The 136668-nt window shown below is 42.6% G+C and overlaps 1 long non-coding RNA gene across 1 annotated transcript; it reads right to left on the bottom strand.

Moving 5' to 3' along the window:
* Positions 1 to 15442: 15442 nt before the first annotated feature.
* Positions 15443 to 118730, bottom strand: LOC122803433. The gene is made up of 2 exons (XR_006365118.1): positions 118549 to 118730; positions 15443 to 15478 (listed from the first exon to the last, which is right to left on the bottom strand). It is a non-coding gene; the product is annotated as an uncharacterized LOC122803433 (long non-coding RNA).
* Between the last annotated feature and the right edge of the window lie 17938 nt (positions 118731 to 136668).

The following is a 136668-nucleotide window of genomic DNA, read 5'->3' as shown; positions in this document are numbered from 1 at the left end:
ATTTTTATACAATTATTTGGTTAGATCAGGTAATTAGCCAGGCTACAAGGTTCAGGGTTTGAAGCTGGGGGTGCAGAAACTGGCCCTCCAGCTGGGACAGCAGGGAAGGGGATCTGTTGAATATCTTTGGTTCCAGGCAAAAGATAGGAATAGAGGAGGAATTAAGTGATCTAGAGGGAGGAGAAAAAAAAAAAAGAGAGCAGTAGGATAAAGTAAATTATATAAAGAGGGAGGGTATAGAAAGAAGAGCATATTGGATAAAGTAAGATAAGAAAGAGGAAAAAGGTCTTAAGTCTAGTGAAGAAATGGCAATATGGAAAGGGAGGAGTTAAGTACTATGGTTACAGGTACATATAGGGTCGTTATGGAGGTACAAAATGAGGTCATATTTGAAGTTAGGAAGAGAGGTGGGACTTCTAATATGGAGTGGAAGATTATAAACACTCAATCTCCCTCATTTGAAATAAAGTATTTTACCTATGTTAATAATGGGTTTATTAGACTTGTAGAAAGACTATCAAAGCTGTGCAGGGATAGGGGAGGGGTGTACCAGGAGATCAGGTTGGACAGAGATGGACAGTCAGAAATAAGAATTCAGAAAGCTTGGATCAACTGACATTTGGTCAGAAGGTGTGGGAATTCGAGCTAATGTAGTCTGAGAGCAGAACAGTGATGGGATTTATAAGGGCTGCTGGAGACAAATCTAGCAAATTTTGTTACAAGTTTGGTCAAGTTTTGCCAGCAGGTTATATTGTAAATTGGAAAATAGAGGGGAGCCATAGAGGAGGGTGGGGAGGAGATAGGATTGGACTAGCAGTACTTTAGAGTTGGAGGTCAGGAATTTGCTGTTTCTATACATGTCCATTTTTTTTTTGCTGTTTCTATACATGCCCAGTTTTTGGTGTGTTTTCTTTATAGAATGAAAGAAGCGGAGGTCTAGTTTGAGCTGGTCGTGAATGGTGACACCTAGGAGTTTAATGTGTAAATCTGGTAATATGATGGTGCCATTTAGTGAGGATACAAGAAAGGCCGATTTGTGATGGGCTAGAGCTTTAGGTAGGAATAGTAAGATCTTAGCTTTAGAGGGGTTCAGGATAAGTTGGTTGTTGGAGAGCCACTTCTCAGAGTGAAATGAAGACTGAGTCAGAAATGGAAATCAGAGTTGAATCATCTGCATACTGTATGCTAGGGGAGAGATTGTTGGCAGTGTGTAGGGCATTGGTGAAGAGGTTGAAAAGGAAGGGGCCAAGAATTGAACCATGAGGAACACCGGTCTGAACTGGCAGAAAGGGTGAGAAGGAATTTTGCCATTTAACTGCTTGTAAGCGACTGGACAGGTAACTAGAGAACCAATTTAGAGTGGGGATAAAAATGTTCAGCTGAGAAAGTTTTTGAAGTAGAAGCTTGTGAGAAACAGTGTCAAAAGCCTTTGACAGATCTAAGTTATGGTCTCTGGCCTCAGCTACTGTATGAGAGAAGGATAAACGTGCTGTGTTAGTACTGTGTTTGGGCCTAAAACCATGCTGGGTGTTGGTTAAAAGATTGTTTTGTGTAAGGTGGGAAAGCAGTTGAGAATGAATACACTTTTCTAGAATTTTGGAGAGGGGAGAAAGAATAGCAACGGGATGGAAGTTAGATGGTTCTGTGGAGTTTCCACCCTTATGTAGTGGGATAGTATAGTATTCCTTCCAAATAGAGGGAAAATAGATTCTTGGATTGAGCGTCTTATTAGAATGGAAACAGGAAGGGCCACAGAGTTAGCAGCAATTCTTATGAATTGGGAAGGTAGGTTATCAGGGGTGGGGAACAAGGTTTGAGTTTACTAAAGGAGAGTTTTAATATAACCAACAGATACAGGTTTGAGCAAGAAGGGGTCAGAGAGGTTAGAGGAGTCAGATTGGGGGTATGGAGAAAAAGTGGGTATGGTAATAGAAGTGATGGTACTGGAAGTGGAATTAGAGGTGGAAGTGGGAATATTAGAGGTGTTGGGTACAAGTTTAGAAATGGTATCAAAAGTACTGATTAAAATGAATGGTGATATCGGAGGCAGATTGACTGGGAAAAAATATTGGGGATTGTGGGTGGGTGAGCCAGGGTTGAGAAGAGCTTTTTTAGTTGACCAGACCTTCTGGGGGTTAGTAGGTTTCAAAGATTGATCAGAGGTAAAATTTTCTTCGGTCCTGGTTGACACTTTTTTGTAAGGGTTCTAAGTTCCACGCAAGATTGAAGGAAGACAGAAAATGTTTTTTTATATTGTTTCCAAGTGGCATCTCTTATGCATAAGAGGGAAGGATTCTTTGGATAGCCAGGGGGCATGTTTAGCTTTGACTTATTTTCCTGATGGGGGCCAGAGAGTAGAGTATGTTTAGGAATGTCTGGCTGAAGTAGCTAACTGCATCATTTAAAGGTAAAGAATATAGGCAGTACCAGTTAATATTTGAGAGAATTTTGTTAAAGGAAGTGATATTGACATTTCTTTGGTTATGGATGTATTTAGAGATAAGAACGAGTTTGGGTGACTACCTAGTAATGTGGATAGGTAGGTGGTCACTAATGGAGTCAGACAGTGTACATGGCTGGTGGTACAAATTAGGAGAATTTACGAAAATCCAGTCTAGGATAGAATTGGAGTGGATTTTGCCAAGGCGGGTGGGGGAGGAAAAAGGTTGAGTAAAACCATGTAGGTTGACTATGAGACTGTGTATTAGGAGTTAACCAAGTTCCAGTCAATATTTACACCCCCAAGTATAATAGTTTCAAAGGGGATGTGATGAAAACGCCAAGATAAGACGTTTAAGGATGGTGATATTCCCTGGTGGAACATAGATTGAAGCTATGGCCATTTTTTGATAGTTGTTGAGATGACAATATGAGTCTCTCTGCAGGGTGGAAGGAGGGAGGGGTAATTGAAAGTGGTAAAATATTGAGAGAGTCAGAATAAAGAATGGAGGCACCACCTCCCTTTTTGCTAGGTCTGTCCTGTCTGTATATATTGAAACCCAGGGGGGGGGGGCAGATCTCAGAGTTGTGGATGTGGGGTTTTAGCCAAGTTTCAGAGAGAGTTAAAAAATGTGGTGGAGTATAGTGTTGAATGAGAGCATGGAGAAAAGGCACTTTTGTTGCAGATACTCTGGATATTAAGGGAGAAGAATTCAAGTCTTTTGGTTTTGTATACAGAAGTGAGAGTGGATGGGGAGGTACTAGAGAGTACGATTGCTAGAGGTGTGGGAAAGTAACAGTAACAGTAGATGGAGTAGAGGAAATCGAAGATAAGAGTTGGATATTAGGACCAGGGTTTGGATTTATATCACCCAAAAGGAGTGTTGTCCTGGCTTTTATCAGAAAGGCTCATCCAGACTCTGCTACATTTTGCTGTGAAGGAAAGGTTAGTTTGCTTTTATTTTTTGTATTACTTCATTGCCTTTCTATATTTTGAATACTGTGGTTTGTTTTCTTTACCTTGTGTTTTACTTGCATTCTGCTTTAACAGCACATTAAAACTTCAGAAGAGACCACAGCTCTCTCTCTTCTGAGTCAGGCAGAATTTTTTTCTCCACCCTCCCACCCAGTTCCAGTTGTCTTGTTAAATACCAGTCTTTCTAGTTGCCTGCCTCTTATGTTAATCTGACCATACATCTCATTTCCTCTACTTTCACTGCCTTGTGTGAGTAATCACAAAATCATCATCATTTTTGAAATCCCTCCCCTTCAACTGTTTAAATTCATTGGCCATCCTACTGTATTCCATAGTACCAGAATACAAAAGTGACCACCCCTTTCAATCCATCTTGCTGTTTTAAAAATAGTAACTCTCCACTAAACCTCAACTTTTTAAGCAGGTAAAACTTAAGTTACCTACTTTCACATCTAACTTCTCTAGTGCACACTTACCTTTAAGCATCCCTGTGACTAGCACTTTCTCTAATACCTGTTGGAAAGCAATAGGAAGCCTTAAACTGATACAAGCACTCAACTCTCCTTGTTAATAAGGAGAAATTAATAGTAGGCACTAAACAGCCTATAATTGCAAAGTACCTTGCTAAGGTAAGGGAAAACAGCTCCTGTACTTTATACAAAAAAAAAAAAAAAGGCACCAAACCAGGCATGTCCAAGGTTCGGCTTCCAGGGATTTCTCCTGTCCACCTGGTGAATCTGGGCATACTGGGGCAATGCAGCAATTGCCTCATGTACACAGACAGCCCTCTCCTCCTACCACCCAACACTACAACCTGTGAGAGATGCACTTACATAGCCAAAATGGAAGCAAAGCTCTCCACCCAAGATTGTGCTAGACAGTCAAGAGGAGAAGGTTAACACCCGCACTACACCTCAAGCAACACATAGCCCTTCTAAACACACACCACCAACACCCACATATAGCAACACTAAATCCACATATGCAGAGGCCCTCAACTGTAACCTGCCCAAGCAACAAAGACCTCTAAAGATGAAACGCAAACACCAATCACAACCAAAGTGTCACAGTTCACACCACCAGTGTGCCACCCAGCAACACCCCCTAAGGCAAGACAATGTACCTAACACTTTATAGGTGACTCTATAGTCAGGCACACTGATGTCCCATTCACCAGGTTGAACAAGGAGAAAATTACAGTCGGCTGCCTGTCGGATGCCAGGATACCCCACATAATGCATGCACTCAAATCACTCAACAAGTACAAATATGACTCTGTCATTGTCCATGTTGGAGTGAATGACTTGAGACGTACCTCCCTGGACTACATGAAAGAGACATGAAGTGCTCTTGGATCATGTGGCCCAGGCAGGTATGAGCCTAGCCCCGAGTAGCATCCTGCCTTCGCCCAGAATGATACCACAATACAAGGACAAAATTGTCGACTTCAACAATTGGCTAAGCTTCTGGTGTCATTCAAAGGGGATCCAGTATCTGTCTGCCTGGGATGACATGATCGACAGACCACGATACTTTGCCAGAGATGGTCTGCACCTGGCACCCCTGGGATTCAGGTTACTGGCTAAGGCTATTGCCACCCCTATAGTGCCTTTTTCAGGCAAAGTTCAAAGGACAAAACCACCACCATAACAGGTACAAGCATGCAAAATCTGAAGGTAATGCTACTCAATGCTAGAAATCTAAACCTCAAAATGCACTCTCAAGGCACTCCTAAAAATGGAGAACATAGATATCTGTGCAGTAACTGAGACCTGGTTCAAGGCTCCAGAGAGCACCCCTGCAGTACCAGGCTACAACTCTTACCACACTTTTCGGCCACCAAACCAGGAACAAAACACTAAAGGTGGAGGAGTGTCAATATTCACCAAGGATATTCACACCACCAGGCTAGATGCCCAACACAATGCGTCTGAAATTCTCCAGGTGCAACTAACACTAGGTAAGACTGCAATCCAAATTGTAGCTTGCTACAGATCCCCCACCATACCCCAAGATTCTCACTACACCTTTCTAAACATACTGGAAAATATTAAGATAGAACCAAACACCCTAATACTGGGTGATTTTAACTACCCTGCCATTAACTGGAAAAACTACTCATGTACCAACACCTTTGCCCAACGGTTCTTGGAATTCATAAATTCCAACACCCTGGATCAACTAATCCAGTCCCACCAGGGGCTCCAATATCCTAGACCTGGTCATTACCAACATGGGAAATCGATGCTCCACACCTATGGTCACGCCCTCGTCAGGTATGACCATAAGCTAATCACCCTTATCCACATCCCACCCCCACCCCTCAGTAAGGAAGCCTCCATAAAAAAACTTCTCCAAAGCCAACTTCATGCTACTCAAGTCAGAAGTGACCAACTTCATGACACCCATGCAGACGGGAACTGAAAGTTCAACTGCTGAATCCTACACTAAGGCACTGTACGAGCACATCCACTCATGCATGAATCGTGCCATCCCAAATAGAACCAAGATGCCCTCATCCAAAAAAAGGAAGCCAATCTGGTGGTCCCCTGCCATAAACAAACTTTACATCAAAAGGAAGAAACTGTTGCAAAAAAGAGGAAAATCCCAGGATGCAAAAAACTCCCTTACCAGCCTCAGTAAGTAACTGAGATCCCTCAAAATCCTCCAAAGCTAGTTACGAAAATAAAACTGCCAAAGATTCCAAAGACAACCACAAGGCATTCTATAACTATGTCAAGAATCTAATCTGCTCTGAGCTAAAACAGAATGGCATTAATTATACTGATCCCAAGGATATTGCCAATATCCTGGCAGATGGATTCAGTGCCAACTTCACCCCCCTCTCACCCCCTAAATGGCCCATCTCAATACCGGAAGATTGCCAAATTCCGGTAATAATGGCCACACAGGTAAGCACTCTCCAAAGCTAAGAATACAGCATCCATGGGACCAGATGACATCCCGGGCTGTGTACTACATGAACTACAATATGAACTGGCACCTCAGACATTAGCAACCTTCAAACACTGGACCCCTAAGTCACCCAACCCAATGAGTTGCTAACTGGCTACAGAGACCACAAATCAAAGTAGCAGACTCAACTCCCAATCCAGGACAAGGACAAGTGGAGTGGACCAGTGGTTAGGTCATCTACGCCTTCTCTTTGTCTGTCATCTACTTAGGAGGGAGAGCCACCCCAACACTCTTAGCAGATGATTCGCAGATGACTGCAAACTGGAGCCATTATTGAATCTCAAATGATGTGGATACTACAAAAGGGCCTTACAGAAGATGTGGGGCATATCCAGAAAGGAGGTCATTGTCCCAGGCCCAACCTCACTAAAAAAGAATCCACAGGCCTAAGCATGCCCCCCCCTCTTTGACGCCTTAAAACTCCGGCTATACTCGTCACATCTACTCAGGATCTCTGCTTAACATACAAGGCCATCGGACATGCTGCACAAAAAAAATCCCAATCCCTCAGATCTAAACCTCATCATCACAATAAACAAAACATGCTGGAGGGACAGGTTCCTGACCCAGAGACTCCCCAGACTCTGGAATAGATTGCCCATACATACCAAGCAGAGTGCCTCTTTGGCCCTCTTCAAAAGGAACCTTGACAATTGGATGGGAGAAAGGAAATTCACTCCGGGGATCACAGTCGCCCTGCTAGACAGGGGTCCAGGGAAGTAAATAGTGTGGGAAGAAATAGCCAGGGAATTGTTAAGGCTAGGCTTGTATAGGCCCTAGGGCTGATAGGATGAGGGAAAGGATAGAGAAATTTTGGTTTTAAAGTTTGAGATTATTCTTTAAAATAAAATTATTCCCCTTATTGAAACTAAATAGTGTGGTACAGTACAATGAGAGTGAGCATATAAAAAAAAAAAAAAAAAAAAAGTATGATAGGACTTGGATAGATTTTGGGAGGGATGCAAGTTCCAAGTGGAGGGTAAGGGGAGAATTGCAGGAGAGTATGATAAAATGCGACATATGTCAGTGTAAATTATCAGAGGGAAGAGGAAAAGAAATGGCAACATCATTAGTAATGGGCGTTGGGCAACAGTTACAACAATACGATATATAAAACAGTTTTAAATGTGACAGGCAGTCTCTAGAAAAACTAAAGCGCTATTAAAATATACCACAAAATATGTTCTTTACAAACCAAAAAATACGTGGCAATATAGAAACCTCAAAAGGTCCCAACAATAAGACTGCAAACAAAGTTGGTCTTACTCGAAATAAAAACACGGTCTCCTAAATTAGAAGACCGCAGTCACCTGACCACCGTTCCAGTAAACTTCCAAAATAAAATGTGACATACATAAATGCAGACATATTAAAAGCAGATAATCTACAAAAAATGGAGACAATAGTAAATAGGATACTTTCTTAAAATATTGTGAAACATTCGAAATACCCCTCAAATAAAGCAGTTAATACACTTGTATGCAAAAATAAACACAAAGCAATATAGACAGCAACAAGTTAGTGAAGCTACAAATGTTACTCAGGCAGGATAGAAGGGAAGTATCATAAAACTAAGAAATAAAACAGCTAAAAGCTGTGCAAGCAGTGAGCAAAGTCGCTAAAAAGCAACTCCGCTCATATTCAAAAGTCATTTACAACAAATCCAAAATGTAGAGGTCCCAACAAGTCCCGATAAGCAAACCCTGCAGATGACAACTCGCAGGCAAAGTTTCATCCAAAAGAATTATCAAGCACCCTTTACAGAAGGTTGCTATTCACAACTGTTAGGGAGCAAAAACAAAGACCCAAACGTCGCACAGACAAACCAGTCCCAAAAACGACCATTGCAGCTATTCAGCCCAGCAATGAAAGGAACACAATTAGGCCCACTCACCGACCATTACAGCTACTCTGAGATTTCAACCATTACCGCAAATATAGTATCGGCATTCCTGAACGGGAATGGCGTTTGACACAAATGACAATGTTTAAGTCAAAAACATTGCCGTTAAGGTATTAACTTTGACAGCACCCCTTTAAAAGCAGGAGCTGCTGCTTTAAAAATAGTGCTTCACTGTCAGTTTTTTTTTAAAGGTATATCACACACACTGATCTACAAAAGGGAGCCAGGGTAAAAAAAAGGTGACCCGAGGTATAACATGGTCAAACCAGAGTCACTCACCTACAGCCAAAGGCAAACTGTTAGCCTGCGGTGGTGGCAAAGGCCATTTGCTTTATTTATTTGTAGCTGAAGGACTAACCATGGGACTGTAAATCTGTTACATTAAGTTGAAAATGGTGCCTCTTTACTGGCAATTACTATTGGTCTTCCCTGGCAAACACTACCAGTCAAAGTTACTTTGTCAGAAAACCGAAGTAAAAACACTTAACACTATGCCATACCACCCCCAAAAGGAAAAAAAATTCACAGAAAAAAAAAAAAAGATTGTTTTCAGTTGCATCACTTAAACGGACAGAAAAAAGTGCTTCAACAGTACATTAGCCTCTAGACAACCTGTTAATATACAACACTCCAGGAAAGTTTTTTTTTTTTACACTACAAAAAGAAAGCAATAAATTAACAAAATGGAAGCTCCGCCCAAAAGGAGCTTCTCTTAAAGGTAAGCACAAACAGAACATCGAGAGGAGTGTACTCTTCGGCAGCAGTAAAGCTCTGGAGGGCCTCATGCCCAAACTTGTGTTTTTTCAGCTCAGCTCGACCTGCCTGACAGTTTGGGCACATGGAAAGTGCCCTGAAGCTTTGGAAGCTGGCTGTTGTATCCTTGGCAGGATATAATCCCATTTAGCCAAGGCTACTGCAGTACTGATCAATATAGGGAACAAAGAGAACAACATCAGTAATTCAAGCACCAGCTAGTCTATCCAAGGACAAGCAGAGTGTGCACAGCGACACATTAAGATGTTGAAAATGCACGCCGCCCACTTATTCCAGAGGATTACACTACCAGATGCAATTAACAAGGCAAATTGCAAAACTGTACCTGCCGCCAAATGCTTAGATGTTTAGGATCCGCATTGCTGCAGTCCCACAGCTATTGGGTAGTCCAGCTGTCCAGTGGCCGAATACCAAAGTATGGTCAAAGGCGACTGACGACTGGCGTGCGTCCAGGGGTACTATCTTCGCATGACCGGCGTCATATCATACAATATATACACAATCAGCAGATGCTGCAGTTCTCTTCAGGGTAGAATCCCAAAGAGAGGGGTAGGAGGCTGGCAAATCATAAGGAAGGCTGTGGCAAAAACCAGACCTACTTAGAGTAGAGGAAGGTGATAATGGACACAGGCTGCCCTTTGAACTCAAAAAGCAAAAAGAAACACTACTGAGACTGCCTAAAACCCCAGAAGTAATGGCCAACAAAAAGCAGTCTTCCATTCATGACAGTACAATTCAGCAGTAGCATGGGCTCAAAGGTTAATAGAGAGTAAGTTTCTCAACACAAAATTGAGATCCCAAGCAGGAGTAGAAGCTCTCACGTGGGGTCTTCTATCTTTTCCTCTAAGAGAAGTGGCAGACAAAGGATGCAAAAACAATGGTGGGTCACAATCATAGTGAGCTGAAATTAAGATGTGAAAGTGAAGCGACATTGAGCAGATGTGGTAATCTCTGAGAACAGGAGGTGAGGTGAGGGTAAAGGAAAGGCCATGGGCTTCACCGCAGGCCTCTCAGTAATGGGTACCAATTTGCTGCCAATCTGGAATCTGGAGCTATTAATCAATACTTGGCTTGTCGTCTGACCTTTAAGAGCCACCTGAAGAAGAAGAGGTGCCCAGGGGTGGAATACATACAATTTTGGTTTCTTGAAAAAGAAAAAGACTTTCAAAACGTGAGTGAAATCCCTTCGTGCAAAACTTTGGCAGCTGGTGGTTTAGTGGAGAAGCCGAACAGATCTATGTCTGGAGTTCCCCATGACACTGTCAATTTTAAAATACATGAAGATCAGTTTCCGCTAAGTGGGGGATCCATGATTTGTCTGCTTAATAAGGAGTTCTGTGAGTTCTGTGCTCCCGGCGAAACCTTGCCCCAAAGAGTTAGTTGCAGACTGGTATGATCTCCCATAAAATCATTTGCTTCTACTGTGGGTAAATTCCCCTTGTTTGTTTTGGTTGTACCATGACCACAAGCGTGTTGTCTGTTAGAATCAACACCTGCCCTGGTAACAAGAAGAAAGCAATTAATGCAAACTGAATGCAAACTGACTCTCTTTCATGTTGATATGTAGATGGTACCTGCTGTAGTCTGGCAGGCCACTTGTCTTGTATCATGAGGGCTCCCCAAGCAGTAGGCATCTGTCTCTCGGAATCTGGACTTGCCTCTGGCCTGGTCGTGGGAGTCCCTTGTTTAGGTTGACCACAAAAATTCCTTTGGTATTATTTGAATGACAGTCAAATCCTGGCAGTGCTGTGTCCACAGATTTTGAGATACCATTGTAGCTTCCTCATATGCAGTTTGGCATTAAAGCACCAGAATACAAGATGCCATGAACCCTAAGGCTTGAAGGACTGTCCTTGCAGTCAGCCCGGACTGAAAGATAGATGATGGAAGTAACTGGAAAGATTCTTTTGTTTGTCGGGGTTAAAAAGGCCATCTGGGCTGCTGTATTCAGTCTCACCCAGAAAGCACATGTCTTGAGAGGGTACTAGACTGGACTTTATTTCGTTTCACAGAATACCTAGGCATCTTAGCACTGCTATGACATATTCAGATGCTGTAGAAGATCTTCTTTTTCTTGAGCCAGAATCAGGCAGTCGTCCAAGTAAGGATAGATTTGGATTCCTTTTAGCCTGAAGTAAGCTATCACTGGAGCCAGAACCTTTGTGAATACTCTGGGCGCAGTAGATAAGCCAAGGCAATGCAGAGAACTGATAATGAGAATTTCCAGCTCAGCATGAATGCTTCCTGCAACTTAGTCTTATAGGCACATGAAGGTAAGCTTCCTTGAGATCTAAAGCTACCATCCAGTGATCTTTGCCCAGCAGAGGTAAAAGCTGTTGTAACGTCAACATTTTGAACTTGGGAATGTCCAGATAAGTGTTGAGGATGGATAAATCCAGAATTGGTCTCCACGTGTTCCCCTTCTTTGGTACTAGGACAGGCGAGAATAAATCTAAGCCCCTTTCTGGCACGGAACTGACTGAATGGCCCCTATTTGGAGCAACAGAGAATTTGCTTGAGCCTCTGTTCTTTGAAGAGGAGGAATGTCTGGCATGCCTTTGAAAGGAGGCAAGGTATGGAAATAAAACCTGTAACCGTGGTGAATAATATCAGAACCCATCTGTCTTGGGTAATTAAATCCCAATTTTTCTTTGAAAAGAGACAGCCTTCCTCCCAAAGGTGCTGCCAGGCGAACGTACTGGCAGCTGAAAACAGGTCATTGGGTCTGCTTTACGAAAGGACTGACCCCTGCCCTCACCAGAAGTCTGAGCAGGGAACTCCTGTCCTAGGCCTAGAAGAACCCTGAGCTCTGCCCCTACCGTCTAGACCTACCCCTAGACTGGGAATCATAAGCAGGATAAGTCCATCCCTTAGTAGGCCAATTTCTACTAAACTCTGCACTGCAAAAAATCTTTAACAGTTTGCATAGACTTAGCCTTGTCCTCCATTCTCTAAAACTTCTTCTGGCTTGAACCAAACACATCAGACTGTAAAGGAGCATCCAAAATCCTTGTCTTAACATGCTCAGCTAAATTCTGATCTCTCAGCCAGGCGCCTCTACGAAGAACAGAACCAGTGGCAGCCACCCTGGAGGCCTGCACAGCATCAAAACCACACTGCAAGGAATGTTTACCCACCTGTTCAGACACATGAACCAAATCCTGCAACTCTTTACACTCAATACCTTCAGCCAGAGCATCCACCTTAGATTTCAACTGTGAAGAAGATAATTCTGATATTTTAACATATGAAACTGACAATTCAACGCCCTCATGGCTAAAGTGCACTTTCTTTCCCCATCTATCCAAGCCCTTGCCTCTTTATCAGGAGGACAGGATTTTTAACAACTGAGGCCTTCACCTTTAGGCCTGAAGACAGTTTCTGGGTCTGCCCTAGGACTCTTAAAAGATACTTATGAGCTTCAGGCACCCTATAATACCTATCCGGTTTAACTGGGGCAGGAGGCAAAGAATCAGGATTCAGGAGCCTCTGCAAACACATCTTCCACCACATTCAAAACAGGAGGTATAGCTAAAGGCCTATGCTGGGGTAAAAACAAGAATTCCCTAAGACTTTTCCTGGAATCAGAGAAATCTTGACCTTCCCATTTAAAATGCTCCCTCATGGAATGCAGAGTCTCTGAAAATGAAAAATCCTCAGGAGGAGAAGCAGAAGGAGTAGAATCATCCACATCAGAATAAGGAGGGTACTCCTGCAAGTCTTCAACCGAAGACTCGAAGCCTCGAGCATTGCTCAAAACTCTCAAACTCAGGTTCCACCCTAGGCCTCTTATCAGGAGGGGCATAGAACCCTAATCATAGTAATCAAATCCTCTGCCATTTTAAGCATATGTTTCTTAGGCAAAGATCCTGAAGCACTAGGAGAAACCCACAGAAGCTAAACTTGGCCTGCCCTCAAAGAAGCCTTGGAAAAGGGAGGCTCTAACCACCTATAGGAGAGAGGGAAGAACAGCCACCTGAGAAGCCCCTCAGCCTAGGCCTACTTCCTGAGAGGATACATCCTGTAACAGTAAGTCTCTCCCTGAGACTCCAAAGAGACACCTGGCAAAACCTCCGGCTCCACTGAGCCTTCCAAAAACCGGCGTCTGGGACTGTCGGTTCCTCCCTAGGCTTTGCTGTTTTTAGCGAAGCGCCGGCCACGCATCCGGCGGCATTTATAATTACAACGCTTCCCAAACACTAACCTGGCACAGTCTAACCTTCTCTTAATAGTGCGTTTTAAATCTAGCACAAGCGGCATCCAACAACGTCGTGCTCAGGCCCTAAACAAGGTATACACAAAGTATGGTAATCCCTATGAGGTATCTGTTTCCCACAAAATACAGTTATTCACTTTCTGACATCCGGTTAAATACTGAGGCAAGAAAAACCAACGGGGTACTTAGCCAACTTTGATTCGGTCTGAAACTCTGGCTTCAGAAACTTTCAGAACGCCAACCTGCACTTGCTTCTGCATCGGACCATGCGGCAAAAGACTGAGGATATGGCGTCGGTCATGCATTAGTACCATTCGGGCCGACTGGACAGCGGACTACCCAATAGTTAGGACTGCAGCAATGTGGAATGAACATCTGTACCCATCAAAACTGAAACTGGTCATAACTACTTTTGCATCAGAGAAAATACAGCCATGTATTAAACTAACCACTACTGTACAGGTGACTGTCACTGTTAAGTCAATCTTTGGCACTGTGCCACATGAAGTCTGACATACAGATGGACTTTGACTGCTTAGCACATTTCCTCCTTGACCAGGCTAACTACCTTTTCCACAGAGGTTTCCACATTCCTAGCATAAAACATGACATATGTCCAGACATCTTTAGTTATTCCTTGCCCCCCCCCCCCAACTGTAAGATATGGAAACGAATAACCAACAGTGTACCTGCAGTAAGAGGCCAGAAAAACCATGCTCACGCACAAGAGTTCCAAAACAGAAAAGGAAGGCACTATAAAGAACTACAGATATTAGCTAAATACTATTCATAGTACTAAACTAATCGAATTTTAAACTGTATTAAACAGACATGGCATAATGTATTCTACCACCACATTTTCAATGGGCATAGAACTGTAGCCCTCTGATGCAAAGTCAAGCATCAATCTACGCTGCCTATGACCAAAGTTCAGGAACAGATGCAAAGCACAAATGTTACTAAGATGAAGTGGCAGCCAGCTCTATCCCTGGAGAATACAGGGTTTAGGAGTGCCCGAGTTACTTGTGGAAGAAACTATAAACCTTCTGCAAGGAGGGAAAACAGTGGGGAGACAGCCAGTGTGCGTAACTTTCACTAAAGTTTTGCCTCCAATTTCACTACAAAGCGCGGCAGTTAAAAGTCTACCCCCCAAGAAGTTAAGCAGCCCACTCAGAGAATGGACCGATTACTTCTCAAAATCTAGCAATTAAGGTGGGAGGGGTCACAGGACAACCCAGAGATCCAGCAGTGGTCAGGTAGGGAGACAGAAAATGCAGGATGCCATCTTAAATCTTAATTCCATGCTTCTTTGTCAGAACACAGACAGCTCAATGACAAACATTCCTGTTACTCTGTGCAAATGAAACTAAAGCCCCCATAATTTTAGTACAAGCTGCACTTTCACTAATGACAATAAGCTCAAATGAAAAGGGGTCACGTTCCAATACCAAATGCCAATATAGCAAAGTAAAATTTGAGACATTGCTTGGACATTTTAAACCAGTTTCCCACTGCCTATTTTAAAGTGATGACAAGGATTCCACTGCAAATCTTTCTATTTAACCACAACCAAACCGAAATACCATTCCCCCCAAAATTATACATACTAATACACAATCACCAAAATTCCATCTCAACCTGTGACTATTACTGTAATTTACTTGCTCCAGTCCAGTAACCCAGGTAGCAGGGGCACTTAGTCCAAAGCAGAGTGGAAGATAACCATATCTTAATGAAGAAAGGACTGAAAGCTACAGAAAGAAAACCACTGGCATCAGCTTCAAAAATTATGAGTAGTTAATCTCTGCTGGCAGAGCTTCCAATACTTAAATGTACAAAATAAAAAAAAAGGTGTGCATCTTGGAGGGATTCTTGCCAGGACAATTAACATATTTGTTATCTGCAACCACAGTGGTGTACAACCACCTTCGAACTGTAAACTCTTTCAGGGACGAACCTCACACAAAAAGTAAGCCCCACAGAAAAACCATAAATGAACACTTGCGCCTTTCACTAACCTTAGACATACAAACACTATCAGTGGTTTAGGGAACCCCAAAGCAAGACACTTGGAACTATTAAAGAGAACTTACTTTGTCCAAATGTGGAAGTGGTCCCAAAGCCACCAGGTCCTCCAAATGGGGCACCAAATGTTTTGTTAAACATCTTTAAAAGTTTTCAGGTTGGCATAAATCTGAAAGCAAAAAAAAAAAATTAGCAATTTGGCTTACAGCTTATTTTAAAGATGATACACAAGGATACACTCAGATCTGGAAACAGCCTCACAAATTAGCAATTTGGGAAATAAAAGTCACATGCAAAAACTTGTATAAAATACTCAAGCCTTCTTAGCTTATATGGACAACTTAATCCAGAAAAGAAATCCCCACTCAGAAGCAGCCCCAAAGAGACTGTCATACACAGAAGAGTTTGGTAATCATACCACAATGCATTTTTCTCACCCATTTACACATTACAGAACAGTCACATCACCCCAAAACTATATTAGGAAGGGCGAGTGCTAGTATGCCTTTTGGGGCAAATTCTCGGAATGCAGTCTTAAGCTGCTAAAAACTTCATAAATACTAAAGTTATGTAATTGCCATAATTATGCATCTGCGTTGTCCATTTTTATTCTCTAACATAGGGGTACCAAATCAGACTGCCGCATACACTAGACTTCAGAACCAACTCTCAAGCTCCTCCCTCTGCCCACAATGCCCCAGTCAGCCAACAACAACCTCAGAGTCTGCTGCACCATAGACCCAAATATAGAATAGGCAGGAACAGCAAAGTTGGAGCTCAAAGCTGGAGCAAAGGGTTTTATAACACCCAGAAAATGAAAGGAAAGGGACGGAAGATGTGGAAGAATGAAAATGAACAAGGATGCACTGTTATGGTAAGTATATAAAACTTGAAATAATCTGATGTCCTTTTCATTCTTCAATGTGTGAGACAGAGGCCCAACTATGTCACTAGTGGGTGGCCCTCATGGAAGGATATTATGGAGAAAGTACAGTTGTGTACACTTGCCATAAATGTAGATGTTAGAGTGTATTCACTGCTGCAGTGATTACATTTGGGTTATCTGCTTGCAGGTAGCCCTCAGGTCGGCCCGATTATCAAAGTCTTGGGTCCTGCGTCAGTTGCTGTCTCATCTTCCATGATGTCAGGTAATCAGGGGTATAAAGCATGCAGCAGACACCATTACATCAGTTTCTTGCCCTAGATGTCAGGTGCCCCCATAATGGGAAGCAATTTTATACAAGGTTACACCTCCAACAAAAAGCTTTAAGCATAGTAAACAAGAACAGAGATACAGTCAATAGAAGTTGGGGGGCTAGAGGGAGGGTAACCAGGACTGCAACAGTGAATACACCAACATCTACATTTATGGTAAGTGTACACAACTGTACTATGTTCTTAAAGTTTCACTGCTGCAGTCATTACATTTGGGTAGATTCCCAAAGCTAAGAAAGGGAGGAGGTAATTAGATAGCATTAGGACCAGCTATAAGGCCCTGCAACACTGTAGTGGCAAAACCAGCGCTGGATTTTGAAAAATTTGGCAAGTGGTAATGCTTGGTGAAGGTATGAACAGAACTCCAGGTAGCAGCTTCTAAGATGTCCCTGGTAGGGAGGCCTCTCAGAAAGGCTGTAGAGGTAGATGCAGCCCTGGTGGAATGTTGTCTTATCCCCTGTGGGGTAGGTTTTCCATGGTGCTTATAGTAGAAATGAATACAGTGGCCTACACACTTAGAAATGGTTTGCTTTGAAAGGGCCTTCCCCTCTGCCCCTGTAGCAAATGCAACCAGCAGCTGTTCAGATTTCCTCGGAGGCTTTGTCCTGTCCAAGTAAAATCTAAGTTGTCTGTGCACATCCACAGAGTGCAGTATTAGTTCCCCTTTGTTCTGTGGATTAGAAAAAAAGGTTGGCAGATGGACTTAAGGGCCACACTGCATACCACCTTGGGCATAAAGGAGGGATTGGTCCTGAGGAACACCCTGTCCACATGAAAGATTAAAGGCTCCAATGCCATGAGGGCCTGTAATTCAGACACCCTTCTTGTTGAAGTGATGGGTGGAAGGAAGGCTGTTTTCCAAGAAAGGATTTTCAACTCTGCATTTGCAGCTGGCTCAAAGGGAGGTAGAGTGAGCTATTCCAATACAAAGTTAAGGTCCCAGGCTGGAGCAGGGGATCTCCTGGGTGGTCTTAAATTTTTGGCCCCTCTGAGGAATTGCTTCAGCAGTGGATGAGAGAAGAGGAGTGGCTATTAAAATGAGCTGAAATGGCCAAGCCATGAAATGTTGATGGAAGAAAAGGAAAGGCCCTTGTGAAGCATCTCAGTTAAGTATTGAAGAATGTGCGGTAAATTGGGCACTGTTGTGCCCACCCCCTGAGTGTGGCTCCAGGAACAGAATCTTTTCCATTTTTCAGCATAGGATTTTCTAGTACTAGGCCTCCTTGTCTCCAGAAGGATATCCATCACTTGCTTACTGAGGGATGGTAACAGAGATCATGTAATTAAGCCAAGCTGCAAGGTTCTGGGTTTGAAGCTTTGGGTGCAGAATATGGCCCTCCTGCTGGTACATCAAGGCAGGGGTCTGAGGCAGGTGCCATGGTTCCAGAATTGACACTGCTCAGGATGGGGTACCAGTGTTGGTGTGGCCAGTCTGGTGCAATAAGTATTACCCTTGGCTTGTCCCGTTTGATTTCTAGTAGCACTTGAGAGGAGAGGCAGAGGGGAAGGCATAAACAGATAGGTTTTTCCAGGTGAAGGACAGGGCATCCACTATCCAAGCTAGTCTGTGGGGAGTCCTTGTGCAGAATTTGTCCAACTGGTAGTGCTAAGGGGAGGCAAACAGGTCTCTGGACTCCCCCATTTGTCTCCCAAAATGTTGAATATCTTTGGTTTCCACTCGTGTGGGTCCATGAGATTTCTGCTTGGGTCATCTGCCACTGTAATTTAGCTTGCATGGCAGGAATTGAGCTTGTAAGTGCACTTGGTAGCTCAAGGCTGTGTTTCACAGAGCCATGACTAGTCTGCAGAGAGGGTATGAGTGGGTTCCCCCTGCTTATGTACCACACAATAGTGGTGGTGTCAGTCCTTACCAGTAATTGTCCTGGAAGAATGAGGTCCTTGACGGCTGTCAGGGCATTCTGTACAGCCAACATTTCTTTTTGATTGATATGCAGGTGCATTTGACTCTGGTCCAATTTGCCTTACATGCACTGCCAAGCCAGCCCCCCATGCATAGTCTGATGAGTCTGTTAGGGTTTGGCCGGCAAGGGGGGAGGGAGTGAATGACAGTCCCTTGTTGTGGTGGCAGGCCTCTGCCCACCAAAGGAACTCTGTCTTTAAGACAAGGGATGATAGGAATAGTTGATTCTAGGTCCTGAGAATGTTGACACCACAGGCTTTTTAGATACCATTGTAGTTTCCTCATATGCAGTCTTGCATATTGAATTAGTAGAATGCAAGAGGCCATGAACCCCAAGGCTTGCAGTATTTTCCTTGCAGATAGAAAAGGAGAAAGATGATAGCTCAAATCTATCACACTGGTACCACACTAGCAGGTTTTACTAGTTCCAGTCTGTCTCATGTATTCTGAAAAATGTCTATCCTGAATTCCTTTTTGCCCATTTCACATGATTATTTCTATCCCAATTTGACTCCTGCATCACTGGTATTTGCACCATACATGCAAGACATTTCAGTACTCCGCTTTTTCGATGCTTGTAAGACCATTTACATTCCATGATACTTTGGTAGAGAGAATGCACCATTAAGCACCGAAAGCCAACCTTATCAAAAGGAGCAGAAATTAAACCAGAAAAAATATAAAGTATTACTACCACTGTGAAGGTAATTGCATCTCAAATTTAATAAAATTAAAATCACAAACACTGAAAAACAAAACAAAAACTATAAAATGGCAGGACAAGTGCCTTCGCAAATTAGCCTTCTTCAGAACTGGAGATACAATTACCTTCACTATAGTACCAACACTTTTTTCTGGTTCCATGTACTATGGTCAGAATACCCATTATGATAGAAAGCACAAGACAGTTCTTTTGAATGCATTTCCAACTTCTGCCTTACACACATTCATGCTTGACAGACTGGATCTCTTATGCTGTTCCTTCTCATCTCCATACTGAAACTGAAACGAAACATCTTGGAAAACAATGGAGCAATACAAAAGCTCAGTTTGCAAAACAAACCATCCCCTCAAACTTGGAACACAAAATAATTGTATTTGTTGGAATGTACATAAACTGTTCAATAGAAGCAGTTGCTCCAAACCAACAGCTGCACCCTCAGGGACTGCCTAATCTAAAATGAACGTCACCCAAGTTAAACTACATGTTATGTTACAGCCTGTGTTCCCACCTGCAATATATTTCTTCATTACCTTCCATTCCCCTCCCAAATGTAAAAATGTGGTCTGCACACTTACAGCAAAATTTAGCCCTTTAAGTGCACAGCTACTTGTGCATTGTTACACAAGTAAAAGGTTTGCGGATGATCAACTATTTAAACTTTGCTTCTGGCATTTCAAACCTCATTTATTTTCCCCTTAACTGCTTGCCACTGTACCTTTTAAATGTGAATTGCAATACAAGTCTTAAATTTATCTTTATGAGCAGGGATTTGTGGATAGAAACTAGAACTTTATTTGCAATAGTGAGGATGTACTGGGAGACCTAGAAGGATAGACTTTTGAAGAAACGTGAAAATATCTGGTAAGGAATATTAGTTTTGTAGGCTCTGAATATGTATATATTCTCCAAGGTGCAATGAATGTGAAAGATTGGATAGAAATGATATTTTCCAGAACAATGTAGTTTTGAGTGCTTGGACACCTCAATCAGCTACATGGTCAAGCACCAATAAAAAACAAAGATAAATACATAGTAGGGTAATGGAGGTACAAATGAGACACTGACTTTCCTGTTGCTCTGCCAAAGGAAAAAAGGGGGGGGGGGTTTGAACAACTGGTAGTGAAATGAAAATTTAGGAAGACAAAACTTTAGACGGGATAACAAGTGGGTGGAATGGCATGAAAATGGAGTTTAGACAGTAAAAATGACAAAAATGAGGTAGTAGTAATAGGAATTTAGAAGGACTGATACAGGTAAAGTACTGCAAAACAAGGAAAATATCAAAAGAGGAATAACTGCACAGTGCTAGAGACAGAGTAATTTGATAATATGCACGAGTTTAGAAAGGTTACTGTAAAGCAACTATGATAGCTCAAGAGCACAAAAAAATAAACTAAAGACAACAGAAAGTTGAAGGTGTTGCTGCCAAATATCAGGAACTGCTGCTAAGAAAAACACAAAGTACAGTTGTCTAAAATCTTACAACAGTACAGGTCCCTCCCTTCACTGTTTTAGTATTCATAACATTGGGGGCTACCTGCCAACAGCAGTCTGATGTCCAGCCAGTACACCAAAGCCTTAGGTTGCTTTAAGGTACGTCGTATGTCACATGACTGCTCCTTGCATAGCGTAGGGCATAAAGGTGACATCCGGGCATACCATCCTCAGAACTGTGCACCCCAGTAGGAACACCAGTCCATTGGGGGGTGTAACCAGTACACCCAGAAGACAAATGGAGCAGGGGGAGGAGGGAGTGAATAAAGCAACAGTGAAGAGAAAGACGTACAGTTATTGTAAGATTTTACATAACTATACTACGTCCTTCCATTTCACTGTTGCAGTATTCATAACATTAAAGAGAATGCCAAAGCTCAAAAAGAAACTTGGAAAAACCAGCAGAGCCCTGCAGGAAGCCATGAAGAACAGCCCTAGCAAACCCAGCTCTAGCTCTGGAGATTCCATCCAACTTCTAGTGCTTAATAAATGTAAGCAAAGTCCAGGTAGCTACCTCAAGAATAGTCAGTATGCAAACCCTTTGAACAAAAACAGAAGCCACAGCTCTAGTAAAAATTAGCATTAACAGAACAAGGAAGCCTATTACCATGAAAAGAGAAGGAAACAGCTTTAGAAATCAAAGAACAGTTTGCTTGGACACAGCTAATCCTAAGGACAAAGGATAAAAGGAAAGAGCTGATCAGATTTCCGAACAGTCTTAGTCTTATCAAACAAGATCCGAGTTGTCTATGCACATGCAATGTATGCAGCACCTTCTCACTAGCAGACTGAAAAGGGAAAAAAAAGTGGGCAAATGAATAGACTAATTAAGGGACAACTCATGCACCACCTTGGGGATAAAAGAATTCGTATGCAAGGACACTCCATCCTTCTGAAACATCAAAGGAAGAAGACAAGCCATAAGGGCTTGAAGCTCAGACACCCATTTGGCAGAAGTAAGGGCTAACAAAAGTACAGTCTTCCAAGAGCAAAGCTGCAAAGAAGCTGAAGTAGCAGGCTCAAAAGGAGCCTTAGTCAATTTCTCCAAAACTAAATTAAGATCCCAGGGAGGAGGAACAGGCTTCCTGGGAGGCCTAATATGAAGGATGCCTTTAAGGAATTGTTTAGCTTCAAATCTAAAACCTAGAGGAGGAGAAAGGCAGACAAGCAGAGATAAACGGGCAAGTGGGCCTTAAAAGAATAAGCCAATCCAGCATAGAGCAATTCACATAAATAAGAACCAAAGGATCATCCAAAGAAAGTGAATCCAGGTTAAGATAAAGGCACCAAAATAGAAAACCTCTTACATTTGGACAAGTAGGATTTCCTAGTATTGGGCTTCCTGGCCTCCTGCAGGACCCTAAAAAATGTCCTCAGAAAAACGGCGTCTATGTGGAATCAAACTCTTATAACTCACAGTATCAGCTGAAAAGTGGACAGGTGGAGATGGATAACAGATCCCTTGTCCTGTGCGACTAGGTCCACCCTGTGAGGTAACTTGTGGTGACTGCCCTTGGCTAAACGCAGAAGACAGAAAGTACAGTTTTGTACCTACCGTAAATGTAGATGGAGTGTTCACACTGCTGCCGTCAGGCTGTCCCGCAGTTGGCCAGAGTTCCAAAGTCTTGGTCCGGCGTGGGTTGCTGTCGCTTCTTCCCTGACATCAGTGCGCCAGGGGTATGTAAAAGGCATCAGACGCCATTTTCTTCAGTTTTTCTTGCCCCAAATGTCAGGTGCCCCCAAGTAGGTGGGCAATACATATTGCCAATAAAACATGTAAAGAAAATACAAAGAATACCTTCAGTTACAAGCAAATACACCACAAAGGTTGCATCAGATAGAAAGGTATAGAAAAGTTCAGCTAGGTCAGAGGGGATGGAAGGAGGGTAACCTGGACTGCAGCAGTGTGAACACTAACATAGTACAGTTTTGTACCTACCATAAGTGTAGATGTTAATCGTGTTACACTGCTGCAGTCAAAACACTTGGGTTGAATCCCAAAGCTAAGGATGGGTGGTGGAGTTAAACAGGGTTTGGAGTAGCTAGTAGGTCCTGCAGAACTGCAGTGGCAAAGCCAGCTCTAGTTTTAGAGTATAAAGGTAAGTGATCGTGTTTGGTGAAGGTGTGCACTGAACTCCAAGTTGCAGCCTCCAAAATATCCTTGGTTGGTACTCCCCTGAGAAAGGCTGTTGATGTAGCTGTAGCCCTAGTGGTGTGGGACCTAATGCTAGCAGGTACTGGTTTCCCACGATTTGTGTAGCAGAAACGGATACAATGTCCTATCCATTTTGAAATGGTCTGTTTTGAGATAGCTTTTCCTTGTGATCCTGCAGCATAGGATACAAAGAGCTGGTCAGATTTTCTGAAAGCCTTAGTTGTATCCAAGTAGTAACGTAATTGCTTGTGAATGTCCAAAGAGTGCAGGAGCCTTTCTCCTTTGTTCTGGGGGTTTGGTAAAATGGTGGGCAAATGAATGGTTTGGTTTAGGGCCACACTGGATACCACCTTTGGCATAAAGGAAGGGTTAGTTCGTAGAGCGACTCTGTCTTGATGAAAAATGAGGAAAGGCTCCACTGTCATTAGGGCCTGTAGCAGAGACTCTTAGAGCTGAAATTATTGCTAGCAGCAGGGCAGTTTTCCATGACAAACTGTAAATCAGCTGTAAAAGCTGGTTCAAAGGGCGGCAGTGTAATCTTTTCCAGAACAAAAGTTGAGATCCCAAGTTGATGTTGGAGCTCTCCTGGGCGGTCTTATGTTCTTAGCCCCTCTGAGGTACCGTCTTGGCAGTGGATGTGAAAATAGAGGAGGATCCGTGTTGTAGTGAGCTGAAATCGCTGAGGCGTGGATCTTAATAGATGAAAAAGAAAGTTTTGTGCAACATCTCAGTTAAATATTGTAGAATTTGAGGAATGTTTGGAACAAGGGGATTTTGGCCTTTAGCCTGATTCCAGGCACAAAATCTTTTCCATTTGTCTGAATAGGCTTTCCTGGTGCTGGGCCTCCAGAATGACATAACAGCTTTAGAGAGAAGTATTGGCTGGTTGTTTAGGTAATTTGCCATGCAGCCAGATTTAAAGTCTTGAGCTGGCTGTGTAGAATCAGATTGTTTTGCTGAGTGAGCAGGTGAGGAATTTGAGGTAAAATCCATGGTGGGCCGTGGGCAATGTTCCTTAGGGTTGGATACCAATGCTGGCATGGCCAGTCTGGAGCAATGAGTATCCTTTGTGGCCTCTCTAATCTGACTTTCAGCAGCACCTTTGCTAGAAGAGGCAGTGGAGGAAAGGCATACAGTTTTGCAACTGAATGAGAGGGCGCCCACTTTCCAAGATAGTGGGTGGAATGTCCTTGTGCAAAATTTTCGAAGTTGGTAGTTTTGGGGGTTGACAAACAGATCTAATGTCTGGGTGCCCCCATTTTTGAGTCATCATTGCAAATGCTTGTGGATCTAGTTTCCACTCGTGGGGATCCATGATGTATCTGCTTAGGTCGTCTGCCCATGCGTTTCTTTCCTGGCAGGAATTGTGCTTGTAGTTGAACTTGGTAGGTCAGTGCAGTGTTCCACAAGGTCATTGCTTGCCGGCATAGGGGGTAGGCGTGTGCCCCCTTGCTTGTTTATGTACCACATTACTGTGGTATTGTCCGTCTGTATTAGAAGTTGTCCTGGATGCAAGAGGTCCTTGAAAGCTGTTAGGGCATTCTGTACAGCTAGCATTGCTTTTTGATTGATATGCAGATGCCTTTGATCTGTAGACCATTTGCCCTGAATGCACTGCCATGTGTGCTCCCCAGGCATAGTCCGATGCATCTGTTAGTTTGCCTGGCTGTGGGCAAGGTAAAAGGCTGACCCTTGTTGAGGTGACATGCCTGTGCCCACCATAGAAACTCCTGTTGAAAGCTGGGAATGAGTGGTATTATTGTTTCCAAGCTGTGGCTGTGCTGAGTCCATACGCTTTTCAGGTACCATTGTAATTTCCTCATATGCAGTTTTGCAAATGGTATTAGTAGTATGCAAGATGCCATGAATCCCAAGGTCTGCAGAATTTTTCTTGCAGGGAGTTGGGTCTTTGTTGCCATCATTTTGAAGTATTGAGTCAGCCGTTCTTGGTTGTCTGGCGCGAGATAAGCCATCCGGGCCGTTGCATTTAAGCTGGCACCCAGGAATACTATGTTTTGTGAGGGCACTAGTTTTGATTTCTTTTCATTTACTGTGTACCCTAGGCAACTTAAAAGGTGTTTGACAAACACCAGAAGCTTTAAAAGAATGTCCTTGCTTTCTGCTTTAATAAGGCAGTCGTCCAGGTATGGATAACATTTGAATTCCTCTGTCTGCAGTATGCAATTACTGGTGCCAGGCATTTTGTGAAGACCCTGGGCACAGTAGATAAGCCAAAGGGCAGTGCAGAGAATTGATAATGGGTTGAACCTGCAATAAATCGAAGGAATCTTCTGCAATTTTGTCTGATAGGGACATGCAGGTATGCCTCCTTGAGGCCCAACGTTACTAGCCAAGCCTTCTTGCCCAGCATGGGAAGAAGCTGTTAGTGTTAGCATCTTGAATTTGGGTACTTGCAGATAAGTGTTTAGAAATGAAAGGTCCAGAATGGGTCACCAGGCTGTCCTTTCTGGGGACTAGAAAGTCTTGAGTAAAATCCTTGTCCTTGCTCCTGTGTAGGTACCTGTTGAATGGCTCATGTCCATGAGAGCTGTAATTTGTTTTTGAGCCTCTGCCCATTGATTTGGTGGCAGGTTTGGCATTCCTTTTATCCTTGGCAAGGTGTGAAAGTGGAATCTGTATCCTTGTGAGACAGTATTTAGGACCCAACAGTATTTAGGACCAATTTGTCTTCTGTGATGATGTGCCAGTTGTCTGCAAAAAGTGCTAATTTTCCTCCCAAGGGAGCTGCCAAGAGAGATTTGCTTGGCAGTCTGAGGGTTAAGTCATTGTGTTTGTCTTCTGATAGCTTGGGGCCTGCCTTCTCCTCCTTTCTGGGTTGCAGCACCCCATTGGCTTGGCTTGTAAGAGCCTTGTGACTGACCTCTGCCCCTTGGGCATCTGTATTTGTCCCTCTGTGGTCTGTCAGAAGCTGGAAAGGACCATTTTTTTTGTTGGCCAATTTCTGCTGAAACGAGGGGGTTGAACCTGTAAAAAATCCTTGACGGTCTGCATAGATTTTGCCTTATCCTCCATTTTCTTTAAAACCTCTTCTGCTTTTACACCAAATAAAACATCCTGCTGTACAGGTGCATCCAATAACTTTGCTTTAACATGATCAGGTAGGGTTTGTTCTTTTAACAAAGCATGTCTACGTATGACAGACCCAGTCACCGCTGCTCTACAGGAAGCTTCCAATGAATCAAATCCACATTGTAAAGTATGTTTTCCCACTTCAACAAATCTTCATTTTCTTGAAATCAGGCTGCTCTGAATGTGTGATCATGTTTTAATTGAGACATCAGGAATTGCTGATATTTATGCATGTGAAACTGGCAATTTAAGGCCCTCATAGCTAGAGTAGCTGAGGTATATACTTTCTTTTCCCCATCTGTCTAGTGCTCTGGAATCCCTTTCAGAGGGTAAAGATTTTTAACAATAGAGGCCTTAACCCCTTTGGGACCCTGGAAAATGGTTTCTGGATCAGCAACAGGGCTTTTATATAGGAGTTTGAGAGAGTCAGGGACTCTGTAGTATCTGTCTGGTTTGGCTGGAGCAGGAGAGAGAGTCTGGGTTAAGGCTAGATTCTAAGTAATCATCATCCACAATGTCTAACATGGGAGGGATACCAAGTGGTCTGTGCTGGGGTAGTAAAAGGAACTCTGAGCCTTTTTTAAGAATCTGAGTAATCCTGGCCTTCCCAGTAGAAATGTTCCCTCATGGTATGTGAAGTTTCCCCAAAGGAGTAGTCTTCTGGGGGAGATGCTGAGGGAATAGACTCTTCAGCATCAGAGTCTTCATAGGGGGGGGGGTATTCCTTTTCCTCAGTAGAATCTGAGGAAATTGAAACCTGGTCAGAGGAAGCATAAATCCTCCTCTTGTCTTGGCCTTTTTATCAGGAGGGGGATGAGAACCCCTGATTAGGGTAAGTAAATCTTCAGCCATCTTAAGCATCTGTTTCTTAGGCATGAGGTCTTAGTACTGGAGACTGCCGTACAGTCGTTTTTGTTTTTAAAGGAGTTTTCAGCTTAGCATAAGATTTGGCGAGTGTAGTCTGTCTGAAGACACCTTCTGCAACTGAAGGCATTTCCGACTCCAGAGCAGAAGGAGATTCCGCTGCAGCTGAAAGGCCTAAAGAAGAAGGCTGCGGCGGCCTAGTAATCTCCGCTTGGGAATCAGAAGCCGCCCGAGGTTCTAAATAAGCAGTAGTCAAGGGCTGCATGGGCGCCTCACTGAACCTGCAACTGGCCCAGCAGAGGCCTCTAAGTCTGGTTTGGGTCTAGGCTGCCTGTCCTTATCCTTGCATCTTTTATGCATGCCGGTCGGTTGCTCCGAAGGCATGGTATAATTAAATTTCCTACACCTGTGACATCGTGGTCTGGGCCTAGGCAAGGAATACAATAAGAATAAAAGTCCTTATGAGGCATTTGCTTCCCACAAGAAATGCAATTGTTAACTTTTTCTGACATCGGACTGAGGCAAGAAAAGGTTCCCCAATGGGGTACTTAGCTTTATTGAAGACTTCAGTCTGAAATTAGATTTGAAAATCTCAGGAGTCGGCCGACCAGCACTTGCGAACTGCTTCTGCTTCGGGCACCACCCGGCAAGAAAGACTGAAGAAAATGGCATCTGATGTCTCCTATATACCCCTGGCGCACTGACATCAGGGAAGAAGCGACAGCAACCAACACCGGACCAAGACTTTGGAAATCTGGCCGACTGCAGGACCACCTGACGGCAGGATAACCCAAGTGTGATGACTGCAGTAGCGCAACACGAACATCCAATGCTGTCTCGGCCAAAAGGGAGTCAAACTTTGGGAGCATCCTGTTGATATTTGGAATGAATGAGTAGAGTGTAGAGAAAGATCACCTTCCAAGAAAAATATAGGGTGTCCACCTTCTAAACCAGAGGACCTGGGACTCTGGCACAAAACAGAGAAAGTTGTCTGTTGAGAGGGGAGGCCAAAAGATCTATTTGATAAGTACCCACTGTTAGACTATGTCCAGAAACATATCCCTGTGTAGCACCTGTAGATCAGTATGCATGTATACCTTTAAGAAGCTTTCCATGGGCTTGCACATGTATAAATACTGCACACATGCAAGCCTGACTGCTACTTTGTAGAGAGCTGTTGAGATGCAAGCATGCATGTATGATGGTCAGTTAATCAGTTTACATTTTATGTTGCTGCTATCCATCCTGATCGTTTATATGCTATATATAGGAGCACAACTACCCAGTCTGTTAGACTTCAATTGTAAACCAAGAGTAGCAACAGTGTCAGAATGGGATCCAGAATCAATACGAAGAGGCACTCTGTTAATGTTGGAGAAATAGAGCAGTGGATCAACCCCACTGCACATGCAACTCGCAAAAAAAACAGGTCAGAAACTTTTCAGGTATCTAAGTTTACTTAACTCTTTACATCCAAGTGACACCTGCAGGTGCATCTGCAGTTAATTCCTACTGATGCCTCCAGGCATCAAATATTTGTTCATATTTGTAATACTTCCAAAACCATGCTATGTACAAGGTTTTTAAATATTTCATCTTAAAAGCTTACACAATAGCAAACTGCATTAATATTTGACCTCTTGTCTAGTGCAGGTAAATATATAATTTTATATTACTCGCTGCGGTGGTGGCGCTGTGGTAGCGTTGTCGCCCATTCGATTCTCAGAGTCTGCGCGGCGACATGCGTGAATGGGCGTTCCTTCACTGAAGGTTGTGCGTTAGGCCCAGCAAGCCAACACATCAAAATCTACTGCCAATCATTAGCCGGCTGGAATTCCGCTGTGACGACCCCCAAATGGGAAAAGCCGAAAGAAACAAACTCGACAGATACAATTTGCACATTTTTCTAAATACCTCAACAACCAAGTAACAGACCGAACTCCTTGGCTTCAAATGAAAGGTTTCAGCTAGACGAATAAAATGCTGCTGACAGCATGTGTGCAGTATCTTGAGTGGTTGGCGAAATATTGTAAGTCAACTATTACATTTGTAATATTTTGTAACCATTTACTATGGCTTACAAAATTTGGTTTACTACTTAAACTACTACCACTATCAAAATAGTTAGTGCTGAAAAGTTTACCATTTCTTTCATAACCGCTATGGTTCCAGAAATAAAACATTTGTTTGAAATGTGAGGGCATAAGTGGATTCTGTCAAAAGGCTTAGGCTCCACCCATTGGAAGTTAGAGTCCTGAGCTCCACTAAACTGATTTCTTACTCACAAAACACTCAGTGCTCTGCGACTTATATTGATAAAAACTATGGAAAATGTTTGAAATAAAGTCTGAATTGCATAAAGTGAAGAAAAACCACATTTTTTTCGAAATAGCTCTAGCATGTACTTTTTTCATATTAAAGCCATTACAGATATAAGGATTTGCATGTTTGTGCAGTATCACCATAGTTATTACGCAAAATACTACCATTTCAAAGCTTATTTCGCAAAGTACAGTATTTCAAAGTTTGTGTATCTGAATGTTATTACAAGTACTGGCTGTGTGTGCATGTTCGTATATAATTACAAGGGCATTTTTTCAGTGCAATTGGGCATACTTTGTTGGCATGGCTGAAGGATTTCAAAAACCACATCCACTTGTATTTGATAATACTGCAGATAAAAGTATCTGAGCAAGAGTACAATGTTTACATACAAGCTGCATTTTCTGATTAAGATGACCATACAAAGGCATTTATTCTGCTCAATTTAGCTGTTCAGAAGCCAAAGAAAGATGGCATTCATATGTGTATGAACCTGCTGTGCTTGCAGGGGAGGGTGAAAACAGCCATCTAGTTGTACTGGCCGAGTCAAGGGAAGACAGAGTGCTTAAAACGTAAATTTAAAGAAATGTGCAACCCCAAACAATTACAAAGGAAAGGCACTTATTTTACACAAGAGATCAAAAGCCTGGGGAAACTTTTGCAGCATATACAACTGACATGAGAAAAAGCTAAAACGTGCAGATCTGGGGATTTAAGGGAAGAGTGGATACAGGACAGACTTGTGTGCGGTATTACATATGATGCTGTGAGAAAGATTTTCATTCAAGACCGATTTAACTTTGAATAAGGCCATTGAGATTGGTCAGATCTACGAGTTCACAGAAAAGCATACAAATGAGAAATGCAAGCACCCAGTTATCTTCTAAAGCTTATGTTGACAGTATGTAGCATGTGGTTAAGAGAAATGGGACCAAGCACATGGCAACTGTAAGCCCTGCAACAGTCACTAGACAACCCCATACTTTCTAGCAAATCCAGAGTGCACAGTCTCAGTGACGTACAAGGGTGAATCAGCAAACTCAAAGAATGGGCCTCTACCTACAGTCATAAATGTGGTGAAAATCATGAGCCCAAGAGAGACAGAAGTGCTTGGCTTTTGGTCAACAATGCCACAAATGCAATACATGGAATCATTTCAAAAGATTTTGTAAATCAAATAGACACTTAAGAGAAAACATTCCAAGAGACAAGTTTTAGAAATCTGTGACCCTACTTTTTATGTTGATAGCGCATCCGTGCTTAAAACAGTCAATGCAGTACATTTATGGGCAAAGAATGAAGTATTTTGTACCGGTTGGATAAATGGGAGACCCATAGAGCTGAAAGTTGACATAGGTCCAAAGTGCAATTTTGTGTCAGCAGAAACATTTGCTAGAGTATGCGCTGGTGAGAAGCTTGATTTGTCAAAGTGTGCGAAGCTGGTTGCTTATGATGGTGAAAGCACTACTGAACCTTCAGTTTGAACTTAATGTTCCTCTGCTGGGAACAGTTATGACTTGCAATTTTATGTAGTCAAAAGACACGTACAGTCACTGGGTCTGAGTTTTGAAAATAGGACTTTCATTTAGTAAGGAAGCCCACCATGTAAGCTTAAAAAAACACTTCTAATTTTGCCAGGTCTAATTTTTCTACCTATGCTGATCTTTTTGAAGATAAATTAGGCAAACTACCAGCTTTTTACTCCATGCAGTTAGTCCCTGAAGTCAGCAGAGTTGTCAGACCAGCCCAGAAAGTTCCAGTAGCTATGCAGAACAGAGTCAAAGCAGAGCTAGATAAAATGGTGGAGCAAAGTGCGATTTGTCCAGCTGATTAACCTACGGAATGGGCATCTTCCATGGTCAAAGCTCATAAGAAAAGCCCAGATACAGAATATGTATTAATCCACAAGATTTGAACAAAGCACCAAAGACATCATTCAATACGTACAGTCAAAGTCACTGCTGTTATGCCAAACGCCACTGTTTTTTCTGTCTTAAATGCAAAGAGTTAATTCGGGTAAATTTTGCTGGACAAGAAATCCTCATTGCTAACCACTTTCAGTACTCCTTTTCGCAGGTACAGATTTTTTGAGAATGCCATTTGGGATAAATTCTGCCAGTGAAGTCTTCTAGCATGCAATGGAGCAAATTTTTTTCTGGTTATACATGTGCCATTATAGTAGATATTCTAGTAGGAGGTAATGGTGAAGCTAAGCATGACAGAAACCTCAAGAAAGTTCTGCAAAGAGCCCACGAAGTGGATCTTAAAAGCTGAATCTCAGAAGTGCAAATTCAGGCTATGAGAAGTTACTTATGTTGGTCACGTATTTACCAGTTCAGGTTTACTAACGGATCCTTACAAGCAAACCGCAATTCTTGAGATGCCAGCTCCAGACAATGTTCAAGCCCTACAATGTTTTCGTGGCATGGTTAACTACCAAGGCAAGTTCATTCTAGACTTCAGCCAACTTTCAGCATTGCTTAGAGAGCTGACAAAATACTTATCTTGATCATGGTCAGAGCAACACCAAAGAGCATCTGATGTCCTGAAACAGACAACTGTCAGTCCACCCACTCTGATACTATGATGTTCACAAACCAGTTGGTCTACCCTCCAAGAATGACTTCACCAAGACCAAACTTGAGGCATGACAAGGAAGACCAAGTAGCCTATGCATCCAGAACTATAGCCCAAACCAAGATGAAGTATGCACAGATAAAAGAGCTCTTGGCAATGTTTGAAGTTCCACAATTACATTTATGTTAGACCTATCCAGACTGAAACAAACTACCAACCTCTAAGTCAGTATTTTGAGACCTGTGCATATAGCTCCTGCCAAAATTGCAATGCATGATGCTCAAACTGCATAAGTACAATTTCAATCTAGTCTACACAAAAGGCAAACTTATCTTGCTGATACTTATCCAGAAATACCACCGAACAGCACAAAAATGAGAAACTTGACTGAAGTCAGGGAAGTGAGAAATTTTTCTTCCACACGTCTTGAGCTTAGAAGTCACAGTCTCTGATCCAGTTCTTCAGAAGCTCAACCACCATCAGTCAAGGATGGCAGTCAAAGCAATCTTGCTTACCACATGACCTCCAACCTTATTTTCCTTACCAAGATGAGATTTTGTCAGACAATGGTGTCATCATGAAAGGTTCAAAAGTGATTGTTCCAAAACCCTTGCAATAAGGAGTATATTACCATCCTGCATCACAGTCACCAGGAACTGATTTTATTCAAAAGAAGGGTGAGAGGATTAGTATTCTGGCCTATGTCACATGATATCAAGAGAATATTTTCATCTTGTTTTGTATGTAACAGCACTAAACCACATAAGAACGAACCACGTCAGCTACACCAGATTCCTGAACTACCTTAGACGGTAGCTATTTTGAATGGAATGTCAACATACTTGGTGTTAGTAGACTCCTATTCAAAATTGGTTTGAAGCTGATCTACTTCCCAAAACTAGCTTCTAGTATCATTTTGCAGTCCATGGCAGTCCGCACAGTTATTTCTGACAATGGTACACAGCTTACAAGCCAGCAGGTCCAAAGATTTGCTGATTAATGGGACTTCACTCATGTCACGAGTAGCCCTGACTACCTGCAGTCAAATGGTTTGGCAGAACCTGCAAAATTACTAGAAAAGTCAAAAAGACCATAACGATGTTTTCTTGAATCTCAGAAATATTCCTAGTGACAAACATCTTGGTTCACCTGCAGAGAGACTTCTGTCGAAACAAATCAGATCCATACCACCAATTTATTCATTATTGGTTCCATGCATCAACAGATCAGAGAAAGTACATCTGTTAAAGAAATGCTTATCCCAGAAGTCCCATTATGATAAGACCAGTAAACCGCTCAAGCCATTATGAGAAGGGGAGAGAGTGAGGATGCAGACAACCAAAGGTTCTGATCGGATTTGAGTCATGAAAAGCATGCCCAGACCAGAGTCCATACATTGTAGAATCACATGGAGTAGAATTTAGGCAGAATTGGAAACATTTGATCGCAGTGTGAGCCGGTATTGCAGCATCATATCTTAGAATAAGACTAAATCTCAGCAAGTTATCCAGCGTTCCAGTTAGAGGACATTCCAGTAAATGTCCCTACTCCTGAGAAGAATCCCTAACTCCAGAAGCAGTTTGTTCACAAATGACTGTCCCTATTGCTAAACCAGATTCTGATTCAGGCCGCATTTCCAGACCATGTTCCAGATACACGGCAACTTTGACATGACCGTTGCTTTTGTCTGTATAAAGTACAGTTGTGTGCACTTGCCATAAAACGTACATGTTGGAGTGTATTCACTGTTGCAGTCATCACATTTGGGTCACCTGTCTGCAGAAAGCCCTCAGCCGGCCTGAATACCAGAGTCTTGAAGATATGTCAGATGCTGTCGCTTCTTCCATGATGTCAGGTCAACAAAACATGTAGCCGACGCCTTTACATCAGTTTCTTGCCCTAGACATCAGGTGCCCCCAAAAATAGGAAGCAATTACATGGTATTCAACACCCCCAGCAAAAAGCAAATACACATGACACAAGATATGCCAAACAAAAAGATAGGTAGAAGTAGAGAGATCAGGGGGCTGGAGGGAGGGTAACCAGGGCTGTAACAGTGAATACACTAACAGCTACATTTATATTAAGTGTACACAACTGTACTATGTTCTTAGTGTTTCACTGTTGCAGTCATCACATTTGGGTCGATTCCCAAAGCCAAGGAAGGGTGGAGGTAATTAGGGCTGGCAATCAGGCCCTGTAGGGCTGCTGTGGCAAATCCAGCTCTGGATTTAGAAGAGAGGCAAGTGGTAATGCTTGGTGAATGTGTAGAGCTCCAGAATGTCCCTGGTAGGGACTCCCCTAAGGAATGCTGTAGAGGTAGATGTAGCCCTCGTGGAATGGGTTCTGATCCCCAGTGGTGAAAGATTCCCATGGTGTTTGTAGCACGGATGCAGTGTGCTATCCATTTAGAAATGGTTTGCTTTGAAATGGCCTTGCCCTCTGCCCCTGCAGCAAAGCTAACTAGCAGTTGGTCAGATTTTCTGAGAGGCTTAGTCCTGTCCAGATAGAACCTAAGCTGCCTGTGCACATCCAAGGAGTGCAGAATCCTTTCCCCTTTATTCTGAGGATTAGGGAAAAAAGTTGGAAAATGGACTGGTTTAAAGCCACACTAGACACCACCTTGGGCATAAAAGATGGGTTAGTCCTGAGGGAAACCGTCCACGTGGAAGACCAGAGTTCCACTGCCATAAGGGCCTGTAATTCAGACACTCTTCTTGCAGAAGTGATGGCTAGAATCAAAGCAGTTTTCCATGAGGAATTTTAACTCTGCTGTAGCAGCAGGATCAAAGGGTGGAAGTGTGAGCTTTTCCAATACAAAGTTAAGGTTCCAGGCAGGAGTGGGAGCTTGCCGGGGGGGGGGGGGTGTCTACATTTTTGGCTCCTCTCAGGAACCATTTTACCAGAAGATGAGAAGAGGGGTGGCTCAGTATTATAATTGGCCGAGATGGCAGAGGCATGAATCTTAATTGAAGAGAAGGATAGGCCCTTGTGGAGCATTTCTGTTAAGTAATCTAGTATATGAGGTAAGCTGGGCACAGTCTTGTCCTTTCCCCAAGACAAGCTCCAGAACAGTATCTTTTCCACTTTTCCGAATAGGATTTTCTAGTACTAGGCCTCCTTGCCTCAAGAATGACATCCAGCACCTGCTTACTGAGGGTTGCTGGTGAGGAGTTCAGGGGATGAGCCAGGCTGCTAGGTTCAGGGTCCGTAACTGAGGGTGCAGAATCTGGCCCTCCTGCTGAGCAGCAGGTGAGGAGTCTGAGGCAGGTGCCATGGTGACTGTACTGCGCAAGAGAGTCTGAGTGCTGGCATGGCCAGCATGGTGCAATCAGGATCGTCCTTGGTTAGTCCTGTTTGATCTTTAGTAGAACCTTCAAGAGGAGGGGCAGAGGGGGAAAGGCATAGATTGAGAGGCTTTCCCAGGTAAGGAACAGGGCATCCACTTTCAAAGCTTGGCTGTGGGAAGTTCTGGTGCAATATTTACTCAATTGATAGTTCTGAGAGGAAGCAAAAAGGTCCACCTCTGGTGCACCCCACCTGTTCCTCAAAAGCTCGAATATTCTGGGTTCCAGTTTCCACTTGTGTGGGTCCATGAGACTTCTGCTTAAGTAGTCTGCCAGTGAATTTAGTTTGCCTGGCAGGAATTGAGCTTGCAGGTGCACTTGGCTGCTCAAGGCAGTGTTCCACCGAGCTATGGCTAAATCGGCAGAGTGGGTAGGAATGCCCCCCCCTGCTTGTTTATGTACCACATAACTGCGGTGTTGTCAGTCTTTACTAATAGTTGTCCTAGAAGAATAAGGCCTTTGCAGGCTATCAGAGCAATCGGTACAGCTAACATTTCTTTTTGAATGATATGCAGGTGCATTTGCTATGGGCTCAGTTTGCCCTGAATGCATTGCCCTGCCATGTGAGCCCACCATGCAGTCTGACAAGTCTGGGCGGTAGGGGGTAGAGAGAAAGTGAGTCCCTCGTTGTGGTTGCAGGCCTCTGCCACCAAAGGAACTCTGCCCTTGGGCAAGGAAATATAGGAATCATCGTTTCCAGGTCCTGAAAATGTTGACAGACTTTAGGTACCACTGAAGTTTCCTCATATGCAGTCTTGCATATGGAATTAGCAGAATGCAAGAGGCCATGAACCCTAGGGCTTGCAGTCAGCCAGGTTTTGGTGGCCAGTAGATTGAAGTAGTTGGTCAAATAAATTTGTTTCTCTGGAGTGAGGAATGCCATCTCGGAAGTTGTGTTCAAGCTTGCTCCCAGGAATACAATATGTTGGCTGGGTAACAGCTGACATTTTTTTGTTGATTGTGTACCCCAGTGAAGTTATGTCTCTTTACAAATGCCAGATGCTGTAGTAGCAATTCCTGACTGTCCACCTGAATCAAGCAATCGCCCAAGTGTGGGTAAATTTGAATTCTCTGCCTGCAGTATGCAATGGCTGGAGCTAGGCACTTTGTGAACACCCTGGGCACAGTAGATAAGCCAAGGGGAAGTGCAGAGAACTGATAGTGCATAGAGCCGGCTTTGAAGTGTAGGTATTTCCTGCTAGATTCCCTTATGGGAATGTGCAGATAAGCTTCTTAAGTCTAGGGTTGATAGCCAGGAGTCCTTGGCCAACATAGGAAGCAACTGTTGGAGAGTTAGCATTTTGGAACCACCAGAAAGGTGTTAAGACAGATTCAGGATAGTATGCAAAGAGTTTTCTTTTCTGGGTACCAGAAACAGTCTGGAATAAAAGTCTTGTCCCCTTTGTTCTGCTGGGACAGGTTGAATAACCTTGATAGTGAGAAGAGAAACACTTGCTTTTTTTCTGCCCACTGGTTTGGGGGGGGGGGGGTCTGGCCATCTGCTTAGGGTTGGGAGGGAGTGGAAGTAGAATCTGTATTCCTGGGAACAATGTTTTAAGACACACCTGTCTGGGGTAATATACTCCCAGTTTCTGGCATGCAGGGCAAGCTTCCCTACTAAAAGGGCAAGTACTTGGGCAAGGCTTTGAAGAGTTGAGGATAAGTCATTGTGCAATTTTACCATAGGATGGCAGCTTACTACTCCCGGTTTTGGACATGGGAGCACTCCATTGCTTAGATCTGTACATAAGCAGAGACAGACGTCTTGGTGGTCTGTTGCCCCTGGGTCTGGACTGAGAAGGCCTGGAAGTGACTGGAAAAGACCAGTTTTTAGAAGGCCAATGCCTACTGAATCTAGGTGGCTGTACTTGTAAGAAATCTTGTTTGCATCATTGGTTTTCCTCCATCCTTTTGAGGACTACTACTGCTTTATTGCCAAATAGACACTCTTGGTTTAACGGTGCATCTAGTAATTTTGCTTTGACATGATCTGGCAGGTTTTGTTCCTTAAGCCAAGCATGCCTTCTAAGAACAGATCCAGCGACAACAGCCCTGCAAGATGCTTCTAAGGCATCAAATCCATTGTAAAGTATGTTTACCAACTTGTTAGCAGAATGCATCAACTCTTGTAAATCTGTGTGTTCTGCACAATCCGGAATCATTTTCTGTTTAATTAGCTCCATAATACGCTAATACTTTAATGAGACTGGCAATTTAAAGCCCCAATGGCAAGAGTAGCAGAGGTGTAGACCTTCTTATCCCATCTGTCTAACGGGGTAGGAGTTTTGGCAGTTGTAGCCTTAATGTCCCTTGGAAATGGTCTCTGGATCCGCAGTAGGATTCTTAGAGGAAATTGTGGGAGTCCGGTACTCTATAGTACCTGTCAGGTTTCCTGGGCGCTGGAGGCAAAGCATCAGGGGTAAGGCTGGATTCCAAAAAGACATCTATAATTTCTAGAATAGGAGGGATAGCAGAGGCAAGTTTAACCACCCCCCCCCCCCAGAGTCTATTTTTGGACCGAGTAGTCCTGGCTCTCCCAGCAGAAATGCTCCAAGAGTATGCAGGATTTCACCAAAAGAAAAATCTTCTGGAGGGGAAGCAGAGGGAATGGAATCCTCTGCATCAGAATCTTCATATGTAGATAAGGGTATGTCCTGGTAATCCAAAGGATGAGTTGTCAGACTCATCTGAAGAATCAGAAGGAAAGAAAATTGTTCTTGGTTTTTGAAGGGGAAGGCTGACTTCCCCTAAAGTAATGAGGTCTTCAGCCATTCTAAGCATCTGTTTTTGTGGCACGTGGGCCTGAGAATGCACTTTGGTCAGTTTCCTAGGTGTAGTGCGAACTTTAGGCCTGAGAAATTTGGTATTTTTGGTTTCAAAATGAAATTGGTTTAATATGAAAATCGGAAGGCCTGAATACACTCAGAAGCCAGTGCCTGCACAGCGGTTCCAGAACCGTCCAAAGTAGACATCTGCAGGTTCCATAGTCTTAAGAAGCATCTCGCGGCATACTGGACTCCAAATGGGTCTCAGTAGAGGCCTGCGAATCTGTAGAAGAGAGTGTATCAGGGGCTGCGAAAGTGCCAGGAGTACCAGCAGACTGGCGACTAGCTTAACGGTAGCGTAGTCGGCAGTTTTGGACCTATGCAGTCAGTCTTTATCCTTACTTTTTTTTTTTTTTTTTAGGAAGATCGGTAGTAGGATGGCTTATCAAAGCCATTTTGGAGTACAGAGAAAGAAAGAATTTAGCTACAAAAATAGCCCAACTACAAATAGTTCGGAGGTTGAACAAGGCAAAAAACAGACTGCAAGGGATGTCGTGGTCTGGGCCTAAACAGGTGACGCAGTAAGAATGAAAATCTGTGAGGTATTTGCTTTCCACAAGCAAGACAATTACATTTTTTCTGAAATCGGTTAGAGCAAGAAAAAAAAAAAAAGGATACCCAACGGGGTACTTTCAGAAGACTTCAGGTCTAAAACAAAAACACAAAAAAAAAAAAAAAAAGAGGTTATGTACTTGCTATAGCGTTCCATGGGAGTTCTTCTTGCCTTAATTACGGATGGGTTCGGAGCCGATCCTCTCAGAGTTGGCCAATTTGCAAAGCTTGGGGTCTCTAACAGTTCGAGGCTGAAGCCCTATCCCACAATGCACCTCTTTCCCTAGATCTTGTTTGCTGCCAACTAGCGTTAAACCCACCTCGGATTTCAAGGAAATCATATTAGACAACTGGTGAGAGGAAACTCCTCAGAACCAAAACCAAGATAGAACCTCTCGAACTTCCAGACATTGGATGGAGGTGGGGGGGGGGGGGCTGTAATAATGAAGACGAGAAAAACAATTTGCATGGAACGTTATGTTAAGTACATAACTTCATGTGAAGTTGTTCAATCTCACCTTCATTCTTACTGATGGGTAGCGCCCCCCAGCACCACAATCTTGGGTGGCTCACAGGAGTACCTGCTTACGCACAGCAGACTCAAATGAAGCTCTGTCCCTAGAGGCCTTTTCTATCTTTTAGAAAGATATAAAAAGATGTGGTTTTGACCAGGTGGCAGCTGCAAAAATAGAATCAATAGGTAGCCTGGTCAAAAAGGCCACAGAAGTAGAAACCGCTCTGGTAGAATGAGCGGTGACAGTCATGTAATGTAATGCCGGCTTCATGGTAAATACAGGATATACAATCAGAAAGCCCTTTAGACAAGTTAGATTTGGATACCGGTGCACCTTTTCTAGAATTCGAGACTGAGACAGTTTATCAGCCCTTCTGTGTTCTTTTGTCCTGTCCAAATAGAAACAAAGTAGTCTACGGACGTCAAGTATGTGAAGCATGTATTCCAACTGATTTGAGTGATTGGGGGAAAAGAAAAAAGAAAAAACAGGTAATTCAATCATTTTGATTAAGTGTGAATTTTGAACAAATTTTTAAGAACAAGATTCTAAGGGAAACCCTCTCCGTGAAATATCAAGTACGGTTGCTTAATGGAAAGGACTTTTAACTCAAATTCTGCGTGCTGATGTAATGGCCACCAAGAAAATGGTCTTCCAAGAAAGATATTTCAGCTCACAAGAAGAGGCAGGTTCAAAGGGCAGGAGAATAATCTTGGACAGGACTAGGTTCAAATTCCATGGAGCAGTAGGAGATCTGATTCATACCACCCTTCAAAAAACCCTTCGCCAACTTTGTTAAACATACCATTTTCAGATTCACCTATATGAAAATTAGAAATAGCCAATTGCTCTCGAATGGTTGCTGCTGCTGCTCCTTCATTGAACAGTGGTCAGAAATTTTAATATATCTGAAATGGAAGCTAGAAAAAGTCAGTGTTATTTTGCTGGGCCCAGATGGAAAACCTTGCTGAGATGGAGTTTCCTGGCTGAAGATTTATGTGAAGACAAGAGAATATGCGGAGCCTCTTCTGATAAAATTTCGGAACCTGGCTATTCTGGGAATTGAAGCAGCCAAGCTGTCAGTTTGATGGACTAGACAGAAGGGTGAAGAGCTCCTGACGAGTGGGTCAACAGATCCAGCACTGGGTCCAGGATCCAAGGCTCCTCCAGTAGATGAGGCTTCAGAAAGGGGAACCAAATTTGAAGAGGCCAATATGGGGCTATTAAGATGCGTCCTGCCCAGAAAACTGGCTCTGTAAAATTTTGGGTATCAGGGGAACTAGAGGGAAGGCATAAAGGAGTCCCAGAGGCCAATCACGAACGAGTGCATCCCTTGGGGATTGTCCCTGTTGAGGGATCAGGGAAAAGTAGTTATTGCACTTGGTGTTTATGGGTGTCGCAAAAAAGGTCGCAGCAAGGCTGGCTGCATCTGCAAAAAATAATTACCGCTACTTCATTCTTCAGAGACCACTCGTGAGGCAACAGAATTGCTCTGCCGAGTCTGTCCGCTATCACACTGATTTCCCCTGGATGTGCGTCGCTACCAGAAAGCGCTGGGTGGACTCGGCCCATTTCCATAATCTTAGAGACTCGACATACGGGGTAAGATCTGGTTCTGCCTTGTTTATATACCAGACTACAGACATGTCTGACTGGATCGCAATCGTGCCTAGAGGAAGAGAGTCTTGAAAGGACTGCAATGTTAAGAGAACCGCTCTCACCTCTAGGACGTTTATCTGCAAATGAGCCTCAAACCTGCCATGTACCTTGGACTGTCCATCCCTGATAATGCCCCCCCACCCGATCAGGGAGGTGTCAGTGGTCAGTGTTGCAACTGGAGCTGGGGAGGACAAATTGACATCCCATAGTTTGTCTCTGACGTTGGCCATCACCGAAAATGGTCCTTGCAAGAGTTGGTAATCAGAACTGGGTGATTCATCATTAAGTCTTGAAACGTCCACTGTGCGAATAGCAGCCACTGAAGAATGCGCATGTGGGATCTCGCTAGGGATATTGCAATAAATCGCTGCTGCCATAGTGCTGAGCAACTTGAGAATCTGCGATGCTGGTGCTTTGTATCTTAACAGGAGATCCAAAATTTGTTGCTTCAGGGTAAGCACTCTTTCTGGAGGAAGCTTTAGGAACTTGCCGACTGTCTTGAGCCTGGTCTGAAAGGCCATAGAACGTATCATGGAAGTCAAAGACATTGGTAATCTCCAATCTCTGGACTCTACCCAGTTCGGACTTGTAAAAGCTAGATCATGTCGCCTAAACCAGATTGCTTCTTCTTTGAAGCAGTCACCAAAGCCATAGATGAGGGTACGGTGGTTCACACAGCTTATCTAGATCTCACCAAGGCTTGACACTATCCACCACTCTGGAATTATAGATCAACTCACTAAACTAGGTATAAATCCCCATGTCACAAGATGGGCTGCCAACTGGCTCACTGGCAGAACCCACACTGCAAAAGTAGCAGACTCCAAATCAGACTTCAGACCAGTGACAAGTGGAGTACCACAGGGTTCAGTCCTGGGTCCTCTCCTATTTGGCATCTACTTCTCTGAAGCACAGGCTAACACAAGGTCTTTGGCTAACAGTTTGTAGATGACTGCAAACTAGGAGCCATAAAAATCGAGATTCCCAACGATGTGGACATACTACAAAAAGGCCTCACTGAGACAGATGCCTGGTGTCAAAGCCATGGCCTGAAGCTCAATGCCTAACAGTGTATTGTCATCCCCTTTGGTAAAAACTCTGTACCCATGAATTACCACATAGCTGGTAGTGGACTTAACGCCGAAAATGTGATGAGACCTTGAGACACAGGTGGACACTAGTCTCTCCTTTGATAAATCACATCGCCACAGTGGTCAGGAAATCCTAAGTCACTCACCTCAAACTGTTTCTCATCCAGAAAAAAAAAAAGAGGTAATTGTTCCCATCTACTCATTAGACCCATTAGAGTACAATGCCCCTTTTGGTATGTACCTCACAAAACATCTACAACTGGAAAGGTCACAGAAATACCTCACAAAGAGGATTAGTGGCCTCAAACAGATGCCCTACGCAGACTGTCTCCAAAAACTCCAGCTTTACTCAGTCACACATCACCTACTCAGAGGCAATCTCTGCCTAACATACAAAGCTATGTCAAACCCAGAGCTGTTGGACATGCTCCACTTAAAAGAAATCCCAATCCCTCTGAGCTACACGCTATAGGGACCTAAACCTTGTCACCACAATAAACAGAACATGCTGGAAGGATAGATTCCTGTCCCAGAGAGACTTCCCATACTCTGGAACAGACTACCTATATCAAACAGAGCTCCGCATTAGCACTCAAAAATCTTGATGATTGGATAGGAAATTCACCCCAGGGATCACTTCTGTAGCTCTGCTCGACAGGGACACAGGAAAATAATTTTTCTGTGTGGCGAAAGCCAGGGTACAGTTTTTGGCTAGGCTTATATAGGCCCTAGAACAAATAGCCTAGTACCTACCTATGAACAGTGTCCAAGTCTGCTCCTATAAAACACTGTACACTGCAACGGCAATAAAGCAGACTTTTCTAAATGGATCGTAATGCCCAGTTGGAAACGGATGTAAGGCAGTGTCCCTTGCTCGAATAAGTGGATGCCTGGTGGGGGCGGGGAGGAGCCAGTCATCCAAATATGGAAACACCTAGATTCCTAAATGTCTCAAATGAGCCATGACCATTGCCATGCATTTGGTGAACACACTGGGGGCTGTAGTGAGACGAAAGGGCAGGGCCCGAAACTGGAAGTGACTGGTTCCCAGCCTGAAGCGCAGATGATCCCTGGATGGCCTGGCCATTTTGATATGGTAGTATGCATCCTGGAGATCTACAGAGCACATCCAATTGTCACTCCAAGAATGGGAGTATGGACTGAAGCATGACCATCTGGAACTTCATCTTTACCACATCTGCCGAGGTCCAAAATAGGTCACCAGTCCCATCTTCTTTTGCACCAAAAAGAATCTTAAGTTCCAGATCTTTGCTTGTCTGCTGGGACTGGCTGGATGACTTTTGTAATAGAGTTTGGATTTCTATGGATGCTACACCCCATAGACTGGGTGGAACGTCTGGGGTTCCTTTTGTGGGCCTGGGTTGTGAAAGAAAGGGGATGAAATATCATCTGGATACAAAACATTTTGTACCCATCGGTCTGATTTTTAGCCAGACACCAAGGTACAAAGACAAACGGCCAACTGCCTCCAGAGCAGGACAAAAAAATCGGGCCTCCTTTCAGGAACACTGACAGGGCTTCCCAAGGAACTGATCCCCATCACCCTGGTTCTGCAGACCCCCTCTACTGCATGGGAGTAGTCTTCCACCATTGCCCCCTCCTCTGCCCCTGGAGGAGGTTCACCTTGCGAGTTCAGAAAGGCTCCTCGGGTCTTACGGAACCACATTTTCCCTCCCAGTTGACCTTTAGGATAAGGTCTAGTAGGGGTAGAAAAACTGACTCCTACAGCAGATAGAGTTAGTCTTGCTCATATCTGGTGAGGCTCTCTAACTTTTGGTCCAAACAAAGAAACGCCATCGAAAGGGGCATTCACAAATGACAACTTAAAAGGTTCCACAAAAGCACATCCAGGAATGTCTCTGCAGAGCAAATCCTGTACCTGCTGCCCTACTCATTCCATCAGCTGCATAAGATACGAGGTGCATGTCAGAGCTCAAGATAGAGTTGAGGGTAGCAAGCTGAGATTTCACTTTGGCCACCACTAACATCGGCTACTGCACCCTGGAGAGCATCTCCAAGCTCTTTCAGGAGATCTCTCTGAAGCCTTGTGAAGTGGGTAAGGTAGTTCAATGACCGAAGGGCAAAGGTTGTAGAACTGAACATGCACTTACCATATCTGTCCATGATCCTAGATTCTCTATTAGAAGGATGGACAGACAGAGGTCTCAGACATCTTTCTTCATGGCTGCCACCACCACCACCATGGCATCAAAAGGTAAGGGTTTGGATAAAAAGGACTTATCGTGAGGAACTGAAATGTATTTGTTGGGCCTCCTAGGGACAGGCTCCATAGAATCCGGTGACTCCCATGCCCTTGGAGACAAAAGATCTATCAACTCATGGACGGAGGGAGACACCCAAGAGGTGAAGGGCTGAAACCCCGAAAGCCTTCAGGAGCACAGATTCGTCCTCAGGGTTCAGGGGATGCCAATTACCCCTCTGCTTAAGGATATCCTCAGAAAGGGACTTTGGGGACCCTTCCAATTCATCCAAAAAAATCTGTTCCAGACAGGGATTCCTGTGGGGAATTTAAAGGTCTCCTTTTACATAACCTTTTCCGAGGGACCTCCTCCGTGGGAACTTCTGGGGAAGTCTCAGAAAAGCAGGATTCCCCCAAAGGGACATCCTGAGGCTCCAGCTCCCTACGCTTACATTGGATCTGCAGTAATGGAGAAAATTCAGGCACTTTCCAGGAAGAGGTGGCCATATCAGAAGTTGTGGCAGCCCGAGGGAGAAAACCCTCCTCATGGCATCGAAGGCACCACGGCTCCCAGAAAACCACACCAACATATCCTGCACTAGAACCGCCACCTCAGAGCCAGAGATAGGAGCCGAAGTCATCTGCACCGAAGCCCCAAGGAAGAGAGTCAGGACCGACATATCAGTTAGACCCCCCCCCCCCAAGGAACCGACAGGAGAGTGTCGGATCCCAGACTCCGATGGTTCCACAAATGACTGAATAGCCTCCTCCGGCTCAGATGTCACTATTGGAGTCGGAGGAGGAGCAGAAACTACAGGAGAGGACTGTCAGTTCCGAAGCTGCTCGAGTCGAAGCAGAAAGAATTTGAGCTAGTGCTGGATCCTGTAAAAGTCTCCGTACCACACGATCCACGTCTAAATCAGACAGTCTGGAAGCCAGAGAGGAAAGTACAGTTGTGTACACTTACCATAAACTTTGAGCAGAAACCTCGTCACCATTCATCTTCTGCAACGGGCTGAATAACCCTGATGGATGAGAGAGGACTTGCTTTTGAGCCTCTGCCTACTGATTTGGGGGTGGATCTAGCCAACCATTTGGGGTTGGTAAGGAGTGGAATTATATTTAAAACCCATTTGTCCTGGATAATGAGCTCCCACTTGTCTGCAGGGCAATCCTTCTCCTAAAGGAAAGGTCAGTCAGTTGTGCAGGGCTAGGAAGGTTTAAAGTTAAGTAATTGAGACAGTTTACCATGGGGGGGGGGTTACTACTCCCTGCTTTGGAAGTGGGAGCCCCCCACTGCTTAGTCCTGCGAGTACCTTGGGACTGAAGCCTGGGTGTTCTACTGGTTCTGGGTTTGGACTGAAGGCCCGGAAGAGGCAGGAAAGGACCACTTAAGAGAGGGCCAATGACTACTCTGGGAGGCTGTACTTGCAGGAAATCTAACAGTCTGCATAGATTTAGCTTTTTCCTCCACCTTAAGCACTTCTGCTTTGTTGCCAAACAGGCGGTCTTGGTTTAAGGGAGCATCCAGCAATTTAGCTTTAACATGATCTGGCAAAGATTGTTCCTTAAGCCAAGCATGCCTTGTAAGTACAGACCCAGTGACAGCAGCCCTGCAAGATGCCTCAAATGAATCAAAACCACATTGCAAAGTAAGTTTTCCAACTTGTTCTGCAGAACGCATTAAATCCTGTAAATCCTTATTTTCAGCACAGTCAGGAATCAACATTTTCTGTTTAAGCAATCCAATAATATGCTGCTGATACTTTAACATATGAAACTAGCAGTTTAAGGCCCTAATGGTCAAGGTCGCAGAAGTGTATGCCTTCTTACCCCATCTATCCAGCACCTTGGGATCTCTGTCAGAGGGGGTAGGATTTTTGGCAGTAGTAGCCTTAATGCCCTTGGGTCTCAAATGGTCTCAGGATCCGCAGTAGGATTTTAAAAAGGAACATGAGTCAGGAAAGTACAGTTTTGTACCTACCATAAATGTAGATGTTAGAGTGCTCATACAGCTGCTGTCATAACAGATGGGTTATCCTGCCGTCAGGCGGGTCCTCGGTCGGCCGAATTCCAAAGTCTAGGTCCAGCGTCGGTTGTAGTCACTTCTTCCCTGACGTCAGCACAGCAGGGGTATAAGAGAGGCAGCCGACGCCATTTTCTTCAGTTTTTCTTGCCCCAGATGTCAGGTGCCCCCCGAAGGAAGGCAAACAATGTTATGCAAAGATGCAATGTTGATAAATCAAAAACAGTAGTTGCAAGCAAATACACCATAAAAGAATACCCCAAAAAGGTTATATGAAAAGTGTTTGTCATAAGGCCTGTCCTAAGAGGGGATGGAGGGAGAGAAACCTGGACTGCAGCTGTATGAGCACTCTAACATCTACATTTATGGTAGGTACAAAAGTGTACTATGTTCATTGTGCATACAGCTGCAGTCATAACAGATGGGTAGAATCCCAAAGCTAAGTAAGGGTGGTAGGCACTAAGTGGAACTAGGAGGGGCTAGGATGCCCTGCAGGACTGCTGTGGCAAAGCCCGCTCTAGATTTTGAGTATAGTGGGAGGTGATAGTGCTTGGAGAAAGTGTGCACTGAACTCCAGGTGGCTGCTTCCAAAATGTCCTTGGTAGGGACCCCCCTGAGGAAGGCTGCAGAGGTAGCTGTGGCTCTGGTGGAGTGGGATCTGATGCATGCAGGCACAGTTTTTCCATGAAATGAGTAACAAAAGCGTATGCAGTGGGCTATCCATTTTGAAATCTGTTTGGAAATGGCCTTTCCTTGAGCACCTGCAGCATAGGACACAAAGAGTTGCTCAGTTTTCCTAAATGGCTTTGTCCTGTCCAAATAGTAAAGTCGTCTGTGAATGTCCAAGGAATGTAGTAGTCTTTCCCCTTTGTTTTGTGGATTAGGATAAAAGGTAGGCAAGTGGATAGTCTGATTCAAAGCTACACTGGATACTACCTTTGGCATAAAGGTAGGGTTGGTTCGTAACGAAACGCTGTCCTGATAGAAAATGATGAATGGTTGCACAGCCATGAGGGCCTGTAGCTCCGAAACCCTGCATGCTGAGGTGATAGCCAGAAGAAAGGCTGTTTTCCATGACAAGTACTGTAACTCTGTTGAAGAAGCTGGCTCGAAGGGAGGAAGGGTCAGCTTTTCCAATACGAAGTTGAGGTCCCAAGCAGGGACTGGTGGTTTCCTTGGGGGTTTTATATTCTTTGCCCCTCTGAGGAACTGCCTTGAGAGGATGAGAGAATAAAGGAGGATCTGTGTTGTATTGTGCAGAAATGGCTGAAGCGTGGATCTTGGAGAAGGAAAGTCCATTGTTTAACATCTCAGCTAGGTACTGTAAAATTTGAGGTATATTTATTACCCAAGGATTCTGTCCCTTTTTTCTTTATTCCAGGCACAAAATAGTTTCCATTTGGCAGAGTAGGCCTTTCTAGTAGAAGGTCTTCTGGCCTCCCAGATGACATCCTGCACCTCCTTGGAGGAGAGAAATTGTTGGGAAATGAAGGAATTCTCCATGCAGCTAGATTTAGAGTTTTGAGATGGCTGTGAAGGGTTTTGTAGTTGTGCTGGGACAACAGAAGAGGAACTAGAGGTAGGATCCATGGTGGGGAATGTGTCAGGCTCTTCAGGAGTGGATACCAGTGTTGTCTTGGCCAGTCTGGCGCAATGAGAATCTTTCAGCCTCTCTGCTCTGGCTTTTAATAGAACTTTGGGCAGCAGAGGAAGAGGCGGGAAGGCAGACTGTCAATGTTGCCCAAATGAAGGAAAGTGCGTCCACTTTCCAGGCCTGTGGATGATAGGTCCTTGAACAAAATTTTTTCAACTCGCAATTTCTGTGGGTAGCAAAGAGATCTATGTCTGGCTGTCCCCATGCCCGAGTTATCTGTGAAAACTTGAGGATGCAACTTCCATTCGTGTGGATCTGTCATTTCTGCTTAGGTTGTCTGCCAGTGTGTTTTCCTTCCCTGGCAGGAATTGTGCCTGTAGTTGAATTTGCAATTCCAGTGCGGTGTTCCATAGGGTCATGGCTTGCCTGCACAGGGGGTATGAATGAGTTCCACCCCTGTTTATGTACCACATCACTGTGGTGTTCTGTCCTTATCAATAGCTGGCCTGGATGCAGTAGGTCTTTGAAGGTCATAATAGCCTTTTGCACAGCTAGCATTTCCTTTTGGTTGATGTGAAGGTGCTTCTCTTTACGGGTCCATTTTCCCTGAATGCACTGATCTGTCATGTGTGCTCCCAAGGCGTAGTCCGAGGTGTCTGTTGTGATGATTTGAGTTGCTTGAGGTACACAGAAAGGAAGACCTGTGTTTCTTTGGCAAGCCTGAGCCCACCACAAATTCCTTTTGAAGGCATGGAATGAGTGGTATAATTGCTTCCAAGCTGTGGCTGTGTTGAGACCATAAGTTTTTTTTAGGTACCATTGAAGTTTCCTCATATGCAGCTTTGTACATGGGATTAGTAGGATGCAAGATGCCATGAATCCCAGAGTCTGCAGGACTTTCCTTGGTTAGCCTGGTGTAAGTTGCCATTTTTCTGAAGTATTGAGACAGTTGCCCTTGCTTGTCTGGCGTGAGGTAGGCCATCTGGGTGGTTGTATCCAAGCTGGCACCCAGGAAAATTATTTGTTGAGAGGGTATTAGTTTTGATTTCTTTTTGTCGACTGTGTATCCCAGGAAGTTCAACAGTTTGATTACAAATGCCAGGTGCTGCAGTAGTATGTCCTTGCTGTCCGCTTGGATCAGGCAGTCGTCCAGATATGGGTAGATTTGTATCCCTTGTAGTCTGCAGAAGGCGATTACTGATGCCAGGCATTTCGTAAACACTCTGGGCGTAGTAGATAAGCCAAAGGGCAATGCAGAGAATTGGTAATGGGTTGAACCTGCAAGAAATCTGAGGTATCTTCTGCAATCTTGTCTGATAGGTGCATGCAGGTATGCCTCCTTGGAGGTCCAATGTTAGCCAAGACTCCTTGCCCAGAATGGGAAGAAGCTGCTGTAATGTGAGCATCTTGAATTTTGGCACCTGTAGATATGTGTTTAGGATGGATGGATAGGTCTAAGATAGGTCTCCAATCTTTGTCTTTCCTTGGTACCTGGAATAGTCTGGAATAAAACCCTTGACCTTGTTCTTTTGCAGGTACCTCTTGAATTGCTTTCATGTCCATGAGAGCTGAAATTTGTTTTTGTGCCTCTGCCCTTTGATTTTGTGGCAGGTTTGGCATGCCTCATTTTTGGAAGGGTGTGAAAGTGGAACCTGTAGCCTCTGTCTATAATGTCCAGAATCCATTTGTCTTTTGTAACAATATGCCAATTTTGAGAATGTCAGTTTTCCACCCAAAGGTGCTGCCATTAAAGCTTTGCTTGGCAGGTGTAGGGGGAAGTCATTGTGCCAGTTTTCTAAAAGACTGATCTATCTTCTCCACCTCTTGGGGTTGGTGCTTGCCACTGTGGCTCTGAAAGATCCTTGAGGTTGCCCTCTACCCCTTGGACGCCTGTATCTGCCCCTTTGAGGTCTGTCCGTGGCTGGAAAGGACCAATTTTTTGAAGGCCAGTTTCTGCTGAAACGTGGAGGCTGTACCTGCAGGAAATCTTTCACTGTTTGCATTGATTTCACTTTTTCCTCCATTTACTTTAGCACCTCCTCTGCTTTAACACCAAATACATCTTTTTGAAGAGGTGCATCTAATAATTTGTGGGTTCATTGAGGTCACTAATTATTGAGATTACATATATATATTATATATATATATATATATATATATATATATATATATAATATATATATTATATATATATTATATATATATTATATATATATATATATATATATATTTGGTAGTAACATGTTTTATATGGGTACATGTAATATAATTACATATTATTGCATGTATTGTATTATATATGAATTACAATGTGTGTATATACATAACATTACATTAGTATAATATTTAGGATTGTATTTGATATAACAATTTACAAGTTATAAATTATTGTTTAGTCATATTAGTTTAAAATATATACAGAAGTATCACCATGACTGGTTAGTATTATTTATGTAGGTATAAAAGTTTTAAATTGTATTTATAATGTTGCATATATATCATATAAATGGTTATGTAAAGCAACATATAATTGTAATGTTTTAGGATATGTTTAAGTTTTTAAATGTAAATAAGCTATACAATTCATTGGTGTTTTGGAGCAGATTTTAATGTAAACCACCATTTTATAAGTTAAATTTGGTATCCCTTTAAGGAATGAAATAATTAATGGAATGGACAAAGGGAATTGATATCAATTAACCAATTTAGAAGATTTAAAACAGTATAAAAATGTGGTGGAAAAATTGTTTGTATTCTGATGAAGTTCGTAGGAACGAACGAAACCTAGGTAAATAAAGGACTTTTCAGTGTGGTACGTTGTGGTGGTGTTCCAGCAAGTTGTAGCAGTTTTGCCTAGCAGTGAAGGTTTGTCCTGTAACAGCTGTTATCTCCTCATTGACGTTGCTTCCATCTCGCTGTCCAAGAGAGAAGCATCTAATTTAGCTTTGACATGATCTGATAAGGTTTGCTCTTTGAGCCAAGCATGCCTACGTATAACAGACCCCGCAACAGCAGCTCTACATGAGGCCTCTAAAGCATCAAAACCACACTGCAAGGTATGTTTACCCACTTGCTCTGCACCATGCAACAAATCCTGCATCTCTTAAATCTGGTTGTTCTGGTGGTGTCATCTTGCTTTTCAGCCGAGATATCAAAAACTGTTTATACTTTAACATATGGAACTGACAATTTAATGCCCTCATGGTTAAAGTGGCCAAGGTGTACACCTTTTTCCCCCACCTTTCTAAAGCTCTGAATCTCTCTCTGAAGGTAATGGGTTTTTAGCAGTAGAGGCCTTAATTCCCTTGGGGCCCTGTGAAATTTTCTGGGTCAGCAGTATGGCTTTTATATAGGAACTGGTGAGAATCAGGAACCCGGTAATACCAGTCTGGTTTAACAGGAGCTGGGAGGCAAAGAATCTGGATTAAGGCTGGCTTGTGTACACATCATCCAATATATCTAAAACAGGAGGGCTAGCCAGAGGCCTATGCTGGGGGAGCAGAAGAAATTCCCTGAGCCTTTTCTTGGAATCTGAGTAATCTTTGCCTTCCCAGTGAAAGTGTTCCCTCAATGTATGCAGGGTTTCCCCAAAAGAGAAGTCCTCGGGGGGGGGGGGGCGAGGGAATAGACTCCTCTGCATCAGAGTCTTCGAATGGAGAATAGGCATAATCCTGGTCCTCAGATAGCTCTGAGGTAATAGGAGCTTGATCTGAGGAAGGGTAGTCTTCCTCTAATCTGGGCCTCTTGTCGGAGGGGGGTTGAGAACCCCTGATAAGAGTAATCAAATCCTCAGCCATTTTAAGCATCTATTTTTTAGGCATGGTGCCTTGAGAGGGGGACTGAGGAACCTGTTTTTTGGTTTTCATGGCTGCTTTAGATTTAGTGAAGGTTTTAACAGAGGAGGAAAGCCTGAAGACCCCTTCAGAAATGGCAGGCCTGTCTAAATTCTGAGTTTCCCCGCCAGGAGTGGAGTCTGTATCTGTAGTAGGAATGGGGCAGAGGAGCCTGCGACCTTGGGTACTGAAGACACCGATAATGCATTGTCATCGGTACTCAGGGGCTGCGTAGGTGCCTCGCTGAGTACCGGAGAACCGGTAGTCGGCCTTGGCGTGGTTTCAGTAGGTGGTGTGGTGCGGACCTCGTATGTCGGTCCTTATCTTTGCGTTTTTTGCTCAAAACTGGAGTCTGAGTATCCGACATAATACAACTGAATTTTTTGCCAAAAAAGTGAAGGGCGAACTCCGCCCGACACTCAATAGTGCGCTTGTTGAATCTAGCACAAAAATGGCAGGCAGAGACATCATGGTCTGGGCCTAAGCAAGGTATACAGAATGAGTGGAAATCCTTATGCGGTATTTGCTTCCCACATGAAATGCAATTATTAACTTTGTCTGACATCGGTCTGAGGCAAGAAATGTTTCCCCAACGGGGTACTTAGCTTTCAAGAAGACTTCAGCTGAAATACTTTCGTAAATCTCAGGAGCTGGCCGACCGGCACTTGCGAACTGCTTCTGCTACCGCGCGCTAAGATAGACTGAAGAAAATGGCGTCTGCTGCCTCTTCTATACCCCTGCCGCGCTGACGTCAGGGAAGAAGCGACGACAACCGACACCGGACCTAGACTTTGGCATTCGGCCGACCAAGGACCCGCCTGACGGCAGGATAACCCATCTGTTATGACTGCAGCTGTATGCACGATGAACATCCCTGTAATATCTATCAGGTTTTCTGGGAGCAGGAGGTAGAGTGTCAGGGGCCAAGCTAGATTCCGAAAAGGGATAAAATCAACAATGTCCAGTACAGGAGGGATAGCTAAAGGCCTGTGTTGGGGACAGGAGTAAGAAATCCCTAAGCCTCTTTAGAATCAGAGTAATCCTGGCTTTCCCAGCAAAAATGCTCCCTAAGAGTATGCAAGGTATCACCAAATGAGAAATCCTCTGGAGGGGAAGCAGAGGGAATAGAATCCGCTGCATGAGAATCCTCATAGGTAGATAAGGGAAAATCCTGGTCAGAGGAAACAAATTTCAGAATCCTGATCAGAAGAATCTGAAGCAAATTCAGTCCTAGGTTTCAGAGGGAGAAGGGTGGCTTCCCCTGAAGTAATAAGGTCTCCAGACATTCTTTGTTTTTTTAAGCATAGAGAACTGACCATGCGGTCTGGGCGTTGGTTTTCTAGGCATGGTTCGAGTTTTAGGCCTTGAAGAAGATGGCATCTGTTTAATATGCAAGTCAGTAGGCCTGAATACACCCTCAGAAGCCGGTGCTTGCACAGCGTCTTCGGACCCATCCAAGGTAGAGACATCCACAGGTTCCACAGTTGAAGCATCTCACGGTCATACCGGACTCCGAATGGGTCTCAGTAGAGGTCTGTGAATCTGAAGTAGTGGGTATTAGGGGCTGCAAAAGCGCCTCACTCAGCACCAGCAAACTGGCGACTAGCTTAGAAGCGTCGGTGGCAGCTTTGGACTGAGGTGGCCTGGCTATCTTTGCATTTTTTCGGAATGTCGGTAGTCTGGCGGCTTACCGAAGACATACCTGGATAACTGAACAGAGCACCAAAACATTTAGAAGCGTAAATATACAGACAAATAGTTTGTTGTTTAAGTAAGGCACAAAACAGACAGCGAGGTACATCGTGGTCAGGACCTAGGCAAGGAATACAGTACAAAATGAAAATTTGAGGTATTTGCTTTCCACAAGAAATACAATTATTGACTTTTACTGACATCGGTTTAGAGCAAGAAAACGTTTCTCCAACAGGGTACATAGCTTTAACTGAAGACTTCGGTTCTGAAACCGAAAAACAAAAATTTCAGGAGTTGGACGACCGGCACTTGTGAACTGCTTCTGCTTAGGGCACCGCACAGCAAGAAAGGCTGATATAATGGTGTCGGCTGCATGCTTTGTACCACTGACTACCTGATGTCATGGAAGATGAGACAGCAACCGCAGGACCCAAGCCTTTGATAAAAATCAGGCCAACTGAGGGCTACTACAAGCAGATAACCCAAATGTGATGAATGCAACAGTGAAACACGAAGAACAGCTCATCTCTCAAATGGCCTGAGCTGTAGAGAAACGCACGATCAGTTGCAGTGGCAAACTAGATCTGGGGAAAGTAGAGGTGCATTGTGGGATAGGGCTTTGGCCTTGAGCTTTGCAAACTGGCTGACTCGGAGCAGAGGATCAGCTCCAAACCCATCAGTAAGAATGAAAGCGAGATTGAACAACTTCACATTGGTAGTTTGACCAAAAGCCAGGTTATTAGGAGTGGCCTGTACAGTGTCACCAAAGTACTCCCAGAGCTTAAATCTCTAAAAACAGACTAGCCACAATTGAAAGGTTTAGATATATATTTAATAATCATAGGAAACATTTAAAACATTGCAGGACAGTCTCACACAGAAAACATCTAAACTAATATTCCTTTCTGAATCTAAAATAAATTGCTGTACCCTAGACTGACTTATGCATAGCAAAGCAAGAGTGGTGAATGAATCTAGCGGATGTTGTCAGGTCAAAGACAAATACAGTCTCTCGGAGTTCTTAAATATCAATTACTGCTGGGATAGCTGTCAGAGCAACATCATTGTCACCAGACTTCAGTTCCCAAGCTCAAACAACCCCCACTGATGCAGCATATAACATCTCCCTATGGAAATACACAGCCTTCAGATGTTTGCAGCCGCTAGGAGTCTTAAAACAATAAAACACTTACAGAGTCCACTAGTGTAGACATCCCATCTCCTGTTGACTAAACCTGAAAGAGAACAATTCTTGTTTACGACCCAGCAATAAAGTAGTTCAATCTCAACTATTCTTAAATTTTGCAAGTTAATTTTTTTTATATGTTAGTTTTCACTGTTAAAAAATATACACTTTTACACAGCTACAATAGTCTATACATATTTCTGTTCTCTTCCAGTAGGGTACACTGTGGTCGCACCTCTAAGCTCAGTACTGTATACACACTTCTATGCCAGCAGTTGAATATACACAACATACAGCTCTAATACATTTGTAAGGCAAGCATAAGAATCATGTTGATAGTAAATTACATAATTTACAAAAATCCAGACAGCTGTGCTGGCAGTATCTCCTTCTGTCACACTTTTATATAAATCATATTAATATTTACAAATTACAATTATTTACAAAATTCCAGATAGCTGGGCTGGCAGTATTTCCTTGTGACATTACAAAGGTTTTATACCAACCAAATGATGCACAATTTAGCCCCCCACCCCGAAAACAAAACTGTGCTTCATGCTATTTAAGATGCATCCAGGGATGCTGTCATGATCAACAGATGCAGAAGTTTTAGCTTCTGATAGCACTTTTAGGACTTGGTCTTGTGCGACAGCTGGAGGGGACCACCTTGTTGGATAGACTGAGGAGAAAGGGGGGGGTATACACACAAAAAAACCCCTTTCTCCTCAGTCTTATACATATACACACACACTCTTACTGAATTAACATTTGTGACAGGCAAACTTATATAAAAATAATCAACCTGAACTAACAAGTTAACATTTACAAGCATACTTCACATACAACCTAAGCAAAATTATACCATTCCTACCGCCCCCTTTTTTTTTCTTTTTTTTTTTTTTAAAGAACCCTCTATTAAACCATCACTTATGACACACGCACTCATATTATGAAAACCAGACAGTCCTAACTGCAAGTATTTTACATCACAAACCATACTGACACTCCCAGTTGCAAATATTATACATCACTTATAAAATAAACCCAATCATTTTCAGTCTAACATTACATCGCTCATTCAAGTCCTGCCTTCTTGAGCATCTTTCCTCCCATGTATGTACCGTTCCCACAATTCCCCATTTTTGTATGTAGTTTGATCCTACCCTTTTCTAAAGATCTCAATTCCAGTTTTACCTCTCACCATATTCACTACTTCTAGGACAGTTTTAGACTCTGGATTTCCATTTTCTAGTAATTGTTTAGCAGCCACTATAAAATTAGACACACCAAGGTCATACAATGTCTAGGCAACTTCAATTCTGTGACATACCTCAGAAAACTCACCTCCCTCAACACACCAATCTGCCCACTCAGCATCTCGACACTGTATCCCACAGGGAATCCCCAAGTCCGCCAACCCAGTGCACTCCCAGAGAATACGTTCAAAAATTACCTCTCTTCCCCATCACGCCTCCAATATTTACCATCTACCCGAGGAAAAAATTCTCTGGAGTCTACTTTGGCTATAAAAAAAAATATCTATATAAACCTTTCCAAGAAAAAATCCCAAATCTTCCAGATTTTATTGCATATGGGAGACAAACATACCATCCCATTGTTTCTCTGAACTGCTTATCCAATCTCTTCCCAATCCTTTCCAGCTGCCTCCGATTATTAGTTACCATGTAATATTTCATATGCTCTACTAATTATTCCTTCTTTAATACGGCAGCTTTTGTTCTAGATTCCACTAAATACCAGTCCTGGTCTTTCATTTAGGACCCCCACCATTTCTTTTTAATTATACTCTGATATCAATCCTTTATAGTAAAGAATGGATAACTGCAGTCCAAATAAATTAGAGTCTTCCCACTGTATCATCTTTCTGTCTACAGTTATTTGCCCCCAATAACTTGGTTCCTTTGCCAGTTCTCCAATAAATGTCAGCCGCCCCTCTGCTTCTTGACTATATCCCCAATTGCAGTCATCCCTAATCGGCAGAACATCCGTTCTCTATTACCATGTTGGCTTAGTTCTTGGAATACTTTCTGCCACTTTAACAACCATACAGAATATTGTTTTTTATGAAGGCCTGCATCCAAAACTCTAGTTTCTAGAGAGTTTCCACCCTGTTTAATCATACCTTTCCACTTTGAATTACAGTTTTCTGCTTGTGCTATGTATAGGAGCCTCAACTGTGTAACTCTGAAATGCCCCTTCAAAAAATCGGGTAACCTTGATCCTTCCTGCTCTACTGAAGGAATCGGGTTATCCCATTGGACTTTTGCAGTCTTCCCCTCCCACACAAGTCCCTCGGCTCTTCGTTACTTGCTAACCACAACTTAACTTCTGGTTGATAAAAATACACCCAACCTGTGTACAACACTAATGAGACTAAACATTTTAACTGCTTGCATCTTGCTACCCATAATACAACTGATAAAATGGAAGCTTTGTTGCATCCTTTTAGTCTCTTCCCACATCTTGGCTGCCAAGCCAGAATCATTTTTAATCCATACTCCTAAATATTTAATTTGATCATGCCCACATAAATAGATTGCAGAACCAATTCATGTGTGGGGACTTAAATTTACCACCATTGCCTTTGTTTTGCCGGGAAAGAGCACTACAGATGCGATCTTTGCTCTGAGAATGTTGATAGAGAAGTTCTGAGAATGTTGATAGAGAAGTACAGAGAATGTCAGGAGTTGCATTGTGTTTTTGTAGACTTAGAGAAAGCATATGACAGGTTGCCTAGAGAGGAGTTGTGGTATTGTATGAGAAAGTCAGGAGTGTCAAAGGTATGCAAGAGTGGTACAGGACATGTACGAGGGTAGTGTGACAGCAGTAAGGTCTGCGGTGGGAGTGACTGATGCGTTTAAGGTAGAGGTGGGGTTACATAAAGGATCAGCTCTGAGCCCTTTCTTATTTGCAATGGTGATTGACAGGTTGACAGACTTGATCAGACAGGAGCCCCCGTGGACTATATTTGCAGATGACATTGTGATCTGTAGTGAGAGTAGGGAACAGGTGGGGGAGACCCTGGAGAGATGGAGATATGCTCGAGAGAAGAGGAATGAAGGTCAGCAGGACTATGAATATGTGTGTGAATGAGAGGAGGATAGAGGAATGGTGAGGATGCAAGGAGTAGAGGTGGCGAAGGTGGAGTTTAAATACTTGGGGTCAATAGTTCAGATTAATGGTGAATGTGGAAGAGAGGTGAAGGAGAGTGCAGGCAGGATGGAGTGGGTGGAGAAGTGTCAGGAGTGATTTGTGACAGACTAGTACCTGTAAGAGTGAAAGGGAAGGTCTACAAGAGGGTAGTGAGACCAGCTATGTTATATGGGTTGGAGACCGTGGCATCGACAAAAAGGCATGAGTTTGAGCTGGATGTGGCAGAATTAAAGATGTTAAGATTTGCACTGGGTTTGACGAGGGTTGACAGGATTAGGAATAAGTATATTAGAGGGTCAGCCCAGGTTGGAAGGTTTGGAGACAAAGCCAGAGAGACACGATTATGTTGGTTTGGACATGTGCTGAGGAGGGATGCTGAGTATATTGGGAAAAAGATGCTAAGGATGAAGCTACCAGGTAACAGGAAGAGAGGAAAGCCTAAGATAAGGTTTATGGATGTGGTGAGAGGACATTCAGGTGGTTGGTGTGACAGAGCAAGATGCAGAGGACAGGAAGAAATGGAAACAGGTGATCTGCTGTGGCGACCCCCAACGGAAACAGCCGAAAGATGATGCCTTTGTTTTACCTCAATTAAATTTTGCATCCCAAATATATGAAACTCTCAAAATGTTCCTTAATGTAGCATTTCCTTCTAGTTTCAGTTGTTATAAATTAAAAAATCAGCAAATAGAGCCAGCTTTTGACTAATGTTGCTAAATATAACGCAAACAAAGGGGAAAGAAAACACCCCTGCCTGGTTCCACTACTCAAGCGGAAACTCAGGATGACTCCATTTTAAATTTTCACCTCCGATCCCTCATGCATCTTCCTAATATTTTGTTTTCAGGAAATGCAAATGCTTCCATTGTCCTGCTCATAAAGTCTCAGCTTATGCTGTCCAATGCTTTTTCTGCATCAAGACCCACGAACACGGGCAGTTTCTTACAATCGGCTTCCCTCTGGATCAATGTTCTGTTAATGTTATCAAATGTTTGCCTCCCGCCCAGAAAACCACACTAACACATATCCATCAATCTGGCATTACGTTTGACATTATAACCTATAGTTTATAATGGCTAAAAGAAAGCTTTAATGTCCAGTATTGAAATGGGCATGTACGAAGCTGCATCTTTACCCTCTTTACATATTACAGCTAACACTGCTTTCTTTCAAGATGTTGGTACTTCTAAAATATTGAAACAAAAACCCACCAAAACTTTTTTTCCCCGCCTAGCTTCCAAACTTGACAGGAATACCATCCATTCCTGGGAACTTTCCTGTACATTGGTTATACATTACAATTTTTTTCTCATCTCCTCCTAGCCTAACCATTAGTAAATCGAGCCTCATCTACCTCCAACCTTGGCGTATTTAATTCTTCCATAAAAATTTCCATTTGTATCCTCCTTGATTTCCATATTAATATACTTTACACAGACTAATAAAATTTCCAAAATATTTCTAATACCTCTACAGGATCTTGGGACTTCCAAGATGGCTGCACACTGACTAACAGCTTGCTTCTACCTCTCCCAGGGTGAAAAGCTCAGCAAAAACGGCCAGTAAACTTGTGTTTATGGGCAAGCTTCAGTAACTGGCTAACAAGTATACTGCCTGGATGTGAGGAATAAAGAAGCACAGAAGACCTGGGGGGGGGGGGGGGGGAGCGCTACAAAAAGTGAGGAAGAAACACTGCCAGGGGAAGAGTTCTGCAGCTGTTCAGCAAAAAGTGATGCAACCTTCAGACATGACTTCCAATAACCTACAAGAAGATGCAAATCAACTGTATACAGACCTTGTTAAAATAAACAAAACACTGGTATAGTATATCAGCACAACAAAAGGAAGATATCAGATATTCAGATGAGACGATAAAAGTGAAAAAAATCAGAGGTCGAAATGAAAAGGCTGGCTGAATACAAGGCTGCTCAGAAGAGATGTTTCAAAAAATAATAGAATTAGGGAAAACAGGAGACTTTCAGCTATACCAGAGAGTCTGGAAGGAGCAGACCACATTAATTTTATGAAAGCACAAAATAAGCAACTGGACGGGTATTCCACAACAGGAACTGTTAGTTGAACTGCCACATCATGTGTATGCTCCAAACCTAGCCATAAAAAGCAACCTAGACCTCTAACAGTAAGGATGCAATCCTACCAGCAGAAGTTTATTCCAACAAAACTGTGGAAGGAGGACAAAATACTAAAGTGGGAGATTGAATAATCATTCTCCAAAAACACTTTGTACTCCAGGAAAAAAGAGTCAAGTAATTAGTTTCACTATTCAGAAAATGTCAAGATACAGCTGTTTGAATCTCACGCCTGCATCTAGCTGTCTTCAAAGTATTCTTCCCTGGAGGGACAATATCATTTTTTTTAAAATGCATGCCAAGGAGGAAATACAAAGGTTTGTCCAACAAAAACTGAGCTGTGAAACAGGATATTCTGCTTCTTGTTCAGATAACCAAGACCACAGAGACTGTACCTGTGAAACCCTTTCCAGTATTTCAAACGGAGAATGTTGAACATAAGGAAGGCAGCACAAGAGCAGACTAGAAGAATAGAGTATGTTGGAAATAAAAGCAGAAAGATCTGGGTGATTGAGAACAGTAAAAAAACACAGTAACAAAGTGTGATTACAATGCAATAATTATATTTGTGACGACAAAAAAAGAAAATCTGGAAATACTGGACTTTCTATTTGTGGTTTACTTGGCATGTTATTTTTTTTTTTTAATGCAATGGGGATTGTAAACAGGGGGTTTCTTTTTCTTCCATCTTGTACAGTTTTGAAAAATATAGGTTCATAGGTAGGTACTAGGCCATCGGCCCAAGTAAGCCTAACCAAAGTTCCCTGGCTTACACCAACCCAAGAAAGTTAATTTCCTGTGCTCCTGTCGAGCAAAGCCACAGAAGTGATCCCCAGGGTGCATTTCCTAATTCCCATCCACTCAAAGTGTGTTAATGAAGAACTTTGCTTGACACAGATGGGTAGCTTGTTCCAGAGTATGGGAAGCCTCTGGGACAGGAATCTATCCCTCCAGCAAGTCCTGTTTATTGTGGTGACAAGGTTTAGGCCCCTAGAACACGCAGCTCAGAGGGATTGGGATTTCTTTAGGTGTAGCATGTCCAATAGCTCTGGGATTCACATAGCTTTATATGTTAGGCAGAGATCACCTTGGAGTAAGAGATATGCTAGAGAGTAAAGATAGGAATGTTTTGAGACGATCAGTGTAGAACACCTGTTTGAGGCCAGTAATACTCTGAGGTACTTCTGTGGCCTTTCCAGCTGCTGCAGAGGTCTTGTGAGGTACATTCCAAAAGGGGCGTTGTACTCTATAATGGGTCTAATGAGTGTAGAGTAGAGGGGAACAAGGACCTTTTCCTCGATGAGAACCCTTTTGTGATGAGGTGTGCTATGTAGAAGGATTTCCTAACTACTGTGGCAATATGTTTATCAAATGAAAGACTACTGTCCACCTGGGTCCCAACGTCTCATCACACATTCGGTGTTAAGACTGCTGCCTATCCGGTAGTTCATGGGTATAGAGTTTTTACCAGAGGGGATAACTATACACTTTTTGGCATTGAGCTTGAGGCCATGGCTCCGACACCAGGCATCTGTCTCTCAGTGAAGCCCTTCTGTAGGATGTCCTCATTTGGGGACTCTACTATAGCTCCTAGTTTGCAGTCATCTGCAAACTTCATTAGCCAGAGGCCTTCTGTGTTAGCCTGCACTTCAGACAAGTAGATTCCAAACAGGAGAGACCCCAGGACTGATCCTGTCGTACTCCACTTGTCACTGGTTTGAAGTCAGATTTGGAGTCTGCAACTTTTACAGTGTGGGTTCTGTCAGTGAGCCAGTTGGCAAACCATCCGGTGACACAGGGATTTATACCTAGTTTAGCTACAATTCCAGAAAGGGGGATGGTACTGAAAGCCTTGGCGAGGTCAAGATAGGCTGTGTGAACCACCTTACCCTCGTCTACGCCTTTGGTGACTGCCTCAAAAATAGTCAGCCAGGTTCCAGGAGGCATGATCTGCCTTTCACAAACCCAAACTGGGTGGGGTCCAGAGTTTGGAGGTTACCAATGTCTGTTTATGAATTCCATGATCCGTTCCATGGCCTTGCAGACCAGGCTCATCATGCTAATAGGGAAACAGTTCCCAGGATCAGTGGTGGCTCTCCCTTTGTGGGGTGGGAGAGGAGAGGGAGACACTTACCTGTGAAGTTGCGATTACAGGGACTCTGCATTCTTCCTGTATAGATATGGTCCCTTTAGGGGGTGAGAGGGGGGTTAAGTTAACAGTGAACCTATCTGCCAGGATGTTGGCAATCAGTTGGTTCTGTAGTTTTTGTGCCATTGTGCTGCAACTCTGAGCAGATCTGGGTGTTTCCATTGAGATTGACATAGCTATAGAAAGCTTTGTGGCTGCCCTTAGAATCAGTGGCAATCTTGTTTTCATAGCTAGCTTTAGAGGATCTTATAAGGGATCTCAGCTTCTTGCAGAGGCTGACCAGGGAGGAGCTCCTCCACTCATGGGATTTTACTCTTTTGCAACAATTTCTTCCTTCTGTTGTAACGTTTGTTTATGGCAGGGGACCACCAGATTGGCTTCCTTTTTTTGGAGGATAGTGTCTTGGTTCCCGTTTGGGATAACACTATCCATGCACTCGTGCAAGTGCTTAGAGTGCATTTGTATAGGATTCAGTCATAACTATTGTCCATCTGCACGGGTGTCGTGAAGTTCACCACTTCTGTCGTAAGAAGCAGGAAGTTGGCTTTGGAGAAATTTTTTTTACTGTAGTTTCCTTAATGGAGGGGTGGGGGCAGGATGTGGATTTCTAGGGTGATTAGCTTATGGTCGGATCTGACCAACAAGGAGTTGACTTCAGGTGCGGTACACCAGTCACTCATGTTGGTAATGACTAAGTCTAGGATACTGTTGCCCCTGGTGGAGCTGGCAAAAGTTGATCCGTGGCATTGGAATTTATGAATTCCAGAAAGTGCCGAGCGAAGGAGTTGGTACACGAGTAGTTTTCCCAGTTAATGGTAGGGTAGTTGAAATCACCCAATTAGGGTTTTTGGATGAACCCTAACATTTTTCCAGTATATCAAGAAAATGGGAGTGGGAATCTTGGGGCATGGTGGGGAAATCTGTAGCAGGCTACAATTTGGACTGCAGTTTTGCCCAGAGTTAGTTGCACTTTATAACCTTGGCTGCATTATGCTGAGCAACTAGCCTGGAGGTGTGGATATCCTTAATGAATATGGGCACACCTCCGCCGTTGGTCTTCCGGTCCAGGTTAGACGGCCTAAAAGTGTGGTATGGGTTATAGCCTGGTAATGCAGGGGTACTCTCTGGAGCCTTGAACCAGGTCTCAGTCATTGCACAGACATCGATGTTCTCCATTTTAAGGAGTGCCTCTAGTGAGTGCATTTTGAGATTTAGACTTCTAGCATTGCTTAGAGTTATCCTCAGGTTTTGCCTGCTGTTCCTGTTACGGTGGTGAATTTGTCATTTGAACATTGCCTAAAAAAAGGCACTATAGGGGCAGCAAGAGCCTTAGCCAGTATCCGGAATCCCAGGGGCAACAAGTGTAGGCCATCTTCGGCAAAACATAGTGGTCTGTCGACCATGTCGTCCCAGACAGACATACTGGATCCCCTTAGAATGACACCAGAAGCTTAGCCAGTTGTTGAAGTCAATCATTTTGTCCTTGTACTGCAGTATCATTCTGGGCGATGGCAGGATGCTACTCAGGGCTAGGTCATACCTGCCTGGGCTTCTTCCATGTCTCTTTTCATGTAGTCCAGGGAGGTACATCTCGGGTCGCTCACACAAACATGGACAGTCAGTCATATTTGTACTTGTTGTGGAGTGACGTGAGTGTGTGGGTTGTGTGGCAGATCCTGGCACCTGACAGGCAGCTGACAGTGACATTGTTTAGCCTGGTGAGTGGGACATCAGTGTGGCCGACTAGAGTCACCTATGGACTAGCGTTTTGGGTACGTTTTGTCTTATGGGCTGTGGTTGAGTGGCACACAGTTTGTGGGCTCTCTCTCATTTGGGTTGTGTTGGTGGTGGGAGGTTGCTTGCGTTTGTGCTTTTGGAGGTCTCTGTTGCTTGAGCAGATTATTATGGAGAGCCTCCGCGAACATTTGTGCGCTTCTGTGTGTGGATTTTGGTGGTCTAGGTTTAGTAGGACTATGTGAAGAGTGCGGTGCAAGTGTTTACCTTCTCCCCTCTTGACTATCCAGTTCAGTCTTGGTTGGAGAGAGCTTTATTTCTAGTTTGGCTAGATAAGTGCATCGCTCACAGGTTGCAGTGTTGGGTGGTAGGAGGAGAGGGTTGTCTGTGTACATGAGGCAATTGCTACATTACCAAAAGATGCCAAGATTCATCAGATAGGAGAGAACACTGGGAGCTGACCCTTGGACATATCTGAATAAAAAAATGTTCCTCTAGACAAGTGAAGAAAGAGTACCAGAGCCGTTTTTCTCTAAGCAAGTGAGGAAAGTAAATTCAAGTTCTAAAACTAAAGAATCTGTATCTTGTTGTAGATAGGCTACCTAGTGCTTACCACTCCCACTGAGGAGCTAGAAGGCTTTCCCCCCAACACAGAAAGGCTTGGGGCACAGAAGCTTACAAACAGTCCTGGATATAACAAATCTGTATCTAGATTAGACTACTTACTATATACACACACACACATACATATATTTAGGCACATACAGTTTAAATAAATAAACGCACAAGATAATGAAAAATCAAATAAGAGCACTTTTACACTTAAAAGCACACACAACAGCAAATTAAAGGTAGAAGACAGTTATGTAAGAGCAGCTCAAGAAACTAAGTATTATTATTTTTTTTTTTTTTTTGGAGAGGGAGGGAACAGAGCAGATTAAAATGCTATAGGGGATGTCCTTCCCAAGTGCTCTCTCTGTACACAGCAGAGGAGATGGGACTGGTAGGAGTGTCTGAAATCAAAATATGATCTCACTGTACTCAGTTGAGTGAGCAAATGAGATGGGCCCAGTAGAGTGTCCAAAAACAAATTTACAGCAAAGACGGGTAATTCCAAAACTACCAAGATTAATACCACAAGAACAGGGGGGGGGGACAAACTGCAGCTAGAGACAGGGGAGTACAGTATTCAAGTGAAACAATTATTTAAGATTAGAAATTAGTAGACAAGTGCACAGAAAAGTATACTTAAATCAGCTTTTGTCAGTTGATTTATGCAGGTGAATCTCAGCAGCCAACCCCTCGGAAGATCAGCCGAACGATGGGCAATGCAATGAAAAAAAAAGGAGCCTGGCTAAAAGGGCATGACAAAGTTCAAATGTGTTTTTTTTTCATTCTTGGAGAAATGCCCGATTTAAATACCTACTTTAAGAGAGAGCAAGCAAATTAAAAAAAGAAATCCTGAATGAGGCTTTTTTCCTAGCAGTTGCATGCAAGTACACCAAGTACCACTTCTGCAGCTTTTCTTCATGTCTCTATTGAGACAATCTGATAAACAAACTGGAGACAGTCTGGTGAAGGGGGACTGGCTAAGGGGAAAAAAAAAAAAAAAATTAAAACCAGAAATTGTCTAGGACAGGATGTTCTGAAAACAATCAGGGGGGTTTCCCAGGTGTGACGGCGATAATGCAAAACCAACCAATTAAACCAGAGGTAAAGTTCAGTTTAAACTCATTACAGCCAAGTGCTCCTCCAGGCATCTTCTGCAGTTGACTCCTACTGCTCCTCTAAGCATCAAATATTGATTGTTCATATTTGCATTAATTCCAAAACCATGTTACTTACAAGGTACCAGGATATTTTGTCTTGACGCATATGTGATGGTAAACACAGCTCTATTGATATTTTATCACTCTCAATGAGAGTTTTCTAGAACTATAAGGTGATAATTTTTTAAAGGCTTAAGCCACGCCCACTGGGGGTTAAAGGCACACACTCAAAAGAGCTGTACCGGAGGGAATGAGTTAAAATGCATAGGGATGAGAATATTTTTTCTTTGTTCAGTTTAAAGAAATATAGGCACTGCATTGAAAAAAGGAGGAGATGAGAGGAAGAGAAAGTATGTGACCCAAAAGAAAAATCATGTGTTTTTTCCCCATGCTTGTGACAGGGTTAAAACCCTAGGTGATATCCAGTAACAAGTTTATTACAAAGCAAGCAAATGAAATACTGAATATTTTAAGTTTATTCTGATAAACATGGAACCCTTATAGCAGCTTTGTGTCTGGTTTGCATGCCACTAAAAGACAATTTGAGAGAGAGAAATGACTTTGAAACCTTTTAGCAAGCACTCTCAACTGGGAAAGCATAAAGAGCACAAAACCAAATAGCACTTAGTAGCACAGGCTGTTCCATGCATCTTAGCACGATTAACATTTTTTGGGCAACTATAGCAGTTTGTGTGTAGTTATCACCTTAAAATTTGTGTTATGAAGCAAAAACTTCAATATTTGAAGATGTACACAGTTGTGCACGTTAATAGGTTTTAGGGGGTTTGTTCTGCTTGAAGACTTTCAAAAAAAAAAAAGTTATGCAAGTTGTGGCACAGGCACAAGTGGATATGACAAGAAACAACTGTATAAAAGACCAACCGGCCGAAAAGTATATACACATGTAACATAAAAGTAGAAACTAGACATTTAACATAAAAGCAGTTGTACATATAAGGATTACAAAAAAGGCATGGTTTTCTTATATAGTTATGTTTTTACAGATAAATATAAGTAGTGAATTACATTAGAAAAATTTACAGCGGAAATAGTTATGCTGCAGGAGACACACCTAGAAAAAATGTAACATGTGAATTTGATAAAGAAAGGCTTTCAGCATTGTTATTCAGCAGAATATCTGGGGCAAAGATAAAAAGGAGTACTTCCATTAATTACAAAACGAGCTCCATTAGTGATAGAAGAGGGGGGAAAAAGATAATGAAAGATGAATAGTACTTGGGTACTACCGGCTTGGGAGGAGGATTACACTGGCATTTACATCCACCCTAAAACTGCTATAATGGAGCTGAAGAAAATTCTGGGACAAGTAATCTTTCAGCAAGGATTATTACAGTTGGAAACAGTTGTTAAGAAGAGGTGTCTGGTAGTCCAGAAGGGACAATATAACAAAGGGGATTGGGGGGGGTAGATTTTGAAGAAATGTACGAAAGCGTTTGGCATGAAAGATGTGAATTTAGTACTAGGAGTTCAGAGTGAATTTGCATATAACTGACAGATACAAAAAAAGTACAGTTTTGTACCTACCATAAATGTAGATGTTCGAAGATCCACATTGCTGCAGTCCTTACACTTGGGTAGTCCGCTGTCCTCTGTCGGCCCGAATATCAAAGTATTAGGCTGACGTCGGTCAAGGCGCTTAAGACTGACATCAGGACGTCAGGGTACAAATGCGCATGACCGACGTCATATCCTCAGTCTTTTCTTGCCCCAGATGTCAGAAGACCCTAAACAGAAAGGTCAAAACCAAAAGACAGCAAAAAACAACCAACCACCCTTGCACTAATCATATGTACAATATATACAATATCTACAATATTCACAACCCAAACCACACAACCGCCTCTAACTACAGAGGGAAGGAGGAGGGTAAATTGACTGCAGCAATGTGGATCTTCGAACATCTACATTTATGGTAGGTACAAAACTGTACTATGTTCTTCATCTCACATTGCTGCAGTCCTTACACTTGGGTATAATCCCAAAGCAGAGGTAAGGGAGGATGGCAAAACTATAAAGCAGTAGGAGCTGCCAAAATGCCCTGTAAAATTGCAGTGGCAAAACCAGCCCTAGATTTAGAGTAAAGTGGAAGGTGGTAATGCTTAGAGAAAGTATGCACTGAACTCCAAGTAGCTGCCTCCAAAATATCTTTAGTTGCCACCCCCCTTAAAAAAGCTGTAGAAGTGGCAGTAGCCCTAGTGGAATGAGGTCTAATCCCAGCTGGAATCTCCTTACCATGATGGGAATAACAGAAAGCAATACAAAACCCAATCCACTTAGAAATAGTTTGTTTTGACACAGGCTTGCCCTGAGAACCCAAAGCAAATTGAACAAATAACTGCTGAGACTGCCTGAACCCTTTAGTTTTGCTTAAATAATATCACAACTGCCTGTGTATATCCAAGGTGTGCAAAATCTTTTCCCCTTTATTTTGGGGGTTTGCATAAAAAGTAGGCAAATGAATAGTTTGGTTTAAAGCCACACTAGAAACCACTTTAGGCATAAAGGAAGGATTAGTACGTAAAGATACCCTATCCTTATGGAAAATTAAGAAAGGCTCAACCGCCATAAGGGCCTGTAATTCAGAAACCCTTCTCGCAGAGGTAATGGCCAACAAAAAAGCAGTCTTCCATGATAAATATTTCAACTCGGCAGTAGCTGCAGGCTCAAAAGGTTGTAGAGTGAGTTTCTCCAACACAAAATTGAGATCCCAAGCAGGAGTAGGAGCTCTACGTGGGGGTCTTATATTCTTTGCCCCTCTAAGAAATTGCTTAAACAAAGGATGAGAAAACAATGGTGGGTCACAGTCATAGTGAGCAGAAATTGCTGCAGCATGAACCTTAATAGAAGAGAAGGACAAACCTTTGTCCAGTAACTCAGCAAGATATTGAAGAGCCACACTTAAATTAGGCTTAGAAACATCAAACTCCTTTGCTGCACTCCAAAATAAAAATCTCTTCCATTTATCTGCGTACACTTTCCTTGTACTAGGCCTTCTGGCCTCCAAAATAACATTCAAAACTTGCTGTGAAAGCTGAGACCCTCCAGGGTTTAAAACAGAATATGCCAGGCTGTTAGGTGAAGAGAGTGAAGTTTGACATTGAGTAAATGACTGTTCTCCTGTGACAACAGGTGTGGAATCGAAGGCAAAGGCCATGGAGGCTTCCGTACCAGACTTCTCAGTAATGGGTACCAGTGCTGTCGAGGCCAATCTGGAGCTATTAAAATCATCCTTGGCTTGTCCTGTCTGACCTTTAGAAGTACCTTTGGGAGGAGAGGCAGAGGTGGAAAGGCATACATATGAAGATTGCTCCAATTGAAAGAAAGAGCATCCACTTTACAAGCTGTGGGATGAAACCTTTTTGTGCAATACTTTGGCAGCTGATGGTTTAGTGGAGAAGCGAACAGATCTATGTCTGGAGTTCCCCATGACACTGTCAATTTCTGAAATACATGAGGATCCAATTTCCACCGTGGGGATCCATAATTGTCTGCTCAACACATCTGCTAAGGAGTTCTGTGCTCCTGGCAGAAACCTTGCCTGAAGATTGAGCTGTAAACTGAGAGCAGTCTCCCACAAAATCATTGCTTGCCTGCATAGAGGATAAGAATGTGTTCCCCCTTGCTTGTTGATGTACCACATGACAGTTGTGTTGTCTGTTAGAATCAACACCTGCCCTGGAAGAAGTAAATCCTTGAAAGCTATTAATGCAAATTGGACTGCTAACATCTCCTTCAGGTTGATATGTAGATGTTGTAGTCTGGCAGGCCACTTGTCTTGTATCCACTTTCCATTTAGATGAGCTCCCCAAGCTTTGTCTGAGGCAGCTGTCGTTAAAATCTGACTCGCCTCTGGCCGGGTCACAGAGAGTCCCTTGTTTAGGTGACATTCCTGAGCCCACCACAAAAATTCCTTTTGAATGCAAGGTATTATTTGAATGACAGTGTCCAGATCCTGGCAGTGCTGTGTCCATACATTTTTGAGATACCATTGCAGCTTCCTCATATGCAGTTTGGCATTGGGAAGCACCAGAATACAAGATGCCATGAACCCTAAGGCTTGAAGGACTGTCCTTGCAGTCAGCCCGGACTGATGAGATAGTTGATGGAAGTAAAGGGAAAGATTCTTTTGTTTGTCCGGGGTTAAAAAGGCCATCTGGGAAGCTGTATTCAGTCTTACACCCAGAAAGCACATGTCCTGAGAGGGTACTAGACTGGACTTTATTTCGTTCACAGAATACTCCAGGCATCTTAGCACTGCTATCACATATTGCAAATGATGAAGAAGTTCGTCCCTTCCTTGAGCCAGAATCAGGCAATCGTCCAAATAAGGATAGATCTGTATTCCTTTTAGCCTGAAGAAAGCTATCACTGGAGCCAGAACCTTCGTGAACACTCTGGGCGCAGTAGATAAGCCAAAGGGCAATGCAGAGAACTGATAATGAGAAGTCCCAGCTCGAAAACGCAGATACTTCCTGCAACTTAGCCTGATAGGAACATGAAGGTAAGCCTCCTTGAGATCCAGAGTCACCATCCAGTGATCTTTGCCCAGCAGAGGTAAAAGCTGTTGTAAGTACAGTTTTGTACCTACCATAAATGTAGATGTTCGAAGATCCACATTGCTGCAGTCCTTACACTTGGGTAGTCCGCTGTCCTCGGTCGGCCCGAATACCAAAGTATAAGGCTGACGTCGGTCAAGGCGCATTTGACTGACATCAGGACGTCAGGGTACAAATGCGCATGACCGACGTCATATCCTCAGTCTTTTCTTGCCCCAGATGTCAGAAGACCCTAAACATAAAGGTCAAAACCAAAAGACAGCAAACCAAACACCCTTGCACCAATAATATGTACAAAATATACAATATACACAATATTTACAACCCAACCCACACAACCACCTCTAACTACAGAGGGGAAGGAGGGAGGGTAAATTGGACTGCAGTAATGTGGATCTTCGAACATCTACATTTATGGTAGGTACAAAACTGTACTATGTTCTTCATCTCACATTGCTGCAGTCCTTACACTTGGGTAGAATCCCAAAGCAGAGGTAAGGGAGGATGGCCAAACTACAAGGAAGCAGGAGCTGCCAAAATGCCCTGCAAAACAGCAGTGGCAAAACCAGCCCTGGATTTAGAGTAAAGTGGTAGGTGATAATGCCTAGAGAAAGTATGCACTGAACTCCAAGTAGCTGCCTCCAAAATATCCTTGGTTGCCACTCCCCTCAAAAAGGCTGTCGAAGTGGCAGTAGCCCTAGTGGAATGAGGCCTAATCCCAGCTGGAATCTCCTTGCCATGATGGGAATAACAGAAAGCAATGCAAAACCCAATCCACTTAGAAATAGTTTGTTTTGACACAGGCTTACCCTGAGAACTCAAAGCAAAAGAAACAACTGCTGAGACTGCCTGAACCCTTTAGTTCTGTCTAAATAATATCGCAACTGCCTGTGTACATCTAAAGTGTGCAAAATCTTTTCCCCTTTATTTTGGGGATTTGCATAAAAAGTAGGCAAATGAATAGTTTGGTTTAAAGCCACACTAGAAACCACCTTAGGCATAAAGGAAGGATTAGTACGTAAAGATACCCTATCCTTATGGAAAATCAAGAAAGGCTCAACCGCCATAAGGGCCTGTAATTCAGAAACCCTTCTTGCAGAGGTAATGGCCAACAAAAAGGCAGTCTTCCATGATAAATATTTCAACTCAGAAGTAGCTGCAGGCTCAAAAGGTTGTAGAGTGAGTTTCTCCAACACAAAATTGAGATCCCAAGCAGGAGTAGGAGCTCATGGGGGTCTTATATTCTTTGCCCCTCTAAGAAATTGCTTGAACAAAGGATGAGAAAACAATGGAGGGTCACATTCATAGTGAGCTGAAATTGCTGCAGCATGAACCTTAATAGAAGAGAAGGACAAACCTTTGTCCAGTAACTCAGTAAGATATTGAAGAGCCACACTCAAATTAGGCTCAGAAACATCAAAATCCTTTGCTGCACTCCAAAATAAAAATCTCTTCCATTTATCTGCGTACACTTTCCTTGTACTAGGCCTTCTAGCTTCCAAAATCACATTTAAAACTTGTTGTGGAAGTTGAGACCCTCTATGGTTCAAAACAGAATATGCCAGGCTGTTAGGTGAAGAGAGTGAAGTTTGACATTGAGCAAATGGCTGTCCTCCTGTGACAACAGGTGTGGAATCGAAGGCAAAGGCCATGGAGGCTTCCGTACCAGACTTCAGTAATGGGTACCAGTGCTGTCGAGGCCAATCTGGAGCTATTAAAATCATCCTTGGCTTGTCCTGTCTGACCTTTAGAAGTACCTTTGGGAGGAGAGGCAGAGGTGGAAAGGCATACACATGAAGATTGCTCCAATTGAAAGAAAGAGCATCCACTTTCCAAGCTGTGGGATGAAACCTTTTTGTGCAATACTTTGGCAGCTGATGGTTTAGTGGAGAAGCGAACAGATCTATGTCTGGAGTTCCCCATGACACTGTCAATTTCTGAAATACATGAGGATCCAATTTCCACTCATGGGGATCCATAATTCGTCTGCTCAACACATCTGCTAAGGAGTTCTGTGCTCCTGGCAGAAACCTTGCCTGAAGATTAGGCTGTAAACAGAGCAGTCTCCCACAAAATCATTGCTTGCCTGCATAGAGGATAAGAATGTGTTCCCCCTTGCTTGTTGATGTACCACATGACAGTTGTGTTGTCTGTTAGAATCAACACCTGCCCTGGAAGAAGTAAATCCTTGAAAGCTATTAATGCAAATTGGACTGCTAACATCTCCTTCAGGTTGATATGTAGATGTTGTAGTCTGGCAGGCCACTTGTCTTGTATCCACTTTCCAGTTAGATGAGCTCCCCAAGCTTTGTCTGAGGCATCTGTCGTTAAAATCTGACTCGCCTCTGGCCGGGTCACAGAGTCCCTTGTTTAGGTGGCATTCCTGAGCCCACCACAAAAATTCCTTTTGAATGCAAGGTATTATTTGAATGACAGTGTCCAGATCCTGGCAGTGCTGTGTCCATACATTTTTGAGATACCATTGCAGCTTCCTCATATGCAGTTTGGCATTGGGAAGCACCAGAATACAAGATGCCATGAACCCTAAGGCTTGAAGGACTGTCCTTGCAGTCAGCCGGACTGATGAGATAGTTGATGGAAGTAAAGGGAAAGATTCTTTGTTTGTCCGGGGTTAAAAGGCCATCTGGGAAGCTGTATTCAGTCTTACACCCAGAAAGCACATGTCCTGAGAGGGTACTAGACTGGACTTTATTTCGTTCACAGAATACCCCAGGCATCTTAGCACTGCTATCACATATTCCAAATGATGAAGAAGCTCTTCCCTTCCTTGAGCCAGAATCAGGCAGTCGTCCAAATAAGGATAGATCTGTATTCCTTTTAGCCTGAAGAAAGCTATCACTGGAGCCAGAACTTTCGTGAACACTCTGGGCGCAGTAGATAAGCCAAAGGGCAATGCAGAGAACTGATAGTGAGAAGTCCCAGCTCGAAAGCGCAGATACTTCCTGCAACTTAGTCTGATAGGAACATGAAGATAAGCCTCCTTGAGATCCAAAGTTACCATCCAATGATCTTTGCCCAGCAGAGGTAAAAGCTGTTGTAACGTCAACATTTTGAACTTGGGAATGTCCAGATAAGTGTTGAGGATAAATAAATCCAAAATTGGTCTCCACGTGCTCCCCTTCTTTGGTACTAGGAACAGGCGAGAATAAAATCCTAGGCCCACTTCTGGCATAGGGACCGGCTGTATGGCCCCTATTCGGAGTAACAGAGAAATTTGCTTGTGAGCCTCTATTCTTTGTTGAGGAGGAACGTCTGGCATGCCTTTGAAAGGGGGCAAGGTATGGAAATAAAACCTGTAACCGTGGTGTATGATATCAAATACCCATCTGTCTTGGGTAATTAAACTCCAATTTTCTTTGAAAAGAGCCAACCTTCCCCCCAAAGGTGCTGCCAGACGAGAAGGCTCTGGCAGCTGAAAAGGTAGGTCATTGGGTCTGTTTACGAAAGGACTGACCCCTGCCCTCACCTGAAGACTGTGCAGGAGAACTCCCTGTTCTAGGCCTGAAAGAGCCCTGAGCTCTGCCACTACCACGTCTAGATCTACCCCTAGACTGGGAATCATAAGAAGGATACGTCCACCCCTTAGTAGGCCAATTTCTACTAAACTTTGGAAGTTGAACCTGCAAAAAATCTTTAACAGTCTGCATAGACTTAGCCTTGTCTTCCATTTTCTTTAAAACTGCCTCAACAGGAGAACCAAACAACACATCAGATTGTAAGGGAGCATCTAAAATCCTAGTTTTAACATGGTCAGATAAATTTTGATCCCTCAGCCAGGCGTGCCTGCGAAGAACTGACCCAGTGGCAGCCACCCTAGACGAGGCCTGCACAGCATCAAAACCACATTGCAAAGAATGCTTACCCACCTGTTCAGAAACATGTACTAAATCTTGCAACTCTTTACAATCAATACCTTCCGCCAGAGCATCCACCTTAGACTTCAATTGTGAAAGGAGATAGTTTTGGTATTTCAACATGTGAAACTGGCAATTCAAAGCCCTCATAGCTAGAGTGGAAGAAGTATAAACTTTCTTTCCCCATCTATCCAAGGCCCTGGCCTCTATCTGCAGGAACCGGATTCTTGACAACAGAAGCCTTAACACCTTTAGGCCCCTGGCTAACAGTTTCTGGGTCTGCCCTAGGACTCTTAAAAAGATACTTATGAGCTTCAGGCACCCTGTAATACCTATCCGGTTTAACAGGAGCAGGAGGCAAAGAATCAGGATTAAGAGAAGCCTCTGTAAAAACATCTTGCACTACATCCAAAACAGGAGGTATAGCCAAAGGCCTATGCTGGGATAAAAACAAAAATTCCCTAAGCCTTTTCCTGGAATCATAGAAGTCCTGACCTTCCCACTTAAAATGCTCCCTCATGGAATGAAGAGTTTCTGAAAAAGAAAAATCCTCAGGAGGAGAAGCAGAAGGAGTAGAATCATCCACATCAGAATCAGAATAAGGAGAGTACTCCTGCAAGTCTTCAGCCGAAGACTCTGAAACATCCGAAGCCTGCTCAAAATTCTCTAGCTCAGGCTCCACCCTAGGTCTCTTATCAGGAGGGGGCAAAGAACCCCTAATCAAAGTAAGCAAATCTTCTGCCATTTTAAGCATATGCTTCTTTGGCACAGTTCCTGAAGAACTAGGGGTGACACCAACTGAAGCTAAACCTGGCCTGCCTCTGGGAGAAGCCTTGGAAACAGAAGGAGAGGGCCTAACCACCCTAGGCAGGGAGGGGAGTATAGTAACCTGAGAAGCCCCATCAGCCTGACCTGCCTCCTGAGAGGCCACATCCTGCAATAACAAAGTCTCTCCCTGGGATCCCAAAGAAACCTCGGTGGAACCACCGCTCCACAGACACCTCTAAAGAACCGGCGTCCGCACGGACGGTTCTTCAAGCCTAGGCTTAACTGCTTTGTCCTTGCGCTTCTTGAAGCGGCGTCTGAGCATCCGACGGCATTTTATAATTGCACCGCTTCCCGAAGACTAACCTGGCACAATCTAATCTTCTCTTTATAGTGCGCTTATTGAATCTAGCACAAGAGCGACACCCAACAACGTCGTGCTCAGGCCCTAAACAAGGAATACACAAAGTATGGTAGTCTCTATGCGGTATCTGTTTCCCACAAGAAATACAATTATTCACTTTTTCTGACATCCGGTAAACCACTGAGGCAAGAAAAAAACAAAATATTCCCCAATGGGGTACTTAGCCAACTTTGACTCTATTTCAGAACGCCAACCGGCACTTGCAACGCTGCTTCTGCATCGGACCATGCGGCAAAAAAGACAGAGGATATGACGTCTGTCATGCGCATTTGTACCCTGACGTCCTGATGTCAGTCAAATGCGCCTTGACCGACGTCAGCCTTATACTTTGGTATTCGGGCCGACAGAGGACAGCGGACTACCCAAGTGTAAGGACTGCAGCAATGTGAGATGAAGAACATCGTCAACATTTTGAACTTGGGAATGTCCAGATAAGTGTTGAGGATAAATAAATCCAAAATTGGTCTCCACGTGCTCCCCTTCTTTGGTACTAGGAACAGGCGAGAATAAAATCCTAGGCCCACTTCTGGCAGAGGGACCGGCTGTATGGCCCCTATTTGAAGCAGCAGAGAAATATGTTTGTGAGCCTCTATTCTTTGCTGAGGAGGAACGTCTGGCATGCCTTTGAAAGGAGGCAAGGTATGGAAATAAAACTTGTAACCTTGGTGTATAATATCCAATACCCATCTGCCCTGGGTAATTAAACTCCAATTTTCTTTGAAGAGTGCCAACCTTCCTCCCAAAGGTGCTGCCAGACAAGAAGGCTCTGGCAGCTGAAAAGGTAGGTCATTGGGCCTGTTTACGAAAGGACTGGCCCCTGCCCTCACCAGAAGACTGTGCAGGTGAACTCCCTGTTCTAGGTCTGAAAGAGCCCTGAGCTCTGCCCCTACCACGTCTAGATCTTCCCCTAGACTGTGAATCATAAGCAGGGTACGTCCACCCCTTAGCAGGCCAATTCCTGCTAAACTTCGGAGGCTGAACTTGCAAAAAATCTTTAACAGCCTGCATAGACTTAGCCTTGTCTTCCATTTTCTTTAAGACTGCCTCCACAGGTGACCCAAACACAGACTGTAAAGGAGCATCTAAAATCCTTGTCTTAACATGGTCAGATAAAATCGGATCCCTCAGCCAGGCGTGCCTGCGAAGAACTGACCCAGTGGCAGCCACCCTAGACGAGGCCTGTACAGCATCAAAACCACATTGTAAAGAATGCTTACCCACCTGTTCAGAAACATGTACCAAATCTTGTAATTCTTTACACTCAATGCCTTCCGCCAGAGCATCTACCTTAGACTTCAATTGAGAAAGAAGATAGTTTTGATATTTCAACATGTGAAACTGGCAATTCAAAGCCCTCATAGCTAAGGTGGAAGAAGTATAGACTTTCTTTCCCCATCTATCCAAAGCTCTGGCCTCTATCTGGAGGAACCGGATTTTTTTACAACAGAGGCCTTGACACCCTTAGGTCCCTGACTAACAGTCTCTGGGTCCGCCCTAGGCCTCTTATAAAGATATTTATGAGCTTCAGGCACCCTGTAATACCTGTCCGGCTTAACAGGAGCAGGAGGCAAAGAATCGGGATTAAGTGAAGCCTCTGCAAACACATCTTCCACAACATCCAGAACAGGTGGTATAGCCAAAGGCCTATGCTGGGGTAAAAGCAAAAATTCCCTAAGCCTTTTCCTGGAATCAGAAAAGTCCTGACCTTCCCACTTAAAATGTTCCCTCATGGAATGAAGAGTCTCTGAAAAAGAAAAATCCTCTGGAGGAGAAGCAGAAGGAGTAGAATCATCCACATCAGAATCAGAATAAGGAGAATACTCCTGCAAGTCTTCAGCGAAGACTCTGAAACATCGAAGCCTGCTCAAAACTCCCCAACTCTGGTTCCACCCTAGGCCTCTTATCAGGAGGGCAAAGAACCTCTAATCAAAGTAATTAAATCTTCTGCCATTTTAAGCATGTGCTTCTTGGGCACAGATCCTGATGAACTAGGAGTGACACCAACAGAAGCTAAACCTGGCCTGCCTCTGGGAGAAGCCTTGGAAACAGAAGGAGAGGGCCTAACCACCCTAGGAAGGGAGGGGAGTACAGTAACCTGAGAAGCCCCTTCAGCCTGACCTGCCTCCTGAGAGGCCACATCCTGCAATATCAAAGTCTCCCCTGGGACTCCAGAGAAGCCTCCGGAACCACCGGTTCCACTGACGCCTCTAAAGAACCAGCGTCCGGTACGGACGACTCTTCTTGCCTGGGTTTAGCTGCTTTGTCTTTGCGCTTCGAAGAAGCGGGCGTCGGAGCATCCGACGGCATATTATAATTGCACCGCTCAAGACCAACCTGGCACAATCTAACCTTCGCTTAATAGTGCGTTTATTGAACCTAGCACAAAAGCGACACCCAACGTCGTGCTCAGGCCCCAAACAAGGAATACACAAAGTATGATAATCTCTATGTGGTATCCGTTTCCCACAAGAAATACAGTTATTCACTTTTTCTGACATCCGGTAAACCACTGAGGCAAGAAAAAACTAAAATATTCCCCAACGGGGTACTTAGCCAACTTTGACTCGGTCTGAAACTCAGAATTCGAAAAATTTCAGAACGCCGAACGGCACTTGCAACGCTGCTTCTGCATCGGACCATGCGGCAAAAAAGACTGAGGATATGACGTCGGTCATGCGCATTTGTACCCTGACGTCCTGATGTCAGTCTTAAGCGCCTTGACCGACGTCAGCCTAATACTTTGATATTCGGGCCGACCGAGGACTACCCAAGTGTAAGGACTGCAGCAATGTGAGATGAAGAACATCTGGGCTAAGCTAGACAGATTTTCTGTCACAGGAACATGTGCATTTCGTTGAAGTTGATACACACCCAGTAACCATTTCAGACCATGCCCCAACAACTAAAACAAATGCAAGGTAATGAAATAAAAACGGACACTGGTGCTTTCCCACCTATCGGCAGAGGAATGGGTTTTGGAATTAATTCAGGGCCACTGGAGAAGAGAATTTTCTTCTGAAGCCATAGCTAGGGAGTGAGATAAAATTCAAGTGGAGTTTAAAACTAGGGTGAAATAAAAGAAAGGGAGACATGGTTAAACAGTAACAAGAATTATTTGGAGGGATCGACAAATGTTAGTGTTGCAAAACAGGGGGGATCTCTGAACAAGAAAAGGAGCAACTGTAGAATGCTAAACAGAAAATAAGGGATTAGTTTGACAATATACACGAGTTTACAAATATTACTGTTAAGCAACTTTTTTTTGATAATTCTACAACACAAAAAAAATTTTACTTTTAGCACAACTCCTCAGGCAACAAAGTGGAAAGATCCAGATCCAGCTTCATTACAGGCCCGTTTCAATACTAAACCATGACTGTAAAGTGTTTATGTCTATAATGGCAAGGGATACCAAAACTGATGGATATGGATCAGTGCGGTTGTGTAAAGGAGGCGGCAAATATTTGACAATATTAAAAACAGAACACTGATTATCCAGAGGGAAGCAGAATGCGAGAAGATACCACTTATTTGTGGATTGGATTGACTTGGGAGATTTTTTGAGTTTTGAGTTACAATACAGAAACTGAATTGCTTAGACATAGTAAAGCCAAAAAATTACTAGGCTGCCAAAAAACTAACTAGAAAATGGAAATCAAAGTCTAGACCCACTTCTCTAAAAATAGTGAATACAGTAACAGATAAAACTGGAATTGGGATCTTTAGAAAAGAAAGGGAGCAAACTACATAGGAAACATGGGAATTGTGGGAACAATATATGCAGAGCAGGAACAAGGTTCAAGAAGCAGGACTTGAATGAGCCATATAATGCTTAACTGACAATTAGTGCAAGTGATGTATAATGTTTGCAACTACAGTTTCAGTGGTGTCGGACGTGTACAGTTTGCAAATAAAGCAGTGTCACGGTTGTTTTTCATCTGTACAAATCCAAGATTGTGTGAAAATTTGAGAGATGTTTGTTGGGGAAAAATACCTCTACAGGATCTTGTTCCCTTCCTTGTTTATAGGCTGCCCAAGCTTGGCGGCAGCCCTTTCTACTGGTTGCCTGGTTTGTTGTACTAAACTTTTTTGCACTAGTGTTATCACAAAGCAGCAGCTTAACAGCAATCTTTCTAAACTTGTGTATATTATCAAGGTAATTCCTTATTTTCTGCTTGGCATTATGCAGTTGATACTCTTGTTCTGCAAGATTCCCCCTATTCTGCAACAGCCCTTTAACACACTTGTCAGTCCCTCTAAGCAATTCTTTTTTTACTTCTTAACCACAGCTCCCTTTCTCATCTCCACTGTAATGTTATCACACCCCCTTGCTATATTTTCAGAAAATTTCTGTCCTAACAGCTCCCGAATTAGTCAAACTTCTCACCCTTTTATTGTAAAGCTTGTTGATATTATAGTCTATTGGGGGTGGACTGTTGGTCTTGTTCCTAGAGAGATGCATGTTGCTGCTTACATGCTGATATAATGCAGAGGTGCATGTTTCCATGTATTCATGTGGAGTTAACTGGGTTTATGCAATCAATCTGGTCTAAATGTAAAGATGGTGTTCTAGCCCTCCAAACACCAAGACCTCTCTGACATTTTAAACCATGTCTCAGTCACTACAGAAATGTAGGTCCTCCTGAATGAGAAGGGTGTGTGCGCGTCTCTTCATACAGTTCATGGAAAATGCATCTCAAGTCACCAACACATACAAGTCACTGACATTCATACAGGTGCTTGTTCAAGGGCTTTACTGTGTGACTGGACAAATTCTGATGCCTCTACAAATCACTGGAATTAAAACGGCCCAGTACTATTATTTCGAGGCTGAGAGGGTCAGATGCATGGTCCTGCTTTATTTACTATCGCACAAGACCATACCCACAAAGGACTTTCCAAGACAGCTGCACAATAAGCTTAACTTCTGCTCTTTCAGTGTGGGGAGAAAAAAAAAAAAAAAACACACAAAGGGCTGGAACACTGTCACTTAGTAAATTCAGTTACTGGCTTACTTAGGGATGCCAGCAAGGAGGAAAATAAAACTAGAGCAAGTGAAGAAAAGATACTGACTGGGAAGAATACTGCAGCTGTTCAAAGTAGCTCAAGCTCCCGTTTTGGTGTGAAACATTGCTTCCAGTAATCTACATGAAGGGGGCAAGAGTCAAGTGGAATAAGTTGATCCCTCCAATAGAACAAGGATGTTTAGGATTACCTTAATATTTTAGAGCTATACAGTTAAAGGAGAACCGCACACAGAGTCAGAAAACATGTTTATTTCATCATGGTTTGGCGTTTCCTACATTTTAACACCACTCTGGGACTAGAGCTTTTTAGATATTTTTTTATATATGCAATTTCTGACTGACCACATGGGGTCTGGCATCTTGAAATAATTCTGATAGTTTAGTCTGCCTCTTAAGTATCCCAGAATGCATAGTCTGTCTCCAAAAAAACTGCATCATGTCTGCCACTTTTTCCCTAAAGCTCCTGTCAGTGCACCAATTTTACAGGCATTCACTGCTGTGTTATAGTCACCTACCTTTGGTTAAAAATTTATCCTTTTCAATGACTACTTCAAACACAAGCAGTGCAAATGCTACAAAACAGAATCGAAAAGTGCATTTTATTGCTCTAAGAAATGCCAACTTGATTTTGTGAAGGCTGAAATCTAGTTCAAGGCATCTCCTCTCCCCCTTCACACCTGCCTTCCCTAGCTGTCAAAGAGCTAAGGGTAATTTGACCCATTATCTGCATGTGATTGACAGCAGACAGCAGATGACCAGACTAATGTACTGTTTTGTCAGCTTTTCCTTCCTTACAGCAGGAGACTTTGTTGCACTCCTCCCGTCAAATTTAGAACCAGGCTCCACAGCCCTGGGAATCACTGCTTTGCAAACAGAAAGCATAAACTACATCAATATGCACTGAGAAACTAGGGATCCCTAAATTGCATGGCTAGGATTGCATACTAACAGGGGCTCTTAAGACTTGCCTTACCAATGAAGTACAAAAATGCAGGAGAAGATGCAGGCAATCCAAACTTTCCAGAGGTCCCTCCAACGAATGCACTCATCAGGATACACTTAATAAAAAGTAGTTCCACATAGCACCAGCTAGTTTTTTTTTTTATTAGGTTAAAAGTGGGCTGGGTAAGGCAACTCTTGACATCACAATGTGAGAGGTCCAGTGGCTCTTCTACAGAGCATGCAAATCAGGCAGTGCTTATGTCACTTTGGGGGGAGGAAACATCCCTGTAACTACAGCAACAGCTCTGGCAGATGACATTTAAGAGCCAGCTAAAAGATTTTCAACTTGGTTTTCAAAGTGAAAGTAAAACAGTACGGAAAGGTAGCAAGCCTAAGAGGTAAAACAGTTGAGTGGACTACTTTTTAAAGCTGCAGTTCTGATTTTTTGAGGCTGTATCAACTAATGGGGACTAAGAGAGACAGCAGGTTGAGCAATCTGCTTGAATATCCCGTTTTCCTTTAAGGCTTTTGTACAGAACAGAAAGCTACAATTCAAAGTCGAAAGGAAGGAGGACGAAACAGGAAAATTCGAAAATAAGGAAAGAATGGGATGACTGCACTTAAGGTTAGAGAAAAGGGGCAAGAGGTGGCTGGAATTTGCCAGAGAAAACTGGCAAAGGAACCAACATATTTGAACAAATAAGAAAGGCTTATATTGCTCAGGCTCTGGATTGCATTGCATAAGTGGAAGATTCCAAGAGCAGGATAAGTTATTTCTTGCACTTATTTCACCGAACTGCACTTCTGAAACACTTATAATTGTGCTATACAGTTGATCTACTACATTTTGCACTGTTAAATGCAGTGAAACGATAAAAAGCTTTATGTACCGTTTTTATACTGTTTTAACTATTTCACTGCTAGATAGAGTTTCATTACTCTAATTGCATATTTACTGAATTACTTAACTGTAAACTGCTTTTTCATACAGAGTTGTATTTTCCGTCAGAGTGCTCTGAGCTTTTCTGTGCATTTTTGATTGTTTGAGGTTTGTGTTCTACAGCTAGGAACTGTAATAGTGTGCATTACTATAATTTTCTGTTTACAGTTAAAACATTCTCTAGAGTCTGCTCCTTGGATCTGTTTTAAAAAACTTTCATTTAGTGGCTACAGGGTTGTTGCCAGATGATTCAAAAATAAATAGCCCACAGGTCTTCTTAAACTAGCCTAAAAATAGCCCAATGGTTCGGCGCAAAGTGAAAGCAAAATGCGCAAGACATCCTCCAGAATAAAAAAAAAATTGTCAGATACAGCAAAAACAATTAAGCATAGTAAGACTACATAACGTTTTCCCTTAGAACTGCTCTAAATCTCAAAATAAGCACTCTATTTTCATTCTAAAGCCCTGCACTTGCTCGTATAAGTAATCTCATAGGTAAAACACTAACTTAAGCACTACATCCTCATACTCCTTTTAAGCACTTGCTCCCTATTGGTTCTTTCTGATCAATAAGTAGTTCCCTATATTATTCAGGCATGTCCAAAGGTCAGTTTCGGGTTTACTCTCCAGTCAAGCTGGTGAATCTGGGAATCTTGAGGCAATGTCACAACTGCCTTATGTATACAGACCACCCTCTCCTCCTCCCAACAAGCTCAAATATATATGCGAGAGATGCAACTATATAGCCAAACTGGAGGCTAAGCTCTCTCAACCCAGTACTGGCACAGCCTGTCAGGAGGAGAAGGTAACCACACACACCACAAATCCAGTCTCATAGACCTATTGCATCAGCAAACCAAACACACAAAAACATACTCTGAGGCTCTAAATAAAAATCTGCCAAAGCAGCAGAGACTTCCAAAGCAGACATCCAAGCAACCCCTACCACGAAACAATACCCACATAGCTCAAAGTCAGTGTGCCACACAGTTACAGCCATTAAGGCTAAAACACCACACCTAATACACTTAATAGGGGACTATTGTCAGACACACCGATATCCCACTCACCAGGCTGAACAAGAAGGTCACTAAGCTGCCTGTGGGGTGCCAGGATCCGCCACATAACACAAGCACTCTGGTCACTCCAAAGCAAGTACAAATGTGACTGTCATTGTCCATGCTGGTGTGAATGACCCGAGACATACCTCCTTGGACTACATGAAAGACAGAGGAGCTCTTTGATCATGTAGCCCAGGCCGGTATGACCCTGACCTAGAGTAGCATCTTACCCTCACCAAGAATGATGCCACAGTATAAAGACAAAATGATCAATTTTAACAATTGGCTAAAGTATTGGTGTCATTCAAAGGGGATCCAGTTTGTCAGCCTGGGATGACATGCTCGACAAGCCACATTGCTTCGCTAGGGACAGCTTGCACCCATCACCCCTGGGTTTTCGAATACTGGCAAAGGCTCTTGCCTCCCCCTTAGTGCCTTTTTTAGGCAAGGCTCAAAAGACAAACCCACCTCCATAGACAACACAAAGAAAAAAAAAAAAAAAACTAAGGGTAATGCTGCTCAACGCCAGAAGTCTAAACCTCAAGATGCACGCACTCTAGACTCTCCTCAGTATGGAGAATATCAATATCTGTGCAGTAACAGAAACCTGGTTCAAGGCTCCCGAGAGCACCCCAGCACAAACAGATTATACTTCATACCATGCTTTCCAGCCCCAAAACTCTGACCGAACCACAAAAGGAGGGGGGAGTATCCATATTTATCAAAGATACCCACACCTCCAGGTTAGTGGCACTGCAAGAAGCATCTGAGACCATCCATGTGCAACAGTGGGCAAAACTGCCTTTCAGTTTGTAGCCCACTACAGACCACCCTCCCAAACACAGGAATCTCACTCGGCTTTCCTGAGAACACTGGAGTATATGAAGGTCTCTCCAAACACTATTATACTGGGTGACTTCAACTACCCAAACATTGACTGGGAACACTCCTAAAGCCCAAACACCCTCACCCAACAGTTCCTAGAATTTATAAACTCAAATGCTATGGAATAACTGGTCACCACTCCCACAAGAGGGGAAAACATATTGTATCTGGTCATCACCAACATGGGGGTCTCATGTTACACACCAGAGGTATACCCCTCATTGGTAAGATCAGACCATAAACTAATCTCACTGGACATCCTTATTACGTCCCCATCCCTAGCCAAGGAAACCACGGTGAAGAACTTCAAAAGCAAACTTCACACTTCTCAAAAACGAGGTGGAATCCTTCAAAGCCCCCGGGCCTGTGGAAAATATGGCACAAAATGCAGAATCCTTTACAAAAGCATTCTATGGACGCCTACAGGAATGCATGGAGCATGCTATCCCAAATAGCACCAAGACTTAATCCTCCAAAGGCAGGAGACCTGCCCGGTGGACCCCGGCCATAAATAAGCTACACAACAGAAGGAGAAATCTACTACATGATAGAGCAAAATCCCAAAAATGGAAGGCATCTCTGATCAGTACTAGCAAGAAACTACGATCCCTCATAAAATCATCTAAGGCCAGCTTCGAAAGAAAAATTGCACGAGACACTAAAGATAATTACAAGGCCTTTAGTTATGTCAGAAACCTGGGAGGCAACTCCCAGATATGCTCTGAGTTAGTGCAAAATGAGAAAAAAATACACTGAACCCGCAGACCTTGCCAACATCTTGGAAGAAAGGTTCAGTGCAAACTCCCCCCCCCCTTTCCCCCCAAAAGAGCAAATGTCTATCCAAACAGAGTGTAGCCTTCCTGAGATCGCAGACGAGAGCTGCCCTCTCCAAAGCAAAAAACACAGCATCAATGGGACCAGACGGTGTCCCGGGCTGTGTCTTACATGAGCTCCAAGAAGAACTAAACACTCATATGAAGTCACTGTTCAATCTCACCCTTACTACAGGAAATGTACCCAAAGAATGGCGTACAGCAACAGTGGTCCCACTCCACAAAGGTGGTGCCACAACAGACCCCAGAAACCATCGCCCTATAAGCCTGACTAGCCTGGTCTGCATAGCTATGGAGCGTATCATGGAAATCATAAACAAAGACCATGGGAACCTCCAGACACTGCATCCTACCCAATTCTGCTTTAAGGGCAGATCTTGCCTCTTGAACCTGGTCGACTTCTTTGAAACAGTTACCAAAGCCATAGATGAAGGGAAGGTAGTCCACACAGCCTACCTGGACCTCACAAAAGCCTTGGACACAATACCCCACTCGGGCATCATAAATAAGCTCACCAGCTTAAAAATCAACCCCTATGTCACAAGATGGGTTGCAAACTGGCTCTGGGATAGAACCCACATGGTCAGAATAGCAGGTGCCATGTCAGACTCTAAACCAGTTACAAGTGGCGTCCCACAAGGCTCAGTCCTGGGACCTCTCGTTCGGTATATATTTCTCCGAGGTACAGGCTAACACGGGTGGACTATGGCTGACTAAGTTCGCAGATGACTAAACTGGGTGCCGTAATAGACTCTCCGGCTGACTAAACTGGGTGCCGTAATAGACTCTCCGCTGACACAAGCATCCTCCAAAAGGGTCTCACAGAGACGGATAACTGGAGCCAGAGCCATGGCCTAAAGCTAAATGCCAAAAAATGCATAGTCATCCCCTTTGGGAAAAACAAAGTGCCCACAAATTACCACAAAGTTGGTAATCCATTAAGTACAGAAGTAGTAATTAGGGACATGGGGACCAAAGTAGATAGCACTCTCTCCTTTGACAATCACGTTGCCAAAGTGCTTAGAAAGACATTCTATATAGCCCACCTTATGAAAGGTTTCACATCTAGATCAAGAGAGAGGTCACCGTGCCCCTCTACTCATCACTTATCACGCCCATAATTGAATACAATGACCCATTTGGGATGTACCTTACCAGACACCTGCAGCAACTGGAAAGACCCCAAAAGTACCTCACCAAGAGGATCAAGGGGCTGAAACAGATGCCCTATGCAGTTCGGCTAAAGAAACTCCCGCTCTACTCAGAGGCAATCTGTGTCTGACGTATAAAGCCATGTCCAACCCAGAATTAATAGAATTGCATCACCTCAGGAAATCCAAATCCCTTAGAGCTACACGCTCCAGGGACTTTAACCTCAGCACAGAAATAAATAGGACATGCTGGAGGGACAGATTCATATCCCAGAGGCTCCCTTCACTCGAACAAAATCCCAATCCATGTTGGGCAGAGCCCCTCACTGACCCTTTTCAAGAGAAATCTTGGAGTGGATGGGAGATCTTAAGTTTACCCCTGGGATCTCTTCTGTGTCCCTGCTTGACAGAGGTACAGTAAACTAACCTTAAAAGGGCTACCCTCTTTGACCTACTACACACAGAGGCACAGTCAAATAATCTAAAAGGGTGGCAAAAGCCAAACACACTCTGGCTAGGCTTATAAATGCCCTAGGGCAGATAGGTTCATAGGTTGATACTAGGCTATTACCAGCCTTTTACACCTCAAACATTTCATAGACATGAAAAATATTTTAATGGGTGTTTGGAGACTATAGTAAAATGTCAACTTCTAAATCTATAAAGTAATGTTTGATACAGATATGCTACAATGATTAATGATTCCAACACTATTTCTTAAGTGCTTTATAGTTCTGCAGCACAATTAAAACACACATTATTGCACTGTCATCATACTGCAAATTGCAAGCATTTACTACACAGCACCAGATTTTGAACAAATCAGCATTTATTTAGAACAATTCTTCACCTTTTTACTGTTAAAAAAAAAAAAAAAAGCCACACACCTTAACATCAGGTATCCAAAGAAAACAATTCAGGCGCAGTCAGTTACTATATTACTCTATGGGTATGCAGTAATCAAACCCATTTACACAAATTCTAAGCAAAAACATGTGTGCTCTACTACCAATGTTCATAGGTTCATACTAGGCTATCTGCCCTAGGGCATTTATAAGCCTAGCCAGAATGTGTTTGGCTTTCGCCACCCATTTTAAATTTATTTTGCTATGCCCTTTTTCGAGGTTAGTATACTGTGCCTGTCTAACAGTGCCATAGAAGTGATACCCGGGGTAAACCTACGATCTCCCATCCACTCATCAAGATTCCTCTTGAAGAGAGTCAATGAGGGACTCTGCCTAACCTGGACTGGGATTTTATTCCAGAGTGAAGGGAGCCTCTGGGTTATGAATCTGTCCCTCCAGCATGTCCTATTTATTTCAGTGCTGAGGTTCAAGTCTCGAGCGTAGCTCGATGGGATTTGGATTTTCTGAGGTGCAGCATGTCCATTAATTCCGGGTTGGACATGGCTTTATACGTCAGGCACAGATCGCCTCTGAACAGGCGGTATGCCACTGAGTAGAGCTGGAGTTTCTTTAACCAGGCAGCATATGGCATCTGTTTGAGCCTTTTGATCCTCTTGGTGAGGTACTTTTGGGGTCTTTCCAGTTGCTGCAGGTGTCTGGTAAGGTACATCCCAAAAGGGGCATTGTACTCAATTATGGGCCTGATGAGGGATGAGTAAAGAGGCACGATGACCACCCCTGATCTAGATGTGAATCCCTTCATTATTAGGTGGGCTATATAAATTTTTCTAACCACTTTGGCCACGTGGTTGTCAAATGAGAGATTACTATCAACTTGGGTCCCCAGGTCCCTAATTACTTCTTCTGTACTTAATGGATTTCCACCTATGTGGTAATTTGTGGGCACTTTGTTTTTGCCAAAGGGGATGACTATACACTTTTTGGCATTTAGCTTGAGGCCATGGCTCTGGCACCAGTTGTCTGTTTCTATGAGGCCCTTTTGGAGGATGCTTGTGTCGGCTGGAGAGTCGATTATGGCACCCAGTTTGCAGTCATCTGCGAACTTGGTCAGCCACAGTCCTTCCGTGTTGGCCTGTACCTCCGAGAAATATATACCGAACAAGAGAGGTCCCAGGACTGAGCCTTGTGGGACACCACTTGTAACTGGTTTGAGTCTGACATGGCTCCAGCAATTCTAACCATGTGGGTTCTGTCCTTGAGCCAGTTTGCAATCCATCTAGTGACATAGGGGTTTATATTTAAGCTGGTGAGCTTATCTATAATGCCCGAGTGGGGTATTGTATCAAAGGCTTTTGCGAGGTCCAGGTAGGCTGTGTGGACCACCTTCCCTCGTCAATGGCCTTGGTGACTGTTTCAAAGAAATCAACCAGGTTTAAGAGGCAGGATCTGCCCTTAAAGCCGAACTGGGTAGGATCCAGTGTTTGTAGGTCCCCAATATCTTTATTTATGAGGTCCATGATGATTCTTTCCATAGCTTTGCAGACCAAGCTAGTCAGGCTTATGGGGCGATAGTTTCCAGGATCCGTTGAGGCACCACCTTTATGCAGAGGGACCACTGTTGCTGTACGCCACTCTTTGGGCACATATCCTGTAGTAAGGCTGAGATTGAACATTAGTTTTATGTTTGGGTTTAGCTCTTCTTTGAGTTCATGTAGGACGAGCCGGGACACCAGCTGGTCCCATTGATGCTGTGTTTTTTGCTTTGGAGAGGGCGGCTCTTACCTGAGCATCTGAGATGTCAGGGGCAGCACTCTGCTGGGATAGATATTTGGCTTTTGGTGGGAGAGGGGAAGAAGTTAGCGCTGAACCTGTCAGCTAGGATGCTGGCAATGTCTGTGGGTTTGGTGTATTTTTTGTCATTTTGGACTAATTCTGAGCATATCTGGGAATTACCACCCAGGTTCCTAACATAACTAAAGAAAGCCTTGTGATTATCCTTAGTGTCCTGTGCAAGTTCTCTCTCGAAGCTGGCCATAGACAATTTTGTGTGTGCCCGTAGTTTTTTGCTACTACTGATCAGTGATTCCTTCCCTTTTGGGGATATTGCTTTATCATTTAGTAGCTTCCTCCTTCTATTGTATAGTTTGTTTATGGCTGGGGTCCACCAGACAGGACGTCTGCCTTTGGAGGATTGGGTCTTGGTTATATTTGGGATCGCATGATCCATGCATTCCTGAAGGTGTTCATAGAATGCGTTTATAAAGGATTCTGTGGTCTGGGCCGTATTTTCCACAGGCCCAGGGGCTTTGAAGGATTCCACCTCAGTTTTGAGGAGTGTAAAATTTGCTTTAGAGAAGTTTTTCACTGGTTTTCTGGGCAGGGGGTGGGGTCGGGATGTGAATATCCAATGAGATTAGTTTATGGTCTGATCTTACCAGTGAGGGATACACTTCTGGTCTGGAGCATAGAGTCCCCATGTTGGTGATGATCAGGTCCAGTATGTTTCCCCCTCTTGTGGGAGTGGTAACAAGTTGTTCCATAGCATTTGAGTTTATAAAATTCTAGGAACCTTTGGGCTAGGGTGTTGGAGCTAGAGTAATGCTCCCAGTCTATGTTTGGGTAGCTGAAGTCGCCCAATATAAATGGTGTTTGGAGAGACCTTCATATTTTCCAGTGTTCTCAGGAAGGCAGATTGGGGTTCCTGGGTTTGGGAGGGTGGTCTGTAGCAGGCTATAAACTGGAAGGCAGTTTTACCCACTGTTAGTTGCACATGGATAGTCTCTGATGCTTCGTGCTTTGCCACCAACCTGGAGGTGTGGGTATCTTTGATGATATCGATACTTCCCCTCCTTTTGTGGTTCGGTCCAAGTTTTGGGGCCAAAAAGCATGGTATGAGGTATAACCTGGTAGTGCTGGGGTGCTCTCGGGAGGCCCTGAACCAGGTTTCTGTTACTGCACAGATATCGATGTTCTCCATGCTAAGGAGAGTTTCGAGTGCGTGCATCTTGAGGTTTAGACTTCTGGCGTTGAGTAGCATTCGACTGTTTGGCACACTGGCTTTGTGAGATGTGTTGCACGTGTTTTGTTTTGGGGTAGCGGCTGCTTGGGTGTCTGCTTTTGAGGTCTCTGCTGCTTCGGCAGATCTTTTAGAGCCTCAGAGTATGTTTTTGTGTGATTATGTGCTTGGTTTGCTGTCGTGGTAGGTTTATGAGACTGGAATTGTAGTGTGTGGTTTCCTTCTCCTCCTGACTGGTTATGCCAGTACTGAGTTGAGAGGTTAGCCTCCAGTTTGACTATATAGTTGCATCGCTCACATGTGTTGGAATTTGTTGGGAGGAGAAGAGGGTTGTCTGTGTACATGAGACAGTTGTAACATTGCCTCAAAATTCCCAGATTCACCAGCTGTACCGGAGAGGAGATTGACAACTGACCTTTGGACATGCTAGAATAATATTGGGAATTCCTTAATTGAAAACCAGGGCCAGTGGGAAGTGAGGGTGTAGTGCTTTTAATTTTTAGTGCTGACTTATATAACTGCTTTAGTGAGCAAGTGCCAGGTAACTCAAGTGCAATGTGTTACAGGTAACTTAAATGCAAAAACGACAAACAGTAACTTTCTTTTAAGTGAAACAAGGAAATAAGTACAGTAAGCAATGCAGATATCACTAGTGATCCACAGAAGCGCTGAGAAGCCGTGTATTAGGTGGAATTAGCGTTCCAGGGAAACAACAAGCAAACAAACAACAAGCATATAAACAAAGCTAGATTCAGCAGGCCTGGATCTAGTCTATGCTACAGCAAACAAGGTGTACCAATTTCAGTAAGATACAGTTCAAATATTCAGGCACTATAAACCTTTAACCAGAAATTCCCAGCTCAGAAGGGCAGAGTCCAGCCTCTTCTCCCACAAGAGTGCAGACCACAAACCTTCTTAATGTAAAATAACTGGCCTGAAGCCCAAGTGCTTAAAACCAGAACTAATACACTTTAAGAATAACAGACACTGGGCTCTCAATCAGCAGTTCCCAACTTAGGATGAAAGCTACCTGTCCTGCCACCACAGTGCATGCCACAAACCTTCCTAATGTAAAACAACTGGTCTGAAGCCCAAGTGCTTAATCCAAAAGACTTAGAATGACAGCTAAACTTTAATCAAGTTACTACCAAGCAGTAATAAATACAATTGAATACTTTAGAGAATGCCTGGATTAGTGCTCAAGTTACACAAACAAAGCTAGATCCAGCAGGCCTGAATCCAGTCTATGCCACAGCAAACAAGGCCACCAACTTCAGTAAGAAGCAGTTCAGATATGCATGCACTATAAGCCTTCAATCAGAAATTCCCAGCTCAGAAGGGCAGAGTCCAGCCTCTCCTCCCACAAGAGTGCAGACCACGAACCCTCTTAATGTAAAATAACTGGCCTGAAAGCCCAAGTGCTTAAACCAGAATTAATACACTTTTAGAATAACAGACACTGAGCCCTCAATCAGCAGTTCCCAACCTAGAAGGATGTAAGCTACCTGTTCTGCCACTACAGTGCAGACCACAAACCCTCTCAGTGCAAAACAACTGGTCCAAGCCCAAGTGTTTAAACCAGAAGGCTTAGAATGAGTTACACCAAGCAGTAATAAATACAATTGAGTACTTTTAAGATGATGCAAAAGTAAAAAGTAGGTAGAAACACAAGTACAGTAAAAGCAGATGAAATTTTTTTTTTTCTGAACAAGTGCTGAGATCAAAGAAACAGATTTGAGTGCTGAAACTAGAAAACTGGCTAGTTATAGGGAAAAAAACTAAGCTAGAAGGCTTCCCTCCAACACAGAAGGGCTTGGGGGCTCAGAAGCCTACAAATAGTCTATACCACTTAACAGGAAAGACAGGAAACAAGCTTAAATTTTTTTTTTCTCCGTTTCCCAGATGCTCTCTTTGTACACAGGAGTGCCTGAAATCAGAATATGATCTCACTGCACTCAGTTGAGTGAGCAAATGAGATGGACCCAGAAGGAGTATCCAAACACAAATTTACAAGAGGGGCGGGCAGCTGCAAGGCCACTAAGATTAACACCAAAACAAAAACAGGGAGAGTGGGAGGGACTAACTGAAGAGCAGAGTGAAAACTTCCAGTTCAGCTAATATTCCTTCCACACAGTTAAAATCAATTTAAATACTGTATTTTTTTTGAAAAAAAAAAAAAGCAGATAAAGGTACTTAAATTCTCTTATACGTCCAGTTGAATATAACAAGTTCTTAGCCGGCCAAAGCTGAGGTTTTTAAGCAGCTCACTCTAACATACAGGACAAGAGACTGGGACACTGGGAACAGTTTGCCTGTTCTCACTCTAACATACAGGACAAGAGACACACCAACTCCCCCAACCCACTAACAGGGACGTTTTTCTTTCACTAGTGACGTCCTTAAATTTGAATGAATTTCACGCGAAAAATGCTTGCTGTCATTGTCACAAATAGAGGCCACCTCACCATATTAAAGACAGTGGAACAGCTTCCCCAGCAATAAAGTAGTGTTATGCATGTCAATACAGGAAGGAAGGAAGCAACCTTTCTGAAAGGCTGAGGAAAACACACACACGCGGAAGTTAAAATATTGAATAATTTTCTTTGTTTCAAGCACAGGAGATCTAGCACAGAATATCAAAATAATGCATCAAAAATAATAAGATCCATAATCTATGACGAACAGTTTCCATCAGCACAAAAAGTTTAGTAAAATATACTTCATAAGTTACTACACAAGCATCAACTAAAACAAGAAAACATGCAATAAGCCACAGTTCACATACATAGCAAAAGGTATTTTTAAAAAACAGTATGCAAACCAGTAATTGTTTGCAATAAAGCAAATCAAATGCGCACATATATACATTTATACAAAATGATAAAGCTAGAATAAAACGTTAAGTAAAACGTCAATAACTAAATTTAAGCTTCACAAATAGAAGATGCTCCACAAAAAATACAACACACCCGTTTGAAATTTACAACAACTTTTCAGGGTGATCCCACTTAAAAATAAAACATAACTTGCCTATTAAAACTACTACTGCTAAGACTGCCCTGTAAATAAAAACTTTAAATATATAAAGCAGGGCTTTACAACACAAAAATAAGAACCAAAGCAACTTTCAATTGCTGTTAATAACCAAAGTCTATATATCCAATCAATCTGAAAACTGACAAAATATTGCAATTTCAATTTTGTTCATCACTTGTTGATACAGTACAGTTACTGCCAAAACTTAGAAAATGCGATTAAAAGCGGTTTATAGTCTTACAATAACTATATAAACGAGTGACAATTCAGAAATTTAAGTCAGTCAGTGTCTTCGCTGGATTCCCCACCATATATGTCCGAAGTAAAACGCTGTAACATGTCACTGGATGGTTCAAATGTGTTGCAGCACATGTTATATCTAGCCATGTATGCCCGAATGTTCATAACCGATTCCAGCAGATCCTGGTGCATTCCGTTTCTCAGCTTAAGTTAATTTGCAAGAATGCACATTCCACAGAAGCATTGCTGAATGGCAAAGACAGCAATGACGATGCAAACATTCCTAGTTCTTTGAAGTCTTTCACCAGCAGCATCTGAATGATTGACAACTTCATCTTTGTTAGACCACTGTTATACATTGTTTCATTGCTGTTCCAGTAATCCAAGGTTACCTTTGTTATACAATGGCAAGAAGGACAGCTGATTCATTTGTGGTTTCCTTGGCCCAAGAACGACGGACTAAGGTCTGCTAAGGATTCCAACTGTCAAATTGGCTGGTAGTCTCTGCTGCATTTCGCGCAGTAATTCAATAAGGTACGAGAGACACCTTCGTTTAACTTCTACTAGTGTATGTTCCAACTTCAGGTCTGACACCAGGAGATGGAATTCAATTCCAAAAACTGCACCAATTGGTAGATTATTAGTTTCATTGTTTGTCATAAGCCAGAAATGCAGACCATTTGGTTACTGCAGTTGCTCGCATCACACGTTGCATGATATTGCAATAGAGAATCATTACTTCAAGTAGTTTTAACAGGACTGGCCTTATCCAGCTTAAAGAGTTTGTTGACCCTGTTCAGTTCATTCAGTATTGGCCGCAGAAATAAAAGATGCAGCTTATTTTCTGGTGCACTGTACAGCTGGTACAGTAACTCAGCAGTGTAGTTCCTTTCAGCATCTTTTGCCAATTGAAAATGGAGCTTAAGTTCATCATACTGATCAAGAATTCGCTGTATACAAGGTGCAATAGAGAGCCAACGGGTGTCTTGATCTCAATTTTTAATGGTTCCTCACCAACACTGATGCTTGAATAGATACTTGATACTTCTGTTGGTGAGCTGTGCTGTGTGAAAACCAGTTAAGTTTCTGAAACCATGAAGTCAACATTGCGTGGCATTACTTTTAATGCATACAATGAACAAAGTTGAATGGAATGGCATATGCATTTGATGTAAACAATAACTGGGTTGACTTCCCGGAATCTGGTTATGACTGAATTGACATTGCATTGCAGCCATCTGTAGCCAGCCCCATGCACTTGGAAGGTGACCGTTTTTTTTTGTTTTTTTTTTTTTAAATCAGTCAGAAACTTTGTAAGTGCATTGAAAACTGCTTTTGCTGTTCCTGATTCCAACACTATCAAACCCAGAAATGATGAAACAATTTTACTTAACTTTGCACTGTAATAGCGCACGATAACACAGCTGCTTCGCTGTCATGATATCAATACTCTCGTCTATTATAAGCAAATATGGCACATTTGTCAAGTCTTAGAGTAAATCAGCATGAACTGATGGTCCAATAACACGTTTGATTAATGCTGTGCATTTACTTCGGTGAATTGCCAGATCTTTACCCGAAATATCATGAACTAGTTCTCCTAGATGATAAATGTGAATGCTAGAATGGCAAGCAATGTGTGCAGCCAATTTCAGTTCTGCCTTTTTCACACTATTGTCAATAGTTATAGATTGGCAGCCAACAAACAGACCGCGCATTTTGGAAAAAGGTGCTGCATTTAGTTTGTTTTTCAGTTGAAGCATGGGCTATTAAATCGCCCTTGTGTGCACGCATTTCACAGACAGTATTTGCAGTAAGCTTTTGTCTCATCTCCATGAACTTTCTGTATCCAATTTTTCAAACTGGCCTTTTCCCATTTGGGGCTGTAATGCTTCGTGTATTTGGACCACTTGCCCATTATTGACCCTACTAAACTGACAAGTAGGAGATCCGGTGAATGAAATCGATAGGTAGAAAAGGGTGAGAACCGTGCTGTGGAAGTATTAAACAAGAAAAGAAAACGAGCAGGCAATGGAATATCCAACCGTTTGTTGTATGCAAGCGCTTTCACTGAACAAAATACTTCAGCTTCTTCAGACAAGTAAAAATTATTCACTTCCCAGTTTAAAAATCCAACACAAACCTGCCGAGTCAATGGGCCTGGCCAGCCCAAGTACATGATGTCATGCAGCATTAAACATTTAAAGCAACATTGACTAAACCATGTTGCCCAAATGATAGTTTTAAGCATCTAAAAAAAGTTAAAAATGTTTGCCATTTCCAACCCAAGACAAAATAAATACAAATACAATTGGAATGGTAAATGATGCTTAAAAATAGACCATTGTTATATAAATAATGATAAGTGTGTACTGTGTAAATGTGTAGCATTGAAATGTATGTTATTTTATTAAATTGAGTTACATTAAGTACCTTCATCTGCACTTTTTTTTCAAAAAAACACAGTATTTAAATTGATTTTAACTGTGTCGCAGGAATATTAACCGAACTGGAAGTTTTGACTCTGCTCTTAAGTTAGTCCCACCCACCCTCCCTGTTTTTGTTTTGGTGTTAATCTTAGTGGCCTTGAAACTGCCCGCCCCTCTTGTAAATTTGTGTTTGGATACTCCTTCTGGGCCCATCTCATTTGCTCACTCAACTGAGTGCAGTGAGATCATATTCTGATTTCAGGCACTCCTACTCTGTAGGAAGAGCATCTGGGAAACAGAAAAAAAAATGTAAGCTTGTTTCCTGCCTTTCCTGTTAAGTGGTATAGACTATTTGTAGGCTTCTGAGCCCCCAAGCCCTTCTGTGTTGGAAGGAAACATTCTAGCTTAGTTTTTATTTCTTATAACTAGCCAGTTTTCTAGTTTCAGCACTCAAATCTGTTTCTTTGATCTCAGCACTTGTTCAGGAAAAAAAAATCATCTGCTTTTACTGTACTTGTGTTTCTACCTACTTTATTTTACTTCTGCATCATCTTAAAAGTACTCAATTGTATTCATTACTGCTTGGTGCAACTCATTCTAAGCCTTTTGGTTTAAACACTTGGGCTTCGGACCAGTTTTGCACTGAGAGGGTTTGTGGTCTGCACTGTAGTGGCAGAACAGGTAGCTTACATCCTTCTAGGTTGGGAACTGCTGATTGAGGGCTCAGTGTCTTATTCTAAAAGTGTATTAATTCTGGTTTAAGCACTTGGGCTTTCAGGCCAGTTATTTTACATTAAGAGGGTTTGTGGTCTGCACTCTTGTGGGAGGAGAGGCTGGACTCTGCCCTTCTGAGCTGGGAATTTCTGGTTAAAGGCTTATAGTGCATGCATATCTGAACTGCTTCTTACTGAAATTGGTGTACCTTGTTTGCTGTGGCAGACTGGATTCGGGCCTGCTGGATCTAGCTTTGTTTGTGTAACTTTAGCACTAATCCAGGCATTCTCTAAAGTATTCAATTGTATTTATTACTGCTTGGTAGTAACTTGATTAAAGTGTAGCTATCATTCTAAGTCTTTTGGATTAAGCACTTGGGCTTCAGACCAGTTGTTTTACATTAGGAAGGTTAGTGGTATGCACTGTGGTAGCAGGACAGATAGCTTTCATCCTAAGTTGGGAACTGCTGATTGAGAGCCCAGTGTCTGTTATTCTTAAAGTGTATTAGTTCTGGTTTAAGCACTTGGGCTTCAGGCCAGTTATTTTACATTAAGAAGGTTCGTGGTCTGCACTCTTGTGGGAGAAGAGGCTGGACTCTGCCCTTCTGAGCTGGGAATTTCTGGTTAAAGGTTTATAGTGCCTGAATATTTGAACTGCATCTTACTGAAATTGGTACACCTTGTTTGCTGTAGCATAGACTAGATCCAGGCCTGCTGAATCTAGCTTTGTTTATATGCTTGTCATTTCCCTGGAACGCTAATTCCACCTAATACGCGGCTTCTCAGCGCTTCTGTGGATCACTAGTGATATCTGCATTGCTTACTGTACTTATTTCCTTGTTTCACTTGAAAGAAAGTTACTGTTTGTCATTTTTGCATTTAAGTTACCTGGCACTTGCTCACTAAAGCAATTATATAAGTCAGCATTAAAAATTAAAAAAGCACTACACCCTCACTCCCCACTGGCCCTTGTTTTCAATTAAGGAATTCCCAATATTATTCTAGCATGCCCAAAGGTCAGTTGTCAAATCTCCTCTCCGGTCCAGATGGTGAATCTGGGAATCTTGAGGCAATGTTACAACTGCCTCATGTACACAGACAACCCTCTCCCCTCCCAACAAATTCCAACACATGAGAGATGCAACCATATAGCCAAACTGGAGACTAAGCTCTCAACTCAGTACTGGCAAGGAAACCACACTCACTACAATTCCAGTCTCACATAGACCTACCACGACAGCAAACCAAACACAATCATACAAAAACATACTCTGAAGCTCTAAATAAAGATCTGCCTAAGCAGAAGAGACCTCCAAAGCAGACACACAAGCAACCGCTACCCCAAAACAAAACACGTGCAACACATCTCAAAGCCAGTGTGCTTAACAGTCACAGCCCTCAAGACTAAACACACCCGATACACTTTTAATAGGCGACTATCGTCAGGCACACTGATGTCCCGCTCACCAGGCTGAACAAGGAGAGGGTCACGGTGAGCAGCCTGTCGGGCGCTAGGATCCGCCACATAACACAAGCACTCAGGTCACTCCAAGGCAAGTACAAAATGACTCATTGTCCATGCTGGTGTGAATGACCTGAGACATACCTCCCTGGACTACATGAAGAGAGACATAAAGGAGCTCTCTGAGCATGTAGCCCAGGCCAGTATGACCCCGACCTTGAGTAGCATCTTACCCTCACTAAGAATGATGCCACAATATGAAGACAAGATGATCAATTTCAACAATTGGCTTAAGTACTGGTGTCATTCAAAGGGGATCCAATGCCTGTCAGCTTGGGATGATATGCTCGACAAGCCACGATGCTTCGCTAGGTACAGCTTGCGCCTGTCACCCCTGGGCTTTCGGATATTGGCAAAGGCTCTTGCTACCCCCATAGTGCCTTTTTTAGGCAAGGCTCAAAAGACAAACCCACCTCCATAGGCATCACAAGGGATAAGAAACAGAGTAATGCTACTCAACGCCAGAAGTCTAAACCTAAAGATGCACGCACACGAAACTCTCCTTAGCATGGAGAACATAGATATCTGTGCAGTAACAGAAACCTGGTTCAAGGCTCCCGAGAGCACCCCAGAACTACCAGGTTATACCTCATACCATGCTTTTCTGCCCCAAAACTTGGACAGAACCACAAAAGGAGGGGGAGTATAGATATTCAAAGATACCCACACCTCCAGGTTGGTGGCAAAGCACGAAGCATCAGAGACTATCCATGTGCAACTAACAATGGGTAAAACTGCCTTCCAGTTTATAGCCTGCTACAGACCACCCTCCCAAACCCAGGAACCCCACTCGGCCTTCCTGAGAAGGCTGGAAAATATGAAGGTCTCTCCAAACACCATTATATTGGGCGACTTCAACTACCCAAACATAGACTGGGAGCATTACTCTAGCTCCAACACCCTAGCCCAAAGGTTCCTAGAATTTATAAACTCAAATGCTATGGAACAACTTGTTACCACTCCCACAAGAGGGGAAAACATACTGGACCTGATCATCACCAACATGGGGACTCTATGCTCCAGACCAGAAGTGTATCCCTCACTGGTAAGATCAGACCATAAACCAACCTCACTGGATATTCACATCCCGACCCCACCCCCTGCCCAGAAAACCACAGTGAAAAACTTCTCTAAAGCAAATTTTACACTCCTCAAAACGGAGGTGGAATCCTTCAAAGCCCCCGGGCCTGTGGAAAATACGGCCCAGACCGCAGAATCCTTCATAAACGCATTCTGTGAACACCTTCAGGAATGCATGGATCATGCGTCCCAAATAAAACCAAGACCCAATCCTCCATAGGCAGATGTCCTGTCTGGTGGACCCCAGCCATAAACTATACAATAGAAGGAGGAAGCTACTAAATGATAGAGCAAAATCCCAAAAAGGGAAGGCATCACTGATCAGTATTAGCAAAAAACTATGGGCACTCAAAATTGTCCAAAGCCAGCTTCGAGAGAAAAATTGCACAGGACACTAAGGATAATCACAAGGCTTTCTTGAGTTATGTTAGGAACCTGGGTGGTAATTCCCAGATATGCTCAGAATTAGTCCAAAATGACATAAAATACACTGAACCCACAGACATTGCCAACATCCTAGCTGACAGGTTCAGTGCAAACTTCTCCCCACCAAAAGGGCAAATATCTATCCCAGCAGAGTGCTGCCCCCCCCCGACATCTCAGATGCTCAGGTAAGAGCCGCCCTCTCCAAAGCAAAAAACACAGCATCAATGGGACCAGACGGTGTCCCGGGCTGTGTCCTACATGAACTCCAAGAAGAGCTAAACCCAAACATAAAACTACTGTTCAATCTCAGCCTTACTACAGGATATGTGCCCAAAGAGTGGCGTACAGCGACAGTGGTCCCTCTCCATAAAGGTGGTGCCTCAACAGATCCTGAAAACTATCGCCCCATAAGCCTGACTAGCTTGGTCTGCAAAGCTATGGAAAGGATCATCATGGACCTCATAAATAAAGATATTGGGGACCTACAGACACTGGATCCTACCCAGTTCGGCTTTGTTAAGGGCAGATCCTGCCTCTTAAACCTGGTTGATTTCTTTGAAACAGGTCACCAAGGCCATTGACGAGGGGAAGGTGGTCCCACACAGCCTACCTGGACCTCGCAAAAGCCTTCGATACAATACCCCACTCGGGCATTATAGATAAGCTCACCAGCTTAAATATAAACCCCTATGTCACTAGATGGATTGCAAACTGGCTCAAGGACAGAACCCACATGGTTAGAATTGCTGGAGCCACGTCAGACTCCAAACCAATTACAAGTGGTGTCCCACAAGGCTCAGTCCTGGGACCTCTCTTGTTTGGTATATATTTCTCGGAGGTACAGGCCAACACGGAAGGACTGTGGCTAACCAAGTTCGCAGAGGACTGCAAACTGGGCGCCATAATAGACTCTCCAGCCGACAAGCATCCTCCAAAAGGGCCTCATAGAAACAGACAACTGGTGCCAGAGCCATGGCCTCAAGCTAAATGCCAAAAAGTGTATAGTTATCCCCTTTGGCAAAAACAAAGTGCCCACAAAGTAGTAATTAGGGACCCAAGTTGATAGCAATCTCTCATTTGACAACCACGTGGCCAAAGTGGTTAGAAAAACATTTTATATAGCCCACCTAATCATGAAGGGATTCGCATCTAGATCAGGGGAGGTCATCGTGCCTCTTTACTCATCCCTCATCAGGCCCATAATGGAGTACAGTGCCCCTTTTGGGATGTACCTAACCAGACACCTGCAGCTACTGGAAAGACCCCCAAAAGTACCTCACCAAGAGGATCAAAGGGCTCAAACAGATGCCATATGCTGCCCAGTTAAAGAAACTCCAGCTCTACTCAGTGGCATACCGCCTGTTCAGAGGCGATCTGTGCCTGACGTATAAAGCCATGTCCAACCCGGAATTAATGGACATGCTGCACCTCAGAAAATCCAAATCCCATCTAGCTACGCGCTCGAGAGACTTGAACCTCAGCACTGAAATAAATAGGACATGCTGGAGGGACAGATTCATAACCCAGAGGCTCCCTTCACTCGAATAAAATCCCAGTCCAGGTTAGGCAGAGTCCCTCATTGACTCTCTTCAAGAGGAATCTTGAGTGGCTGGGAGATCGTAGGTTTACCCCGGGTATCACTTCTGTGTCACTGTTAGAGGCACAGTATACTAACCTCGAAAAAGGGCATAGCAAAATAAATTTAAAATGGGTGGCAAAAGCCAAACACATTCTGGCTAGGCTTATAAATGCCCTAGGGCAGATAGCCTAGTATGAACCTATTATGTTAATGTAAAAACCAACATGTAAATACATCATACAAGACTCGTACGCCCGGCCTTATGGTGTTATACATGTAAAAACATAAAACCATAGAAAGTCTTACTCAAATATAAAAAGAAAGTCAGTTAGAGGTTTTAAACGTGTGAAACAAACAAGCTGCCACCCCAGTTGGCAGGGCTTTAAGCTTCAACAAGCTCTTGATAGATAAGGCTTCATTTAACCCTGGAAAGAGTAAGCAGCAGTTGCAATATGCCATTCCACTTCAGCCTCTTCTAATTTGAGTTCCCAGGGGCCCCCCTCTTATTATGTTCTACTTGTTGTAAAACCACAAAGAAATTGTGACTTGGGAAAATAAAGGTGTCTGGCTAAAGCACTAGTAGTTCATAATGCTGTACTGGTGCTCATAAATCCTCTGTTTTCCCGATACAAAATGCTTCGCAACAGTCACAGAAAGCTCCATAAACAACCCCATAGAGAATCAGTTATATCCATCATGGATGTAATATAGTTTATTTCTGATTTTTACTTGTCAGTTAATTTAATGAACTTGCATTGACTGCATCTCCCACCTTTTGTCATGCCTGGAGGTCCTTTTCAGCCTTTCAACCAAATCTTTCAGGTTTACGCCCCGCCTAAGTTAGTTGGGGTGTCAAACCTAAAGAACTTCTAAGGTGGGGATCTTCCAAAATAAATGCCCAGTTCTTGTTGACAATTTCTCTAACGACTCTAGAGTCAAGTAAGTTGTTAACAGCCTAGTTGATTTGTCTCCCTCCTGTAGGTTTGTTAAAGCAGGAGATGCTAAAATGTTAGTGTGACACTGGCATGTTATAACCCTTTGTGTAACAAGGGGGTAAAGTGGCCTGATTACTTACTAATGACTTCTTCAAACACAGTGGCCACAAAGGCCATCAGATACCCTCCCCTATTAAACATGGATCTTGTCACATTCAGTAATAAAATCATTGAAGTCACTAACCATCTGGCAGCCCTTACTGCTAGTCTCTTCACCATTGCTTTTTTTCTGGTGTAAAGGGTGACAAGTAGAAAAATGCAGAAAGGCCTTGGAATATGGAATATGTTGGCTTACAGTATATAGTGGCTCTAAATCTGTGGTTAACAAGGTCCTTTGCTAGATGAATATCCAAAAAAAGCAATGTAGTCTGTGCTTATTTGGAAGGTAAACTCCAAAAAGGTAGTACAAGTTTTAATCTCACTGATGACATGTTCTTTCTATGGAAGGGTGAAGTAAACTTGATTAATTCATCCTGGTACCTAGTGTACCAGACCACATTGTTCTTAAAGGTAGGGGAATTAAACAAATAGGACCTTTCCCAATAAGCCATGAGTGTTGGCAAAACTGCTGCCATATGCAGCTCCCATAGCAACACCACTTGTGTGGAGATAAATTTCATTGTTAAAAAACAGAAAATTGTTTAGTACAATCTCAAGGAGAGTTTCAATGACATGCACCTCTTGGTTGTCTATGCCTCTCATGCAAAAAATCCCTAACCCACTCAATACCAACTAGTTGAGGGATTACAGTATACAAATCCTTAATGTCCACTGTAAGAAACACTAAATTGTCATTAAAGTCCAAGTTATTAATGGACTTGGAAAGTGCCACGAGTCCTGACAAATTTGTTGTTCGAACTTGAGTATTGGTTTAAGCTTGGAGTCAATGTATTTAGCAAAAGCATACGATATGGAACCACGACCATCCACAATAGGTCTAAACGGCGGGTTAGTTAGACTTTTATGTATCTTTGGGGTTCCGAAAAAGGTTGGTAGAACTGGAGCAGGCATAGACAAATAATGGTATGTATCAATGTTTATACTCCCTTCCAGGAACAAGTCAGAAAGAATCCCATTGATAGACTTGTATGCTCAATTGATGTGGAAGTATGAAAACTTCTGGGTCAGGTCATCAGCAAATTGCCGCAAATTAGCACTATTTATACAGAAAAAAAGCAGGCACATTATCAAAAGTATATTAAAATTACACAACTAAAAATGTATAGATTCTATACATATGCAGCTAGCAACCAGCATTTACAAACAAATCTTCTGCTCCACTAAAAAACCCTACCACATTAAGTACTTCTGACTCTCCCCATGTCTTTACTGCGCAATTCGCAATCGTTCGCAAGCCTCTTTAAATAATTTTAAGCAGTCAATAATACCGAGGGGCCACACAGAAGTGCGCACTGTCACTGTGCATTATACATCAAAAAGAGTGATCTAACATCTACATTCATCTCATCTTCCTCTTGTGTAGAGGCTGAGCAGACACCACTTTACAACCATGTGCTTACAGCCAACCTAATACCCAAACCACATAGTTAACACTGCTTGCTCAATTGTTTCTGCTAAAATGCATCTCATATCACCTATGCAACAAAACTCAAAATCTAAAATCGGGACATAGTACAACTTTTCTATAGGCTAGGAGTGCTAGAGTGACAGCAAGTGAAGGGCATCTTCAGTGACTGAAACTACTGAATATCCTACATTCACAAAGTCTAATATAAGACAGGGACAACTGCAGTGTTAACCGGGGGATCGTAATTGCACAGTATTCAAATAGGACCATATTTCATTCTGTGCAAAGCACAACAGCAACTCCACTTGTCATGCATGGCCATGCAAATATGAAAAACGCATATATGCTTTCACTGCCCAGAAACAAGGTTCAACCACAATGTATTTTTTACCTTAAAAAGCATTTTCCAAATGGAGAACTAACAATTCGTGTAACTGTCAACACCACTCCCTTTTTAAATTAGATTACTGAAATCCTGCTGTCCATAAACCGGTTATCTCAGTACCAATGCAGCAATCAGCATACACATTTTAATTCATTAAATAACAGAGTTGGCAAAAAAATTATCTTGGGATATCATAAGTTGACAAAGACAGTTATTTTTTTCATTGCTGCATGCATTAATGCCACTATAACAGCTAGAGAAATAAATATGAATAAACAGTTCTAATGCATCCTGCCAACTCAACACTTCTGAGAAAGTGACGGGTTTGCAAATTGCAACCAACTGTATGAGAATTAGTTCTAAAGTAAGTGTTCACCTCCGTGCCAGCCAGTTAATCTTTCCCACAGCAAGTCAGCAACAGATCTTCCATTCCGAGAGGGTAGTGGCTAGTTCCAAAGGGTGCAAAAGAAAATAGCCCAAAAAACGCACACAATGCAAAAAAAGTAGCCCAAAAACCCGCAACCCGCCCAAGCCTGATTTTTCCCACCCAATGATGTCAAAAGTAGCCCAATTGGGAGTGAAACACGCCCAACTGGCAACACGGCATGACCCACCCTAGTGCTGCGTGTTCTTATACTTGGTGGCTTGGCAGATACCCGCCCATACTGTATATTTGATCTGTGATACTCCTCCCAGTCTAGTGTCATTAGTTCACTCAAATCTAAGAGAGAACATTTGTGAAGGCCAACCCACTCAGATTCTTAACGTTGAATTAACTTCTGTTCCAGCTTTCTCCATTTCCACTTTTACTGGGAAAAAAAAATTCTAAGCTTGCTTCCCCCCTTTCCTGTGGCAGGTCTTGTCCAGGACTGTTCGTGAGCTCCTAAGCCCCCCCCTTAACTGGGGTTAAACTATTCCTGGCACCATAAAGTCTGTTCTTCAAAATTTCCCTTGCAACTAGCCAGCTTTTTAGTTTTAGCAGCCAAATGTTTCTTTGAGCTCAGCACTTGTTCAGAACTCACTGTAAGCATTAAGTTACAAATTACTACAGCACTCAACTTTCCTCACTTGTCTAGAGGAACAGTTTTTAGTACTTGATAAATAAGCACCTATTCAGACATGTCTAAAGGTCAGCTCCTAGTGTTTCTCCTGTCTACCTGATGAATCTGGGCATCCTGGGACAATAAAGCAATTGCCTCATGTATATAGACAACCCTCTTCTCCTACCACCCAACATTAAGACCTGTGAGAGATGCACTTCTATAGCCAAACTGGAAGCAAAGCTCTCTTCAAAGACTGGTCTAGACAGTCAAGAGGAGAAGGTAAACACTTGCACCGCACCACAATCACAGTCCCTCAAAACCTACACCACCAAAACACAATCACAGTCCCTCAAAACCTACACCACCAAAACACAAACAGAAGCACAAAAAACACACAAACATTTGTGGAGGCTCTCAGTACAAATCTGCCCAAACAGAGATCTCCAAAGCAGAAATGCAAGCAAACTCCACCCCCAACACAACCCAAATGACACACAGCCCACATACTCAGTGTGCCACTCAACTACAGCCCATAAGGCATAACGTACCCAACACTCTAGTCATAGCTGACCCTATAGTCAGGCACACTGATGTTCCACTCACCAGGCTAAACAAGGGGAAAAAAGTTAGTTGGCTGCCTGTCAGGTGCCAGGATCCGCCACATAACACAAGCACTCATGTCACTCCACAATAAGTACAAATATGACTCTGTCATTGTCCATGTTGGTGTGAATAACCTGAGACATACCTCCCTGGACTACACGGAGAGACCTGGAGAAGCTCTCCAATCTTGCAGCCCAGGCAGGTATGACCCTAGCCCTGAGTAGCATCCTGCCATCACCCAGAATGATACCACAGTAAAAGCACAAAATGATGGACTTAAACAACTGGCTAAGCTTCTGGTGTCATTCTAAGGGAATCCAGTATCTGTCTGTCCATCTGGGATGACATGATCGACAGACCACGCTGCTTTGCCAGAGATGGCCTGCACCTGTCACCCTTGGAATTCCTGATACTGGCAAAAGCTCTTGCCACACCTACTGCCTTTTTTAGGCAAGGTTCAAAAGACAAATTCACCACCATAACCGGTACAAGCAAGCAAAATCTGAGGGTAATACTACTAAATGCTAGAAGTCTAAACCTCAAAATGCACTCACCTCGAGACACTCCTTAAAATGGAGAACATCGGTATCTGTGCAGTAACAGAGACCTGGTTCAAAACTCCAGGGAGCACCTCTGCATTACCAGGCTATAATTCATACCACACCTTTCGGCCACCAACCCGGACCGAAACACTAAAAGGTGGAGGCATGTCCATATTTATTAAGGATATCCACACCTCCAAGCTAATTGCTCAGCATAATGCATCAGAGATTATCAAAGTTAAGCTAACTCTGGGCAAAACCGCAATCCAGATTGTAGCTTGCTACAGACCCCCTCCCCACCATGCCCCAGGATTCCCACTCTTTTCTTGATACACTGGAAAATATTAAAGGTACAACCCAACACTCTAATAATGGGTGATTTCAACTACCCTACCATTAACTGGGAAAATTACTCATGTACCAACTCTTTTGCTCAACGTTTTCTGGAAATACATTTTCTGGAAATAATCAATTCCAACACCTTGGATCAACTTATCCACACCCCCACCAGGGGCAGCAATATCCTAGACCTGGTCATCAACATGGGTGACCAGTGTTCCACACCAGAGGTCAGCTCCTCGGTCAGATCCAACCACAAGCTAATCACCCTAGACATCCACATGCCGCTCCCCCCCCCCCTTAGGAAAACAACCGTAAAAGATTTCTCCAAAGCCAACTTCACGCTTAAGACAGAAGTGGCAAACTTCACAACACCCATGCAGGTGGACAATAGAGGTACGACTGCTGAATCCTACACAAATGCACTTTATAAGCACTTACACGAGTGCATAGATCGTGCTATCCCTAACAGAACCAAGATGCTATCCTCCAAAGAAAGGAATCTGGTGGCCTTCTGCCATAAACAAACTCTACAACAGAAGAAAGAAACTGTTGCAAAAGAGTAAAATCCCACGATTGGAGGAACTCCCTGGTCAGACGCAAGTAAGAAGCGGAGATACTTCATAAAATCCTCCAAAGCTAGTTATGAAAACTAAATTGCCACGGATTCTAAAGACAACATTCTATAGCTATGTCAAGAATCTCAATGGCAACACTCAGATCTGCTCAGAGTTACAGCACAATGACACTAAATATACAGAACCAACCGATAACGTTACCCCCCCTCTCACCCCCTAAAGGGCCGATCTTTATACCGGAAGAATGCAAAGTTCCTGTAATCACGGCTGCACAGGTAAAAATCTCACTCTCCAAAGCCAAGAACACAGCATCCATGGGACCAGACAACATCACAGGCTGCCCTCTACATGAACTATGGATATGGTATTTGGACACGTCTCTATGTAATCTACATATCCTGAACTGTCCAAAGGGTGGGAATCAAGCAGAACTTCCATGTGGGCACCCCCCCATGCTCCTTACAAAACAAAACATGTGGGGCATTCCCACCTCTGCAGCTTGCGATCTTAAAACTGGTAAAGTGTCCCCTTCATGTACATCCCCAATTTGGCCACAGTTCTGTAGTTGCTCAAACTTTAGAACTGCATGGGAATTGTTTGGGGCTGCTTAATAAAACAGACCACGGGGGGGGGGGGTCTGCTGCTTCTTTAAGTCAAGCAGATTGGCAAGTCCCTACAGGAGAGGGAGAATGAGTCACTAATCAGAAGTTTGCACTTGCTCAAGCAGCAGAGGAAATGAATCTGTCCGGTAAATAAAAAGAGTACGAGGCTGCCAGGTCAATAGGATTTCTGCTGACAGCAGCAGTTTCTCCCAGGTCCAGACAAGCAGGATAATTACAGCTTCTGATCAAAAGTGCACCCACAGCATGCAAACACTTTAGAAAAGAAATACTGAATCACAGTTGCATACAGTTTAGACAAAAATGAAGCAGGAATATTTCCCAACCAACGACGGGAGGACTGAAGCTAAAAAACAGGCACCAGGAAAGAATACATCCATAGGACTGGTAATGCATTAACATCCGCAAGACTAAGGTCTATCTAATCTGTGGAAACATTAGGGAGATATATACGGATATTAAATGAGATCAGATGCCTTGTCAACAAATGACCCCTAGCCTCCCAGACTGTTTTCACTAATTACTGGCAACACAGGGGCCCATAAAACAGGTGGACAGACTCACGCAAGTAGACTGAAATGTTAATGCATGGGAGGAGAACGAACACCAATCTAGACTGGTATCGCAGCAAATTCACAAAAAATGTTTAAAAACTGGCTTCAGATTAAGCTGGTTAACCAGACATTTATCCAGTCACCATGTATGTGGGCTGGTCCAAAAACCAGCCACACACAAAGTGCATTACAATTTGTACGGAGGTCAGTACAATTACTAGCCTAGTCCTTTGAGTTTAAAGTTTTACAATTAGAAGAATACAGCTGTAAAACAGATTAGCTACAGATTCTTAAATCAGCTAACTAAATGACAGGACAATTGATCAGTGACTAAAATGGTCCACCGAAGACAGACTAGATTGCTTAATGCAACAGACATTTGTTAAAAATCAAAAAATAACAAAGGGTCCTGAAATATGTGACAACAGAATTACTTCCAAGAGACAGACAGATTTGTCTTAAAAACCCAGAGCTTTCAACTATGATTGTAGTCTGTGCAAAACTAGTGTGCTATGGGTTTCATAGCAAAATTTTAAAACAGCCTGGGAAGAAACATGAGCAGAAAGTGCTTCAACACCCACAGCATCAGTACCATTTGCTGCCATAACCATAGTTCTACAGCATCAGAGTCGGCAATACTTGGGGTGAATGTCAGTTGCTGCTCTCCCATCTACCACAAATGTTACTATCAAACAAGCTCATGTAACAGTTTGTAGCTAAAAAGGGTCATGTAAATTAGTGGGATGATCAGCTATGAATTACTTCACCTTCAAGAGTAGACAACCTCTGTAGCCATTATACACAGAGATAAATGGTCAGCATCTGCTCAAGTCACCTCCACTACAGACACGCAGATGTTTTCAGAGATTGTGTAGACTGGTTTCACCCATCATGCACAGATTTGGGAATGTGGTCATGACGACTGTACATCACATACAAAGGGGGATACATCAATATGCATTACACTTTTGCACCATTGCCACACTGAATTTAATAAGGAAAATACATTTACTGCCAGAAGGAAAAAAAATTGTGAATATGTTGTGCTACATCTGCAGTCAAGGAATAACAGATAGTTAACTTCCTAAAACTATAAGAGTTAAGGTTTACAAATGGAGGGGGACCACTCCATCTCCAAATGCTTTAACTCTAATTTGTTGAAAGCAGAATAGTGATGCAGAACGAAGCAGAGGTGGGCTTTGCTGTTTATTAAAAAATAAAACACACACAGACATACTTAAGCACTTATAAAACCCAGTTAACCCTCCGCTATATCCAGATTTTTTTCTCCTTCAATTTCTACGTACGCGTTCAATACTTGCTGCTCCTTTTTCATTTATCTACAATCCATTTTCTGGTCAGTAAGGGATTTTGGTCCTCAAGCCTCAAAATACTACAGCTTTCTCCAGTTACATAGGTTAGTACTAAGCTAACTGCCCTTGCGAGCCATTTTAAGCCTAGCCAATTATCCCTTGTGAGACTCAAACCCTGCACCTTGTGTTTGTAAGGCAAACACCTTAACCATTAAGCCACCCTCCCAACCCCTTAGACCAGTGAAGACCTCTGGTGTCTATCCTAGCAGCTCAATGTACGGTTTAACCACCAACACCATATATCAGGGTAAACCATAAATGTAAATGCACTGTATCACTGGCAATGAAGAGAAAAACTTATTCCTAGCTCCAACAGTTGTTAACTGCATGACCTATCAAGATGCATACTACTAGCAAATACAAAGCTAAGAGAACACTTAATATATTTTTACTGTGGAATGGACTCAACCCCCCCCCCCACATTCTCTCAAATTTAAGTACACAAGTCACACAAGGACAAGGAAAAATAATGCTCAAACATGCAGCACATGGATATACACAATGTGACCAAACATAATGGGGTGGCTTCTAACCCTGAAGTGCAATATTGTGAATGTACCCGATGTGATACACTGATGTATTTGAAAATCCAAGTATGATATTTTTGGATTCAACTGAACACTAACACCCCCCCTACTCATGCAGCAGTCTCAAAACCACAAACTTTACACATTTTTAAATGTGTGTATACTCACGCACACACATTTATATTCCTGATCAAACCACAGCACTGAATCTCCAACACAATTTTTTTTTTTCTTTTCCTGATAAAAGAATTCTCACACAGGGCACAAACTGCTTTTAGCACCCCACCAGTCACTGCACTTTTTTTTCATCAACCCATTTGCTTACAGCAATCTGCACATAACTTAATTGGGAGGTGCAGGAGAAGTTAAAATGAGTATACAGCTGAAGCCACACTGCAAGAATAACTCTACAAGAAGCATGTACATACTAGTGCTAGCAAAAAAAAAAAAAACACAAACACACAGCTCTGTAGACATTAAAAGGTATATATTAATAGCATGTGATGAAATAATTCAAACGGGTACTTTTGCCAAGTAAAGTAAAAGTTAAGTGCAAAACTGTCAGAGACTGATCAACCAGGCAGGACCAATCCCAATGTCTCTTTTCAAGATTTCTCATCAACTGACTCCCTCACAGGACAACTACAACCTAAACATAACATTTCCTTTCCCCAGATGGTATCTTCTTCCCACCATCATGATTCCCATACTAAAAAAGGGCACATCTTCAGTTTCTTCCTCTCTGAGGAGAGTCAGCAGACAAAAAAAAAAAATCCACACCAGTTTGTGTCAAAATGAAATTTAATGCCCAACTGCTAAAGAACAAGTCTTCCCGCCATTGGATCATTTCAACCACTACATTTAAAAGTATCTTGGAAAAAAAAAACATGGCAAAGTAACCAATTTTCATTACTTTACATCCACTGGTATCAAAGCTACATAATGCAAGCCCGTCCAACCTACAGGCAGCAATCTAGGAAATGCAATAACCACAACTTTTAGCTCCACGACAAAACACAAGAGTTATTACAACAGCTTGGCAGGTTAACATAGGCAGTAAGTTTGACACTGAAGTGTTTAGGTTCTAGAAAGACAGTTACAGAAAAGGGAACACTGTGGCTGCAGCACACATTTTTTGATTAACAATTCATAGGCAAGTACTAGGCTATTTGCCCAAGGGCATTTATAAGCCTATCCAGAATGTGTTGGCTTTCACCACCCCCTTACATTAGTTCCCTGTGCCTCTGTCCAGCAGAGCCATTAGTTCTGTGCCACTGTCCAGCAGAGCCACTGCAGTGATCCCTGGGGTAAATTTTCAGTTTCCCATTCACCCGTCAAGGTTTCTCTTGAAGAGTGTTAGTGAGGGGCTCTGCCTGATGTATATTGGAATCCTGTTCAAAGCATGGGGAGTCTTTGGGACAGGAATCTATCCCTCCAGCATGTCCTATTTATCGTTGTGGTGAGGTTTATATCTCTACAGCATGTGGCTCTCTGGGATTTGTTTTTTTTTTTTTTAGGTGGAACATGTCCATCAATTCTGGGATGGACATGGCCTTGTATGCCAGGCAGAGATCACCTGTGAGTAAGCGGTATGCAACAGAGTACAGATGGAGTTTCCTGAGTTGGGCTGCATAGGGCATCTGTTTGAGGCCAGTAATCCTCTTGGTGAGGTACTTTTGTGGTCTTTCCATCTGTTGCAGGTGTCTTGTAAGGTACATCCCAAATGGGCATTGTATTCTATGATGGGTCTAATGAGTGATGAGTAGAGGCATAACAACCTCTTTTGTTCTAGATGTGAACCCTTTTGTGATTAGGTGGGCCACAAAGAAGGATTTTCTAACCACCTTGGTAATATGATTATCAAAGGAGAGATTACTATCTATTTGGGTCCCCAGATTTCTCATTACATTTTCTGTATTTTGGGGGCTACCACCTATGTGGTAGTTCACGGTACTTTATTTTTTTCCAAAGGGAATGAATATGCACTTTTTGGCATTTAGCTTGAGGCCATGATTTTGACACCAGGTATCCATCTCAGTGAGACCCTTCTGGAGGGTGTCTGTATCAGCCAGAGAATCAATTATGGCCCCTAGTTTGAAGTCGCCTGCAAACTTGGTCAGCCATAGTCCTCCTATGCTTGCCTGTACCTCTGAGAAGTATATACCGAACATGAGGGGTCCTAGGACTGAGCCCTGGGGGACGCCACTTGTAACCGGTTTAGAGTCTGATGTAGAGCCTGCAACTCTCACAATGTGGGTTTTATCTATGAGCCAGTTGGCAACCCATCTCGTGATGTAGGAGTTTATGTTCAAGCTGGTGAGCTTGTCTATAATACTAGAATGGGGAATTGTGTCAAAAGCCTTTGCAAGGTCTAGGTAGGATGTGTGGACCTCCTTTCCCTCGTCTAATGGCTTGGTAACAGTCTCAAAGAAGTCCACCAGATTTAGGAGGCATGATCTGCCCTTAAAGCCAAACTGGGTAGGGTCCAAGGTTTGTAGGTTCCCAATGTCTCTGTTAATGAGTTCCATCATGATGCGCTCCATAGCTTTGCAGACCAGGCTAGTCAGGCTTATAGGGCGATAGTTCCCGGGATCCGTTGTGGCTACACCTTTGTGGAGTGGGATAATTGTTGCTGTGCGCCACTCTGTGAATACGTAGCCTGTAGAGAGGCTGAGTTTGAACAGTGTGTTTAGGTGAGGGGTTAGTTCATTTTGGAGCACTTGTAAGACACAGCCTGGGACACCGTCCGGTCCCATTGAAGCTGTGTTTTTGGCCTTGGATAGGGCTGTTTTAACCTGTGTGTCAGTGCTTGACGGGGCCCTACATTCTTCTGGTATGATTATAAGCCCTTTAGAGGGTGAGAGGGGGCTGAAGTTTGCACTAAACCTGTCTGCCAGAATGTTGGCAATATCAGTCAGTTCATTGTATTTTGTGCCATTCTGCACCAACTCAGAATTTCCACTTAGGTTCTTGACATACCTAAAAACACTTTGTGGTTATCTTTGGAGTCATTGGCAATTTTTCTTTCAAAACTAGCCTTGGATGATTTAATGAGGGATTGTAGTTTCTTGCTGATACTGATCAGGGATGTCTTTCCTTCTTGAGATTTTACTCTTTTCTGTACTAGTTTCCTCCTTCTGTTGTATAGCTTGTTTATAGCAGGGGTCCACCAGACTGGTTTCCTTTTCTTGGAGGAGCATGTGCAAATGGCTTCATTTTGTAAGTGATCCTTTAATGCCTTTTTAAAGGCTCCCACTGTTTGCTGATTTCCTTGACTCTAGTTAATTTTTTTTTCAAAAAAAAAAACATCTTTATTGAATTATCACTTCCGACATAGGCAAACTTACATTTATGTAAAAGTGATCAAACCATATTAACAAGTTCACATTTACAAAGATTATACATCACACACACTGTTCTATACAATATAATCAAACCAACATTACAAAAACTGTTTAATTCCTGCCCTTCACTTACATCCCATTCCTCCTCCAAAACAGTTTTCTGCATGTACTGTTCCCACAATTTTCATTTTTTTCTATGTAATTTACTCCCAGCCTTTTCTAAAAATCCCACTTCCTGTTCTTTTATGTCTTACAATATTCACTACTTCAAGTGTGGTTGGTTTAGACTTTGACTTCCATTTTCTAGTAATTGCTTTTTTGGTAGCCACGAGAAATAGACTTAACAAGGCCCTACTATGTTTAGACAATTCAGATCCTGTATCCCAGCTCAAAAAAAAAAAAAATAATTTCTGTAGTTACAAGACAATTGTAGGCTAGGCTACAGTAATGATACACAATGCCCACGGCAGCATTTTTTTAATTTATTATGGCAATTGTGGCATGGCTAGCGGGAAGTGCAAGAAATTTAAAAGTATACTAATGTAGTCATCACCTCTGTTGATAACCCCATGTGTTACCACCAATAAGGTGCAGAAGTGACCATCCGAGGAGCGAAAGTCAGTTTGCAAGTGGTGCATGAGAGCAACAAGCTGAATACATTGCTGGGACCATTCTGCTTTTCATTCATTTCCCGATAACATTAAAAAAGTCTCTTCAGGTCATTAGTCTAGTAAACACCTATGAACCTATTACGAATACAAATTAGATTATGTCTCTACTTCTCCAGCAGACAATCGGACCAACGTACAGTCATCTATAAAGGAGTCTGCCTTCTGCCGCAATCATCAAAAATTAAATGCAATTCAAATATGTTAACATGGTCTGAAAAGAAAAAAACAATTGAGTAACACAGCAAAAGACAACGGAGACTAAAGATAACACGCACTTCTCCTTAACCCAAAGTGATAATTCTGTGTGAAGATTTTTATTCTTAATCAGGACAGGTAAAACACACCCCTTGCCACCAAGTGAAAACGACTGTACTTGTCAGTGGTAACAGGGTTACCACCCGCCCCTCTTTGGGCAGCTGGGTCTTGTGGAAAAAAAAAAAAAATAGCAAACATTTCAGGATAAAATTTATTTTCTATTATTCATTAATTGTTGCATAAAACAGTTATTTTTTATTTGAAATACCTAAACGTTGTAAGAAATAACATAAGCAACTCAATTAATACAAGAATAAGTTTTTATTTTGGCAAAAAAAAATGAAATAAAATGGCAGCCTTAAGTGGTAGGCGACTTCACAGCACAGCATATGCTAATAAGAATTCCTCTCAATTGTCCAGATATTCTCAGAATGTCCATACTGCTGCTTCATATCTTAAGTCTGTTTTATAAAATGTTAGTTTTCTGGCAAACCTGAGAGTTAAAATCACTAGATAAGGACATACATTTCATATCCTTCAGAAAAATGTGTATCAACATAAACCATGTTATTCCAGTAACTAAGTTTATAAAAGCAATATTTAAAATCAGCCTCTATTTTTGGGCCTTTGTCCCATCATTTTAGGCTTATTTACTGTTGTAACATATGTATGCTCACGCATATCCTTGCTTGCTTCATTACTTTTGGACCATTATTGAAAACGGGGTTTCGGACCAGCCCAGCTATCAGATCACTATATAACCAATAAGACACAAAAATGCATATCCAAAATAATACGGCGAGCGATCAGCACATGATCATACACACACGTGAAAAAACTCCTGTAAACTTCTAGGGCACCTCACTCTGTACCAACTATCAAATAAAAAGCTGTGCTAATGCAAGTGAATTATCACGAACAAATAGCCGATCAAAACAGAAAACAAACTAGACTTGACTATAACAAGCTCCTTGTTTTTCTCAAATTAGTAGACAGCAGAGCAAACATAAAAATGCATTAGCACCATGGCAAGTCCATAGTTTGCTTAAGATAACAGAGTATTAACTCCAACAGCTACATATTTTATTAGCTAGTTCTAAACAGGTTTACAGCAATTTCGAACTGAATCTAAACAATTTTTGGTTTTATATATATATATATATATATATATATATATATATATATATATATATATATATATATATATACACATACACACACACACACACACACACACACACACACACACATATATATAGCTGCAAATACATCACAATCTATGCTTCCAACCTACTACCCTCATCAGAGCCCTTCTCAAAAAACGTCTAGCAGCGGACCACCTTCCAGCTGAGTTCCTGCAATTAGCTGCAGAGGTCATCACTATCCCAGTCTCTATCCTCATTAATAGATCCATTTCAGAGGCAACAATTCCATCAATATGGAAAATATCACATGTAATACCCCTACATAAAGGAGGTAGTTCCACAGAATTGTCCAACTTTAGGCCTATAGCCATACTCTCACCTATAGCACAATTAAAAGTGTCCACATACAACTAATGCAGTACCTTAACCATAAGGTTCTCACAGACTCCCAGCATGGTTTCAGACCACACCATCATACATCATCAGCTCTTACCTTTCACCAACGTCATCTCATCTTAAATTGAAAGAACAACAAACTCACCTGCACTCTTTCGGGACCTCTCCAAGGCCTTTGATATGGTCAACCATCAGCTTCTGCTCAGTACCCTGAAAGCTGTCTTCCTGGATCATCACTCACTACAATGGTTTCAGTCCTAAGTGGTAGACAGTAGGCTGTCTGTCATCTCATCTCCCAGTCACCTTAGGAGTCCCTCGGGGCTCTATTCTAGGTCCCCTCATCTTCTCTATCTTCATAAAATGACCTTCACACCACTATCCCAAATACACACTATATCCAATATGCCAACAATTCTACATTGATTTGCTCTTCTACTTCAAACAATCTGCTATACCTAATCCAAAATACCTTTAACAGTATTGAAAACTAGCTAATTAAAAATAGACGACTTCTAAATCCCAACAAAACCAAGCTGCTGCTTCTCACCTACCCCTCGATCCACTCATCCATTCTTCACTTAAGTCAAACAATGGCACAATCTCCCCAGACAACCAAACTAAGCTCCTAGAAGTAATAGGATACCAACCTCAAATTTGACAAGCATATTGAAAAAAACTAGGATCCCTCTCTACAAGGTCAAACCTTTCCTCACCCCTTTTGCTAGGGTTGCTATTGCATGAACCCATCTTCTCCCCACTCTCCTTTATGCCTCACTGGTATTTAAGAGCCTCTCTAAAGCTAATCTCAGCAAATTATCTTCCTGTTACTACCACATAGCTAGATTCGCCACAGGGATGGCATACAAGACTCGCCATTGCAACAACCCAACTCAACTTAATTGGCTGGAATTTCCTTCCCTTTTAAAGCTCAACCAGCTTACAGTAGCACACAAAGTGCTCAACCATCCTAACAATATCCCAACCCTCAAGAGCATTATTAGCCGGTTTTGTATTAGAACATTACCCCACCAGACGTGCAGTAGCAAGGGCCACCCAAACCCCAACCAGCACTTTGCTCATGACGTTTATTTTGAAAAGTGCTTTGAATAAACATAGGAAAACCATCCTCAGAAAGTTGATTATGCTAAACATTGTAATTATTTCAATACAAAGCCTTTTCTCCCTTATTTGCCAGTACTAGGATTTCCAATCTGCAGTGATCAAAAGCTTAGATAAATTACATCTTGGACTAAATAATTTGGTAGAACATGCACTTACAAATGCTGTACCGATACAAACAGATCTACCTATTCAAAGGAAGATAGAATACAAAACTATTAAGCTTAGAATTGCAATGCGAACCCAATATGCTGCATGCATAAAAACTATTACACAGACTTAAAATTCGTATTATGTAAAGATGCAAGAGGGAGCGACCTTTCTAGAGTTTTTATTTATTGCATGTATTTATTGTCCCACTGCCTCAGAATATTGCTTGTTTATCTCCAGAAAAAATGCTTAAAGAAAGGGGGGGGGGTGCAGAGGGGCTTGCCCCCTGCAAAAGCAATTACTGCACATTATAACAAAGAAAGGTGGGGGGGTGCAAGGGTTAAGGGCATGGACTGCATAACGGGAACTTGTGGATACTGCCCTTCTGACCCGTTTCTTACTCTACACCACAGTATGTGGTTAAGTACAAAGTGGCAAAGCAAGTCAGACACACAGGACATGCAGTGCTTTCGAAGGTACACGTATAAAATGTAGAAAATGAGCAGAACTTTAATCTCAGTTACATATAGTGTACTAAAAGCTATAGTAAATCTAATTAAAGAAAGAATGACATCTGCGTTTAAAAACTGCCAGAGAATGAATATTCACCATCTCATTGTATAATCTGCACGACTTGTCATTCAGCCCTGTCAATTGTGTAGCATACACCTATTCCTGCAAAAAAAAAAAAAAAACGTGGTGGGGTAATGTTCCAATACAAAGTCTATTAGCCCATATAATGCTATCAGGCTACTTCGTTCGTCCAACAAACGAAGTCCGAATCCTAAAATTCAACAATACAGCAGGCGATTCCCTGTTTGCTAACTCAGTTGGTAAAATCTGGAACCTTATTCCTGCGATTCTTACCCAAGAAACATCTCTTCCCCCATTTAAAAAAGGCCTCAAAACATACTTTAAAAACTAACTGGCTCTGCCCCTGCCTAAACCCCGACTAGCCCAATCCAGCAACTTGGTCTTTCTCTACCTATTAGGCTATCAGCAAGCAGATAATCCACTCACCTGTTATGTCATAATGTACAGTTATGCTGCATAATGTACAGTTATGCTTGCTGAGTTTATCCTTTCTATATACTGTAGTGCTTTTGTGAAAAGATCTATTTCATATTTTTTTCTCGCTCTGTTAACTTTTAGCATATGCCTGCGTATTCCTACTGTGTTGAACTTTCTGAAATATCTAAATCCCTGCGTATTCCTACTGTGTTGAACTTTCTGAAATATCTAAATCCTTTGCGCTCTTGGAATATTATTGTACCATTAGCTTTGCGAAGCTTTTCTCCCCGGGCCTCCGCTGAAAATGGACATATATCCAAGTCGGACTATCCCGGTCAACAAATATAAGATAAATAAATATATATATGTTACATTCGCCTACACACTAGGTCAACGGTCCAATCAAAGCTGTCTTCTCGGTATCAGAACAGTCATCCAAAATCCTGGTATTACTGATACTGCCACAAACTTAACAAAACTAGCCTCCAAACAAATTCAGCTAAATTACGTCAACACAGACAGACATCTACTGTACACACAGTATTAACATGCGCGCCTTCCAAACATATTTACCATGTCCAACCAAAGTCAAGAATAGGGGGCCACACTTCCGCATTTGACAGAACCACTTCCAAGTGAAACTACAAAACGGTGTCAAAGGGCGAAAACCTGGTCCTACTATTAGCTTACTATTAAGAAACTTGAAATCGGTGTTCACAAAGTAGCTCCATTTCTCAGCAAACCAAATTCCTTAACCACGTAAACTCCAAGGCCATGTTCCGGCAACACTCAGCGCGCGTACCTTCAGGACTGTCCAGTTAACTTTACAGGGAAAAATTGACACAAAAACATACTCACCAATCGTGGCTTACTGACAGACCAAATTCTCATTAGTGCTTCAGAAACTAAATTGCCACTTATCAAGCCAAACAAACATCAAAATGCGTACATTATAATTTGAACGCCAAAAGGATAAAATCCCAACTACGTCATTTATCGTCACACGTTACGTACGTTAATTACATCACGACGTAACACTATGCGCGACAGTGGAATGCGCCGGAACTTTACGCTACAATCAAAGCTTTAATTCGTGCGTCTTGAAGCATAATTGCAATTTAGTCTCTTTAATTGTTGTTGGTTAATGTTTTCTGTGTTCTGTTAATGCTGAGTTAATTTGTGCTTATTTAAAACACAAGAAGCGCCACTATTTCTCTGTGGCTAAACATATTTTCCAGATATGCCCAATTTGCGGAATTGATTTATGCCTTCGCACACTTTCCTAACTCTACATCGCACGTGACTGAAGCTATGTAATAACACAGAACCCACTATGACCATTATACTGATTAAGAAGACACGCAGCGTATCCCTTTTTTATAAAGAAAAATGTATTGCAGAATGTTGCCGTGTAGTTCATTCAGGTGTACAGATTGCACTTTGTATTTGATGTCTCTTGGATTACGTGTTTGTGTTTTGCCATGATTTTTGTTACGCTCTCATTTTTAAACACGTTTCTGAGTAGAATTCCACTTGAACCAGGAAGACTTTTTTCTACTATTTGGTGTTCAAAATGTATGCTAGCCTAATTAGATGTCCAGATTTGTTGCTGAACATACATATTATTCAAGGTCTTTCTTCCTATTTTCAGCGTCTGCAGGTTAGGACGTATGGTCAGCGCTGCGGGTACGCTTCAAATTTGGGGAAATACAGGATTCTGACCAGGTAGCCGATTATAGCAAAATTATTGTATTTGAGTTTTCGACAACAGCACACCAAGATCTTACCATGCCTCTCAATTGTACCTCATTACGAGGAATGTACCTCATTTGGGGGTCTTAAAAAGTTTCTTGTTCTACATTGAAAGACTCTGCCACACATTCAGTGTTAGGAATTGTTTTAATGAAATCCATTGTAAATAGAAATTAATCATATTAATTCATTAAAAGATCTTCTTTATAAGTAAAACCAGCATATTTTAACCATCCTATGACCTTCCTAGTTGAAGTTGTTAGTAAGCCATTAGTATGTGTTCCACATTTTGCCCATTTGTTCCACATTATGAGGGCTAGTGTTCCTCATTTTGGACTTGGAAGGTTGAGAGCTATGCCTTAACCCAAGAGATGAATTGTTACAGCCATGTGAAGCATGTATAATAAAGAGAGACCTGAATGTAATTATCTGCAGTGCATGGCGTTTTACCTTGTCGGGTACTACTACCTGTTACAGACAGGGCCGGTGTTAGCATTTTGGGGGCCCCCAGCAAATGTCAAGTTGGGGGCCCCCTAGGCACTTCCAGTATAAGCATCATCCTAACAATGCCATCCATCCTAAGCAACCTTTTATTTCATGCTGCAAACCTTTAGGAGCAGTATCCACAGACAGACCTGCAGCTACAAGCTTTTACATTACAACAGGCCTATGTATCACACTATCACTATGTTGAGCTGTCTAACAAAGGGGCAGTTAGAGTTACTGGCACTTAGTTGCAACAGTGATACATTGCAACAAGTCTATGTACAGGTCTGGACTTAAAGTGAAATGATGACTGGGCCTACATTTCAACACCCCCCCCCCCTCACACACACACACACACACACACACCCCAGTCCTCTCCTCTGAGTCCTTCTCCTTTTGGGCTCCCCATACCATCCATGTTACCTTTTTCTTCCTTATCTCACATTTTGCCTTACTCTAAGCTTTTTCAAGAAGCCATAACTTTCTATATGCTCTAAAGTGCATTTTACACAACCTTTTCATCCAATAATAGCTTGAACAGAAATTATGATTAAGGAAAGAAATTCACTGTTGTGGTTCAGCTTTAGTTTTCCTTGCATCCTTCAACACACCTTTCCTGAACAAGACAGCCCAGTAATAACCATTTAGAAAATAACTCAAGTCAGGGCCCAAGAAGCCACAGGTTTACAGATGGTCTGGGATGCATTTTAGAGCATTTTTTAAACATTTTACTCCAATGGTTGCCTAAATAAAATTATGAAGAAAAAATAATTTCAGTCTTATTTTTTCTTTCAAGGTATAATTTGTGCCCAAGGCTTAATTTTCAAAGCTGACAAAATTGTAGCTTACAGTAAACTAACAAGCCAGTAGTTGTGAGAATATTTAAGTCTTATCTGGAAATACTGCCTACCTCCCTAACTCTCTAATAAAGACAAGTCACTGCCTATGCATCCCTCTGCCTCAGAATATTGCTTGTTTATCTCCAGAAAAATGCTTAAAGAAAGGTGGGGGTGCAGAGGGCTTACCCCCTGCAAAAAAGCAGCAATTACTGCACATTATAACAAAGAAAGGTGGGGGGGTGCAAGGGTTAAGGGCATGGACTGCATAACGGGAACTTGTGGATACTGCCCTTCTGACCCGTTTCTTACTCTACACCACAATATGTGGTTAAGTACAAAGTGGCAAAGCAAGTCAGACACCCAGGACATGCAGTGCTTTCGAAGGTACACGTATAAAATGTAGAAAATGAGCAGAACTTTAATCTCAGTTACATATAGTGTACTAAAAGCTATAGTAAATCTAATTAAAGAAAGAATGACATCTGCGTTTAAAAACTGCCAGAGAATGAATTTTCACCATCTCATTGTATAATCTGCACGACTTGTCATTCAGCCCAGTCAATTGTGTAGCATACACCTATTCCTGCAAAAAAAAAAAAACGTGGTGGGGTAATGTTCCAATACAAAGTCTATTAGCCCATATAATGCTATCAGGCTACTTCGTTCGTCCAACAAACGAAGTCCGAATCCTAAAATTCAACAATACAGCAGGCGATTCCCTGTTTGCTAACTCAGTTGGTAAAATCTGGAACCTTATTCCTGCAATTCTTACCCAAGAAACATCTCTTCCCCCATTTAAAAAGGCCTCAAACATACTTTAAAAACTAACTGGCTCTGCCCCTGCCTAAACCCTGACTAGCCCAAATCCAGCAACTTGGTCTTTCTCTACCTATTAGGCTATCAGCAAGCAGATAATCCACTCACCTGTTATGTCATAATGTACAGTTATGCTGCATAATGTACAGTTATGCTTGCTTGAGTTTATCCTTTCTATATACTGTAGTGCTTTTGTGAAAGATCTATTTCATATTTTTTTCTCGCTCTGTTAACTTTAGCATATGCCTGCGTATTCCTACTGTGTTGAACTTTCTGAAATATCTAAATCCCTGCGTATTCCTACTGTGTTGAACTTTCTGAAATATCTAAATCCTTTGCGCTCTTGGAATATTATTGTACCATTAGCTTTGCGAAGCTTTTCTCCCAGACTCGGCTGAAAATGGACATATATCCAAGTCGGACTATCCCGGTCAACAAATATAAGATAAATAAATATATGTTACATTCGCCTACACACTAGGTCAACGGTCCAATCAAAGCTGTCTTCTCGGTATCAGAACAGTCATCCAAAATCCTGGTATTACTGATACTGCCACAAACTTAACAAAACTAGCCTCCAAACAAATTCAGCTAAATTACGTCAACACAGACAGACATCTACTGTACACACAGTACTAACATGCGCGCCTTCCAAACATATTTACCATGTCCAACCAAAGTCAAGAATAGGGGGCCACACTTCCGCATTTGACAGAACCACTTCCAAGTGAAACTACAAAACGGTGTCAAAGGGCGAAAACCTGGTCCTACTATTAGCTTACTATTAAGAAACTTGAAAATCGGTGTTCACAAAGTAGCTCCATTTCTCAGCAAACCAAATTCCTTAACCACGTAAACTCCAAGGCCATGTTCCGGCAACACTCAGCGCGCGTACCTTCAGGACTGTCCAGTTAACTTTACAGGGAAAAATTGACACAAAAACATACTCACCAATCGTGGCACTGACAGACCAAATTCTCATTAGTGCTTCAGAAACTAAATTGCCACTTATCAAGCCAAACAAACATCAAAATGCGTACATTATAATTTGAACGCCAAAAGGATAAAATCCCAACTACGTCATTTATCGTCACACGTTACGTACGTTAATTACATCACGACGTAACACTATGCGCGACAGTGGAATGCGCCGGAACTTTACGCTACAATCAAAGCTTTAATTCGTGCGTCTTGAAGCATAATTGCAATTTAGTCTCTTTAATTGTTGTTGGTTAATGTTTTCTGTGTTCTGTTAATGCTGAGTTAATTTGTGCTTATTTAAAACACAAGAAGCGCCACTATTTCTCTGTGGCTAAACATATTTTCGAGATATGCCCAATTTGCGGAATTGATTTATGCCTTCGCACACTTTCCTAACTCTACATCGCACGTGACTGAAGCTATGTAATAACACAGAACCCACTATAACCATTATACTGATTAAGAAGACACGCAGCGTATCCCTTTTTTATAAAGAAAAATGTATTGCAGAATGTTGCCGTGGAGTTCATTCAGGTGTACAGATTACACTTTGTATTTGATGTCTCTTGGATTACGTGTTTGTGTTTTGCCATGATTTTTGTTACGCTCTCATTTTTAAACACGTTTCTGAGTAGAATTCCACTTGAACCAGGAAGACTTTTTTCTACTATTTGGTGTTCAAAATGTATGCTAGCCTAATTAGATGTCCAGATTTGTTGCTGAACATACATATTATTCAAGGTCTTTCTTCCTATTTTCAGCGTCTGCAGGTTAGGACGTATGGTCAGCGCTGCGGGTACGCTTCAAATTTGGGGAAATACAGGATTCTGACCAGGTAGCCGATTATAGCAAAATTATTGTATTTGAGTTTTCGACAACAGCACACCAAGATCTTACCATACCTCTCAATTGTACCTCATTACGAGGAATGTACCTCATTTGGGGTCTTAAAAAGTTTCTTGTTCTACATTGAAAGACTCTGCCACACATTCAGTGTTAGGAATTGTTTTAATGAAATCCATTGTAAATAGAAATTAATCATATTAATTCATTAAAAGATCTTCTTTATAAGTAAAACCAGCATATTTTAACCATCCTATGACCTTCCTAGTTGAAGTTGTTAGTAAGCCATTAGTATGTGTTCCACATTTTGCCCATTTGTTCCACATTATGAGGGCTAGTGTTCCTCATTTTGGACTTGGAAGGTTGAGAGCTATGCCTTAACCCAAGAGATGAATTGTTACAGCCATGTGAAGCATGTATAATAAAGAGAGACCTGAATGTAATTATCTGCAGTGCATGGCGTTTTACCTTGTCGGGTACTACTACCTGTTACAGAAAAAAGAAAGTTAAGGAGCACAAAGAGAAACGGTTTTGAAAGTCGGTAAAATACTACGGTGCGGTCAAACATAAACCAACTTAAAAGCTGTTAAGATACTTTATTGTGCCACACTGTTTATAAGGTTGGCAACATGTTTTATTTCTGCTGCTGCTCCTTACTGGCTCTCACTGTTATTTTTTTATACTGAAACAGTTTTGTTAAAAAGCTGCTGGTTTTGTATTACAGAAGTATCTCACACCCTGCTCTGCACATAAGTAGGCGTGTCCATCATGATTGACAGTGGAAAACCCCTGATGACTGACATGTATGCTAATGTGCGTATGGCATCATGCGTACATTGTTTGTACCTGTTGTTGAATATGAATTCCAGCAAGTGGAAATACACGCAGCATTTCTTAATATTCCGCAGTTTATGAAGGCATGTGCTTTTAATGTTAGTTAATTTATTATTTTTATTTATTTTACATTTGTTTACCGGGGAAGCCCGACTGGACACAGGTCCTTTTACAGCAGAGGCCCGGGGAGAAAAGCTCCCAAGAGTAACAAATGCATACAATAGAGAAACAAATACAGCCAAGTGAGAAGCAAATACATACACGCTAGTGGTTTCAGACACACTAAGAGCAAACAGTAATTTACATAACAAATTGTTGTTTACATTTTATACCTGCGGTGGAGGTGCTGCGGTAGCGTTGTCGCCTCACAGTAAGACACTGTCCGGTTCGATTCTCAGCTACAGCGTCTTCTGCATGGACACATGTGTGAATGGGTGTACCTTTGTTGAAGGTTGTGCGTCAGGCCTGGCAAGCCGGTAAGTAAAAAATCAACTGCCAATCATTAGCGGACCGGAGTTCAGCTGTGGCAACCCCTAACCGGGAAAAGCCGAAAGACACAAACAATCCAAATGGTACAGTGAAAGTGAAACTGCCATTAGTGGGTAGATCATGCTAGTAAAGTACGAATAATGATAATAGAGTGAAATGGAGGAATATCTAGGGGAGTTGCAGGTGCAGAGCCAGGTGTTAGTAAGGTGTGTTTTTAGAAGTTTTTTAAATTGAAGTGTTGAGGAGTTAGTTACCAGTAAGTTAGGTAGATTATCCAGTGTTTGGAGATGTAGTTGGAAAAAAGTGATTCACCTGCTGAATTGTTAGCTTTGGTGGTGTGTAGAAGTACTTTGTTACTGGAGCAAAGGGTTCTTGAGGAGGAATATGGCTGAATGAGATCTTTGAGTGCATGTTGTTTTTTGATTGATAGAGTATTTGTGAAGACGTTGAGGGAGTTAAGTGATGAGCAGTGATGTGACATGTATGAGGCATTATTGGCAAACATGGAGTTTTTATTGTAACAGGCTTCGAGTTTGGCTAGATATGTCTTGTGGGGGTTGGTTAAGATTACAGAGGCATACAGGATAGTTGACAATGGTGGCCTTTGCGCTATTTGTCAGAAATCTTTTGTTTCTATATAGGATACCTAGTTTTTTGTGAACTTTTTTAATGGATAGGGCAATGTGAATATCAAATTTCAGGTTATTGTCAGTTTTTGCTCCTTCTAATTTGGTATGGTTTGTTGGAGTGATAATAGTTTTATTTTTAGAGAGGATACTGAAGGTTGTGGAATGGGATGCGTATCTGGTTGGGTAGAAGAGAAGAAGTTTTGTTTTCCTGACATTTAGGATAAGTTGGGAACTAGTTTACCAGCATTCGGCGGATAAGAAGGAATCTTGAGTAATGGTAGGGAGGTCTTTGAGAGAGGAAGCTGAGCAAATCAGGGTAGTGTCATCAGCGTAGTGAACCACTGAGGCCTGGGGTGTAGCCGAGTGGAGCTAGTTGTTAACAAGAGAAAAAAGAGGACCAAGGATGGAGCTTTGGGGAACCCCTAAGGTGACGGCGAAGGGATAAGAGATATTGTTGCCAGAGGACAGCCTGTTGACATTCTGCTACGTAACTTTGGAACCAGGTGATAGTGGAGTGACTGGGGCTTATGGGGGGAGTGGACATAAATGAGTTTGGAGTGGTTGACCATGTCAAAGGCCTTGGACAGGCCCAGGAATATGGCTGATACAAACTGACCATTGTTTCTGTGCTGGCTAACTGTGTTAGTAAAGGACAGTAGGGCTGTGGTGGTGCTGTGAGAGGTGCAAAAACTGTGTTGGGTATTAGATGGCCATAAGTTGGGCATGTACAACCCTTTCCAAAATTTTTAAGACTGGATAGAATTGCATTTGGGAGATAACTTGTTAGATTGGTGGAATCACCTCTTTTGTGTAAAGGTAAGATATGGGAGATTTTCCAGATGATGGGGACGTTAAACTTCACCTTCACCTGTTTGTAAGTACAGGGTATGCAATTGCTTCTGCTGCAGTTTGCAGGAATTGAGCAGGGAGATTGTCGGCAGCTAAGGTAGTGGGCTTAAAGTTTGTTTAGTAGTTTTTTGATGATATTAGTGCAGACTAGGTTTAATGTAAACTGGTTGTTGCTTTTGGGTGGATGTAAACTGTTGTGGTTTGGGGTAGGAGGGGTGTGGTTGTGCCTGGTTTGGGTCAGTGCAAGTTGTTGAATTGATTCTGTAAACTAAGTATTAAATTGAGTGGCAGGAAAATGCCTTAATTATAGAAGGGAAAGAAATGCTGCATTGTGTCATACACTGAAAGTGAACAAGTGCAAATGCAGATCCTCTTCCCCCCTTTCTGTTCAATACACTTTGCTGAAGTATGCTATTGTAATGGACATTAGCATATATGCCAGTCATCAGGCCTTTTCCACCATCAATCATGATGGAAACGCCCACTTCTGCACAGAACAGACAGCGAGGTACTTCTCTAATACAAACCAGCATCATTTTAACAACTGCTAGATGCTTAACAAGATTGTTTTTATTTTAATGTTATTAACTTTTTCCTTCTGTTTTTGGTGCTGTCTGTCAGCACTAAGTATTTTATAACTTTCAAGGAGGTAAAACACTACAGCCTCTCAACATTTACATTTTTCTGTAACTAGTAGTATATTGGATCAGATGAATCTTTATTTACTATGTGGAATAATTTGATTTAGTCTTCAATTACTTGTTTTCATAAAGGCTAAATTATCCGCACGTTGTGCTCATGACTCTGTAAAAAGACAAAACATGTAACATATACAACTCATAGGAGGTTACTAGGCTAATAGCCCTGTGACCCTTACAAGCCTAGCCAAAAGTTTATCCCCAAAAAAGAAACTTCAGTCAGCATCTGTCACCCCTATCAATGAGGGACACAGGTGGAACACCTGGGACAAATTTGTGGTTTCCCATCTACTCATCAAGGTTGTACTTAAAGAGGGTCAGCGAGGTACTCTGTTTGACATGTATCGGAAGTCTATTCCAGAGATGGGGCAGCCTCTAGAAGACAAACATGTCTCTCCAGCAGGTTTTGTTGATGTTGCATATTAGATTTAGTCCTTTTGAGCAGATAATGCATGAGGAGTTAAACTTATGGATATGGAGCATCTCTAGTAGGTCAGGGTCCGATATTGCCTTGTAGGCAAGACACAGATCGCCTTTGAGCAATCTGTATGATACTGAGTAGAGTGATAGCGATCTGAGCCTGTCTGCATAGTACAGGTGTTGGAGGCCATGGATTCTCTTTGTGAGGTATTTCTGTGGCTTTTCCAGTTGGTGCTGGAGAGGTACATAAAAAATGGGGTGTTATACTCAATTATTGGCCTAATGAGGGAGGAGTACAGAGAGGTAATAATCTCCTTTTTTTGGATGCACTCCCTTTACTTATGAGATGAACCAAGTAAAAGGCTTTTCCTGACCACTGCCACTACATGATGGTCAAAAGTGAGATTGTTAACCTGAATACCCAGGACTGTCACCACAGGTTGTGTGCTTAGGGGTTGACATTAATTTGGTAATTAGTAGGGGCAGTATTTTTGCCGAATAGTATGATAATACATTTTTTTGCATTTAACTTAATGCCATGACGTTGGCAGCAGTCATTTGTTGCTGTGAGACCCTCTTGCAGTATGTTAACATCATTTGCGGAGTCAATGACAGCACCCAACTTCCAGGCATCCACAAACATCTTTTCTTTGTCTGGACCTCTGAGAAGTAGATGACAAACAGTAGTGGTCCCAGGACAGATCCTTGGGGAACACCACTAGTGACTGGTCTGGTGTTGGAGATGGAGGCACCTATTTTGACCTTGTGGGTCCTATCAGTGAGCCAGTTGGACACCCAGATGAGGAAATATGGATTTATGCCAATTGTGTTAGCTTTTTGATGATGCCTGAGTGGAGGATTGTGTCAAAGGCCTTGGCCAAGTCAAGGTAAGCTGTATGTACTGACTTTCCCCTCTTCCAGGGCCTTGGTGATAGTCTCAAAGAAGTCAACCAGCTCCAACAGGCAAGATCTGCCCTTGATGAATCTGAACTGGGTGTGATCAAGTGCTTGGAGATTGCCTATGTCCTTGTTTATGAGATCCATAATAATTCACTCCATGGCTTTACAGATCAAACTTGTCATGCTAATGGGGGTGATAGTTTCCAGGGTCAGTAGTGGCACCACCTTTGTGCCAGGGGATGACAATGGCAGTTCTCCACTCTGTTGGAATGAAGCCTGTATATATGCTGTGGTTGAATAGGGTGCTCAATGGCGAAGCTAGTTCTTGCCGGGGATGGTACAAAATACAGCCTGGAATATTATCAGGTCCCATATAAGCTGTGTTCTTTACCTTGGGTAGGGCCTTTAACAGTTGATCTACGGAGAAGTCAGGTGAAGGACAAGTATCAGGGATGTTGAATGAGCCTTTGGAGGGATAGGGGGTGAAGTCTGTGCTGAACCTATCTGCTAGCAGGCTGGCTAAGTCAACAGGATCAATGTAAGTGGTTTGGCTTTTTTTGCTTGAATGCATTAGATAAGACTTAAAAGCAAAAAAAAAGTCAGTGGAATTCAAAAGCCATGGAACTTAAACACTTGAATGCCATTGAGAGCTTACCAACAATAAAAGTGGCCTAATAAAAGTGTGTGTAGCACCTTTCTGACATCATTAAAGTACCTTACAAACCTGTTGTTTTCCCTAATTCAGAGCATACTTGTGATACTCAATAAACTGAAAATCAAAGTAATTATGTCTCTCTGATTATAACTAATGATGTGTTCTTAATATGAATGTCAAAATTCACCTTTTGATTTTTGCTGTGTTCTTGAGGTGAATTTCTTGATATCCACTTCTCAGCAAAATACAACTTGGTTATATCACCAGATCACATTATATTCCTCTGTGAAACCCCTGTGTGACTTTCAAAAGGTGCCTTTCAGTGCTGCTGAATTTTAGTCTGGCACTAGACCATAAAACCATCCACCACAGAACAGCATCTAAAGCATTTCACAGCTTTAAAAGCTGTTGCACATTTCACTATCACAAACACAAAGTGTGGCAAAATAAACTTCATTATAAAGACACTAATCTTCTGGCCACTGTCTGGCAGCACCAATTATTTTACAGCTTTCAAAGCTGCAAAGCACTTCATGCTCTTACGCTTTTTTCCTGCACTCACTAGTACATCAGAGCAGCTAAAACTCCATGTACTTAAAAAGAATTATGGTCAGATCTATCTTGTCATAACTCACTTGTTACATGTTCTTGATATCTGCATCTTGAGCATGTAGCAACTTGGTAATGGAGACCTGACCATAACACTTTATGTCTATTTTTTGTTTTGTTAACAAAGTTGTCATTTTGGGCAGTGTTCATTTCAGTGGAAGCCTGAGAAACAAGGTTCCATAAAGACAGCAACTCCCCCAGGTTGGCCCAGTCCTCCACCACTGCTGTCAGCTGCTTCTACCATCTATCTGTGTTGAGCTTCACCACTTTCAAAACTTTTGCACTTTTTTTCTGTAACTGGTAGAACATGCAGCAGATAAAGACATATAGTTGTTAAACACACCCACATTAAGTACAAATCGGTATGACTGACAGAAACAAAATAAATATTTTTGCACATTATTAAGTGTAAAAAGAAAACCCAGTAATGCACCCTTAGACTAACTTTACAGGTTCATAGTAGATTACTAGACAAATGTTTTAGGAGCCCTTACAAGCTTAGCCAATATAACCCAATTGTACCCAATACATGGCCCCGAGGGGCAGGAGGATGGCATGGGTTTGTGCCTATGCCTTGAGTATCTTACAAATTGCCCCTGTCCATAAAGGATATAGGTGGTACCCAAGTGTGGATTTGCAATTCCCCCATCTATTGATCCAAACTACTTTTGAAGAGGGCCAGGGAAGAGCTCTGCTTAACGTAACTACTAAGAAGTCTCTTCCCAAGAAGGGGCAATCTCTGAGACACATTTCTGTCTCTCCTGCATATTTTGTTTGAGTCGCTGACTATGTTTAGATCACTAGATTAGTGACCCTCTTGCTGTTTGACTTGCAGATGTGTAGCAGCTCCATCAGGGCTGGATTTGTGAGTACATTGTAGGTCAAGCATATGTCATCTCTTAATAGTCGGTAGGAGACAGAGTAAAGAGATAGGGCTTTTAGTCTATCTACATAGGGCGTGTTTACACTCTGTATTTTCTTTGTGAGGAACCTCTGAGGTCACTTCAGCTGCTGTAAATGCCTAGTCAAGTACAGTCTAAAATGATGCATTGTACTCATTTATCAGTTTAATGAGGGATGTGTACAGTGGACTGTAATTTTCTTGGATCTGGATGCCATACCTTTACTTATAAGTTGTGCCACATAGAAGGACTTCCCCACCACTGTGGACACATGCCAGTCAAAGTTCAGGCTACTATCTATCTGTGTACCTAGATTTCTGAGTCTACTCTTAGGGGTGTGCTATTGATGTTGTAATTTACAGGGGTATTTGACTTTCCAAAGGGTATGATAATGTATTTTTTAAATTTAGGTTTAAACCATGGTTCTGGCACCAATCATTTGTCTGATCTAGACCCTCCAGGAGGATATCTATATCATTGGGGGAAGTAGTGATTGTCCTTAGCTTGCAGTTGTCAGCAAACTTTGTCATTCAGAGGTCTTCCACATTAGATTTGACTTCAGAGAAGTATATTCCAAACAGGAGTGGTCCCAGCACTGAGCTCAGTGGCACACCACTAGTAACTGGCTTCTTTTTGGATTTGCATTCACCCACTTTAACCCCGTGTCCTGTCTGTGATCCAATTGGCTATACATCTGGTGATGTAGGGATTTATGTCCAGTTTTGTGAGTTTATTTATAATACCCAAGTGGGGAATTGTGTCAAATGCCTTAATCTGTTCCACGTAGGCAGTATGTAATGTTTTACCCTCACCCATGGCCTTAGTGACTTTCTCAAAGAAATCCACTAGCTTCAGTAAGCATGACCTGCCCTTGATAAAGGTAAACTGGGTGGGGTCCGATGTTTGGAGGTTTCCTATGTCCATATTTATCAGTTTGTGATTATTCTTTCTATGGCCTTACATATAAGACTAGTCAAACATATTTGTCTGTAATTTCCCAGGTCAGTAGATGGTCCCGGTTTATGCTGAGGGATAACTGTTGCTATCCTCCACTCTTTCAGGACAAAACCAGTCCAGAGACTGTTGTTAAATACAGATTCTAGTGGGACTGATAAGTCCTGAATTAAGCTAAGAGGCAACCTGATATGTTACCAGGCCCCATTGAATGTTTTAGCCCTGGAGAGTGCAGTGGCAACCTGTTCTTTGGTGAGGGGTATTTCTTTGGAGAGAACTGGGGGTGATGGGGAGGTGAAATTTGAGCTGAAATTGTCAGCCAGCAGATTTACTATATCTTTTGGCTGAGTATAGGTCATGTCATCTACAACTAATTCCGTTAAGACTGCAGACATAACTGAAAAAATGTCTTATGATTATCCTTAGCTTTGGAGGCTATTTTTACCTCAAAGTCTGCTTTCAGAGACTTGATTAATTCCCTGATTCACTTGTTAAGACTAATGAGGGACTTTTTGCTCTGTTGTACACACTCCTTCTTACCTGACAGGATTTCCTTTCTTTTGTTGTACAACTTATTAATACCTGGAGTCCATGAGGTTGGCTTGTCTTTGCGGCACTGTGAGCAATGCAGCTCATTTTATGTTAGCAAAACCAACCGTTGGTTTCATGAAAACATTAGGGACCATATATATTATATAAATAAAAGTAATACTGTTAAAGCCTTAGCTAAACATGTCCAGGTGAAAGGTAATGAACATAGGTTTTCTTTTATTGTGTTAGATGTTATATATGAGAATGTTAGGCAACATTAAAAATGAAATAGAGAGAGATGTGAAGCATGATGGATATTATATGGGGCTAGGCTTAAATGAATCTGTACCTTTGAAACCTGTTTTAAAAGTCAGAAGGAGAACGAAAAAGTAATGTTTACCTTCTTTTGCTAAGTTCACTTTTTTAGTGAGTTCAGCTTTAACTATTTAATTGTTTTATTAGTTTTAACTTCTGATTGGTTTGTGTATTATGACATTGCTATAGAAATGTTTAGTGAAGATGTTTTATTGGGGCCTGAAGAAGCTATGATTCCATAGCAAAAGCAGGTACCAGTTTGTATATGCATTAAACTTGGATTTATTTTACCTGCTGCCTGTTGTTTGCTCCTGCTTTACCTCTGGATATTTTGAACTGTAACTGCTGTTTCTACAATTGTGTTTTTTTTTCTCTGCACTCAGTTTTGGTTCCAGGCTTCTAGTGTGGTTTGTCTGCTTGTGTAATTTTTGTGTTTTACAATATAGTTTATAAAGATGCTTGCTACAGAAATGTCTGTATTTAATTATTTATTTCAGTTTGTTAAAAAACAAAAAATGATCCTTGTTTCCCGTCTTTCCTGACCTAGAGTAGTCCAAATACAGGCTTTGCTGTATTCTGGACTTTTGGAAAGTTCCTGTGTTGCACATTTCCTTTCTTGGATAAAGGAAGGCTTTTTTGTTCACCAGTGGCAGTGGGGAGCTTAGAGCAGCCTATCTATCCCTGGAGGAGTGTTCCCAGCACAAGAATCTGGTAGTCTATTGGCCGTTTTGGGCCAATTTCTAGCTCTTTCAAGTCCCCCTGTATAAAACCCACTTTAGCGCGGTTTTGCGTGATTTTGCACATAGCGCAGCATCGGGCAGCGCCACTTAATTGGGTTTAAACCATTCTCGGCTCCATAAAGTCTGCTCTTCACTTTTCCCTTAGAACTGATCTAGTTCTCATAATAAACACCCTATTCCTACTCTAAAGCCTGGCACTTGCTCACTAAAGCAATTATATAAGTCAGCACTAAAAAATTAAAAGCACTGCACCCTCACAAACTCCCCTTGAGTACCTTGTTTCCCATTGCCCCTTTTTTTCAATTATAAAGGAATTCCCAATACTATTCTAGCATGTCCAAAGGTCAGTTGTCAATCTCCTCTCCGGTCCAGCTGGTGAATCTGGGAATCTTGAGGCAATGTTACAACTGCCTCATGTACACAGACAACCCTCTCCTCCTCCCAACAAATTCCAACACATGTGAGAGATGCAACCATATAGCCAAACTGGAGGCTAAGCTCTCTCAACTCAGTACTGGCGTAACCAGTCAGGAGGAGAAGGAAACCACACTCACTACAATTCCAGTCTCACATAGACCTACCACGACAGCAAACCAAACACATAAACACACAAAAACATACTTGGAGGCTCTAAATAAAAATCTGCCTAAGCAGCAGAGACCTCCAAAGCAGACACCCAAGCAACCGCTACCCCAAAACAAAACACGTGCAACACATAGGTCACAAAGCCAGTGTGCCGAACAGTCACAGCTCTTAAGGCTAAACACCACACCTGATACACTTGTAATAGGTGACTCTATCGTCAGGCACACTGACGTCCCGCTCATCAGGCTGAACAAGGAGAAGGTCACGGTGAGCTGCCTGTTGGGCGCTAGGATCCGCCACATAACACAAGCACTCAGGTCACTCCAAGGCAAGTACAAATATGACTCAGTCATTGTCCATGCTGGTGTGAATGATCTGAGATGTACCTCCCTGGACTACATGAAAAGAGACATAGAGGAGCTCTCTGAGCATGTAGCCCAGGCTGGTATGACCCTGACCTTGAGTAGCATCTTACCCTCACCAAGAGTGATGCCACAATATGAAGACAAGATGATCAATTTCAACAATTGGCTTAAGTATTGGTGTCATTCAAAGGTGATCCAATGCCTGTCAGCCTGGGGTGACATGCTCGACAAGCCACGATGCTTCGCTAGGGACGGCTTGCACCTGTCACCTTTGGGCTTTCGGATATTGGCAAAGGCTCTTGCCACCCCCATAGTGCCTTTTTTAGGCAAGGCTCAAAAGACAAATCTACCTCCATAGGTATCACAAGGAATAAGAAACTAAGAGTAATGCTACTCAACGCCAGAAGGCTAAACCTCAAGATGCATGCACTCGAAACTCTCCTTAGCATGGAGAACATCGATATCTGTGCAGTAACAGAAACCTGGTTCAAGGCTCCCGAGAGCACCCCAGCACTACCAGGTTATACCTCATATCATGCTTTTTGGCCCCAAAACTTGGACCGAACCACAAAAGGAGGGGGAGTATCAATATTCGTCAAAGATACCCACACCTCCAGGTTGGTGGCACAACACGAGGCATCAGAGACTATCCATGTGCAACTAACAGTGGATAAAACTGCCTTCCAGTTTATAGCCTGCTACAGACCACCCTCCCAAACCCAGGAACCCCACTCGGCCTTCCTGAGAACACTGGAAAATATGAAGGTCTCTCCAAACACCATTATATTGGGCGACTTCAACTACCCAAACATAGACTGGGAGCATTACTCTAGCTCCAACACCCTAGCCCAAAGGTTCCTAGAATTTATAAACTCAAATGCTATGGAACAGCTTGTTACCACTCCCACAAGAGGGGAAAACATACTGGACCTGATCATCACCAACATGGGGACTCTATGCTCCAGACCAGAAGTGCATCCCTCACTGGTAAGATCAGACCATAAACTAATCTCACTGGATATTCACATCCCGACCCCACCCTCTGCCCAGAAAACCACAGTGAAAAACTTCTCTAAAGCAAATTTCACACTCCTCAAAACCAAGGTGGAATCCTTCAAAGCCCCCGGGCCTGTGGAAAATATGGCCCAGACTGCAGAATCCTTTATAAACGCATTCTATGAACACCTTCAGGAATGCATGGATCATGCAATCCCAAATAAAACCAAGTCCCAATCCTCCAAAGGCAGACGTCCTGTCTGGTGGACCCCAGCCATAAACAAACTATACAATAGAAGGTGGAAGCTACTACATGATAGAGCAAAATCCCAAAAAGGGAAGGATCTCTGATCAGTATTAGCAAAAAACTACGGGCACTCATAAAATCGTCTAAGGCCAGCTTAGAGAGAAAAATTGCACAGGACACTAAGGATAATCACAAGGCTTTCTTTAGTTATGTCAGGAACATGGGTGGGAATTCGCAGATATGCTCAGAATTAGTCCAAAATGACAAAAAATACACTGAACCCACAGACATTGCCAACATCCTAGCTGACAGGTTCAGCGCAAACTTCTCCCCCCCCCACCAAAAGGGCAAATATCTATCCCAGCAGTGTGCTGCCCCCCTGACATCTCAAATGCTCAGGTAAGAGCCGCCCTCTCCAAAGCAAAAAACACAGCATCAATGGGACCAGAAGGTGTCCCGGGCTGCGTCCTACACGAACTCCAAGAAGAGCTAAACCCAAACATAAAACTACTGTTCAATCTCAGCCTTACTACAGGATATGTACCCAAAGAGTGGCATACAGCAACAATGGTCCCTCTTCACAAAGGTGGTGCCTCAACAGATCCTGGAAACTATCGCCCCATAAGCCTGACTAGCTTGGTCTGCAAAGCTATGGAAAGGATCATCATGGACCTCATAAATAAAGATATTGGGGGCCTACAGACACTGGATCCTACCCAGTTTGGCTTTGTTAAGGGCAGATCCTGCCTCTTAAACCTGGTCGATTTCTTTGAAACAGTCACCAAGGCCGCTGACGAGGGGAAGGTGGTCCACACAGCCTACCTGGACCTCGCAAAAGCCTTCGATACCATACCCCACTTGGGCATTATAGATAAGCTCACCAGCTTAGATACAAATCCCTATCTCACTAGATGGGTTGCAAACTGGCTCAAGGACAGAACCCACATGGTTAGAATTGCTGGAGCCATGTCAGACTCCAAACCAGTTACAAGTGGTGTCCCACAAGGCTCAGTCCTGGGATCTCTCTTGTTCGGTATATATTTCTCGGAGGTACAGGCCAACACGGAAGGACTGTGGCTGACCAAGTTCGCAGATGACTGCAAACTGGGCGCCATAATCGACTCTCCAGCCGACACAAGCATCCTCCAAAAGGGCCTCATAGAAACAGGCAACTGGTGCCAGAGCCATGGCCTCAAGCTAAACACCAAAAAGTGTATAGTCATCCCCTTTGGCAAAAACAAAGTGCCCACAAATTACCACATAGGTGGCAATCCATTAAGTATGGAAGAAGTAATTAGGGACCTGGGGACCCAAGTTGATAGCAATCTCTCATTTGACAACTACGTGGCCAAAGTGGTTAGAAAAGCATTTTATATAGCCCACCTAATCATGAAGGGATTCACATCTAGATCAGGGGAGGTCATCGTGCCTCTTTACTCATACCTCATCAGGCCTATAATTGAGTACAATGCCCCTTTTGGGATGTACCTTACCAGACACTGCAGCAACTGGAAAGACCCCAAAAGTACCTCACCAAGAGGAT

Source organism: Protopterus annectens, chromosome 5.part1 (genome assembly GCF_019279795.1).
Source record: "Protopterus annectens isolate FY-2018-M chromosome 5.part1, PAN1.0, whole genome shotgun sequence".
Lineage (NCBI taxonomy): Eukaryota > Metazoa > Chordata > Ceratodontiformes > Protopteridae > Protopterus > Protopterus annectens.
This window is presented reverse-complemented; position numbering and strand designations above follow the sequence as displayed.